We start from the raw sequence: 144,179 nt of genomic DNA, 5'->3' as shown, positions 1-144,179 counted from the left end.
CATACAGGCGGTCAAACATAAGTAAATGGCAAATGGAGGACACAGAGGGCTCGAATGAGCAGAGAGTAACAGCCAAAATACTGCGCACACTCAATTGAGGAGGAGGAAGTAAGGAGTGATAAAGGAGTGTACGAATGGAAATAGATATCCCATAGGCAATATAGAACATACCGTATATAGTTTGTGCATATGTTGTATGGTTTCTGAATGAAACTGGAAAGCAAAATCTCTGAGAAACTATAGGAGAAATCGGTCACCTAATGTCCAAGGTACAGGAGGGAGGACAAGGGTGATATGTTACTTACAAAGGAGAACCGTGGCGTGCGGTAAAGTTATGCTGTAAGATAAGGTAATAGTGGTAAGTGGGGTAGTAGCGCAGAGGTCTGCTAAATGTATAAAGAAAAAGAGTTACCTATAGGAGATCCATGGGATAGGCAGGCGTGCCACCAAGACGCCGAGTCCACCGCTAGCCTGGGGACACAGGATTCCGGGTAATACTTAAATAGGGGAAGAGGCGGGACATGTCAGCCGGCGGCCAATAGGCCGTAGGTTGGGGCCGGATGTGATGTATCGCTGCTAGGCAACGCAGCATACACTGTGAAAACCGCCATACAGAGGGGGATTGCTGCAGAGAAATAGCAAAACCGAATAGCGGTCACACTTAGCCACATGAGCTAAAGGATATATACGTGGAATGTGACTATAGTAAGTGCAATGGAAAGACGTGGACCTAAGGGATCGGGCATAAAGGGAAAGAAAAGAAGGGGGAAGGGCAGGGAAATAATGAGCGGACGAATTATCCATCATTGATTCCAAAGGAACTGAGACCCCGGTGTGCTATAAGGCCAGTGCTCCTAATTGCTACCTAGTGAACGAGGTGATAGCTAATATTTAGGTACTGGAAGAGAGTGGATGTGATCAATTCCGAGGACGTGCAGAAGAGATTCAGGACGGGACAGGCAAAACATACGGTATATATGACGGCACCCAATTTTCTTGTAATGGCTATTGACGTCCCATCCCCTATACCCCCGCCAACAGCCATAATGACAAGAATTATGAATATTTAACAACCAAATTGTGCCTCCACCACCACCAGCAGCTGCATCGCAGTGTTTTGGGGAGGCGACAGCATACAGGCCCGACGCTGCTGAAGCCTACAGTTATGGCCGCCCACCAGCATCTCCAACAACTGGCCATCATACTAGCTCCCCAAATAGCGGTATGTCCTCACAAGACCTGTTTCCAGGGTATGGGTACGAGCCAGAGTACCATCACTTTTGATGTTTTTGGTCAACACCAACCAGCCCGGCCGTCCCAACCCCCCTCCACTGTCCTGTATTCAGGTTGTTAGAATGTCCTTTTGTGATGGACATGTTTGGACAATGTTTGTCCTAATGTTTTAAAATATAACTATTGGTAAAAGTTTGATATATATGCTTGTTAAATATTGAAAGTTTCTAAGAAAAATAGTTTTTTGGAAAACTGTCTGTGATCATTTTTTAATAAAAACAAAAGGAGTATATGCTTAATAAGAGTATGTGAAGAGTGGGTAATGGGATCTGATAAAGTGTCAGTGACAGAGTCAAGAACTCATGGAGACTAGATTTTAAAATTAAATCAAAGTTTTTATTTATTAACAATTATTTTGGTTTCAATTGTTCAAGAAAAACGGGCCTTGATTGCTTGGGTTTAGGCATCAGATCTTCTCTGGTGTTCAGGCTGCTCATCACCGGCACTGAGGTATTGCCAGTGCACGGCACCTTCAGGACTCATGAAGTAGTCAGTGAAGGTTTCTCTCACACGCACACCTGAGTTAGATTGCCTTCCTTGACCCAAGTTGTCAACTGCAATTAATTCAGACACCTATGACTCCTCAACTACCACTGTGCTGTAGTCACGAACATAGTTGTGGAGTAAACAGCATGCCTTTATTACAGTGTCAATGGTCTCCAGATCTAACTGGATGTCAATGCGAAAGATCCTCCACTGACTACACATGATCCCGAAGGTACATTCCACATATCTTTGTGCTTGGCTCAGCCTATAATTAAAAATCCTCCACCGGTCATCCAGTCCCCTTCGTGGGTATGGGCGCAGCAGGTTGGTCTTTAAGGGAAATGCCTCAACCGATACCATCACAAAGGGCACTGGATGTGTTGAACTCGGCAAAGGTCTTGGGGCTGGAAGCGTTCCGCCATCTTGAAGAATTTGAAGTCCAATCTGTGATAATTGCAACACCCAAGAGTCCCCAGAACTGCCATAAGCACCAATGTCGATGGCAACAAATTTGTTATGTGCATCAGCCACCGCCATCAGGACCACTGAAAAATAGTTCTTATAATTAAAGAAGTGTGATCCTCATCGTGGTGGCTTCAGCACTCTCACATGTTTGCCATCGACAGCACCTATGCAGTTGGGGAAACTGGCCACAGACTGAAAGCCTGCTGCAACCTGCAGCCAAGTTTTCTCGGTTGGGCAAGGCATCACGATGGGCTGCAACTTCTGTCTGATGACGGTACATGTGCACCTAACAATTTGAGAGATGTGGATTTACCAACCCTAAATTGGAGGTGCAGTGATGTGTAGCTCTCTCCTGTGGCCAAAAACCTGAAACATAAAAAAATTAGAAAAGCTTATAAAATAAAAGATTTGTACACCAAGGTTAGAATGGCACATTTGAAATTTAGACATAAACATATATGATCTGTTGAAAAAATACAATTCATGGGCACTGTATCTGTATATGATCTGTTGAAAAAATACGATTCATGGGCACTGTATCTGTCAGCATTATAGGGGCACTGTGTCTGGCAGTATTATGGGGCACTGTGGCAGCATTATGGGGGCACTGTGTCTGGCAGTATTATGGGGCACTCGCAGCATTATGGGGCACTGTGTCTGGCAGTATTATGGGGCACTGTGGCAGCATTATGTGGGCACTGTGGCAGTATTATGGGGCACTGTGGCAGCATTATTGGGGCACTGTGTCTGGCAGTATTATGGGGCACTGTGGCAGCATTATGGGGGCACTGTCTGGCAGTATGTGTTATCTAAATAAAAAAAATGTTCCTTACCTCAAGGTGATGAGCAGCCTTTCTTCTGTAGAGATGGCTCTTCGCATGACAGTTTCAACATAATATAGATCAGAATCCAGAAGAACGAGAAGGCGATCAAAAGCTCCTATAGTTAGCCTGCAGAATTGCACAAATTTCTCCGGATAACTGTAAAAAAAAAAGTTAGGTTTATCACACGGATGAAAATGTTACATCTTAACATTGGATAGCAGCAACAAAAAAAAGGAACACAGATGACAATATACCTTTTTTCCCTAATATATCTTACCTCCTTAAATCCTGGTAAAGGAGATGGAAGTGGCCCTTGTCCGCCCGCTCATGAAGAATCGGATGCACCCACATTCGCTTTGGTGTTCTCCTCCTCCTCAGAGAGCGCTCCTATGGGAGAATATAGTCTCTAGTACATGGTTTACATGGTACTGTACAACGCAAGGGAACCTGCATATCCGCAGCCACATCCGCAAAGTGTGCACATCTAATGACATTATGTTACCTACTCAATGTGGTGGTGCAGCAGAAGCAGTAGCGTAAGCAACAAAAGCTGCATGTTTTCTGGGCTAAGACGCCACTAAGGCTGTACTTGTGGCATCTTCAATACAACAAGAAAGCAAAATGGAGAAGAGGGGTTGGACTAGGAAATTACCTCATGGGAGCCCTTTTTTTTACCCAACTTATGTGTGCTAAAAAACGCTAAAAAAACGCATGGAAAAAACACAGAAAAGCGTTAAAAACACATAAAAAATGCATGCGGATTTCCTGGGAAGGGTGTCCAGTTTTGTTCAGGAAAATTCTGCTCACATTCCTGAACGTGTGCACGTACACGTAGCAGATTTTTTGCGTTTTTTTCGCTGTAAAAACGCTATAAAACCGCGAAAATAACGCTCACATTAAGCATCCTATTTAATAGAATGCAATCCACATTTTTTGTGCACATGCTGAGCTGTTTTCCTGAGCAGAATCGCATTCCAGAAAAAAACGCAGCATGTTCATTAAATTTGCGGAATCGCGGGGATTCAGCACACATAGGAATGCATTGATCTGCTTACTTTCCACATGGGGCTATGCCCTCCATGCGGGAAGTAAGCAGATCATGTGCGGTTGGTACCCAGGGTGGAGGAGAGGAGACTCTCCTCCACGGACTGGGCACCATATAATTGTTTAAAAAAAAAAGAATTCAAATAAAAAATAGTGATATACTCACCTTCTGATGGCCCCGTAGTCTTCCCGCCTCTCAGCGGTGCACGCGGCCGCTTCCGTTCCCATGAATGCTTTGTGTGAAGGACCTGACGTCATCACAGGTCCTGCACACAAAGCATCTATAGGAACGGAAGCCGCCGCGTGCATCGCTGAGGAGATAGGCTGCCTTCGGAAGGTGAGAATAACCATTTTTTAATTTTGTAATTATTTTTAACATATCTTTTTACTATTGATGCTGCATAGGCAGCATCAATAGTTAAAAGTTGGTCACACTTGTCAAACACTATGTTTGACAAGTGTGACCAACCTGTCAATCAGTTTTCCAAGCGATGCTACAGATCGCTTGGAAAACGCTAGCATTCTGCAAGCTAATTATGCCTGCAAAACGCTAGTTTTTAGCAGTAGTATGAATGCCAATTCCGCATGCGATATACCCGCGTTAGGAGTTGCAGAATTGCCGCGGAAATTTCCGCGGCAATTCTGCGACGTGTGCACTTAGCCTTAAAGTCTTCCAGCTATAGCAGCCTGTTCAAAAGTGATCAAAATTTAGGTGGAAAAAAAAACTTTCATTCCTGTCATGGCACTTTGCATTAATTCTTGAATTTTTTTTGTCAAACTTTTGATATTTTTATAAATAAATGCAAAACATATCAGCCTAAATTTACCATTATCATAAAGTATAATGAGTCATGAAAAAAACATTCTCAAAATCAATGGGATATGTTGACGCATTCCAGAGTTATTACTACATAAAATGACACATGTCAAATTTTAAAAAATTGTCCCGTCACTAAGGGGTTAAAATAGTTTTAATGTAGGAGGATAAGTCAGTGGGGGTATTTGTTCAGAAATTCCTTTAAATTCTAAGTTATTCCTCCTAGTCCTATCTTCTTGGTCTGTGATTTTGATTTTTTAATGTAATCCTCTCTTTTTTCTGTATTATTTACCTTTTGATTAATTTCCGCAATAGAATTTTGTAAATCATCAAGTCTTTTATTTATACTAGTACCCATTTGAGAAATCAAGGAACTAAACAAATTACAAATATATTTTTCCGATGGTGGCAGAACGATTCAAGGTTCATCCGTATGCGTGTTCTGATATTCCATATTTGTGTTCGGAGCAAGTGGATCCAAATAGGGAGTAGTGGAAGGAGTGTGTGAATCCAATCTGCGTTTTTGTTTATAGGATGTACTATTTGAAGATGAGTCCATAAGGTGTAACTGGGAATATTTGTTATTAGTATTTTTTTCAGCCCATTCTTTTATTTCCCGTAACCTTATCTACTCCTAATAAGGACTTATTCAGATCTGGAGGAGAAACTGTGTCAGAACTATATCCATCATTTTTTGTATTTCTCATGAAGGATAATTCTTTTTTAGAATGAATAGAGATTAACAGGTCTTTATTTTGTAGTGGTGATTTCCCTTTAAGAGGTTTATCCATATTTTTGGTCCCTTGTAATATGGGAGATAGATTTCCTTTGTTACATACAGCAGAGTTAGCACGCTGAGTTTTATATGGTTTTAATTGAATTACCGGTATTACATGGTTCTGCTAGACATGACCCTGATATAAGCTGACAGCTGCTTTTGCTGGTGTTGTGCAGCATTGGGGGGTGTTAGTAGGGGTATGGGGAAGGTCCCCTAAAAATTTGGAGTCACTGTATACAGTTTTAGTAGGGTCACAACTTGATTGGAGCGGGGCCGCAGGAAGCTGCGACATGACAGAGAGATGTCACTCACCGCGGTCTTCCCAGTCTGCGCAGAGGCTTTGATCTTTGACTAGAGATCCTTCCCCTGACAGCTGGTGCTGGTCCAGTGGAGGGATGGGGAGGCATCTTGTGGGGGTACCGCAGGGGTTTTCATGAAGGCAGAAGTCATAACAACCCTGTGACAGGTTGACAGCTTCTTTACCCAGAGTTGGAAAGATCCCCTGAAAGTATGGTGTCAATATGAACAATTTTAGTGGCGGCACAGCTTGGTTGAATTTAGCAGGGCCGTGGGATGCTGCGCTGTGGCAGAGGAATGTCACCTCGGTGCTCCAGGTCTGCGCAAGGGCTCTGGTCTTTAGCTGGAGATCTTATCTCCTGACATCTGGTTCTGGTCCAGTGGATGGATGGGGAGACATCTCTTTTGGGTCCTAAAGGTCCGGGGGTCCTATATAAGTCTTCATGGAACCAGGAGGTGATACGGTTCTCACGCTGTCATGAGAACCCGGCATCAGGAACAGTGACTGCTGCGGCTGCTGCATAGGATCTTTTCCTTCAGTGACATTGATGTCAAGAGGGGGTGTCTTGACTTTGTCTTGCAGATCCACAGTAGATGTTTAAAAGTTTTATAATGTGATAGCTCCTTCATTTTAATCCAAAAGTGGGTATAACACTGTCTCTGCTTTTTATTAGCCTGCGTCTTGATCAGCTGCGGCTACACCTTAACCTTATCCATGAGATCTTTCTTTGTGTTGACAGCTATCTGTTTGCTGACAAATGGCAAAAACGATTTTCACTGTAATACCTGATGGTTTAGGGAATGTTTATTATGCTTTAATGTAATTTAGAGATGATCAGAGAAATCATTGAAATAATCACAACACTGCGGCAATTACAGCTAACTCATTAGAGTTGACTTCAAAATGATAGCTGTCAGTAAGCTGGCAGATGACAAAAATGATGGTTCCTCTAGGGCCTGAGTGTCCAGAGAACTTATTTTACGCTTCATTGTGGTTTAAAAGCGATCAGATAAGTCATAGGAATAATGAATAATGGCAACGCTGCGGCAATTACAGTTGGCTCTGTAATGTTAACTTCACAATGACAGCTTTAGGGGGGCTGAAACCAGGATGAGGAGTTTTTTCTTTCAATAATTTAGTAATCCAGGAAGTTTTATTAGGGTTCACTACTGAGGAGTATACAGTATGGACTATTGAGATAGTTCTGTGCCACACTGAGTACTACTGTTCCAGGATAATTTCTTTCTCAGGGACAGTTATTGAGTCAGTAATGGGATGAGTTCGCTTCCTCAGGATACTGAAGGGCCAGGTTTCAGGCTATAAAATGTTATAACAGGGCTTACTCAGAACGGAGAGAAAGGATCGCTTTCACACTGAAATACTGTTATCCTGCAGCTGCTGATACCACGGCCCTCATGACTGGGAAATTGCGGCTTCTTGTTTTGATCCTGAGATGTCTAATTTTAATCCAGATATTTTCAAATTTGGTCCATCCAAGTCCAGGGTAGTCCAAGATTCCAGTAGCTTTCTGGTCCAAAAGTTGCAGTTGAATAGGCTTAAAAAGCAATCTCCAGGTTTCAGCTCTGCAAAGTTCAGGGAAGTGCGTCTCACTCGCTGCACATCCCAGACAGTCCCCCTTGAATGTCAGTTTTTGAATGAACTAATGTAAACATAATAGTGGGGTAAATTTGATTCAAAAATACATGAAAATCATTCAATTAATGTTGTGTGCCTTTCCATTGGACGAAGATGTCCTCTGTGTGCTGCCACCACCTTTCCTCCATTTGGTACTGATGGGATACATAGACTAAATCCTGCGACAATGTTGTCATAACAATGTTTGCATATGTGGGCGCCATGTCTGCACCCATGGCTGTAACGCACTTTTGGAAGAAAAATTTATCACAAAAAAAAAATTTCAATAATGTCAAGTAAAGAAATAATGAAAAGACTACCCTCTTTATACAGGTATAAGACTGCCAATTTGAGTTTTACTGCCACGATGCACTGTGCATGGTCAATTGATGTGTATAAATAAATGACATCAAAAGATGCCATAATTACCTCCTCAGTTAATTTACTTTATCTAATTTTTTAAGAAAATTTGTGGTGTCCTTAATAAATGATTCCGAATAGTTGTTTAATGAATTAATAACTTTGTCGATACATATATGCTAGCCACCTTAGGGAGAGACCCAAGTTGGGCTAAATGTAGCGGGACGAAAGAGACCGAAAAGCCCTCTACTTAAAGGAAATACATAGTGGATGCTTTCCTGAAATGGAAAGTACTTGCAAGCAGCATAATACAAAGAATAGCAGGTTTACCCAGAATCCTTTGCAGTAGGCGGAGCTATGCAAATCATCTCTTTCCACCCCAGTCTAATCCACAGCGCTTGGAACCGCCAAGCGTGCAATGCTGCGGATTAGTTTCTAAATTTACACAGCCAACCAATTCCTACCTGTGGACACGTGTTTCGGGCTTTAGGCCCTCATCAGCATTGCACGCTTGGCGGTTCCAAGCGCTGTGGATTAGACTGGGGTGGAAAGAGATGATTTGCATAGCTCCGCCTACTGCAAAGGATTCTGGGTAAAACCTGCTATTCTTTGTATTATGCTGCTTGCAAGTACTTTCCGTTTCAGGAAAGCATCCACTATGTATTTCCTTTAAGTAGAGGGCTTTTCGGTCTCTTTCGTCCCGCTACATTTAGCCCAACTTGGGTCTCTCCCTAAGGTGGCTAGCATATATGTATCGCTTGCTCACCGAGCCCCACTCCATACAGCCAACCAATTCCAGCCCTGTGCTGATGAGGGCTTAAAGCCCGAAACACGTGTCCACAGGTAGGAATTGGTTGGCTGTGTAAATTTAGAAACTAATCTGCAGCATTGCATGCTTGGCGGTTCCAAGCGCTGTGGATTAGACTGGGGTGGAAAGAGATGATTTGCATAGCTCCGCCTACTGCAAAGGATTCTGGGTAAACCTGCTATTCTTTGTATTATGCTGCTTGCAAGTACTTTCCATTTCAGGAAAGCATCCACTAACTTTGTCGAAGAACTTTCCAATCTTATTAAACACTGAATTCACGCCAGACACTATCTGTTGTCCTGGCGGATTGACCAGAGATTTATGTATTTTGGGAAACATATACCATAGGTGTGGTTGGATATTCTATAAATAATTACATAAGTTTTTATCAATAGTTTCATTATCCTTAGCCACATCAAAAACATTTTTTATCTCCCTTTGGTTATCAAATTTGTGATTACCATTTAATTTTGTATACACATCTATCTCTCAGCTGTCTTTTGATCTCGCGAAAGTAGGCACACTTGTCCATGACGACGACAGCACCCACTTTGTCAGCAGGTTTGATAATGATGTTGTCATCAGCAAGTTCATTCAGCGATTTAAATTAATTTGTGGCAAGAAGATGTTTAAAGTGTTTACCTGACATTTCTTTTAATTTTTCTAGGTCCTGTTTTACTGTTAAAATGAATGCATCAATAACCGCCGATTGAGTTGGTGGAACGAAGCTTCTTTCTTAACTAGATGTATGGTGAGCACTTTGATCCCCCAAGTGCTTCACAGAAATTTATAACGCAGAGCCGTGAAAATAAAAAATAAAAAAATTCCCCAAAAATGATTTTTTAGCCCCTAAATTTTTATTTTCCCAAGGTTAACAGGAAAAATTGGACCCCAAAAGTTGTTGTCCAATTTGTCCTGAGTACGCCTATACCCCATATTTAGGGGTAAACCACTGTTTGGGCTCACAGCAAATCTCAAAAGGGAGGGAGCACCATTTGACTTTTTGAACGCAAAATTGGCTGGAATCAATGGTGGAGCCATGTTGCGTTTGGAGACAGCCTGATGTACCTAAACAGTGGAATCCCCCCAATTCTAACTCCAACCCTAACCGCAACAATTTTTTTATTTTAATCACTGTGATAGGGTCTATCACAGTGATCAAAATGAACCAATAGGAAAAAATCTATTGTTGCCGGGTGCCGGCTAGCAGATCTTGGTGCACTGCGCACGCGCCCACTATTTTCTTACCTGAAGAAGACACCATCGGCTGTGGGGGGAATCAGGAGGACCCAGGGACACTTGTAAGCATCGGGAGGGATCGGGGGACCCTATTTCTCTCTCCTCTGATGTGCGATCACATCGGAGGAGAGAAGTTAAATGGAAAATCAGCCTTTTTTTGCGGTCGCCATTATACGGTTTATAACGGTGATCACAACCCCGGGGTCGGTAAAAACTGACTCGAATCATGTTCTCTGGGGTCTCGACTACCCCCGGGAGCCGAGACCCTGGAGAAAATCCAACTGTGGGGGGCGCTATACACTTTTTCCACTGCGCCGTTAATTAATAGCGCTGTGATTTAAGTACTCTTAATTGCTGCCGTGAAAAGGCGTATCGGCGGTCATTACGGGGTTAATATATGGCAAAAGCACCATCTGGTGGCCAATTTAGTAAATAGCAACCGCTAAACTCTGCAATGATTATATCCACATAGTGGATGCGGCAACAGCACTTTTATGCATTTCAGCACTTTGAATCTGTTGCCTTAATACTTTTGGAAAGCTTTTATGTCATGTAATTGTAAATTATTAATAGCTTATAACTACATGACTTGGAATAACATCTGGTTTGGATGTCGATGATTTTTTTCAGGTACATTAAGAGGCCTACAGCTCCATATATCTTCAATTGGCATCATGATTTCCAACAAAAAACATTGAGTGTGTTCTGTTTGATGAATCCTGTCATAAATCACACTCTGTGAGTATCTCCAGGCTCTTTATTCACATCATGTCTCAACCTCCATTACATGAATTCCGAGTACAACAACATCCAACAAGTTTCAAACAAAGAATATAGAGCACACATAAAAGTAGTGAGACCCCTAGAGGCCACATGAACATATAACATATTGCTACATCCTTTCTCTTATAACTAGAGGAACAATAAAAGATACTAAACTAATATATACTATGACAAAGTTAGAAATTAACCTAGTACGTCCAGTTAGATATAATCTTTGAGGTGCGCCGGCTTTTTGCTAATTCTGCCAGCTCTGGTAATATAAGATGTGTCACTTTCTACATCTGGTACATCTGGTAGTTCTTCTGATATTGTCTGTCTCTGGCCAGAGTCCTCACCCTGACGGTCAGCTGTCATTGTTGGTGCCTGACTTGTACTTGCTGCCTCGTTGTCTTGGGTGTCTGGATACTGTTCAAAAGGCCATGAATCATCTCTTTCTTGCGTTTTCCTCAAATATCTTCGATTCCTCCTTAGTCTTCTTCCGTCGTCTGTTAGAATTTCGTAAGATCGAGATCCCAGTTTCTGGACAACCTTTGCCTTTTGCCAGTGTTTGTCAAATGTGGTGCTTGGCTGCAGCCGAATGTTGTAATTTCTCTGGAGCTCAGGCAGATCCTTTGCAGATTTATTGTAATAGAAAGCTTGCCTAGCTTGATTCTTCTGTAATTTAGCTTCGATGTTTCCCAGCAGCTTTGGCTCTAACAGATGACACGCAGTTGGTACTAGTGTCTTTGTACGCCTACTCATGAGCCTCTGTGCCGGACTGCTGTCTAGGCCTTGGGTGGGTGTGTTTCTATGATCCAGTATAGACATATACATCAGCACCCACCTGGTTTGCTTTCTGCATGAGTCTTTTGGCCGTTTTTACTGCTGACTCTGCTTTCCCATTACTCTGAGGATATCTTGGAGAAGACGTCTGGTGTTCAAATTCCCATTTCTTACTGAAAATTTTGAATTCTTCCGACGTAAACTGTGCCGCATTGTCAGAGAAAACGATATCTGGAATGCCATACCTGGCAAAATGGGCCTTGAGTTTTTTAATCACTGTTCTCGCCCTTGTGTCCTGCACCAAATCAACCTCCCAGAAGTTAGAGAAATAGTCCACTGTAATCAGGTATTCTTTGTCATTCCATGTGAACAAGTCTGTTCCTATTTTTGACCAAGGCCTATGTGGAATTTCATGAGGTTGCAATGTCTCCTTTGGTTGCTTATCATTGCAGGATGCACATATTTCACATTGTGCTATGTAATTTTTTATGTGGTCATTCATTCCTGGCCAATAAACTGATTCTTGTGCACGACGTAGGCATCCTTCCATGCCTAAGTGAGAAGAATGCAATGTCTTCAATATGCCTCTTCTGAGAACTTCAGGTATAACAGCCCTGTCTCCTTTAAAGATGATTCCTTGCTGCACTGACAATTCATCTCTTATGTGGAAGAATGGTGAGACTTCCCTCGGAGCATGCTGCTTGTATTTTGGCCAGCCCTGCAAGATGACAGTCTTTAAACTCTGGAGACTTTTATCCTTCTCTGTAAAAGTCTGGATTTGCTTGACCTTTTCTTTTGACACTGCAAGGTAGTTACACATATTGATGCTTTCAATGTCTTCCTCCTCATCTTTTGTATTAGGAAGGTAAGATCTGCTTAGCGTATCTGCAATCAGTAAGTCTCTTCCTGGACAGTACCCGATGTCAACATCATATTTCTGAAGTCGCAACAGCATGCGCTGTAGTCTCTTTGGGGCATTTAGTAATGGTTTCTTTGTAATGCTCTCCAATGGTTTGTGATCCGACTGCACTGTTACCCGTCGACCGTAGGTGTACTGGTGAAACTTCTCCATCCCAAATACCACAGCCAGTAGTTCCTTCTCAATCTGCGCATATCCCTGCTCTGTTGTTGTAAGGGCTCTGCTTGCAAATGTAATTGGCTGTTTGTTCTGCATTAATGTGGCTCCAAGGCCTTTTTCCGAAGCATCACATTGTACCACCACTTCTCGATCTGGATCGAAATACTTTAGGGTTGCTGTATCTGCAATGGCATTCTTTACTGCTCGGAAAGCAGTCTCCTGGCTTTCTGTCCATTCCCAGCGCACATCTTTGTGGGTTAGCTGTCTCAGTGGCTCACACATGTCTGACAGATGTCTGCAAAATTTTGAGAGATAATTCACCATGCCCAAAAATCGTTGTACTCCAGAAACATCAGTAGGGGTAGGCAAATCTTGTATTGCTCTCACCTTTTCAGGATCCACTTTGACCCCAGTTGAAGTCAGTCGATGACCAATATAGGCCACTTCTGTCATTTTCAATTTGAATTTGTCCAAATTCAGCTTTATGTTTTTTTCTCTGCCTCTGTCCAAAAATTGTATCATCTTCTGATCGTGATCCTTGATTGCAGATTCCATATTTTCACCTTCTCCCACTACTAGGATATCATCCGCTATTGTCTTCACTCCAGTAAGTCCTTCCAAAGCCTGCATCAATTTCTGCTGGAATATCTCTGGAGCAGGTTTTAGTCCCATGGGCATTTTCAGCCATTTAAAGCGTCCAAATGGTGAAGAAAATGTTGTCAATAAACTTGAATCTTCAGTCAGGGCCACATGCCAGAATCCATTTTTTACATCACATACAGAAAATATTTTAGCCTTTGATAAATCTGGTAGAACATCATCTAATGTTGGCATTGGGTAATGATTTCGTTTCAGCGCCTTGTTGAGTGGCTTAGGATCAATACATATTCTTAACTTGCCCGATGGTTTCTGCACTATGACCAAACTGCTGATCCAATCAGTGCTCTTATGGACTGGTGCTATCATGCCTCTTCTCTGTAGATCTTGCAGTTCTACTTTCAGCGGTTGCATTAACGCTACAGGCACTCGTCTTGTAGGTAATCTGGTGGGCTGCACTGTGTTGTCAATTTCTAGCCTATATTTACCTTCAAAGCATCCATCACCTTCAAATACATCAGCATACTCTGCTTTTATTTTCTGCATGTCCAAGTTGTGCTCTGCATTTAGTTTTGGATTTTGTATATCCTGGGCAACTTCAACAGACATAATGTTCTGAGACTGTACTTTTATTAAGTCCATTGCCTGAACTGCTTTTACTCCCAGTAATGGTACATGGTTACCACCCCGTAACACGGTAAATTCAACTCTATAACTCTTTCTGTTACATGGGTTTCGTATTTTTAGCTTACATGTCCCCATTGGTTTCAGAACACTTTTGTTGTACATCACCAGTACCTTGTCAGTTGGCTCAATAGAAACCTGTTTGTTTAGCAGATCAAATGAAATTACATTGCAGCTTGCTCCACAATCCAGCTGAAATCTAATGGGCTTCTCATCCAACAAGAATGTTGCATAAAGCTGCTTGGCATCCTTCACTACTGACTGCCCGACTACATTGACTTTCTCTGTTGTAGACTGCATTTGTAGCCATGTAATGTCCTCTGCACTGTCAGTGTCTGGTGTCACAGTGTGGAGCTGTCTGTACTGTTTGCCTCTTCCTTGCCTGCAGACAGCAGAGGAATGATTCTTCTTGCCACATGACCTGCAGGTTTCCCCATATGCTGGACACTTGGTTTTGTCTCTCTCATGTCTTTTCCCACAATACTTGCAGTGGACAGTGTTTATAGGGTAGTCTGGTCCTGTCTTTCCTTTCATAGATACTGCATGTACCTTGTCATCATCATTCTCACTGGTGCCTGCCATCATCTTCAGGCTGTGCTTTGTGAGCTCAGCAGCCCTGCAGATTTGCATACATTTCTCTAAAGTCATGCCTTCCTCTCTCAGTAATCTTTCTTTGAGATGACTGTCCTTTATGCCACACACCATTCTGTCCTTGATTAGACTGTCCCTGATCTCTCCAAAGCCACATGTTTCTGCAAGTCTCCTCAGCTCTGTCAGATATCTGTCCACATTTTCACCATCCTCCTGATGTCTTGTGAAAAACTTATATCTTTCCACTGTCTCATTCTTCTTTGGGTCACAGTGTTTATCAAATGCCTGCACAATGTCTGCTAGGAGGAGGTTGTCTGTGTCTGGGAGCAAGGTGTGGGCTAATTCTCTGCCATTTTCCCCAATTAGGTAATAAAACAGCTTTACTTTCCGTTTGTCATCAGTGGGGCCCACAGTCAGATCTACATACAGTGTAAACTCTTCCTTCCAATGTCTCCAAGTCTGGGACAGATTACATGAAGTAACATCCAGTCTCTGAGGGGGCTTCAGACCAGTCTCCATTTTTCTGTACTGTCAGGGAATCTGTACTTACAGTTTCAGTGATCTGTGCAGTTCCAGCCTCATTTAAGCTCTAAGAATTTGCAGGTTCTGTGCCCGGCTGCCACCATGTTCTGTTTGATGAATCCTGTCATAAATCACACTCTGTGAGTATCTCCAGGCTCTTTATTCACATCATGTCTCAACCTCCATTACATGAATTCCGAGTACAACAACATCCAACAAGTTTCAAACAAAGAATATATATCACACATAAAAGTAGTGAGACCCCTAGAGGCCACATGAACATATAACATATTGCTACAGAGTGCAGGAATTTAGTCTGGAAATTTCCAGAATAAGTTCTTAAAATGACCAACCATGACAAGTCATGGGTCTCATGCAAGAAAATCTTAAATTGCGTTCTCTACTGCAGGACTACAAAATCATAATTCAGTTATACATTGACAAAATGAAAATAACTGTAAACTTTGTATAACCTCCTTTGTAAAAAGTATTTTTCTGGATGTTAAATTTTTCATCTATGATTTTTTTTGTGTATTAAAACAAAGAAGATTTGCCAGTAGTGTTAACAAACGCCCTGAAAGCGAGAGAGGAAGCAAAGACTAAAGTCCTAGAGAAGAAGAAACCACTTTGAATAAGCAATCTTCTCTCACCAGCCATCACTAATTTTTTCTTTTACACATTAGAAATTATAGTGTGAAGTAAAAATAAGTTTGTTTAAAAAAATATATATAAATATATACATAGAGAGAGAGAGAGAGAGAGAGAAAACAGGTATAACTTGTTAATTTAAAAATGGAGGGTAGAGATGAGCATATTGATTTGTAAATCTAATTTGTGTAAAATTTTTAGTAATTCACTAAACTTGGAAATTTGAACAATTTGTAAAACACACCGATCTGAAGTGAAGCTAGATACATTCATTAGAAGAGGAGCCTTTAGGCTGGTTTCACATTTGCGATTTTTGGCGCTGCGTTTTAGTGCAAAAAGACGCATTCATCATTCATTTTTTTCCCTATATTTAACATTAAAAACGCATGCGTTTTTTTGTATGCGTTTTGCCGCGTTTGACGACGCATGCATCATTTTTCTGCTTGCGTTTGGTTGCAGAAATGCAACATGTAGTAATTTCTAGAGGCTTTTTTTTGCGGCAAAAAAACCTATTGCTGTCTATGTAAACGCATGAGTTTATGGTACATGCGTTTGGATGCGTCTTTAAACGCATGCGTTTCCATAGAAAAAAACAAGTCTACACACTAATAAGCCACCCCCCACCATCAAGGTGATAAAGAGATCCAAACCCTAACCCCCCACCATCAAGGTGATAAAGTGATCATAACCCTAACCCTAACCCTAGGGATTCAAACCCTAACCCCCCACCATCAAGGTGATAAAGGGATCCAAACCCTAATCCTAACCCCCCACCATCAAGGTGATAAAGGGATCCTAACCCTAACCCTAGGGATCCAAACTTTAATCCTAACCCTAACCCTAGCTATTTCTAGTGGGTTTTCTAGTTGATTTTGATGATTGGCAGCTGTCACACACTTCTCATCATGCGTTTCAAAAACGCAAACGCAGGAAAAAACACATGTAAACGCATCAAAACGCCGCATTTTTTTTACCGCATACGAAAACGCATACGTCTAAAAAAACGCAGTGTTTGCACGCGTTTGCATGCGTTTTTTTCACCACCTGCGTTTGCGTTTTTAACGCTGCGTTTTTAAACGCAAATGTGAAACCAGCCTTAGCCTTAAGACATTAGATGGATCAGCGCCATGTACCTTCATTCACACCATGTACCTTCATTCACACCATTTTTCTAAGTTCAGTGAAGGTGTAGAACATGGAGGTTGAGGTCCACCATTCTAATGGCGGGTAGTGGTCCAAGTACTGGGGCCCTCAGCGATTTCATTGTGGATAGCTGATAAGATTCCATTGTAACAGACAAAAACCCTTTAACTACAAATGCATTCATCTTTTTTATTTATTTTAGAAGCAATTTGAGCAAGTTATTTGCTCCTTAAAATTTTCAAATCCACTTGAGCAAAAGGAAATTTTAGATGAAAATACACCTTAGTGAAAAGTAGCATTTGTGTAACAAGACAAAAGATATTGCCGTGATTTACAGCAAGAATCGCTGCCAGCATATCTCTGGTTTCAGCTTATTAAGCCCCAGGGGTGGTTTGCACGTTAATGACCGGGCCAATTTTTACAATTCTGACCACTGTCCCTTTATGAGGTTATAACTCTGGAACGCTTCAACGGATCCTGATGATTCTGACAATGTTTTCTCGTGACATGTTGTACTTCATGATAGTGGTAACATTTCTTCCATAAGACTTGCGTTTATTTGTGAAAAAAACAGAAATTTGGCGAAAATTTTGAAAATGTTGCAATTTTCCAACTTTGAATTTTTATGCCCTTAAATCACAGAGATATGTCACACAAATGCTTAATAAGTAACATTTCCCACATGTCTACTTTACATCAGCACAATTTTGGAACCAACATTTTTTTTGTTAGGAAGTTATAAGGGTTAAAAGTTGACCAGCAATTTCTCATTTTTACAACAACATTTTTATTTAGGGACCACATCTCATTTGAAGTCATTTTGAGGGGTCTATATGATAGAAAATAACCAAGTGTGACACCATTCTAAAAACTGCACCCATAAGGTGCTCAAAACCACATTCAAGAAGTTTATTAACCCTTCAGGTGTTTCACAGTAATTTTTGGAATATTTAAATAAAAATGAACAGTTAACTTTTTTTCACACAAAATTTAATTCAGCTCCAATTTGTTTTATTTTACCAAGGGTAACAGGAGAAAACGGACCCCAAAAGTTGTTGTACAATTAGTCCTGAGTACGCCGATACCCCATATGTGGGGGTAAACCACTGTTTGGGCACATGGCAGAGCTCGGAAGGGAAGGAGCGCTATTTGACTTTTCAATGCAAAATTGACTGGAATTGAGATGGACGCCATGTTACGTTTGGAGAGCCCCTGATGTGCCTAAACATTGAAACCCCCCACAAGTGACACCATTTTGGAAAGTAGACTCCCTAAGGAACTTATCTAGATGTGTGGTGAGCACTTTGACCCACCAAGTGCTTCACAGAAGTTGATAATGCAGAGCCGTAAAAATAAGAAATCATATTTTTAATGATGTTTTTGCCCCCAATTTTTTATTTTCCCAAGAGTAAGAGAACAAATTGGACCCCAAAAGTTGTGCAGTTTGTCCTGAGTACGCTGATATCCCATATTTTGGGGTAAACCCCTGTTTGGGTGCACGGGAGAGCTCGGAATGGAAGGAGCACTGTTTTACTTTTTCAACGCAGAATTGGCTGGAATTGAGATCGGATGCCATGTCGCGTTTGGAGAGCCCCTGATGTGCCTAGACAGTGGAAACCCCCAATTCTAACTGAAACCCTAGCCCCAACCCTCACCCTAGCCCCAACCATAACCCTAGACCTAACCCTAGCCTTAACCCTAACCCTAGCCTTAACCCTAGCCCTAATCCTAGCCCTAACCCTAGCCCTAACACTAATGGGAAAATGGAAATAAATACATTTTTTTTATTTTATTATTTTTCCCTAACTAAGGGGGTGATGAAGGGGGGGGGGGGGGTTGATTGACTATTTATAGCGTTTTTTTAGCGGATTTTTATGATTGAGAGCCGTCACAGTCTTTTAGTCTAAAACTAAAGACGCTTTTTATTGCAAAAAATAGTTTTTGCGTCTCCACATTTTGATAGCTATAATTTTTCCATATTTTGGTCCACAGAGTCATGTGAGGTCTTGTCTTTTGCGGGACGAATTGTCGTTTTTAATGGTAACATTTTCGGGCACGTGACATTTTTTGATCGCTTTTTATTCCGATTTGTGAGGCAGAATGACCAAAAACCAGCTATTCATGAATTTCTTTTGGGGGGGCAGTTTTAAATAAAAATTAAAGCAGTTTTATTCTTTGGGTCAGTACAATTACAGCGATACCTCATTTATATCATTTTTTTATGTTTTGGCGCTTTTATGCGATAAAAACTATTTTATAGAAAAAATAATTATTTTTGCATCGCTTTATTCTGAGGACTATAACTTTTTTATTTTTTCGCTGATTATGCTGTATGGCAGCTCGTTTTTTGCGGGACAAGATGACGTTTTCAGTGGTACCATGGTTATTTACATCCGTCTTTTTGATCGCGTGTTATTCCACTTTTTGTTCGGCGGTATGATAATAAAGCGTTTTTTGCCTCGGTTTTTTTTTTTTTTTACCGCGTTCACTGAAGATGTTAACCAGCGGGACAGTTTTATAGGTCGGGTCGTTACGGACGCGGCGATACTAAATATGTGTATTTTTATTGTTTTTTAATTATTTAGATAAAGAAATGTATTTATGGGATTAATATATATTTTGTTTCTTTATTTAGGAATTATTTTTTTTTACACATGTGAATATTTTTATTTTTACTTTATAACATTGCCCCAGGGGGGCATCATGTTATAGGGTCAGATCGCTGATCTGACACTTTGCAGAGCACTGTGTCAGATCAGCGATCTGACATGCAGGGCTGCAGGCTTACCAGCGCTTGCTCTGAGTAGGCGCTGCTAAGCCACCTCCCTGCAGGACCCGGATGTAGCCCCGCGGCCATTTTAGATCCGGGGCCTGCAGGGAAGAGACGCTCGGTACAAGCTGAGCACATTGACATGTACCGAGGGTCTCAGGGAAGCACGCAGGGAGCCCTCTCCCTGCGCGATGCTTCCCTGTACCGCCGGATCGCTGTGATCATGTTTGATCGCAGTGTTCCGGGGGTTAATGTGCCAGGGTCGGTCCATGACCGCTCCTGGCACATAGTTCTGGATGTCAGCTGCGATAGCTGACACCCGTGGCGATCGGCCGCGCTCCCCCCATGAGCGCGGCCTTTCGTATATGACGTACTATCCCATCACTGGGAATTAAGTCCCAGGTCACTTCGACGGGATAGTACGTCATATGGGATTAAGGGGTTAAAACAATGTGTTAAAAGTTCACAATTGCTCTTAACCTCTATAGAGGAACAAATTATCAAGTATTTCATATTTTGCTAGCTGAGCAAAGTTCAGGATTTCTTACTAATGTTCAAATAATTATGTGTGGACCCAGCTTATTGTTTTGGGACCACAATTCATAACCACACATGCCCCCTGAAGAAGTAGGTTGAAACATGCATTGGGGCTCTGGGATATTTGATCCAGACTGTCTGTCAGGTATGGCTACTCCAGAAGCCATGCAAAGGAGGAGTGTAGTTAATCTATCACTTTATTAAAAAAAGGCACCATGAATACCTATATGAGCATATGTTATTACAGTGTGACAAAGTTATAATGATAGCATAGTGTGATACTACTGTAATTGTGCTAATTTCTTTAGTGCTTGCTTCTGGCAATATAGCAATATAGTCTACGTGTTGATCAATTGCTGTATAGATAAAAGCTTGGTTTAACCCCTTAGTCCTCTTTCACACTTCCATCTTTCTTTTTCCGTCACAATGCGTATTTTTGTGGACTTATAGCCAATGATCTTGAGACGCCGGGGCATGCTCAGTATGAAGCCTGAGAGAGGAGATCTGCAACTAATCATGTGGAGACGCTGGAGGGTGCGCAGAAGGGACTGCCCGTGGATTGGTGCTTACAGAGGATGGGCGGATAAGATTACTGAGGAGGACTGAGTCTTTCTATGAGAACGAGAATGCCTTGCTGTGATTGGTTAATGCTTTATGTTCTTAATATGCCGTGATTTTTTAGTACTTTGATCTCCCCGTATAAGACATGATAGAGTGATCAGAGGTGACGTTTAGAATGTTATTAAGGTACACTCTCAATTGATGACCAGATGGGGTGTTTTTAATATGTTGTTTCTGATTTATTTACACAATTATTTTTGCTTGTTATTGATTGGTGTTTTGTTAATGAAGGGATGGTGCAAATACTATTTAAATTGTATTAACATGTGTTGTATTGTGCTTGATAAAGATCTGTATAGATCGAAATGTCAAAACAGATGGCAGAATAAAGCGACTGAATTTCACCAACCTGGGAAGCGCTGTCCTCACTTTTTTTACTTTGTTTGGACTTTTTGCCAAGAGGGACTCCTTGGATATGATGTACGCTTTCAGTATCGGTAAAGTTAACCCCTTGTCCACATGATGTGATGTGAACTACCACTTATTTGAATATAGCTCTAACTTATTGTCACCCAACTTTCCTAAGATCTGCCTAATTGTACAGCGCTACATCCTCTACATGGCACTACTATTATTGTACATGTATATAATGTCATTATTGTGTGTGTAGTCAATTAGCCATCTGGTTTTATGTTTCAGATGCTGCCACCATGTATGTGATGTACAGACTGATTGAGATCAGAATGACCGAGAGAACACTAGCTCGAGAGATCTTACAAAAATTCTGCTGGCAATCAGGTCGTTGTCCTGTGTGGGAAACATAATAACCACGTTTACAGATTTTTAATATATTGTTAGTCTGGAGCCTATACAGAGATGTATGGGTACAAAAACGCACAGAGAGGTCAAAAAATACTCTGTTGTAAAAAAGTCGCAGTAAATAAGCAAGTGCTAGTCAAAAAATGAAAAAAAAAATACAAAAATACAGGGTATTTAGTTAATACGTTTTTTTGCAAAAAAAGTATGTTAAGCTGCTCCACCAATCGCCAAGGTATACCCATAATAGAGCAGTCCTATCTAATGTATATAATCCCCATCTGATGTATTTAAAAACCTGATCATCTGTATAGTACCTGTACGAGCAGGGCTCAGAGAGAAAATATCCATGTGGAACTTGCAGGATGGAACAGCTACAATGCAAATGACCCACAGAGGAGTGGTGGACTCCCCAGTCTTGTAGAAACAAGAGAACGATTATAAAACCAAAAACACATGGGCCACCTGAACAAGTCTGTAGAAACCTGTTCACACCACCAAAAAACTTGAAGACACAAAAGCGCACAGAGAGGTCAAAAAATACTCTGTTGTAAAAACGTCACAGTAAATAAGCAAGTGCTAGTCAAAAAATGAAAAAAATACAAAAATACAGGGTATTTAGTTAATAGTTTTTTTTGCAAAAAAAGTATGTTAAGCTGCTCCACCAATCGCCAAGGTATACCCATAATAGAGCAGTCCTATCTAATGTATATAATCCCCATCTGATGTATTTAAAAACTTGATCATCTGTATAGTACCTGTACGAGCAGGGCTCAGAGAAAATATCCATGTGGAACTTGCAGGATGGAACAGCTACAATGCAAATGACCCACAGAGGAGTGGTGGACTCCCCACCACAGAGTATACAGGTATGTATGTTCTACCAACCTGTGCCGAGCTCAAAGGGGAAGGGCAGAAATGACAATCAAATGTATTCTTCAGTCTGTTTTCAGCATCTCAATATCACAATGGCAATCCAAAAATGGCTGATATTACTCTTTTCCTGCACTGATAACATCCTGCTGTATCAGCATTTCCAGGTCAGTTTAAGAGATCTAGGTACATACGGAGATCAGAACCCTCTGCTGCCATCAACGCTTCATCCCTCAACGTTCATCCCAAACGCATGCTGCATAATATTTTTTTTCCTCCCTTCTCCTGACACCAACCACTGCACCTTCCCTTCCATCATACACAGTTACATTATATTGTAAGTCAGTAAATATGGAGATTTATATATCTAACATGTCCTGTTATTTCTTCTTATACTATAACTTTAAAATCGAGAAAGAGCAAGAAAAAAGAGTGGATAATCGTGAAAGAAGATCTGGACTAAACATTACCCCTTTACAAAAAATCATACCCAAACCTAGAGATAGGTCAACCTAGACTCATCTCAAGATCAGTGCACAGATGTATATTTGTGTCCGAATATGAAATTAATATGGAATTTTATATGTAAAACATGTTCTATTATTTATCTTTTCAACTTCTGTCCATAACTTTCAGGACAGACTGTATTATCCCAATGGACAATTTAGAAGAAACATTACCAAGAACTGGAGAATCAGAGATGGAACAGCCTAGCCTCATATCAAGTTCAATATTAGTATATATACTGTACGATATGATACGATACGATACGATACACTTTATTGATCCCGTGGGAAATTATGGTATCACAGCAGCACGACTTAAATCATAAAAATCATAAAGGAATTACATAGTTGACATGACAGTTTGTTGACAGAAGAACATTATACATTAGAATAGGACATACACAACAAGTCAACTGAAATGTAGAGAAATAAGTAGACATTCACCTTGGTGGTTTAACCCTAATGTTATTGTTGTACATTCCCATGGCAGTTGGCACAAACGATTTCCTATTTTTTTTCCTTCTTACACCTCAGAAGTATAAGCCGGTTGCTGAAGGTGCTCTTCTGTCTCATGAATAGCTCATATAGTGGATGTGCATTATTGTTCATAATTGCCATACACTTTCTCAGAGTTCTTTTCTCCACTACCTCCCCAAAAGAGTCCAGATTGCAGCCCACAGCAGAACTTGCCTTCTTAATAATCTTATTCAGCTTATTAGCATCAGAGGCCCGCACACTACTACCCCAGCACGTGATTGCAAAAAAGATGGCACTTGCCACCACAGATTGGTAGAACATTTCTAACATTTTGCTACACACATTAAAAGACCTCAGTTTCCTTAGGAAATACAATCTGCTCATCCCCTTCTTGTAGACAAACTCTGAGTGGCATCTCCAGTCCAGTTTGCTATCCAAATGGACCCCCAAATATTTGTAACTCTCCACCTGCTCTACCTCCTGACCAGCAATAGTGATCGGTAAGCATTCCATCTTAATCCTGCTATAGTTGGCCACCAACTCCTTAGTTTTCTTAACATTTAGTTGTAGATATACACTGCTCAAAAAAATTAAGGGAACACTTAGGCTGCCGTCACACTAGCAGTATTTGGTCAGTATTTTACATCAGTATTTGTAAGCCAAAACCAGGAGTGGGTGATAAATGTAGAAGTGGTGGATATGTTTCTATTATACTTTTCCTCTAATTGTTCCACTCCTGGTTTTGGCTTACAAATACTGATGTAAAATACTGACCAAATACTGCTAGTGTGACGGCAGCCTTAAACAACAGAATATAACTCCAAATAAATCAAACTTCTGTGAAATCAAACTGTCCACTTAGGAAGCAACGCTGTTTGACAGTCAAAATCACATGCTGTTGGGAAAGTGGAATAGACAACAGATGGAAATTATTGGCAATTATCAAGACTCACTCAATAAGTGATCCCGAGATCACCATCAGTGCATGTGCTGCCCCTGGCGGCAGCCATATTCCCGGAGACCAGCGCACGTGGAACCCTGGAAGTGCCAGGGCTCTGGGCTGTCGCAAAATGTCGGCAGAGGCCCGGGCAGCGCCGGACACCCATGCAGCACCGCTGGGCACTGGAGACACCCGCAGCAACGGCCAGCAACCGCCGGGCACCCGGAGACACCCGGCAGCAGCACAAGATCCCCGCAGCAGCATGCCACGCATCGGAGCCCCCACTCTTCCCTGCCTGCGGCCTGGAGCATCATCCCACTCCTGCTTCCTCCAGCAGTGACCTTGGGACCCCGCTTAACTGCAGCCACCACCACCCCCTGTAAGCAATAAGATGCAAGGATTATAAGAAGCACTACCAATTTATTAAAAAATATATTTTTCTTGTTTTTCGCCTCTAAATTTGGGGTGCGTCTTATAATCCAGAGAGTCTTATCCAAAAAATACAGTATATATATATACAGTGGGGCAAAAAAGTATTTAGTCAGTCAGCAATAGTGCAAGTTCCACCACTTAAAAAGATGAGAGGCGTCTGTAATTTACATCATAGGTAGACCTCAACTATGGGAGACAAACTGAGAAAAAAAAATCCAGAAAATCACATAGTCTGTTTTTTTAACATTTTATTTGCATATTATGGTGGAAAATAAGTATTTGGTCAGAAACAAAATGTCATCTCAATACTTTGTAATATATCCTTTGTTGGCAATGACAGAGGTCAAACGTTTTCTGTAAGTCTTCACAAGGTTGCCACACACTGTTGTTGGTATGTTGGCCCATTCCTCCATGCAGATCTCCTCTAGAGCAGTGATGTTTTTGGCTTTTCGCTTGGCAACACGGACTTTCAACTCCCTCCAAAGGTTTTCTATAGGGTTGAGATCTGGAGACTGGCTAGGCCACTCCAGGACCTTGAAATGCTTCTTACGCAGCCACTCCTTCGTTGCCCTGGCGGTGTGCTTTGGATCATTGTCATGTTGAAAGACCCAGCCACGTTTCATCTTCAATGCCCTTGCTGATGGAAGGAGGTTTGCACTCAAAATCTCACGATACATGGCCCCATTCATTCTTTCATGTACCCGGATCAGTCGTCCTGGCCCCTTTGCAGAGAAACAGCCCCAAAGCATGATGTTTCCACCACCATGCTTTACAGTAGGTATGGTGTTTGATGGATGCAACTCAGTATTCTTTTTCCTCCAAACACGACAAGTTGTGTTTCTACCAAACAGTTCCAGTTTGGTTTCATCAGACCATAGGACATTCTCCCAAAACTCCTCTGGATCATCCAAATGCTCTCTAGCAAACTTCAGACGGGCCCGGACATGTACTGGCTTAAGCAGTGGGACACGTCTGGCACTGCAGGATCTGAGTCCATGGTGGCGTAGTGTGTTACTTATGGTAGGCCTTGTTACATTGGTCCCAGCTCTCTGCAGTTCATTCACTAGGTCCCCCCGCGTGGTTCTGGGATTTTTGCTCACCGTTCTTGTGATCATTCTGACCCCACGGGGTGGGATTTTGCGTGGAGCCCCAGATCGAGGGAGATTATCAGTGGTCTTGTATGTCTTCCATTTTCTAATTATTGCTCCCACTGTTGATTTCTTCACTCCAAGCTGGTTGGCTATTGCAGATTCAGTCTTCCCAGCCTGGTGCAGGGCAACAATTTTGTTTCTGGTGTCCTTTGACAGCTCTTTGGTCTTCACCATAGTGGAGTTTGGAGTCAGACTGTTTGAGGGTGTGCACAGGTGTCTTTTTATACTGATAACAAGTTTAAACAGGTGCCATTACTACAGGTAATGAGTGGAGGAAAGAGGAGACTCTTAAAGAAGAAGTTACAGGTCTGTGAGAGCCAGAAATCTTGATTGTTTGTTTCTGACCAAATACTTATTTTCCACCATAATATGCAAATAAAATGATAAAAAAACAGACAATGTGATTTTCTGGTTTTTTTTTTCTCAGTTTGTCTCCCATAGTTGAGGTCTACCTATGATGTAAATTACAGACGCCTCTCATCTTTTTAAGTGGTGGAACTTGCACTATTGCTGACTGACTAAATACTTTTTTGCCCCACTGTATATATATATATATATATATATATATATATATATATATATATATATATATATATATATATATATACACACAGTACAGACCAAAAGTTTGGACACACCTTCTCATTTAAAGGTTTTTCTGTATTTTCATGACTATGAAAATTGTACATTCACACTGAAGGCATCAAAACTATGAATTAACATATGTGGAATTATATACTTAACAAAAAAGTGTGAAACAACTGAAATTCTGTCTTATATTCTAGGTTCTTCAAAGTAGCCACCTTTTGCTTTGATGACTGCCTTGCACACTCTTGGCATTCTCTTGATGAGCTTCAAGAGGTAGTCACCGGGAATGGTCTTCCAACAATCTTGAAGGAGTTCCCAGAGATGCTTAGCACTTGTTGGCCCTTTTGCCTTCACTCTGCGGTCCAGCTCACCCCAAACCATCTCGATTGGGTTCAGATCTGGTGACTGTGGAGGCCAGGTCATCTGGCGTAGCACCCCATCACTCTCCTTCTTGGTCAAATAGCCCTTACACAGCCTGGAGGTGTGTTTGGAGTCATTGTCCTGTTGAAAAATAAATGATGGTCCAACTAATCGCAAACCGGATGGAATAGCATTCCGCTGCAAGATGCTGTGGTAGCCATGCTGGCTCAGTATGCCTTCAATTTTCAATAAATCCCCACCAGTGTCACCAGCAAAGCACCCCCACACCATCACACCTCCTCCATGCTTCACGGTGGGAACCAGGCATGTAGAGTCCATCTGTTCACCTTTTCTGCAAAGACACGGTGGTTGGACCAAAGATCTCAAATTTGGACTCATCAGACCAAAGCACAGATTTCCACTGGTCTAATGTCCATTCCTTGTGTTCTTTAGCCCAAACAAGTCTCTTCTGCTTGTTGCCTGTCCTTAGCAGTGGTTTCCTAGAAGCTATTTTACCATGAAGGCCTTCTGCACAAAGTCTCCTCTTAACAGTTGTTGTAGAGGTGTGTCTGCTGCTAGAACTCTGTGTGGCATTGACCTGGTCTCTAATCTGAGCTGCTGTTAACCTGTGATTTCTGAGGCTGGTGACTCGGATATACTTATCCTCAGAAGCAGAGGTGACTCTTGATCTTCCTTTCCTGGGGCGGGCCTCATGTGAGCCAGTTTCTTTGTAGCGCTTGATGGTTTTTGCCACTGCACTTGGGGACACTTTCAAAGTTTTCCCAACTTTTCCGACTGACTGACCTTCATTTCTTAAAGTAATGAAGGCCACTCGTTTTTCTTTACTTAGCTGCTTTTTTCTTGCCATAATACAAATTCTAACTGTCTATTCAGTAGGACTATCAGCTGTGTATCCACCAGACTTCTGCTCAACACAACTGATGGTCCTAACCCCATTTATAAGGCAAGAAATCCCACTTATTAAACCTGACAGGGCACACCTGTGAAGTGAAAACCATTCCCGGTGACTACCTCTTGAAGCTCATCAAGAGAATGCCAAGAGTGTGCAAAGCAATCATCAAAGCAAAAGGCGGCTACTGTGAAGAACCTAGAATATAAGACATAATTTCAGTTGTTTCACACTTTTTTGTTAAGTATATAATTCCACATGTGTTAATTCATAGTTTTGATGCCTTCAGTGTGAATGTACAATTTTCATAGTCATGAAAATACAGAAAAATCTTTAAATGAGAAGGCGTGTCCAAACTTTTGGTCTGTACTGTATATATATATATACTGTATATACATTTTTTTGTAGAATATTTGGTTTTAAAAGGATGTGTACAGTTGTATACTACAATGTGATTTTAACATGAACTTTTACATACAGAGAACTGCTGTATGTAAAAGCTCATGTTAAAATCACATTGCAATCGGACAGCAATCGCAATGCACTCGGATGTAAATCGGATGTGTGAAAATCGCATTGTACTTTCATGACATTTGCATACCACTCATCCGTTTTTTTGGTTCGGAAATCGGAACCTTTTTTTTCACATTTGGGTATGAGCCCTTAAAATGACACTGGTCAGAATTGAAAAAAATTGTCCTGGTCATAAAGGAGAAAAGAGGATCAGGGGTGAAGGGGTTAAACATGTACTGTGGACAAATGATACATGCACAAAAAAGCTGAAAAAACTCACTAAAACCTGCTTGTTCTAAGCAGCTCATTTAGGCTATGTGCAGACATAGAATGGTCCACTGTGGATTTTTCCGCAGCGGATTTGATAAATCTGCAGGGCAAAAACGCTGCGTTTTTGCTGCAGATTATCACTGATTTTCCGCTGATTTACTGCGGTTTTTCTGAGGATTCCACTGCGGTTTTACAACTGCGATTTTCTATAGGAGCAGCTGTAAAACCGCTGCGGAATCCACAGAAAGAAGTGACATGCTGCGGAATGTAAACTGCTGCGTTTCCGCGCGTTTTTTTCCGCAGCATGTACACAGCGTTTTTTGTTTCCCATAGGTTTACATTGTAATGTAAACTCATGGGAAACTGCTGCGAACCCGTAGCTGTGGAAACGCTGTGGATCCGCAGGATTTTCCGCATCATGTGCACATACCCTAACTGCCAAGAGAGCAGGTTTTGGCTGCACAAAAAAAGCAATGTGTGAACATAGCCTTAGGCTATGTGCACATGTTAGGTATTTTCTGAAATTTCTGTACCATTCCTGCATCTTTTGGAAAGAAAAATGCAGCGTACAATACACATGTTTTTTAAGCGTTTGTTATACAGTTTTGTGTGCGTTTTTCGTAAGTCTTTTTATTGCGTTTTTTTCAAGCATTTTTGAAAAGCAATGACTGCTATGTGTATCTTAAAGCTAGTTGAAAAAAAGGGAAATAAACTTAGATAGATAACATGTAAGGGGTGTACCAGGAATGACTTGTACCCCTCTCCTTTTTTCAAGTGAATGCAATGTATAAATGTGAATCGCGATGCATGTTTTACTCTATATGTATATGCTTTCTATTCTACAGGTAGGGAAAGTGCCGTACGTAAGTTAGTCCATTAGATGGGGACACAGTATACAGGGTAGAGTAAATGTGGGATAAGATAGAGAGCTTCCAGCTTTTAGTCAGTGGAGCCAGGGAGCTGAGAGAGCTCAGGAGGGCCAGAGAGCCCAGGCAGTTCCATAGGGCCCTAGAGCCCATGGCAACACAGTGGACCCCATAACGTTTGAAGCAAGGGACCCAGCCGTCCAGGCCCAGTAGGCCAAAAGTGCAGCAGTGACAGCGACAGAGAAAGAAACGGTGACAGCGGTAGTGAGAGCAGGAGCTACATCCAGAGTCACAGCAAGACAGTAACGCAGGTCACTCCCAAAACTGTGGCAGCTTGCTACTTGGGCAGACGCACTCATGTCTGTTGCGAAGCGGACAAGGGTACTCCTAAGAGTAGTCAAGCAAGACAGGGATTTCTTGTAGGACGGGACATCCCAGATATGAAGTGAAGAACCCAGGGAAGAGAACAGGGAAAGCAAAGGATATAAACTGTGTGGAACCCTATCTTGATGCTGAAAAAGATATGGATGTGCTGAGAGAAGAAACCAGTAAAGTTATCTATTTTAAGTTGAACGTGGACTCTGACTCTGTTTGTGCAACAACGCCAGCAGTAGAACTTCGGCCACTCAGATGGGACCCTGAAGGTGCAGATGATGTAGCTGAAGGGACGCTAAAAAGGGGACATTGTGTGCATGTGGCGGGAGGCCAGGGCGTGTGTAAGCAGATAGTCTCAGCCACGACTACGGCCCTGGCTGTTCCCTTACAAACACATTCTAACATTGCACCATTTTGTGTGTGGAGCTGATCCGGTAGCTTTTTATGATTAAATATAACCACAAAACCACATTTTTAAACCGATTTGAGTGAAATTTCGCACAGCTCTAAAGATTTTGAATGATAGAGTCGGGAATTGTCGTGGAACCTCCATGTGGATGACGGCGGACTGGCAGGTTTTTGTATCTTAATAAATTACTGAATTGGTGACCGAGAGAAAGAATCAAGGAGGTTTCATTTTTTCAAATTAATATTTTTTTGTGTGTGTTTATTTCTTTTTACTACTGGGTTAGTTATGGAGGTGTCTGACAAATGCCTCTCCTTAACTAACACCAGAGCTTGATGTCAGCACCAGCTGCTGACCAAGTCGAAAAACATTACCCTGGTTGCCAACGCATCAGGGCTGTCAGAAAGAGCTGGAAAAGAGCCAGAATTGTTGCATCTAATGTGATGCACCAATTTTGGGGCAGCTTTGGGCTTGTGTTTTTAGGCTGGGAAGGGCCCAATAACCATGGGCTTCCCAGCCTATTAATATCAGCTCAGTGCTTTTGTGCTTCATTAACCCCTTCATGACCTTGGGATTTTCCGTTTTTCCGTGTTCGTTTTTCACTCCCCTCCATTCCAGAGCCATAACTTTTTTATTTTTCTGTCAATATGACCATGTGAGGGCTTATTTTTTGCGGGACGAGTTGTAATTTTGAACGACATAATTGGTTTTACCATGATTTGTAGTAGAAAATGGGAAAAAAATTCCAAGTGCCGTGAAATTGCAAAAAAAAGTGCAATCCCATTCGTGTTTTTTGTTTGGCTTTTTTGTTAGGTTCACTAAATGCTAAAACTGACCTGCCACCATGATTTTCCAGGTCATTACGAGTTCATAGACACCAAACATGTCTAGGTTATTTTTTATCTACGTGGTGAAAAAAAATTCCAAACTTTGCTAAAAAAAAAAATTTGCTCCATTTTCCGATACCTGTAGCGTCTCCATTTTTCGTGATCTGGGGTAGGGTGAGGGTTTATTTTTTGCGTGCTAAGCTGACGTTTTTAGTGATATTATCTTGGTGCAGATACGTTCTTTTGATCGCCCGTTATTGCATTTTAATGCAATGTCGCGGCGACCAAAAAACCCATAATTTTGGCGTTTCAAATTTTTTTCTCGCTACGCTGTTTAGTGATCAGGTTAATCCTTTTTTTTTGTTAATAGATTGGGCGATCCTGAACGCGGTAATACCAAATATGTGTATATTTGATTTTATTTTTGTTGTTTTATTTTGAATGGGCGAAAGAGGGGTGATTTAAACTTTTATATTTTTTTTATTTATTTCAGATTTTTTTAAGCATTTTTTTAACTTTTGCCATGCTTCAGGCTAGAAGATGGCATAGCCTGATCGGCTCTACTACATAGCAGCGATCATCAGATCGCTGCTATGTAGCTGAATTGCAGGCTCAAGGACCTCTATAGTTACTATCCTGACGCATCGCTGACCCCTGATCATGTGATGCCGGAAGCGGTAGTTAAATGCCGCTGTCAGCGCTTGACAGCGACATTGAACTAGTTAATAGCGGCGGGTGTATCGTGATTCCACTCGCCGTTATTGCACACAAAACAGTTCAAAAACAGCTGACATGTCGCAGCTTTGATGTGGGCTCAGCAACGGAACCCACATCAAAGCAAGAGATCTGACCTCAGACGTACTATCCGATCCGAGGTCAGAAAGGGGTTAAAGTCAATGACCCTATGACTTCTCAGCCCTGTTCCAAAGCCAGCTTCTCCACCATGACAGACGATCAGCACTCCATCCTTCTGTCAAAACCACATCTCACCACTTGCACGCTTAACCCGCTCCCGTCCCACCTCATCCCTAACCTCGCAAAAGTCTTCATCCCAACCCTAACACAACTCATCAACCTCTCACTTACAAAGGGTGTCTTCCTCTCATCCTTCAAACATGCATCAATCACACCTATCCTTAAAAAACCCTCCCTCGAACCATCCTCTGTGTCCAGCTATCGCCTGATATCCCTTCTTCCCTATGTTGTCTCAAAACTACTGGAACAGCATGTCCATCTTGAACTGTCCTCCCACCTCTCCTCCTGCTCCCTCTTTGACCGGTTACAATCTGGCTTCCGATCACATTACTCAACTGAAACTGCCCTAACTAAAGTGACCAATGACCTACTAACCGCCAAGAGCAAGCGACACTACTCTGTCCTCCTCCTCCTCCTGGACCTGTCTTCTGCCTTCAACATTGTGGACCACTCCCTCTTGTTACAGATTCTCTCATCTCTTGGCATCACAGACTTGGCCCTATCCTGGATCTCATCATATCTAACAGACCGGACATTCAGTGTCTCCCTCTCCCCAAGGCTCAGATCAAGGACCACTACTCTTCTCCATCTACACCTTCGGCCTGGGACAGCTCATAGAATCCCACGGTCTACAATATAATCTCTATGCTGATGACACTCAGATCTACCTATCTGGACCTGATCTCACTTCCTTACTGACCAAAATCCCATAATGTCTGTCTGCTATTTCATCTTTCTTTTCTGCTCGTTTTCTAAAACTGAACATGGACAAAACAGAATTCATTTTTTCCTCACTCTACCCCTCCAACCGACCTATCCATCAATGTCAATGGCTGCTCACTTTCCCCGGTCACGCACGCTCGCTGCCTTGGGGTGATCCTTGACTCTACTCTCTCTTTCAAGCGACATATCCAAGCCCTTGCCTCCTCTTTCCGATTCCAACTCAAAAACATTTCCCAGATCCGTGCATTCCTTGACTATGAAACCACAAAAACGCTAGTACATGCCCTTATCATCTCCTGCCTCGACTACTGCAACCTCCTCTTCTCTGGCCTCCCCTGTAGCACTCTGGCACCACTCCAATCCATCCTAAACTCTGCTGCCCGACTAATTCACCTGTCTCCCCGTTATTCCCCAGCCTCTCCTCTCTGCCAGGCCCTTTATTGGCTTCCTATTGCCCAGAGGCTACAGTTCAAAACACTAACAATGACATACAACCTGACTCCTCCATACATCTGTGACATGGTCTCCTGGTACCTACCTACACGCAACCTTCGATCGTCTCATGATCTCCTTCTCTACTCCTCTCTCCTCTCTTCCTCCCACAACTGCATCCAAGACTTCTCCCGTTCTTCCCCTATAATATGGAACTCTCTACCCCAACACATCAAGCTCTCGCCTACTACGGAAACCTTCAAAAGGAACCTGAAGACCCACCTCTTCCGACAAGCCTACAACTGCAGTGATCCTCAGTCTACTGAACCGCCACATGACCAGCTCTACCCTCTCCTAGTGTATCCTCACCCATCCCCTGTAGACTGTGAGGCCTTGCGGGCAGGGTCCTCTCTCCTCCTCTACTTGTGTGTGCCTTGTTTTACTCATGTTTTTTGCACTTGTCTATATTTGCCCCGTTCACATGTAAAGCGCCATGGAATAAATGGCGCTATAAAAATGTATAATAATAATCAGTGGCATTGCCTGAGTTCATTTTCTTACGGCTTCAGATGGAAGACCTGATGGTGCTCCTGACGTGGCAAAAATACAGTCTGAGTGTCGCCTCCAAGCTTATGCGAGCCCTTGAAAGACAGAGTCCAATTCGGCCCCTCTTCTCTTAAAATTTTTCCTCTTTCTCATTCAAGAGCTATAATTTTTTATTTTTTGGTACAACTTTCTCTTATCCTTTTGTTTTTGGGAGAGTTGAAGTGAACAAAAACTGTGATTCTGCCATTTTGATTTTTTTCTGTTTCAGCTATCACAGTATGAAATAAACATGAAATTTCATTTGGACAATTACTCCAGCAGCAACAAGACCAAATAAGTAGATTTTTATTTTTTTAGATTTTATTTATGTTCCGGGAAAAGAGAGTAATTTTTTAATCAAAGAGGAGAGGACCAAAATTCCTCCTGACACGTTCGCAAACCTCATCACGAACTACAAAACAAGTCTGACTGCTGTGCTTGCCAACAAGGGTTTTGCCACCAAGTGTTAAGTCCTGTTTGCCAGAGGGATCAAATACAAAATGCAAATACAATTATATAATTTATACAATGTGATTGATTTTATTTTTGATATTCTATCTTTCATTTTTAAAATTAACCTATCCTTAAAATTATAGACTGTTCATGTCTTTGTCGGTCAGCAAACTTAGAAAATCAGCAAGGGATCAAATACTTGTTTCCCCCACTGTATATTTTACATTTTTTTATTGATTCCCCTTGAGGATTTCAACAAAAAAGGGATCATTTGATCGCATTCTGTACTGTAATAATTGCAGTAACGTCGGTCACTTCATGGATGTGCAAGCACCTTAGATACAAAGGCCTTCAGTAGACCCTCCAAGTTGCCATGACAATGCAATTCATAAACTGTGTTGCAGAGGGCCAAATAGAGTTGGAAAGGCCATCTTCCCCCATTTCCAACCTCTTAAATTCTGCAGGCACTATCTGTTCTCAGCAGTTAGTGCCAGCTGTGTAACAAAGCTTGTATCTGTGCTACATGGAGCAGGCACAGCTCCTGAGCCTACTTCATACATACACAACGCACATCCACCGTACATGAAATCTGGGCAGAGTGGGCCTCTTCCCAGGTGTAGTGGGCCTCCTCACTTGCCTGGGCTCACTGGGTGCTGGTGCCTACCTGCAATAATGAATGGAGCACACTCACTCAGCATAATGACTTGTCAATTCAAAAATAATATTGATGGCGCAATAAAAAAAATCACAGCTGACAGCAGAAACATTAGCAATGCATTTTTATTTTCTTTAGTATGCACCAATAATATCTGTAACAAATGACAAGTTTTTCTTTGTTTTTGATGCATATAAAATATCTTCCTATAAAATGCAGTCACATAGTCAGCACCATGTGATATTGGCTCTGCCCTTATAACAGTGCTACGACAACCAATTATAATATTTAGAGACTGTGCTGATAGAGGTCATAGAGTAGAAAATGCAAATAAACATTAAACATCTAAACCGCAAATCAACAGAAACTTGCATCAGTTTACATAAAGAAGATTCAGTACGGAACACAACTAAACTTCAAATTGAAGCTGCAACATGTTTCTCCAGACCATGTTGTAATAGGAAAGGTGTGAACAAAATCTCTGGGCTCACTTCTGCAGATGGCTTATGGCAGTATAAATGCTAATTGTGTATTATGCTTCATTATCAGATTCTACGAGTACTGTACAGACAGTGACACTATTGTGACTACGCGGAACTTGTGTAAAAAGAACAAACTAGGTATTTGAACATAAAATAAAATATTAATCGTATTTAATATGGAAACGTAAATGTTGTTTCCAGAAAAACAACAGTGACCATAGTATGATTCCATGACCTCTATTTGCTTCCTCTAGCTCTCTTACCCCCAAAATACCCACCCACAAATAAAAATAGAAAACAAAGCGCATATAAAACAAAACAGGGAGCAACATTAGAAAATAAAACACCAACCATAATATAAAGGAAGATTTTGAACAAAGCAGATAGAATATGGACATATTAGGTGATGTGCACACTTGTTTTCCTTCACCATGCCATTCTATAGGAAAGTCCTTAGGTTGGAGGAACAAAGGCACTTTGTGAATTACTGCTACAATAGTTTTGTTTTTATTCAGTGCATTTGCATAAAAAAGGATAAAAGCCTGTCCCTCATTGGCGAGTTAGTAGGCCTCTTGCAAAGGCTATTAGGTTATGAATCATTTATCAAGGCACTGACACTTGGAAGGGACTTCCAGGAACATTCTGGTCACCCCACTTAACAATGAGGATATAGTCCCCTTTGTCTTTTACAGTGTAGGTCACGTTGTACAATCGATTTCCCATGTGCTTCACATATACTTCCTCACATGGCGTCTTTGGCCCATGGACTCCTACCATCAGCATGTTGGTGCCTGTGAAGAAAAAAAAAACGTCCATTGTAATTTAGACTTGTTTTGACAATCAACTATGGTTATTACATTCAAATATTTCATTACTTTACTTGTTTTTTCAGAGTGATAATATCCTAATAATCAACTCTAAAGGCCACTTTCACATTTTCAGTATTTGGTCAGAATTTTACATCAGTATTTGTAAGCCAAAACCAGGAGTGGGTGAAAAATACAGAAGTGGTGACGTGTTTCTATTATACTGAAGTGACCAGATACAGAACGTGTGAATGTGGCCTAAGGCTTTATTCATACATCAGTACTTTTTTATCAATATTTCATCAGTGCCTGTATGTCAAAACCAGGAGCATCTCAAAAACACAGAACAGGTTGACCAAATATTGATGTGTGAATAAGCCCTTTGTGGTTTACAAGTGACATAAATAATTGTTATCGATAGCAATTTTCTAGCAATCAACGCTGAATGACATCAATTTTTTTAAAAACTTTAAACTTAAAAAAGAAATAAAATGCAATTATGCTAAGTTGTCTTAGTCCTAGCTCATATCTGTGATGTTCATTTATGCTGCTCTGCTTCATAATAGGAGCAGAACAATAAAAATGATAGCAGTAACAGATGCATCAAATGACATGCACCAGTGTTTCCTAATGTGCCCCAATGTTTCCTGATGTGCCCCAATAATCAAAATATGATCCCTATGGTTCCTTTCTTCTTAGCCATCATTTTTCAATGTTGTTTGGCATTTGTGATGGAATCTATGATGAACGCAGGTATAAACACAGCCCAAATTATTAAAACTTGCAAACCATAGCACTATACAGTGGGGCAAAAAAGTATTTAGTCAGTCAGCAATAGTGCAAGTTCCACCACTTAAGAAGATGAGAGGCGTCTGTAATTTACATCATAGGTAGACCTCAACTATGGGAGACAAACTGAGAAAAAAAAATCCAGAAAATCACATTGTCTGTTTTTTTTATCATTTTTTTTGCATATTATGGTGGAAAATAAGTATTTGGTCAGAAACAAACAATCAAGATTTCTGGCTCCCACAGACCTGTAACTTCTTCTTTAAGAGTCTCCTCTTTCCTCCACTCATTACCTGTAGTAATGGCACCTGTTTAAACTTGTTATCAGTATAAAAAGACACCTGTGCACACCCTCAAACAGTCTGACTCCAAACTCCACTATGGTGAAGACCAAAGAGCTGTCAAAGGACACCAGAAACAAAATTGTAGCCCTGCACCAGGCTGGGAAGACTGAATCTGCAATAGCCAACCAGCTTGGAGTGAAGAAATCAACAGTGGGAGCAATAATTAGAAAATGGAAGACATACAAGACCACTGATAATCTCCCTCGATCTGGGGCTCCACGCAAAATCCCACACCGTGGGGTCAGAATGATCACAAGAACGGTGAGCAAAAATCCCAGAACCATGCGGGGGGACCTAGTGAATGAACTGCAGAGAGCTGGGACCAATGTAACATGGCTTACTATAAGTAACACACTACGCCACCATGGACTCAGATCCTGCAGTGCCAGACGTGTCCCACTGCTTAAGCCAGTACATGTCCGGGCCCGTCTGAAGTTTGCTAGAGAGCATTTGGATGATCCAGAGGAGTTTTGGGAGAATGTCCTATGGTCTGATGAAACCAAACTGGAACTGTTTGGTAGAAACACAACTTGTCGTGTTTGGAGGAAAAAGAATACTGAGTTGCATCCATCAAACACCATACCTACTGTAAAGCATGGTGGTGGAAACATCATGCTTTGGGGCTGTTTCTCTGCAAAGGGGCCAGGACGACTGATCCGGGTACATGAAAGAATGAATGGGGCCATGTATCGTGAGATTTTGAGTGCAAACCTCCTTCCATCAGCAAGGGCACTGAAGATGAAATGTGGCTGGGTCTTTCAACATGACAATGATCCAAAGCACACCGCCAGGGCAACGAAGGAGTGGCTTCGTAAGAAGCATTTCAAGGTCCTGGAGTGGCCTAGCCAGTCTCCAGATCTCAACCCTTATAGAAAACCTTTGGAGGGAGTTGAAAGTCTGTGTTGCCAAGCGAAAAGCCATAAACATCACTGCTCTAGAGGAGATCTGCATGGAGGAATGGGCCAACATACCAACAACAGTGTGTGGCAACCTTGTGAAGACTTACAGAAAACGTTTGACCTCTGTCATTGCCAACAAAGGATATATTACAAAGTATTGAGATGAAATTTTGTTTCTGACCAAATACTTATTTTCCACCATAATATGCAAATAAAATGTTAAAAAAACAGACAATGTGATTTTCTGGATTTTTTTTTCTCAGTTTGTCTCCCATTGTTGAGGTCTACCTATGATGTAAATTACAGACGCCTCTCATCTTTTTAAGTGGTGGAACTTGCACTATTGCTGACTGACTAAATACTTTTTTGCCCCACTGTATGTACATATATTATGAAAAGTGATGTATTCTTATACAATTACTGTCATGGTCGAAAGTGTTGGCACCTTTGAAATTGTTCCAGAAAATGAAGATTTCCTCCCAGAAAATTATTGCAATTACACATTTTGTAATACACGTTTATTTCCATTGTGCGTATTGGAACAACACAAAAATGAATCTGAGAAAAAATGTCAAATTGGACAAAAAGCATCAAATAGTGCAATGCCTTGGTCAAGGGATGAAAACATTGGATATTTCCCTAAAACTTAAGCGTTATCATTGTACTGTTAAGAGATTTGTGGTTGAATCTGAGCACAGACGTATTCGTGCTGATAAAGGCATAATGAGGAAGGTTTCTGCCAGACAAATTCATGGGATTAAGAGAGCAGAAGCCAAAATACCATTACAAAGCAGCAAACAGTTATTTGAAGCTGCTGGTGCCTTTGGAGTCCCTCGCACCTCAAGGTGTAGGATCCTTCAAAGGCTTGCTGTGGTGCATAAACCTAATGTTCAGCCACCCTTAAACAGTGTTCACAAGCAGAAATGGTTAAAGTGGGCCCAGACATACATGAACACTAATTTCCAAATAGTCTTGTTTACTGATAAGTGTCAAGCAACCCTGGATGGTCCAGATGGATGGAGTAGTGGATGGTTGGTGGATTGCCACCATGTCCCAACAAGGCTGCGACGTCAGCAAGGAGGTGGAGGAGTCACATTTTGGGCCAGAATCACGGGGAAACAGCTGGTAGGACGCTTTAAGGTTCCTGAAGGTGTGTGTTGTGAATTCTGTGGCAGAGCTCCCTCTTGTGGTCACAAGTGGTACTTCGGCTGATTCTCTCTGTGAGCTTCCGTTTGTGGAGGAAAGTGGTACTGCGGCTTCTGAGTTTCCTTCCTCAGGTGATATGGGGAAGTCGTTAGGTGCTACCCTATTTAACTCCACCTAGTGCTTTGATCCTGGCTTCCAGTCAATGTTCTAGTGTTGGACCTGTTTCCTCCTGGAGTGTTCCTGTGGCCTGCTGATCTGCATAGCTAAGTTCCTCTTTGCTATTTGTTTGCTGTTTTTTCTATTCCAGCTTGTCAATTTGTTTTTTCTGCTAGCTGGAAGCTCTGGGACGCAGAGGGTGTACCTCCGTGCCGTTAGTTCGGTACGGAGGGTCTTTTTGCCCCCTTTGCGTGGATTTTGTAGGGTTTTGTGTTGACTGCAAAGTTGCCTTTTCTATCCTCGCTCTGTTCAGGAAGTTGGGCCTCACTTTGCTAAATCTATTTCATCTCTACGTTTGTCTTTTCATCTTAACTCACAGTCATTATATGTGGGGGCTGCCTTTTCCTTTGGGGTATTTCTCTGAGGCAAGGTAGGCTTATTTTCCATCTTCAGGCTAGCTAGTTTCTCAGGCCGTGCCGAGTTGCATAGGCAGCGTTAGGCGCAATCCACGGCTGCCTCTGGTTGTGTTGGAGAGGATTAGGGATTGCGGTCAACAGAGTTCCCACGTTTCAGAGCTCGTTCTTATTTTTTGGGTTACTGCCAGGTCACTGTATGTGCACTGACTCCTTTGTCCATTGCGGTACTGAATTACATTTCATAACAGTACTGGAAGCCCAAAGTACTAATGATTCCCAATAGAGGGAAAAAAGAAGTTCTGAGACCATTTTTTTTCCTTTGCACTGTGTTTTGCCTTTTTTTTTTCCCCTAGACATTTGGGTAATTCAGGACACAGGTGTGGACATGGATATTCAGGGTCTATGCTCTTCATTGGATAATCTCGTTATAAATGTACAAAAGGTTCAAGATTTGGTGGTTCAGAAGCCTATGTTAGAACCAAGAATTCCTATTCCTGATTTGTTTTATGGTGATAGAGCGAAGTTTGTGAATTTCAAAAATAATTGCAAACTGTTTCTGGCCTTGAAACCTCGCTCTTCTGGTGATCCAGTTCAACAAGTGAGGATTGTTATTTCTTTTTTGCGTGGCGATCCTCAGGACTGGGCATTTTCCCTGGCGCCAGGGGATCCTGCATTGAGTAATATTGATGCGTTTTTCCTGGCGCTCGGATTGCTGTACGATGAGCCTAATTCAGTGGATCAGGCAGAGAAGAATTTGCTGGCTCTGTGTCAGGGTCAGGATGATATAGAGGTATATTGTCAGAAATTTAGAAAGTGGTCTGTACTCACTCAGTGGAATGAAGGTGCGCTCGCAGCTATTTTCAGAAAAGGTCTCTCTGAAGCCCTTAAGGATGTCATGGTGGGATTTCCTATGCCTGCTGGTCTGAATGAGTCTATGTCTTTGGCCATTCAGATCGGTCGACGCTTGCGCGAGCGTAAATCTGTGCACCATTTGGTGGTATTACCTGAGCCTAAATCTGAACCTATGCAGTGCGATAGGACTTGGACCAGAGTTGCACGGCAAGAACATAGACGTCTGAATGGGCTGTGTTTCTACTGTGGTGATTCCACTCATGCTATCTCTGATTGTCCTAAGCGCACTAAGCGGTTCGCTAGGTCTGCCACCATTGGTATGGTACAGTCAAAATTTCTTCTGTCCGTTACCTTGATCTGCTCTTCGTATTCTGTCATGGCATTTATGGACTCAGGCGCTGCTCTGAATTTGATGGACTTGGAGTATGCTAGGCGTTGTGGGTTTTTCTTGGAGCCCTTGCAGTGTCCTATTCCATTGAGAGGAATTGATGCTACGCCTTTGGCCAAGAATAAGCCTCAGTACTGGACCCAGTTGACCATGTGCATGGCTCCTGCACATCAGGAGGTTATTCGCTTTCTGGTGTTGCATAATCTGCATGATGTGGTTGTGTTGGGGTTGCCATGGCTACAAGTCCATAATCCAGTATTAGATTGGAAATCCATGTCTGTGTCCAGCTGGGGTTGTCAGGGGGTACATGGTGATGTCCCACTTCTGACTATTTCCTCATCCACCCCTTCTGAGGTTCCTGAGTTTTTGTCTGATTACCGGGATGTATTTGATGAGCCCAAGTCCGATGCCCTACCTCCGCATAGGGATTGTGATTGTGCTATCGATTTGATTCCTGGTAGTAAATTCCCAAAAGGTCGACTGTTTAATTTATCGGTGCCTGAGCACACCGCTATGCGGAGTTATGTGAAGGAGTCCTTGGAGAAGGGGCATATTCATCCGTCATCGTCGCCATTAAGAGCAGGGTTCTTTTTTGTAGCCAAGAAGGATGGTTCACTGAGACCTTGTATAGATTACCGCCTTCTAAATAAGATCACGGTTAAATTTCAGTACCCCTTGCCATTATTATCTGATTTGTTTGCTCGCATTAAGGGGGCTAGTTGGTTCACCAAGATAGATCTTCGTGGTGCGTATAATCTTGTGCGTATAAAGCGAGGCGATGAGTGGAAAACTGCATTTAATACGCCCGAGGGCCATTTTGAGTATCTTCTAATGCCATTCGGAGTTGCCAATGCTCCATCAGTGTTTCAGTCCTTTATGCATGACATCTTCCGAGAGTACCTGGATAAATTCCTGATTGTGTACTTAGATGACATTTTGATCTTCTCGGATGATTGGGAGTCTCATGTGAAGCAGGTCAGAACGGTGTTTCAGGTTCTGCGTGCTAATTCTTTGTTTGTGAAGGGATCAAAGTGTCTCTTTGGTGTCCAGAAGGTTTCATTTTTGGGGTTCATCTTTTCCCCTTCTACTATCGAGATGGACCCTGTTAAGGTCCAAGCCATCCATAATTGGACTCAGCCGACATCTCTGAAAAGTCTGCAAAAGTTCCTGGGCTTTGCTAATTTTTATCGTCGCTTCATCTGCAATTTTTCTAGTATTGCTAAACCATTGACCGATTTGACCAAGAAAGGTGCTGATGTGGTCAATTGGTCTTCTGCTGCTGTGGAAGCTTTTCAAGAGTTGAAGCGTCGTTTTTCTTCTGCCCCTGTGTTGTGTCAACCAGATGTTTCACTTCTGTTCCAGGTCGAGGTTGATGCTTCTGAGATTGGAGCAGGGGCCGTTTTGTCGCAGAGAAGTTCTGATTGCTCGGTGATGAAACCATGCGCCTTCTTTTCCAGGAAGTTTTCGCCTGCTGAGCGAAATTATGATGTGGGCAATCGAGAGTTGCTGGCCATGAAGTGGGCATTCGAGGAGTGGCGTCATTGGCTTGAAGGAGCTAAGCATCGCGTGGTGGTCTTGACTGATCATAAGAACTTGACTTATCTCGAATCCGCCAAGCGCTTGAATCCTAGTCAAGCTCGTTGGTCGTTGTTTTTTGCCCGTTTTGACTTTGTGATTTCGTACCTTCCGGGCTCTAAAAATGTGAAGGCGGATGCCCTGTCTAGGAGTTTTGTGCCCGACTCTCCGGGTGTATCTGAGCCGGTGGGTATCCTCAAAGAGGGAGTTATTGTGTCTGCTATCTCCCCTGATTTGCGGCGGGTGCTGCAAAAATTTCAGGCTGATAAACCTGATCGTTGCCCAGCGGAGAAACTGTTTGTCCCTGATAGGTGGACGAATAAAGTTATCTCTGAGGTTCATTGTTCGGTGTTGGCTGTTCATCCTGGAATCTTTGGTACCAGAGAGTTAGTGGCTAGATCCTTTTGGTGGCCATCTCTGTCGCGGGATGTGCGTGCTTTTGTACAGTCCTTTGGGATTTGTGCTCGGGCTAAGCCCTGCTGTTCTCGTGCCAGTGGGTTGCTTTTGCCCTTGCCGGTCCCGAAGAGACCTTGGACACATATCTCTATGGATTTTATTTCAGATCTTCCCGTCTCTCAAAAGATGTCAGTCATTTGGGTGGTCTGTGATCGCTTCTCTAAGCTGGTCCATTTGGTACCCTTGTCTAAATTGCCTTCCTCCTCTGATTTGGTGCCATTGTTTTTCCAGCATGTGGTTCGTTTACATGGCATTCCAGAGAATATCGTTTCTGACAGAGGTTCCCAGTTTGTTTCGAGGTTTTGGCGAGCCTTTTGTGGTAGGATGGGCATTGACTTGTCTTTTTCCTCGGCTTTCCATCCTCAGACTAATGGCCAGACCGAACGAACCAATCAGACCTTGGAAACATATCTGAGATGCTTTGTTTCTGCTGATCAGGATGACTGGGTGTCCTTTTTGCCTTTGGCTAAGTTCGCCCTTAATAATCGGGCCAGCTCGGCTACCTTGGTTTCACCGTTTTTCTGCAATTCTGGGTTCCATCCTCGTTTCTCTTCAGGGCAGGTTGAGTCTTCGGACTATCCTGGTGTGGATACTGTGGTGGACAGGTTGCAGCAGATTTGGACTCATGTAGTGGACAATTTGACCTTGTCCCAGGAGAAGGCTCAACGTTTCGCTAAGCGCAGACGCTGTGTGGGTCCCCGACTTCGGGTTGGGGACTTGGTTTGGTTATCTTCTCGTCATATTCCTATGAAGGTTTCCTCTCCTAAGTTTAAACCTCGTTTTATTGGTCCGTATAGAATTTCTGAGGTTCTTAATCCTGTGTCTTTTCGTCTGACCCTTCCAGATTCTTTTTCCATACATAACGTATTCCATAGGTCATTGTTGCGGAGATACGTGGCACCCGTGGTTCCATCTGTTGATCCTCCTGCCCCCGTTTTGGTGGAGGGGGAGTTGGAGTATATTGTGGAGAAGATTTTGGATTCTCGTGTTTCTAGACGGAAACTCCAGTATCAGGTTAACCCTGCTGTTCTGTTCGGTCTGGGGAGACCTATTTTGAACTTTGGTATTTTTTGGGGTGTTCAAGATGCGGTTCTGAAACTTGTGGTTGATTGACTTAAATGAGGATGGGTCGGTCGGCCACGGGTTTCAGAGCCGCATCTTGAATATTTTAAAGAATATTGAAGTTCAAAGTCGGTCATTTTTGACCAACAGAACAGCAGGGTTAAGTGGAAGGGTTATGCTCAGGAAGATAATTCCTCTTGCCTCTTGCCTCTGATGTCCATGCTCCCGATCTTGTTCGTGCCTTTCATATGGCTCATCCTGGTCGTCCTGGGAGCTCTGGTGAGGGTTCGGTGACCCCTCCTCAAGGGGGGGGTACTGTTGTGAATTCTGTGGCAGAGCTCCCTCTTGTGGTCACAAGTGGTACTTCGGCTGATTCTCTCTGTGAGCTTCCGTTTGTGGAGGAAAGTGGTACTGCGGCTTCTGAGTTTCCTTCCTCAGGTGATATGGGGAAGTCGTTAGGTGCTACCCTATTTAACTCCACCTAGTGCTTTGATCCTGGCTTCCAGTCAATGTTCTAGTGTTGGACCTGTTTCCTCCTGGAGTGTTCCTGTGGCCTGCTGATCTGCATAGCTAAGTTCCTCTTTGCTATTTGTTTGCTGTTTTTTCTATTCCAGCTTGTCAATTTGTTTTTTCTGCTAGCTGGAAGCTCTGGGACGCAGAGGGTGTACCTCCGTGCCGTTAGTTCGGTACGGAGGGTCTTTTTGCCCCCTTTGCATGGATTTTGTAGGGTTTTGTGTTGACTGCAAAGTTGCCTTTTCTATCCTCGCTCTGTTCAGGAAGTTGGGCCTCACTTTGCTAAATCTATTTCATCTCTACGTTTGTCTTTTCATCTTAACTCACAGTCATTATATGTGGGGGCTGCCTTTTCCTTTGGGGTATTTCTCTGAGGCAAGGTAGGCTTATTTTCCATCTTCAGGCTAGCTAGTTTCTCAGGCCGTGCCGAGTTGCATAGGCAGCGTTAGGCGCAATCCACGGCTGCCTCTAGTTGTGTTGGAGAGGATTAGGGATTGCGGTCAACAGAGTTCCCACGTCTCAGAGCTCGTTCTTATTTTTTGGGTTATTGCCAGGTCACTGTATGTGCACTGACTCCTTTGTCCATTGCGGTACTGAATTACATTTCATAACAGGTGTGAAAATGACCTCTACAAAGTTTTTAGAGTTTCTGACTGACAACTTTCTTCCATGGTCTAAAAAGCAGAAAAGTGCCTTCAGGAGCAAAATCATCTTCATGCATGACAATGCACCATCTCATGCTGCAAAGAATACCTCTGAGTCATTGGCTGCTATGGGCATAAAATGAGATAAACTCATGGTGTGGCCACCATCTTCACCTGACCTCAACCATACAGAGAACCTTTGGAGTATCATCAAGCAAATGATCTATGAGGGTGGGAGGCAGTTCACATCAAAACAGCAGCTCTAGAAGGCTATTCTGACTTCATGCAAAAAAATACAGAAACTCTCCAAAAACTCACACGTTCAATGGATGCAAGAATTGTGAAGGTGATATCAAAGAAGGGGTCCTATGTTAACATGTAACTTGGCCTGTTAGGATGTTCTGGAGTTAAATAGCTGTTTTGTTCAGTGAATGTGACCTCCTAATGCTGCAAATTCCACAAATGAGCATTTTCAGTTCTTTAACCCTGCTGTTCTGTTCGGTCTGGGGAGACCTATTTTGAACTTTGGTATTTTTTGGGGTGTTCAAGATGCGGTTCTGAAACTTGTGGTTGATTGACTTAAATGAGGATGGGTCGGTCGGCCACGGGTTTCAGAGCCGCATCTTGAATATTTTAAAGAATATTGAAGTTCAAAGTCGGTCATTTTTGACCAACAGAATAGCAGGGTTAAAACATATCAAATGTATAGAAATTCTACTGTGCCTAATAATTTGGAACAGTGCATTTTGAGTTTTTATTCATTTTGGAGATTATACTGTTATCATTGGGAGGTTTCTTCAATAAAATTTGATGTATAATCTAACGGGTGATGACTTTTATTAGACGTACTGTCATTTGCACCAACCATTTAGGAAAATCCGAGAAAAATGTAATTTGCATAATAATTTGGAACACAGTGTATGTACAGTGGGTGCGGAAAGTATTCAGACCCCTTTAAATTTTTCTTTTTTTGTTTCATTGCAGCCATTTGGTAAATTCAAAAAAGTTCATTTTTTTCTCATTAATGTACACTCTGCACCCCATCTTGACTGAAAAAAAAGTAGTAATTTTTGCAAATGTATTAAAAAAGAAAACTGAAATATCACATGGTCATATGTATTCAGACCCTTTGCTCAGTATTGAATAGAAGCACCCTTTTGAGCTAGTACAGCCATGAGTCTTCTTGGGAAGTTTTTCACACCTGGATTTGGGAATCCCCTGCCACTCTCCCTTGCAGATCTTCTCCAGTTCCGTCAAGTTGGATAGTGTACGTTCGTGGACAGCTATTTTCAGGTCTCTTCAGAGATGCTCAATTGGGTTTAGGTCAGAGCTCTGGCTGGGCCAGTCAAGAATGGTCACAGAGTTGTTCTGAAGCCACTCTTTTGTTATTTTAGCTGTGTGCTTAGGGTCATTGTCTTGTTGAAACGTGAACCTACGGGAAAGTCTGAGGTCCAGAGCACTCTGGAAGAGGTTTTCATCAGGGATATCTCTGTACTTGGCTGCATTCATATTTCCTTCAATGACAACCAGTTGTCCTGTCCCTACAGCTGAAAAACACCCCCATAGCATGATGCTGCCACCACCATGTTTCACTGTTCGGATTGTATTGGGCACGTGATGAGCAGTGCCTGGTTTTCTCCACACATACCACTTAGAATTATCATCCAAAAGGTTTATCTTCGTATCATCAGACATGACAATCTTATTTCTCATAGTCCTTCATGTGTTTGCTTCATGTGGGAGTCCTTCATGTGTTTTTTTTTATAGCAAACTCTATGCGGGCTTTCATATGTTTTGCACTGAGGAAAGGCTTCCGTCAGGCCACTCTGCCATAAAGGTCCAACTGGTGGAAGGCTGCAGTGATAGTTGACTTTGTGGAACTTTCTCCCATCTCCCTACTGCATCTCTGGAGCTCAGCCACCGTGATTTTGGGGTTCTTCTTTACCTCTTTCACCAAGGCTCTTTTCCAACGATTGCTCAGTTTGGCTGGACGGCCAGGTCTAGGATGACTTCTGGTGGTCCTAAACTTCTTCCATTTAAGGGTTAAGGAGGCCACTGTGCCCTTAGGAACCTTGAGTACTGCAAAAATTCTGTTGTGACCTTGGCCAGATATGTGCCTTGCCACAATTCTGTCTCTGAGCTCCTAGGCCAGGTCCTTTGACTTCATGATTCTCATTTGGTCTGATATGCACTGTGAGCTGTGAGGTCTTATATAGACAGGTGTGTGCCTTTCCAATCAAATCCTATCAGTTTAATTAAGCACAGCTGAACTCCAATGAAGGAGTAGAACCATCTCAAGGAGGATCACAAGGAAATGGACAGCATGTGACTTGATGATATGAGTGTCTGAGCAAAGGGTCTGAATACTTATAACCATGTGATATTTCAGTTTTTCTTTTTTATTAAATGTGCAAAATTGTCTGCATTTCTGTATTTTTTCTGTCAAGATGGGGTGCAGAGTGTACATTAATATGAAAACATAACTTTTTTGAATGTACCAAATGGCTGCCATGAAACAAAGAGTGAAACATTTAAAGGGGTCTGAATACTTTCCATACCCACTGTATATATTTATTATACAGGTGTATGATTTGTATATAATTACACTACACTATTCAGTTAATCATAAAAAGCTTTCTTCTTATTAAAGAGCAAGTTTTGAAGTCATGTGCTCAGTTCCACATACCCAGATTAATCAGCTGTACTTTCCTGTTCAAGCTGTAGCTGGCCACATAGTTACCCTATAGTAGTTGCTATACGGGAAATGTAGAATTACATGGCAGCTATTCAAAATTGACATAAGTAACAATAATACATGGTGAGGCCAGCATGTCTTGTTTTGTGTGGAGTGTTTTGTACTTTTTACATTTTTTACTCAACAAGAATATTTGTTCACATTTAATTCCAGTCTCAGAATAGAGAATATTTATTCTCACCTGCTTTGCTGCAGTCAACAGTGAAGGTGTTTTTCTGTCCAACAAAGGCTTTTGAAAGACCAGCACCTCTAGAGACTACTTTAGAAGCATCAGATGTAAATTTAGGCACTGCCGTTCCATAGCCTCCTACAGAAGCTGAAGATTTTGTAACTGTCTCCACCAGCACTGTCGAGGTTTCATGCAGGCTGTGACCACCAGAAAGTCTCGCTCCTATTTAAAGACAAACAAAAATGTTGTGTGATATACGAATTAAAGATTTAAAGGTGTGGTCTGAAAGCAAAGCATTTTTATCCTAACTCCTATCTGTTTAGTCCCATAATCTAAGCTATTTTCTAATATATTTGCTTTAAAAATTCCCTACCGTTCCCTAACTACACTGTCTAACTGCTTTTGCATTTTTTTCCAATTTCCTGTCTGATGACGATTCATATGCGTATCCCAATCCATGCTGGGATACTCAAAAGAAGCATCATCAGGGGGACATACGCTGTGACCAATGAAATGAAGGGTCATCAGTGATGCTTGTTTCAAGGGTTGGTCCCTGCTCTGTCGCTGAGTGTCTCCCTTGTGCAGAGTGTCTCCCTGTGCGCACTCTTCCCCCCTCCCGGCCCTGTACGATGAGCACAGTGTATGGTCTGTTGTCAGCTTGGATCGTTAGTAATAAGCTGGTATTACTATACCCAGCATGCAGACAACGTCACTGGTTTTTTCCAGGTATGGTGACACCGCTCTGCTCCCGGCTTATTAATATTCATCTAAGATGACAACAGACCAGACGCTGCACTCATCACACAGGGCGCTGGTGGAGACTGCACATAGAGGAAGACACTGCACAAGGGAGACACTCAGGAACCTAGTCACTGAGGATGCTTCGTTTCAGGGAAGGAGCAGCAGCTATGCAGTGCTTCATTTAAGTATCCCAGCATGCACTACAATACTCAAATGAATCATCATCAGACAGGAAATAGGAAAAGAATACAAAAGCAGTTAGATAGTGTAGTTAGAGAATGGTAGGGATTTTTTAAAGCAAATATATTAGAAAATAGCTTAGATTATGGCATTAAATAGATAAGGAGTCAGGAGAAAAATTATTTGTCTTTGGAACACCCCTTTAAACAAGAACAACAATGTTTGGTATAGGTATAACTTACCTGTTACACGGGCCTTGAAGGGACTTCCAACTATGTGTTGTGGTCCTCCATATTTGATTGAGATTAGATAATTTCCAGGAGCCATTGGGGTATATGATAGTTTATAACCCTCGGGAGAATCTTGGCAGTCCAACTTCACCTTGGAAGGTCCATCAATTGTCACGGATAAAGATCCAGACCCCGCATTTAAAGTATTTACTATAAATTCAGAAGGTCTCCCTGTGCAAACAATAGAGAAGACAAAGGTAAGATTTGGAAATGACAAGGCCATTGGAATACATTCTGAAATTAAATGGGTTGTCCACTACTTAGATATTGATGACCTTATGATAGGGTATCGGTATTAGTGTACGACCAACACCCTGCACCCCCACTGGTTAAATATTTATGGATATAAACAATGTGTGGAAAAAAACACAGCTCTCTTTAATTTACATTGGTTATTTTGGGGTACTGCAGTCAAGTTCCTCTTGAAGTGAATAGGAGCTAAGTAGCAGTACCTAAGAATCGCCTCTATACTATTTCAGCTCTGTACACTGTTTATATATGTTCATTGCTAGAGCTGAAAACAGCTGATCCGTGCTGTTGTGAAACCTCCACTTATTTGATGTTCATAGCCTATCCTCAGGATTGATCATCAAAATCGAAGTGAATGGAAGACCCTTTTAATAATTGAAATTAGATACTATTATGATTCAAGTCTTAAAGATATAACTGCATCTAACTAACAAAATAACTCCACAAAAGGTATAATAATCAATAACTACTACCATTGCTTATAATGAATGAAAATAAAACACAAATCATTAATATTCTATAAATTATATAACAATCTTGAAATGTTTTATGAACCTCAAGTGATATACTATAGTGATCATAAAATTCGGATATGTCTTGTGGAACATATCTTACCGGTGACTCCACCCTCAAGCCCAGGTCCATAGGCTGTAACCAATCCAGGATCACCAGCCTGGCTCTGCTCACCAACACGGATTTTGAAAGGACTTCCTGGTATATGTCGTCCATTGAATTTGACGTCAATTGAATGAACTCCATTTTCATGAGGAATGAAACGTATGGAGTATTTATCTGAAAGTACAATAAGATAGAAAGATATCAGTCATAAACCACATAATTACCATTAATATCTTTAGGAGGATATTCAGTAATATCTTATTTTACCACTGTCCACTTCTGACACGTAGCATTCTTCTACAATTCCAGATGGCGTATGTACTTTAGCATCTATGACTCCACGAGCTCCATTTAACTGTACTGCAAAAGTGGCTGGTTGGTTGACCTTCAACCCAGTCTCCTAGAATGATTCACCAAATTTTTTTAGCATTAATGATATTGAATTGTATGTAAATATATTTAGCTCATATTGTGCCTAAATCTATTAATTCCAAAGGACCTTATTAGTAATATTTACCTGTAGGCTAGTGACAGTCAGTCTGCGTGCATCATCTGAACGAGAAGCCACTGGTACCACAAATGGGCTGTCAGGGATATGCTCGTCATTAAATTTGATGGACACTTCGTAGTCACCTGTATTATACAAATCATTACTTAAAATTGGCATTATTAATCACTACCAGACGATAAGAAGTTCTACTAATAAATATATTACAAACATGACAATATAAACTAAGGTTGGCCTAAAATACACTTATTCATCAGCTTTTGAAGTGTGTGATCTCACCAGCTTCCTGTACAATGTAGGACACTCCACATGAACCATCCTTGCGATCTTCAAATGAGATCTCAGCTTTACTAGGACCTTCAACGGCAATGGATAGACCTCCAGCTCCAGCCTCTCGAGTCCATATGCTGAACTCAGCTGCAGGATTAAATTATCGACATGCAGAAAACTGTTATAGATAACTTTTGCAAAGAATGTATGTTATATTCATGTTCATTCTTTCATAATAGCTCACCAGGGACTCCTGCAACTCCCCTCTCCAAGCCAGTGCCTCCTGCTCTGACTTTGTGAGCTCCTCCTTCACCCATAGGGCCTACTGTGAACTGGAAAGGACTCCCAGGAACATGTTGGCCTCTGTATTTTACACTGACAGTGTGAGCTCCCATCTCTTGTGGAACAAAGCGTACACTGTAAGTGCTGTCTTCTCCATCAATGATCTCTGCATCTGCTGTTTTTCCAGAAGGGCTAGTCACTTGAGCTGTCATATCCTGAGAACCTACTTCACCTGAAACAGATAATGAACACTATTTAGTAATGAATATTATCATACATTTGGTTAAATATTTATTGAATTACACTGAATGCATTATTTTACTTGCTCTGCGGTACTAACCTTCCTGTCGTGCAATGCTGCTGAAGGAACCAAGACTCTCACGACCAAGGAAGTCTCCAAAAACATTGTGGAAAGGGTCACCTCCAACCTGTGTAGATTCCTCCACCCGTACTTCACGCTTGGTTTCACCTCCACGTGTCTTGCTGATCTCTGTGCGTTCAGTGCGTGTGTATGTATGACTGCTGCGAGTAAATGTACGTGTCAGGCGCTCTTGGGCTGAGACCATCTGGAACCAGTTGCCTAAAATAAAAGATAAAAAGACAGCACATATTTTAGAATTTGGCTTTGACTAAGGCTAAGATAAAGTGTTTAGTACAATTGCACCAGTTTTACTTGAAAGACTTGTGACTATAAACTATCCAGTTTAATCAGGCTCCATACCTGGAATCTTGAGGTTGAGATCACATGTGCTACCAATACTGGCGATAGAGGGAGCTTGTCGTTTTCTGGTTATGCTTTCTTTCATACGTCCTTCACCTGTCACCTTCACCATAAAAGGACTTCCTGCAGTGGGCACATTGAGATCATTGATCATTATTTGCTTTTCACAAAGAGATAATATAAAACTAAGTCTAAATATATGTATATTTTAGTATTTTTTTTAACTAGAATCAATGTCTATATATTACAAGACCATTATCATCAAGGTTGAATAATAATAATAATAGTAATACCACTGTAGTAATAATAACTTGCAATGACCTGGTACATGTTTCTCTGCAAACTTGATGTTTATAATGTATGTTCCTGGCTCAGTAGGACAGTAGGATACTTTACATGTTCCGTCCTCCACATCCTCACAGTTTATATCTACTTTGCTTGGGCCCTCAATGGACAAACCTAACCCTCCATATCCTAAAAAAAAATATAAAATATATTATTGTTTACAAAAGAAAGACATTTTAACATATTAAAATAAATCCAGTAAATGTATGAGACATACCTGCATTTCTGGTGTCAACTATGAATTCAGACACCTCAAATGTTACGCCTTCCAGCAGTCCCTTCCCAGACACTTTCACTTTGCTTGCGTCACCAATCTCAGACTGTCCAACCATGATCTTAAATGGGCTGTTAGCAACATGTTTTCCATTCTTCTTCACACTTACTACATGCTCTCCCACCTCTTTGGGTGTGAAGGAGATTCCTGTAGGTTTTGATACATGATAAATCAGAAGGTTCCAGCATCTTTATAGCCTCTATAGAATGTTTTGGTTGTGTTAATTAATTTGTTTATTCATTTTCAGGTTCCATCTTGAATATTAATATAGCTTATTCATTTGGTTATTGTAATTTCTCCTGACTTTATTTGACCGTTCCCTATCTGTCAGGTTTATGCAATATTGCTTTGAGTGGAATCAATATTTCCAGTTTTCTCTATTTATTTTTATTTTTTTTAAAAATATAACTAAACCTTTATAACTTTTTTATATTTTAGTGCACTTGTCATTTTATGCAGGTTGGTTGGGAACCAAGTCTTGAGACCCTCCATCGATCCCTAAAAAAAACTTCCAAGAAGTGTGCTGCTCAGGCGGCAGGAATGTACAGCTTGTGGCTGAGCATGCATGCAGAGCGAGAGTACAGATACAGTACAGAGCATAGGCTTCATAGCCTTCATCCATACCCTGCTATGTGTTCCTGTCTCCATACCTGAGCACCTCTTGGGGTGTGGAGGGGGACTTAGTGATCAGTGGGGTTCTCTGAATTTGGACCTCCACTGATCTGCTTGCAATTAAAAAGCACTCAAAGATTCAAAAAGTAATAAAAGTTTAGGTATTCTTTAAAGGCTTTGTCCACTACTTGAACAACTCCTCATTCCTCATGTTTGGCCCCTTTAAAATAAAAACACCTATACTCACCTCTTGTGCCAGCACCAGTCCAACGCTGTTGGCACTCGCATTCCCGGGGATCATGTGAAGTTCTTCAGTCACACGAACCCATCTTCCAATCAGAGAAGTAAATCACTGTTCCGCCTTCGGCCAAAACGAACATCAAGAGGAAGTCAGAGAGTAGCGGCAACTCAGACTTCCTGTTGATGTTCAATACGTCCAAAGGCGAGAATAGTGAAGTCAGCGCTGATTGGGTGTTGGGCTTGTATGACATTAGAAACGTGAGCCCCAGAAATACGAATGCCATCAGTGCTGGGATGGTGCTGGCACCGGAGATGAGTATAGGTGTTTTTATTTTAACAGAGCCAAACATGAGGCATCAGAAAAGGTTGTCCAAGTAGAGGACAACACCTTTCAGTATTCAGAAATAATGTCACAGGATTTATCCACGTAAAGCTACATTATTTTCCTTACCAATATGTCTGTTAGGCAATCTCTTCAGAAGACAAGGTTCCTCGTTACCAGATGGGGCTCTGATACTAGCAGTTAACAGGCTTAAATCTGACTCTGTGATCTTGAGGGAAACATCAGTTGAGGTTCCGACATTGAGCTGAGAAGTTCTCATAGAGTCATCACCTGTTTAGATATAAATAATATACTGTAATTTGTTAAAAAAATGGGTTATTATCAAGTAAGTTCTCCCCGTGTTTGCATGGGTTTCCTCCGGGCTATCCAGTTTCCTCCCACCCTCCAAAGACATACTGATAGGGAATTTAGATTGTGAGCCCCAATGGGGACAGTGCTGATAATGTCTGTAAAGCACTGTGGAATTAATGGCGCTATATAAGTGAATAAAATAAGAATAAATAAGTAGATAGATTGCACAATATAACAACTAAGAGAAGGACAAGTCCCCTTAAAGGAATTGTCCAGTACATTTATATTGATGGCCTATCCTTAGGATATGCAATCTATATCAGATCTGTGTAGGTGTGACACCCGGCACCCCCGCCTTTCTGCTGTTCCCAGCGGTGGTTGGATGTGAACAATTGCAGAGTGGAACAGCAGACCTATGTCTACTATACAGTATAGTGGCCGCGGCTGAATACTGCACATCTGCCACTGTTCAAATGATCTGATATTGATGACCTAACCTAAGGATAGTCCAGCAATATAAAAGTACTGGACATCCCCTTTAACCCTAGGTTCTGTCAATAATCATATAGCAAACAATATTAAGAGCTTCCAAAAATGTGTGTTCACAAGAGAACTTTGAAAGCTTTGCATTAAAATCACCTGTAATTTTGGCTGTGAAAGGACTGCCTGAGATGTGCTTGTCATCAAATCGTACAATGATGTTGTAGTCTCCAGGAGCAGTAGGCAGGTAGGATACAGTGCATGTGCCATCTTTATTGTCCTTGCATGTGATTTCTGCCTTTGATGGACCTTCCACAGCCAGTGATAATCCCCCTATGGTAGAAATATTTTGTATAAAACTGAAACTTGTATGATCACATATAAACTGACATCCCATAAAGCTGTAAGAGGATACTGTGATTTCAAAGAACTAAGGTGTTACATACCTTCTCCAGCGTCCTTTGTGACAATGGTAAATGTAGCGGGCTTGTTCACCATTCCATGACTAAGCCCTGGTCCGTATGCGCTTACATGTCGGCTGTTAATGGCATCTACATAGAACTGCAGTGGACTCCCTAAAAGAAGATACATTGGCAACATTAATGTAAACCTCTAAATGTGGCAAAATTATAATTGATGTCAAAGAGAACATTATTGTGAGGATCATCCCTCATCAAGCTCACATAGTAACATAGTAACATAGTCAGTAAGGTCGAAAAAAGACATTTGTCCATCCAGTTCAGCCTATATTCCATCTAATATATAATTGCCTAGAATACTACTTCCTGCAATTTGTGCCAACTTCCGTGGCTTTGTCTGGAGCTAATATCCGGAGCTAATGTCCGGAGCTAATGTCCGGAGCTAATGTCCGGAGATAAGTGACGTCAACAGTGTCCAGTGTCTGATTGGTTGCCGCCTGCTGCGAGCGACCAATCAGAAACGTGCCGTACTGTGACACACTCCGCCCGCCATTTTGGTGTGATTTTTGAATTTTTACCTCACAGCAAGTTTCTACTGCGTGGAGGCGGGCCCAGTGACGTTGCTCTTCAAGCTCCTGCCGAATTTCGTCAAAAAAATGATAATACCATTTACCAAAACTATATATATTTAGTTGTGAAGTGGTTCAGTGACATTTTCACACCAATTTTGAACTTTTGTTTGGTGTTTTCTCCATATACTGCCTATTATTTTTGTTCTTTCTTACTATTATTTATTAATTGTATTATTCTTACATTTGAATAAATAAAGTATATATGGATTCTAGACTCCCGATTCTTTAGAATCGGGCTGCCATCTAGTCATTAATAAATCCCCAGATCTACGTCCTTCTACAGAACCTAATATTTGTATGATACAATATTGTTCTGCTCCAGGAAGACATCCAGGCCTCTCTTGAACCCCTCGACTGAGTTCGCCATCACCACCTCCTCAGGCAAGCAATTCCAGATTCTCACCGCCCTAACAGTAAAGAATCCTCTTCTATGTTGGTGGAAAAACCTTCTCTCCTCCAGACGCAAAGAATGCCCCCTTGTGCCCGTCACCTTCCTTGGTATAAACAGATCCTCAGCGAGATATTTGTATTGTCCCCTTATATACTTATACATGGTTATTAGATCGCCCCTCAGTCGTCTTTTTTCTAGACTAAATAATCCTAATTTCGCTAATCTATCTGGGTATTGTAGTTCTCCCATCCCCTTTATTAATTTTGTTGCCCTCCTTTGTACTCTCTCTAGTTCCATTATATCCTTCCTGAGCACCGGTGCCCAAAACTGGACACAGTACTCCATGTGCGGTCTAACTAGGGATTTGTACAGAGGCAGTATAATGCTCTCATCATGTGTATCCAGACCTCTCTTAATGCACCCCATGATCCTGTTTGCCTTGGCAGCTGCTGCCTGGCACTGGCTGCTCCAGGTAAGTTTATCATTAACTAGGATCCCCAAGTCCTTCTCCCTGTCAGATTTACCCAGTGGTTTCCCGTTCAGTGTGTAATGGTGATATTGATTCCTTCTTCCCATGTGTATAACCTTACATTTATCATTGTTAAACCTCATCTGCCACCTTTCAGCCCAAGTTTCCAACTTATCCAGATCCATCTGTAGCAGAATACTATCTTCTCTTGTATTAACTGCTTTACATAGTTTTGTATCATCTGCAAATATCGATATTTTACTGTGTAAACCTTCTACCAGATCATTAATGAATATGTTGAAGAGAACAGGTCCCAATACCGACCCCTGCGGTACCCCACTGGTCACAGCGACCCAGTTAGAGACTATACCATTTACAACCACCCTCTGCTTTCTATCACTAAGCCAGTTACATCTACTTAAAATATTATCAAAAGCTATCTGCACATAAGGCATATCATTAGAATTGTCTAAAAGGCTATTTGTGAGCCATACATTAAGGAATAAACTCTAGTTGTAAGCGGCCAGAATTTGGTCCAATAGGATTTTCATCTGCAGGGTTTTTGAGGCCTATTATTAGATGGGTCTATCATGGGTCCATGAAAAGACACTCTGACACCCCAGCAGAATGAGTTTTGCTCCAGCCCTAATCATACAGTTTCATAGATTGTTTGATGGCCATTGCTAATCATATATTATTTACCTGGAATGTGATTTCCATCATATTTTATATCCATTTCATGCAACCCCTTTTCCACTGGAGCATACTTCACAGTCACAGTGCCATCTTTGTTGTCAGTGATATTGGGTCTGGCCGTCTTACCAGATGGCATGCGAACCTCACCTAGAATCAAATATAGTAACATATATAATCTTTCTGTAATTAATATTTTACACATTCAGTAAAAAGGAGCTGAAAAAAATTCTAAATTCTAAATTAAAATCACCTTTGGATACCATTTCATAGTTTATATAGATAAAGATACGTAAAGATTGTGGTACCAGCTATACCTCAGAATCAATGCTATGTTGTAACATAGCACTGATTCTGAGGTACAGCTGGTACCACAATCCAGAGCTGCTTTCTTTCCTCTAGACAAGAGATGTCAAACTCTAAGGCTATGTGCACACGATGCAGATTTAGTGCGGATCCGCAACTTTTTTTCCGCGCAGAAACGCTGCAGATCCACAAAGTGATTTACAGTACAATGTAAATCAATAGGGAAAAAAAATGCTGTGCTAATGGTGCGGAAAATTCTGCATGAAATGCTGAAAAAGAAGTAGCATGTCACTTCTTTTGTGCGGATCTGCAGCGTTTCTACACCCTTCCAATATAGAAATCCGCAGTGGTAAAAAAACGCATGAAATCCGCACAAAATCCGCATAAAAAACGCATCAAATCTGCACCTGCGTTTTCTGCTACCCAATCCGCAACGTGTGCACACAGCCTTACAGTTTACACAGAAAATTAAAAGCTTAGACAAAGTCGCTGGCCAACCTCCACACGCACAGAATAACTTTACTATTCCCCCTTCCCTGAGTCCACACGACATAGAATGGTGACCCATCACAGTATGATTCTCCATCTGTAATCTCCACACAGCCCTCTATACAGTATAATGGCTACAAAAAAGTGCTCCATACAGTATATTGGGCCTCACATAATCCTCCATACTATATATAGGGGGCCCTGAGTTACCTTATGTGAAGTAAAATGGCCCCACATAGTGCTCCATACAGTATAATGGCCACAAAAAGGGCTCCATACTGTATAATGGCCCCATAAAGTGCTTAATAAAAGATAATGGCCATACAAAGTGCACCATACAGTATTATAGCCCCACATAGTGCTTGATACAGTATAATGGCCCACATAGTGCCCCATACAGTATAATCACCACACAAAGTGCCCCACACAGCATAATATGCCTCACATAGTGCTCCATACAGTAAAATGGCCTACCATAATGCTCCATACAGTTTAATGGCCCCACATAGTGCTCCGTACGGTATAATGGCCGCACATAGTGCTCCATATAGTATAAATGGCCTCATATAATGCTCCATACAGTATAATGCACCCCACATAATGCTCCATACAGTATAATGGGCCTCACATACTGCTCCAAACTGTATAATAGGCCCCACATAAAAAATGTTCATCTCTGCTCATTCACGGTCTCTTCATAATGTCTTCAGACCTCTGAATATCTTGGTACAGCAGGCACGTTCTATTAGCATCATCACGTCAGCTGTGCTGAGAGGCCAGTCACAGAAGGGAAATGATGGGAGAGCGAGCGTCAGCTGACACTCCATCCATCATTGTTTTCAAATGTATCGGCATCTAGAATGCCGATATAGTTGAAAGTGCGATGCAAGGTGAAAGTGTGTCCCCTGCCCGGCCTTGTGGGCCAAATATACTTGGGGCACGCTCCCGGCACTGGGGGCAAATTATACTCACCTTGTGGGACAGATTAGGCCCACGGGCCAGAGTTTGTCATGTGCACTAGATGCATATTTGTACATTGTACTAAAATTGCCCCTAAGGCCTAGTTTTTCCAAACTAAATAAACTCAGGTTTGATAATCTTGGTACTACAGTCAGGGTCGGCCTTAGGCTGAATGGCGCCCTGTACAAAATTGCCCCGTGGTGCCCATGCATTTTTACCTACTTTTCCCAAGAATACTTGCTTAGCCAGCGACTAACTTTTATATCCCAAGGAAACTGATTTAGATTGCTTTTACATTAGTGGTAGAAGTGTCATCTAGTTTTGTATCAGTAATTCATGAAATTAACAAGAGGTTATCATAGACTCAATTATATTAACTGCATCACTGGCATAGTGCTTCTAACTCATGGTACCATACAATTCCTACTCCTGGTTGCCACTTTTTTTTACTTTGTATAGAAGATTTACACAAATTGTACTTGTAGACCTGTATCATTTTTAAGACATGACTGTTCCCTCATTTCATTGCTTTCTAGGTGTACCCTTTGGATAAGTGTTCACATTACTGAAACAACATATCAATTCTGCAGTCTTGACTTGGTAGGCATACCTGTAATTTCTCCTTTCTGCACAGTAAAAGGAATCACTAGGTTGAATGGCCTAAGCATGGAGTCCAAATTATCAACAGGAACAACAGGTTCTTCAGTAGCCTGAAATGAGTCAAGTAGTGCCATCAGTCCTATAGATCTTCACAAGTGGTAATGTCAAGTGAAAGTGTGAACATCGAGAAATATGATAATGAAGAAATAAATGAATAGTTCAGAGGAAGCAAGGTATTAAAGGTATAAAAGAAATATTGTCAAACGCATAAAAAGGCAAAAGAAAAGATAAAGCTAGATACAATAATGCATCATATTCTACTTCTGAAACTTTTTTTCATCCTAAATGTCTCTCTATTTATTTAAAAAAAATGTAATAGTTATTCTAATATGGGTTATATTAAAATTCCCCTTCCTTCTGTAATCTAACTGCTTTTTATTTTATTTTTTACCTATTTCAATTTTGTTGACGCTTTGTTTGAGAATTCTTAGTGCATGGTAGGATGCTCCAATGAGATGCCATCGGGGTCAGAGGCTATGGTCACTGCCACAGCCTCTGTCCTCATTCCGAAATCAACAAGAAAACAAGTAGAGACCAGCCTCACCTCGAAACAAATGTCACTTTTGGGGGTGGGGCAGGTCTGTGCTCGCTGCATTTTCTAGATACAATGGGCACTGACAGTGCACTCTATTGTCGGCTCTTCGATTTTAATTAGAGTCAGCAACAGAGCAAACTGTCACTACTTTGCAAGAATATTGCACAGTAAGAAGGGAGCTTGTACTGGGCATATGTTGGAATTGACAACCGACACATGCTCAGTAAAACATAATTGGGTATCCCAGCATGCACAGGGGGTTCTCAAACAAAGCTTATTCAAAATGGAAATAGTTAAAAAAATATAATAAATAAGTTAGATTAGAGAGGGAAGGGTAGGGACTAGTGATCAGTGAGTAAATTCATTGCTCGGTGTCCTCCGAGTATTTTGGCATGCTTGGAGATTTAGTTTTTGTCGACACAGGTGCATGATTTGCGGCTGCTGGACAAGTGGGGGTTGCCTGTTTGTTAGGGAATCCCCACATGTATTCAAGCTGTCCAGCAGCCGCAAATCATGCAGCTGTCGACAAAAACTAAATCTCCGAGCACGCCAAAATACTCGGAGGACACCAGAGCATGCTCGGGAAAACCCGAACAACGTGTATACTCGCTCATCAATAGTAGGGACTTTTAAATAAACCATACTAGGAAAACTATTATAATATTAAAATAAATAGACATTTAAGATGAAAATCAAAATTAGTTTCGGACCACCCCTTTAAGGAGCAATCCACCTGAAAGTAATCTGATTAAAGAAACATGTAACAGTTCAGATTGGAGGAGCCTGTGAGTTCAGACCTCCACCAAATAATAAATCTATGAAGTAACCCAACCGTTTTGGTTCCATTGAACATTTTTGTTACTGCCTTTCCCGTATGCAAGATTTTAAGAGGAGGATTTCATATACTCCTCCAGGGGTCGGTGTTCTGCTTTGTTACAGGGCTTTGATCAATAACTTGGTGTTAATATAACTTAATCGAAATGCTAATTACGGTATATGGGTGATCTATTAGGCACAGCCTGCTGTTCATTTAAATATACAACCACGTTAACAGTACATGCACACAGATTATTTTTCCGGCAGTTAAAAATGAGTTTTGAAGTGGGAACTGCTTCAGAAAACGCTCCTACTTTGCAGTTTTTGGAGGAGTTTTTCATTTCCTGAAGCCGTGGTCAAGAGATATTGATACTTTTTGAAACATTTTTTTTTTTCTGAAGTGTTTTTTTTTAGCCCACTTTCTTGGGACATTGCCTCAAGTGGAGCAAATTCCATCAGAAGCCACATCAAAGGAATGACATATGCTTCCTTTTTTTTCCACAAGGCATTTTTCAAATTAAAAAAAAAACACTGAAGACACTGAATACATGAACAGCAAATAGCTTTTACAATAGATGCTAATAGGAATAGTCTTTCAAGTGATTTTCGGGGTTTTTTTTTTAGTGGATCTGCTAAAGAAACTCCTAAAAATATTCTGTGTGCATATAGCCTAAAACTTAGAGCCGAAAACCACCTGGATGTATGGAACAGTGGAAACACAAGGTGGAGTGCTAAGAGTATATAGGAAAGCAATAGATGGAGCTTAGAAGTGTAGATCGATAGGGATACAGCAATAGAGTATAGAGTTCTCTCTCTGATATACCCAGTGCGTTGGATAGCCGGGGAGGTGTGCAGCATAGGGCTGATGTAGCTGCACAGTGTCACATGGCTCCTCTATGATTGGGATGGTATCACAAGCCTGGCAGTAGGGAGGGAAGTGAATAGTTAAATGACAGCAAGGGGACCAGTAAATGGGGAAAATTACATATGGATCACCTCCCAACAGTCATTAGAAACTTACCACAACATGGAAGGGACTGTTGGGAATGTGTTCGCCGCCAAACCGAATGGTGATGATGTATTTCCCTGGTTCAGGTGCTGTGTAGTAAATATCAAAGGTACCATCCTGGTTTTCCACCACATCTACATCAAGTTCTCCTCCATCTGGTGTAGACACCTTGCAGGTAACTTTTCCCTTTCCTGCAGCCTTAGCATCCACCGTGATGACTGTCTCCTCTCCAATTTGAATGGTGGGTCCTAGACAGGCTCCTGAACAATAAAAGAAAAATATTACTTTCTAGACAGCAGGTATTCAAAAATGATCACGCGTGTCAAGATATTAAGCTAGAACTGGGATTTTTTTTCTTGACTCCAGTGAATGTATCATAAACCTAAATACATAGAAACTTACCCAATCCATGTCCTCCAAGTGACACTAAAAAGAATAGAAAAACCTTTGTGTAAATAAGAGACTACCGATAGATTCTTCATTGTGTCTGTACATAATATCAATTTGACTTGTATAAAACATAATAGACACAGACTGAATTATTTCCTGTCGCATGTATAGCACTAAAATATTCTGCAGAGATATCCAGAGATTTTTCGATTGGAGCGCACCTGTCACTAAGCACTTGCTGGCATCACCAGTAGGAACTGCGTGAATTCGGAAAGGAGAGTAGGGAATTTCATCGCCGCCATACTTAATGGTAATAGTGTATCGTCCTGCCATGTCTGGCACATAAGACACTGTGTAGGTACCATCTCCATTTCCCCGAATATTAGCTTTCTTTGGCTTTCCTTCCGGATCCTGTGGACAGAAAAAAAATGGCACAAAGGTTTTATTTTATATGTACAATCAAAATTTGTGAAACTAATTATATGGAAAAAATATACAAATATATCCCTTATTGACTAATTTGATGCCGCTGTGTAGCAGCAATAAGTATTCCATCTCTTAAACCCCAACTTCACATTTCCAAATAAGCATCATGGGAAAACCAGGTAAGGCGTGTCACCGCAATGAAATATGTCAGTGAATCAACTCACTGCAAAGGCACAAGAGTGCCTGCATCCTCCACTGCGCCACCACTGACTCAAGCCTGTATTCAATAGAGACCGGCTCCTCCTGAACCCATTGCTTACACTGGGCATTGAATTCACAGGGGCTTAATATGCTCTATGACATATTTCATTGCGGTGACACGCCTTACCTGGTTTTCCCATGATGCTTATTTGAAAAGGTGACTATATGACAGAGGCCATTAATTGGCCGAAACGTCTTAAATTGTCGCTTCGCCTATCAGCATCAAATAAATACTCACCTGAAGCATTATTTTTCTTGTACGTGTGCAAAGATTTTTTTCTGAACTCATGTCCAAAAGAAGTCAAGGTACCCTTTCTGTCGGCAGGATATCACGTATCCAGAGATGTGTGACTCACTAATGCCTGTGTGAATATTTCACTCTTGCCAGATGGTGACTGTTAGCTGAGGATTAATTCTTGTATTGACTGAGCGCCAAGTTCTCCATTACATTTCCACCTATTTAATGCGAACCATCAGTGGACTATATCTGTCTATGAGTAATGGGAGCGGACGCTTTTCTATTATATTTCTTATTAAAAGTGTAAATGTTTTCAAATACTACATTTGCTGAAATTGTAAAACTCGTATTAATGCTCATAAATTTATGAATGAAGCAACTTAGACACCTAATAGATTAGATCACATCAGACCTTTAAATATGTGTTAAAATATACCATACAAATAGGATGAATAAATAAACTGAAGGGATGTAGAAGTAGTAAAACTAAACAAAAGCAATTACTACCGAGCACACCAGCTATTGTAGATTTCCTAATAAAGCTGCATACTATGGATTCAAATTATAGGACACTTGAGAGGTTTCTTTTGTTAAAATATTTATTTTTTTAATTTGTTACTATTTTTTAACATGAAATCTGAAAAAATAGGATGAATAAATATTGAAGGGATATAGAAGTAGTAAAACTAAACAAAAGCAATTACTGCTGAGCATACGAGCTATTGTAGATTTCCTATAAAGGCTGCATACTATGGATTAAATTATAGCACACTTGAGGTGTTTCTTTTGTTAAAATATCTGTTTTTTAATTTGTCACTGTTTTTTAGCTTGAAGTCTGAAGAATCTACCCTTGTTTCCACTAGGTGGAGACTTACTGTCACTCTCAGCAGAGCTAAAATATGAATGAGCTCATTCTAACGGGATGTGCAAATCTCCCAGCTGCTCGAGAAGCCCTCAATGGGGTCACTTGTTTTTATAAATATACCATATGGACAGGGATTGTGTTCCTAGATAAGCAGTATTTCTGTTAACTATTTTAAGACATTGTAAAAGGTAGGAAAAAAGTGGAAAAAAACTTCATAGAATTATGATTCCTTAGAATTCTAAACTTCACTTACTAATGCGTGAACATGAAACACAAGTGCTGCAGGAAATTTAGATACTGTGAACTTTCTATTGTACCCACCAGAATCTGGACAGTCAGTAGACCCTCGCCAGCATCACGAGCATCAATGGTAAACTCAACAGGCAAGCTGGCTGGGATGCCTGCGGTGTTGAGACCTGGGCCACTGGCACGCACTTTGCTTGCATCATGAGTAGGCAGTACCTTGATCTTGAAGGGGCTGTATAAAAATATATATCATGTCAAAGCCTTAAAAAGCTTAAAGTGCTACTGTCACTAGGTCAAAAGTGTCCAGTGTTTGTTCTTGCGTTATTCCACCTGCTCAGCTAAGTATTTTATTTCTTTTGTTTTTTTTTATTAAATCCACCATACAGTTCCAGAGATATGGGCATTTTTTATTCAGTGCTCATTTTTATGGTCTTATTCTGTGGAACAATGCTCACAGGGTAAATACACAGGGTAGCCTAAAGCTATGCTCCAGAGACTCCTATAAGCCATGCCCACTTATAAAAACTATTCAAATTTAAAGTAAATAAAAAGGTACATACACAGTGGAACAGCAGGAATAAAGTAAGAGTAAAACCTGGCAAATTTTAACCTGGTGAGAGGTCCACTTTAAATCCTCTTATGTTACCTTCGTGGAACCTCCTGGTCCGCATATTTTACAGATACGGTGTATGGGCCATCTGTGGCAGGTGTATAATTTACAGTATGAGTTCCATCACCGTTATCGCGTACATCTACTGGCTCTGCCAAACCTATAGAATTCCATACAAGATGGAAAATTTTTAGTTTTCCTTCAAATATGCTTACTTTTTCAATTTAGTATTTTATTGGTCATAAGTACCTGAAGGTCCATGCACCAAAACTTCGAGAGGTGCCAGTCCAGCCTTGCTGCAGTCTACAGTGAAGGTCTGGGGAACATGGGCTCTAACACCAGCCCCCAAGCCAGGACCAGAACATTTTACTTTGCTAGGGTCTACCACCTCCTTTACTGGAACACGGAAAGGACTTCCTGCAAGAAGCAATAACTTCGTCATCCCACATCAGACTCAAAACTTAATTTTATTTCATTGCAAAAGACAATTTTCACATTAACTATACCTGGGATTGGTCGTCCACCAAAAGTGATATTGACATCATACTCTCCTGGTGTGAAAGGGATATATTCCACACTACAGCTGCCATCTTTATTGTCTTTACATGACATTTTTGCTTCAGAAGGCCCTTCAATTGCCAGTCCAAGGCCACCAGTGCCAGCACCCCTATAGTAGGAGAAAAAGGGTTACAGGATTCTAGCAATTATGCATATTTTTGAGTTATCTTAATAAGTGTAGCACGACAAGTGTAATAAAAGTTACTCTATTTTCTGAAGCATAATATAGAACCATTGGACACTTAAAACTTGGAACTGGATTCTGGACCCTGAATATAAGCAGTTACTACAAATCTGGGAGCTGTGAAGTATAAAAGTAGAACTTTAAGAAATGTACTTGCTAAGCAATGTCTGTACCTTGTTTCTACAGTGAAGCGGTTAGACTTGTTAAGAAGACCACCTTCTAGCCCGGGGCCATATGCTCGTACACGGGATGGATCACAGCCCTCAGTTACAGGGACACGGAATGGGCTCTTAGGCACTGGAACTTCATCATATAATACCTCTACCAAATGAATACCTGTTGGTTAAGAAGACCGTGGTGAAAAGTTGTCTACAGAACAGAATGTTATGGCAATAAGAGTATCTATAGTAAGCTAACCAATAATCAGTTGTTGCTTCTCCCTAAACATAACATGGGTTGAATTAAGCAAAAACTTATATGTTCATTATGGGTTTTTGACATTTGCCAATGAACTGCAAGTTGCATATTTCCTGCTAACGCCATTATTTTGGATTATTCTATTCATCTCTGTTTTTACATTAAATATTTAAAGACAAGAACAAATTAAATTGAAGACCATTCAGAAATAACATTCCATGACGATAATTTAGACTTGGCTCTTACCATCCTCGTAAGCTGTGTACTGCACATGATATGTGCCATCCCCATTATCAGTTATAAAGCTTTCGGTGACAGCACCAGAAGGGCTGATGATGCGGGTGGTCACATGACTACCACCAGTCTTCGTCAATGAGCGAGCATCCACGGTAAACTCTGTAGTGACCTCACGTAATACACCTGACGGAAGGAAAGTAAAATAATTAACAATGTCTTCCCTATGTATTCTTGTACTAGTGCTTATAGAAAAATGTGTCCTCATTCATATTTAAATAAGTAAAGCTTTATTAAAGTAGCACTCCTCCCATCAAAGTTTTTATCCTTTTAATATACTTCAGTCACAATATTACTGTGTACTTACAATTGCTCATTTTGCCTTTCTACCCAGATAATGCTTCTCTTTTCCATTAGGTCTATGACATCATGTGATTAAAGACTGACTACTTGAATCCTTCTAAGCCAGGGTCCCCAACTCCAGGCCTCGAGGGCCGCCAACAGTGCAGGTTTTCAGGATTTCCTTAGTATTGCATCGGTGGTAATGTGATCATCTGCACAGGTGATGATTCCAACCCCTGTGCAATACTAAGGAAATCCTGAAAACCTGCACTGTTGGCGGCCCTCGAGGCCTGGAGTTGGGGACCACTGTTCTAAGCTCTATGTAGCAACAGGAAGTCAATTTTCTTTGTATGAGTCATAAGTCACTGCAAAAGTCCCTGGCAGGGGGAGGAGGAGCGGAGCAACTGGGGCAGGAGTTGAAGAGGGGAATGATAAATGCAGGGACAAGAGACTTCCTGTTTCTACATAGAGCACAGAAAAGAGGATAATTAACTGGGTCCTGGTGACAGGTCTTTTTTAAGCCTGAAATATAATTTGAGCTGCATTTGCATTTGTAACCTTTGAGATAAAATCTTTCACTATCCCTTGCTACTTTAGTGTGTGCACAGATTTGTATCCTGCATTGTGCCCTCTTTAGAACAGGCGTTGCATAGTTATCTACTGTAGAAACCGCTGTCATTACTGTCATTCCACATTATGGAAGCTCTGTTAAGCCAATAGGGATCTGTGTGACAACGAGCTCACTGACTGTTTCCAATGACTACTAGCAGAGCTCTGAATTTAGGTCTGGGCTATACATAGCAGGTAACTCATAATAAAATGTGAAGCACGTTATCGCATCAGTTGCATCCACTGTTATACTGTATATATATTTGTATTGGCTTCTATAACTAGACATACCCTATAAGTACTCTCTCCAGAGTGATTGCATGTGTGAATATTGTAACTTTCTCCAACCAGCACTACCTGATGCTATAAATATGTATATCAGAGATACAAGCTGAATCTGTCCACTATATAATAAGCTGCAGTCGTACTAAAGCTATTTTACAGTATTAGACTTATAAAGTGTATTATATTGGATGATACAGCATCCTTACCTCTGGGCTCTACCCCTGGGCCATAAACCTTTACTCCAGTGGTATCCAAAGCTGGTTCCACATTGACCTGGACTGGAAACTTTGGCACTGCATGTCCTCCATATTTGATTGTGATGGTGTAAGCCCCAGGGCATGATGGGATGTATGTAATACTGTAGGTGCCATCACTGTTATTTTGAATGAGAACCTCAGCTTTAGCCCCTGAATCTGACAGGATCTCAATGGTGAGCTCAGCATCACCAGCTTTGGAGCAGTCCACTGTAAAGGTGGCCACCTCGCCAGCCTTTCCCCTTTCTAAGCCAGGTCCACTTGCAGTCACTTTGCTGGGATCAAACACAGGCCTAATGTCAGCCTTGAATGGTGAACCAGGGATGTGGGCATCTGCAAACAGGATATTGATAGCATACTCTCCTGGCTCTGTTGGGAGGTAGGAAACAGAGCAAGAGCCGTCTCCATTATCCTGGCATTCAATCTTGGCTTCACATGGTCCTTCTACTGTCAGGCCAAGGCCTCCTGTACCAGCTCCTTTGGTGTCAATGGCAAATGGTGCCGGCTTACCCACAAACCCTCCTTTCAGCCCTGGTCCATAGGCACGAACCTAAGTGAAAAGGTAAAATCAAGTATGAGGTTATGTAAATGCTTAAAGGAGTATTCTTTTTGTAGGATAGGTCATCATTATCAGATCTGAAGATTGTATTCCACCAATTAGATGATTGAAGGGACTGCACCACCCTTAAACTGGCACTACTATCTACATTGTGAAGTGGCCAGAAATGATCCTGCATCTCTTTCCTATTCAAATGAATGGGAGAGGGCAGCACTACCATTCAAGGCCAGAAACCCCCTATAATAAAATATCCAGATTGAGCTGCCTTGGTTTCATTACAGACTTTCAGTGTCCCGTCTCACTGATTGTACTATTATGTTCTCTATTTCCTTAAGTTGCCGTAAATTTAGTAATTTCCTTTAACCCTTAAAGACCTGATGTTTTACACATGCTTGAAAGGAATTATAGGATCCGGGAACAAACTAAATAAATTGTGAAATAACTACAGTATGTCTGTCCAAATCCAAAGCCACATTTCTCTGCGAGCGGCAGTAATGAAACAGGCACATCTGGATAGAAATGGTGACCGTGAAAAGATGTGTGACTGCTACAGCAAGCTTTATGTTTAGTATTGAAGATTCCCTACCAAACAATCATAGTGAGGTCCGTACAATACGGATTTCCCAGATGTCAGCAGTCAGCCATTTTTACAATAGTCTGTTTTAGGAATATTGTAATTACTTTGTATTACATAATTATCTTTTAATCCAGTGACCATACAGCACAAACACCCTCCAGTCTCATTGTATTAGCGTCAAGGGACAGGTCCTTTACTCTGCATTTTTCTTAAGATGATCAGCCATGATAAGCTGCCAGAAGTAATAATGTATGTGAAATGCAGTAAATGTGATACGTTTTGGGGTATTCATTCTCCATCCCTGAATCTGATGTTTCCCCTGGGGCTGTTTCCATATCTTAACCAGGGGTTTATTTAAACATAGATATGGTCCCCCTCCTTTTTGGCTGCTCCGGCCTGACACTCACCCTGCATGTTGCACACACAAGAATGAGAAACATATGGCTGAAAACAGGCACGTGCCAGAAATGAAAAAGAGCAAGAGAGAAGAATTACAAAAACCCCAACAAATTAATGTAGATAGAGCAGTGATAGGAGAAATATTGTGGAGTCAGAGAATAAGTAATGTATAGAAAAATTAAAACTCAGATATAGAAAATAGCAAAGATTTCCATCTCCAAGATCGTATCCCAATATTTAGTAGGTGTAATAATAATTACAATAATGTTAGTAAATACCTCCAATTACAAATGTAGTATAGCTCTTCTGATTATCTATGGCGCTTACCCCATGTGAAGAGGATTGCAGTAGCTTAGGTGTCCATGGTTACGGACGCTTATATAGTGGCAGTTAGTTGCTAGTGGTTGTTACTATGGATACCTAAACTACTGCAATGTTCTGCACATGAGGTTAGCAACATAGCAAATCAGAAGAACTATACTACATTTCTAATTGAAGGTATTTGCTAATATTATTATTATTATTATTAGTATTACATCTACTACATGTTGGAATAGGATCTTGAAGATGGAAATACCCCCTTAAAGCGAAAATATAACAATTTAAAAGCACAACTGAATTACCTTAGAAGGATCCGGGGGCATTACTGCCTCCACTGAGAATGGGCTTCCTGGCACAGGATGGCCATCATAGCTAATGTCCACTTTGTATGGTCCTTCCTCAGGAGGCATATACTTTACAGTGTGGATTTCACTGGTGACTCCAGTCTCCACTTTGCAGGGAATTGGTCGACGTGATGGAGATGTTATCTTCACATCTACCTTGCCCTGACCGCCGGCTCCACTTGTGTTAATAGAGAATTCCTGATCCTTTCCCACATCCACCTCTGTATGATTGAAAGCAAAGCATCATATTAAATGCAAAGAAAATGCTGGACAAGAGCATAAACGGGGAAGTACACGGGATATAGACATCCATATAAGATGTGAACAGTAAGCTAAGGAAAGTCCTTCTTGTTAAATTGCCACTTACTGTTGTTAAGTCCTTGCACTTTAACCTTGCCAAGATCAAGAGGGGGAGCCACGTTGACAATAAAAGGACTCTTTGGGATAGGATCCCCTCCGTAGGTTACTGAGATGCTTATGTTTCCCTGTTAAAGCAAAAGCACATGCGAGTGCTGTCAGATATAGATATCTTTCCATGTGCTACCAGCTATATCAAGAAAGAAAGCAATGACCGTCAACAAACCCATGTACTATGAAAATGGAGAAAAACTTTAGTCAGCTCACTTAGTCTGTGAATGGTAGTTTCACTCTCCCAGCGAACACATACAGTAAATCTAAAGTATTAGCCTTCACTCGATACTCTGAATAAAATCTTGCAAGTTTTATTAATATCCAGTGTGAAAGATCCAGTTTTCTGTAGCTCCTCACAAGCAGCTTGTAGATAATTTGCGTGGGTTTCCTCCGGGTACTCTGGTTTCCTCCCACATTCCAAAGACATACTGATAGGGAATTTAGATTGTGAACCCCATCGGGGACAGTGATGATAATGAGTGCAAAATGTAAAGCGCTGCGGAATATGTTAGCGCTATATAAAAAATAAAAATAAAGATTATTATAATAACAATATGGACATCAAGTAGCTTTCCACAAACGCATTTCTGACCTGAGGAACACAAAAGTCAGAAACCCGTGGCCTGGAAAGTTATCTATTTGTGACCCATATTGTTAGAATCTACTTCCTGCTTATATGGAGCATCTGAAAACTGATTTTTTTATATATATTGTATGTTAATAAAACTTGCAAGACTTTAATCAGATCATTGAGTGCTGGGCTGCTGGCTAATACTAAAACCTTCTAGGGTCACAAGATTAATCAAAACCTAGCTCATACCTGCTGCACAGCTGTATACTTCACAGTGTATGAGTAGTCATGGTTGTCAATGATTTCAAAGTCTTGAACAACCTCGGCCTTTATGGTTCCAGTAAACTGAACATCCAGCTTTGCCTTTCCAGCACCCTTGGTGTACACTGTGAAATGAGTGGGCTTACCAACTTCTACTCCTGTATGGAAAAAAAGATGTGTTATGTGGCACCTTACTTTTTCAATCTACTACCATATGTTACTAGAAAAAAAATAAACTGTGATAAAAAGGGAATTATATATATATGAACACAAATGTGCCGCACATATGCACAGTTAATGCGTAGCAAATAAAATTTTCAGGCTAAAAAATGTGCAGTGTAGGATTACTAATAACAATATCTAGTCAATGTATTTATCCCAACACTTCACTACACCATTTTTATAGCTCACCCTCCTAATAATATGTAATGATATACATTACCTGTGCGGTTGAGGCCTGGTCCTTCAGCTTTCACTTTGGTAGCATCATGGGATGGGTCTACCTTGACTCGGAATGGGCTAATTGGTATTTCCTGTAAGACACATTATGTTTAATGATGAGAAAGCCTATAATATTGTCACCTCTTGTTATCAGGTCTTGAAGTAGGTAAAGAGTTGTATATACTAATTTCTAGAAGTCATATCTTATTATTACATAGTAGTGTAGCACTGGTTTGCTCTTACCTGGTCAGCGAATAAGACCATGATGGTGTATCTCCCAGCTCCTGGTGGAGTGTATTTCACAGTGAATGTATCATTATCGTTTTTAATTATGTCAAAATCAATATCCGCTTCCGCTGGTCCCACCACACCAGGGGCACATTTAATACCAATGCTGACATCCCCTGTAGATAAATTAAGTAATCATAATTATATGCTTGAGTAAAAGATGTAAAATAAAGAAATCTTTTAGATTCAGTTTTCCAACAAACTGTCAAAGATTTGGTGTTATTATAGCTTTTAATTGCGATTAGAATCCACACACCTTGTCCAGCCTCACTGCAGTCCACAGTGAAATATGTTGGCTCATTGGCTTTTAGGCCTGTCTTTTCAACACCAGGTCCATAAACTTTAACCTTGCTGGGGTGACTACCTTCACCCACTGATACCTGATAAAATATAGGAGGAAAGGACAATAGAAAATATGAATTAAATCAAAATATTTTAAAAACTGTTCACCAATAATAAGGTATGAACAAATGCAGAACGCAATCCAACCAGTGGTGGACACAGACTGAAGAGGGTCCCTGTGCAAGAACAGTACAATGTCCCCTTTACGGGTCTGTAACAGCCGCTTTGCAGGTGGATATGGGCCCCTTTATTTCTTGGCCCCCTTTGCAGCTGCACAGGTTGCACCATTGGTGTGTCCAACCCTGCATTCAACAAAGCCTTACCCGGTATGGGCTGTTGGGGATATTAACACCTCCCCATGAGATAATGATGGTGTGTTTGATTGGTTTGATTGGTACATAAACACACACATATGTGTTGTCTCCATTGTCTTTGATTTTGATGTCAATGGGTGTTCCCTCTGCATCCTGAATGAGAAGATAAAATGTTGAATATATTATTTAATCCTTAGTATATCCATATATTTATGAGATGTATGATCTCCTGTCTACAACAGGGCTTCTTCTGTTAAAAAAAAATAAGCTACCTGTGCATAGATCTTCAGGTCAGCTGTTCCAGCAGCACGGGCATCAATGGTGAATTCAGCAGGGTGTTCTACTATGCAACCTGTGGGCTCAAGACCAGGACCATATGCTTTCACCTGGAAGTTAAAAAAATAAATAAAACAATGTAAACTTGCAAAAATATTTATTGCACTAATGATGAAAAACCTTGGGTACCCCTTCTGCAACAATTATTTGTTCCCATTAACTGGCCTATTCATGTTTTACTAGACTCATCTCAGAGAAAAACCCAATGTATACTTTCAGTAATCCATTTCTGGATTATCTCTTTCTCCTCGTCAGGATGCCCCATGGGTCCCTGGTCAGCTCCTATCTCGTGAGATGAAGATATATTCTTTCTCTTTGATGCTAGTAATAGTTTTCGAGTCATATAATATATTATGTTTGGAAAGGAATGAGGGATTAAGAGAAGAGCCTACAAAGGTCAGAACCCAGTTAGACGAATGCGGCCCCTTCACCCACTCCCCCCAACTTATAGAAAGAACAGCTGGTGTGAGTGACATGGATGTCTTTGAAATAGGAGAGTGAAAGAGAGAGAGTAGTGAAAAGAGAATTGTGAAGGTGAATGTGCATCTTAAGATAAAATAGACTCAACTGTTCCGTTAGAAAATGGTAAACATCATATTCCAAAAATCACTCTGCCACTTAATGGAAAGATTAATTCTAATGATACCACCACTGAAGCTAATTAAAGGGGTATTCAGTCTACACAATATATGTAATGAATACATCTACCCATGAGGTGCATACTAAATTTTACACAGACTACATTATCACATGGTTATTACCCGCTCTGGAAAGGCTTTATTGTTGGCTGGTAGAATGTGAGCAATGAAGGGGCTATCCTTGATATCTTCATCATCACAGATCACATGCACGGCATACTCTCCAGGCTCAGTTGGCCAATAACGAACATCACATGATCCATCTCCCTTGTCATCGCATTCAATTTTTGCCTGTGAAGGCCCCTCAATTGAAAAGCCTAGAGGCACAAAGTAAGTTTTACAGTCAGGAACATTGTGCAATGAGACATTTCATTATTCTTTTTATCATATTGACCCCATAAACACTTACCAAGTGTTCCAACTTCTGTGCCTATAGCTTCTACTACAAAATCTGCTGATTTGCCCACGACGCCAGTTTCCAGGCCAGGACCCCATGCTCGCACTTTCTGTGTTCCTACTTCAGGGCTTACATGGACTTCAAATGGACTGTGTACAACATAGGAGGTAACATAAGAATGGAGACTGGAACAGTGTAACACTAGCAGACAGCATGTATGTTCCACAGAGAAAATGAACTCAATGACACTTGGTAAGAAAGGGTCCGAATCATACATTAGCCCCAACCTGTAGCTCGAGAGCCACATGTAGCTTGCAGGCCCATGATATGTGCCTCGTGGCTGTCTGCTAGTCTGTTGCATTAGCACCAGGTGTAGCAAACTGCTATTAAGGGTAGATCTCTATATGGTGACTTTTGAGTGTAGCCCTGCACAGAAGAGCAGTCCTGAATGGTGGTAACATAGGAAACCCTACAGATTGGCATATTGCCTTGGTGTGATTTTTTTGGCTGTCAATATACCGGTAATAGGGGGCACTGGGTGTCACTACTGTGAGTGGGTCAGGAGCTTAATGTGGCTCCCGGGCCCCCCTCAGAGCTGCTTTGTGGCTCTCAAGGTCAGAAAGTTTGGGGATCTCTGCATTAGTCCAAAGTGCAAAAAAGAGAAATTAATGCAGTACTATGGTGGAGAAAAGCATAAATATCATTACTTGTAACATTATTGTAAAATCTCAAATAGTAGTTTGCAATATAAAGAACATAACTGCATGTGAATCCTATTCATATGGAAGATAGAACATGGAATTTTATAGTATTTTTTATTGATTGATAAAATCGGGAAAGCCTTTCACCTCACCTTCTAGGAATGGCATATCCACCCCATGTGATGGTCACAGTGTACTTTCCAGGCACGACTGGGTAATAGTCACACTCGAACACACCATCCCCGATGTCACGGACTTTTACTGGCTCCTCTGTGCCCTCTGTAAAATAGGAAAATATATTTAGTGACGTAAAAGGAACCTGACAGCAGGATTTACCCAAAGGAGGTGTTATAAAAACCCTTTATCACCCTACAAATACTATTTTAATAATCCCTGGGTAATTCTTAAAAGTTACCTGTGTGTGTTTAAAAATGATGTCAAAACCTCCCTGCCTGTTAATAGCGGGCTAGTCCTGGACTGATGTCAATCGTTGCTGCTGCGCACCAGTATCACGCCAACAGCGGTGTTGCTGACATCCCAGTGTGCAGGGATCGTAGGGATCAGAAGAGATACTTACTCTCCTCCTCCCTGTACCCCCTGCTCCCGCTGGGATGTGAACCACACCGCTGTTGGCATCATACTGGTGCGCTGTAGCAATGATTGACAGAGGTCTCTGCTACCTGAAAGCAGAAAGGATATTACATCATTTTTAAACATACACATATAACGATTAGGGATCATTAAAATTGCTATTAGGAGGCCGATAAAAAGTTCATAACACATCTCATGCTAAATCCTTCTGTATTCTGTATTCCTTCAGTCTTTATAACGAACATAGGAATGATACTTGGCTAGTGTATGATCTCAGTGTCTCTACTTACTGGGTCCTTTCACTGATACTTTCAGTTCTCCGCTTCCAGCTCCTTTGGTGAATACTTTGAAATCAGCAATTTCTTTGACACGAACGCCTTTTGGCTGAAGTCCACGACCTGAAGCTCTGCAGGCACTAGGGTTACATGCTGCAAGAAAAATGAAAATGCGTTCTATCCATGGAATTAGAGCACACACCAAGGCACAACTACTCAGGTGCCATGTTACTGTCATTTACACTGCAAAAATGTAACCAAACATTTTTGTTTTTGGAGGGGGAATTAGTTTAACTGAACTCCGAAGCCCAGCAAATGCCGACGTGTTACATAACATGGGCTCATTCCTGGGTATTGTGTATTTGCATAACATGAAAAAGCAAAGCCACGTGCAAATTCAAACAATACACAGAATATTGTATTGATCATTTGAAGACTGTGACCTCTGATGTTGCACTTGATTACCATGAAAATCTTTTTTTGCTATGACAGGAGGGAAAACTAATCTTTGACAGGACAATCCACTAAAATACTAGTTTCTATATCATATCCAGTAAGAGGTATGCTATAACAGCACATAATACATAGATAAACTATACCTACTGTAACTTTGGATTTCTGAAGAAAAGCAACCATTACCAGCAAAGACAATTACATTCCTGCCAATATCTGTTGTCACCCGCTTCAGTAAGTTCAGATCAAAGGTGCCATGATGGCCATTGTCTTAATGGTCAATCAAGAAGGAGTACATTGCTCCCGAGCAAGTCAGGAGGCTGTGGAGTGTTAGGCTTCTGAAGAATACTGAGAATAACCCAGTAATTATATTTCTCTCACTACAGTAACATAATCTCATTCATTATATGTGGCAAGGAGCTGTTCTGTACCTCAAACATGCAACAGTTTATCCAAAATGCCCTATCAATGTCAGTTTGTGGCATTTTTCCTATTGAATCCAGTTTGTCTACCAAGCAATAGATGGGCACTTCTGTGGGCAGGTCATGCGTACAGCATGCAGAGACACTACATCTAATGTAAAGCTCACAAAACGACCTCCATGCACAGGCTAGACTACTCTGTCTGGGCAAGCCATGCTAAGGCTCTAGCCCGTTCACTCTTGCCAGGCCATACTAACTTGACTTGCGTGGTTTAGGTTTGGGTGGAGGTGGGGGAGCCACTTTCTTAGGTTTTTCAGTAGGAGGGTTGGCAATAGCCTGAGGGGTGACCTGAAGGGGAGGGGTGCTGGGAGCCGGGGGCAAGACCGCAGCTATTGGAAAAGCAAAGAAACATAGGGGAGAGAAAGTCATATGAAGCAAAGGCGGCAATATGCAGCACAATTACTCATACAAAATAGTGACCAGTTATACAGGCAAACAATGACACATACATAGTCAAAGGCAGACAAGGACATCCATGCAATGATCCATGCAAACTATTGGGTAGAGCAGTGGTCTCCAACTCCAGGCCTCGAGGGCCGCCATCAGTGCAGGTTTTCAGGATTTCCTTAGTATTGCACAGGGGTTGGAATCATCACCTGTGCAGATGATCACATTACCACCGATGCAATACTAAAGAAATCCTGAAAACCTGCACTGTTGACGGCCCTCGAGGCCTGGAGTTGGGGATCCCTGGGGTAGAGTATGTATGCGTTTTCCTGCAATAATTTTTTTAATTTGAGTGTCAATTTCACTTTTCCTAAAATATCATTGAAAGGAACTTGCCAGTATGGATATGTACTCTAATTAATATGAAGGAGAAGTAGACGCTGATTAGACTGATATTTGTAGGATTTCATTTGTAGGAAAGGGTTTTTTTCATTGAAATATTTGCTTATTCCTGGCTTTGTAGAAAATAGGATGTTCCTAATCTGTGACTGACAGCTATCTCTTTATAAGTGTGTATTGCTGTCAATCAATGATTAGGACCACCCCTTTGACTGCTAAGCCCAGTGTGAGAAAGGAATTCAATGGATAATTCTCCAGCAGTACCAGAAAGTGTTGGACAGCAAAAGTAACACATTTGGAAATAAGTTGTCTCCATGAGTTTTTCAGGATGGCAAACAATTGTCAAATACAACTATTAGCAGTTCTAAATAATGTAAAATATATATAGTGTTATGGCCGAAATCATGTAATATGGAACTCATATGCATGATATTTATGTGTATAGTCAGCAGATATGTCATGAATGGTTGAAAAGAAAGGAAATAGTTAATCTGCTACTGAGTGATTGAAAATGTCTACTACTAGCAACAAAAGATCAATAGATACGACAAGGTGGTGTATGACATAATAACAATAATTAGGAACATGAAGAATGATGACACTGCACGGGACCTGGAAGCTTGTTCCCAATGATTGTGCTCAGATTTCACAGATTATATAAACTCACCTTCTGCAATGTTAACGACATATGGACATTTGGGGATCTGAGCTCCAGCGAAGGTAATGTAGACCTTGTGAGGTCCCTCCATATTAGGTCTGTATGTGCAGCGATAGATATTATCTCCTTTGTCCTCCAGAATAACTTCTACTGTGTCCTGACAGTTCTGGGGATCAACTATGACTACTCCAACATCACCAGATCCAGCACCTACAAATACGAGACATTCCTGTATTATACACGGTACATCTATTGATATTATTGGATTATGGTCCATTAAAGTTATCACCTAAAACAAAGCTGACATTTACCTGCTGTGTAGATATCAAAATATGTAGGCTTGTTGGCAACATTTCCCACAGGTTCCAGACCAGGTCCTCTTGCTGTCACCTTGTTAGCGTCTCCAAGAGCCATGGCAACATTGACATTAAACGGGCTCTTGTTAATGTTCTGGCCAGCAAATAACACTGTCACCTATTGTTCACAAGAGGAAATCAAGGTAAATGGTCACATATGTACAAATAGTTATGAAGGGATGATTGCGTAAAGTATTCACTATATTACTTTAACGTAAACCTCTTGGTGAAAGACGCGTGTGCCTTACCTTGTGGAGGCCTGCCACCTTTGGCACATAGCTGACTGAGTATGTCCTTTTCTTGTCATTATTGGGGATAACTTTGGCCTGTGAAATAACACACAGATTCACAGATTAAGAGATCTAGATACAGCAAAGGAAAATTACAAATTATTATTATTAGGAGTTGTCTGTGATAGAAAGTTGGCTACTACCTGTCTCTAGGTTTTATGAAGATTTTATGCCCATAGTAAAAAAAGAATAAAAGTCCTGGATAAACCCTTTGATATACATTGTCTATGTCATTATTGTTAGTATTCTTATTATTATCTAGAGTTATTCTGCGGCATGCAGATGGGGTTGACATTATCTTTTGCTCATAAAGTAGTTATTATTAGTCGTAATCCTCCGCTGATGTTTAACAAGAGGTAAACCAACTACAATAGCTAGTCTTCACCTCCTCAGTGTGTCCCTCAGGATCTTCTACAAAGACCAGCACTTCTCCAAGGCCAGCTTCGATAGTCTCCACTGTGAAAAAGGCAGGCTTCAAAACCATGTTTCCCTGGGGTTCAATACCTGAAAAACATGTAGCACCAAATGTAACATGTAGTAGCGGATGAAAAACATAATGTCAAGTTTTCAATAATTATATTATACACAGTCAGTCGCCTACAGTACACATGGCAGAACAAGGACATCATTAATGGGACCTTAGGAGGGCTTCCATAAGATGCCATATTCTCTAGCAGGAGAGGAAAATATCTTTGTAATATGGTAGAAGTTGAAGGATTCCATTTTTTTTACTCTCACAGATTGTCCCAAGCTAACAGGCACCCAGGGCACATATATTTCAGTCATGTCTATATTTTAGATCCATGTCATCCTCCATGATGTTTCAATGAAACTGCTTCTTTGACTGACAATAACATCAAACAAAATGAAGATGTTGGTAGGTCACTACTTGTGAATACAAAAATTCTGGTGTAGAGCAATGAGCAATGCTTTACTATAGCTTGTAAAGGGTTTTTTCGCTCTTCTTTAAAAGTTAAGCCATACTTATAAATTTAAAAGAATCATACTAACCACTGAATTTCCATCCCCTAAACCAGTGCTGCTGCACCGACAATCTGCACTAGACTACAAGGGCTGACATTTGACCGCAAGAATCCTGACCCTGTAGACACCCAGTGGCCTCAGTGGTCAGGTCATTGGGGTCACATGTACCTTAGCAGTAACTGACTCTGACCATATCTTTTACATTGAACCATCTAATGAGCTTGAGCAAAGGTCATTGTAAAGGGAGGGAGAGCTTTGACATGACCAACTGTAAATGGCGGATCCTGTGTCATCAGCTCTGTATTACCTGTCATTGTAATCCTGGTTGTGATGATAATGATGAGTTTAAAATATTCCCAGCAATCAGTGTGAAAAATTGCAAGATTTCTATTTTTTTCTTTTTAATACAGATTGTGATTTGAGAAAGAAAGGTAAAACATGAATACAAAAGCCTGATTAAAAAAATAGGTTATTTTTATTACACATTCACTTTAAAGAAGAATGGTAAACCCCTTTAAAACATATTTTTTTAGTGAAATAACGGAAAAAAAAACACTTTCTTGTTGACTTCTGGCTTTGTTTCCTACAATGTTGTTTGTTTTATTGATCAATAATGATACAACTAATAACCAGGATTACCCAATTCTTACATGCAGAAGTACACGGCTTTATGACCAGCTTTAGCTTCTGTTTGTATCTCACTATATTTCATGGACATTGCAGAAGCATGAAGATGCTAGAACTCAATAAGGCCCTACTAGAGCTTGTGTGTTAGTCTTGCCTTTCTCCTAATTGTCCACATTTGGGAGTTTTCGTAGCAGGCAGTTTAGCTGCTACAGATCAACATATTGTAAAAATCGTGATGTTGCCAAGTAGAGATGGAGCAGAGCGGATTGAGAGCATGAGATCACCCAAACATTGTATTACACTAAGAGAGTTAGAAGAAAAGGAACTGCGGGGGCTGCCTGATCCCCCACTTTAACCCTTTCCTCTAACACAAGGGATCCATTTCCAAAAGTGACCTAAAAATAAACTTCTAAAATGAATAATTAAGGAAACCCTTTTAATGTGTTCCATATTCTTTGAAAGTAATATGTTATTTATTATGGAATTCAGAGATGTTTTAATATCACACACTTCCCATACCTGGCCCATAAGCAATGGCTTTCTTGGGATGCAGCTGTTTAGATCTAAGAGGTGCCCCAGGCTTTAGCTTTGCCTTGGGGAATTGGGACAGGTAGGTCATGACTGAGTGTTCATCTACGTTGGGATCCACAATCTCTTCAGGGGCGATAACCTACAATACAGAGAGAGTATCAACATTTTGTAAAATACTATATACTGTCTATGGAATTCAAACTAGTTGTTGTAGACATTAAGCTGTGTATGCTTTATAGGGACGTATGTATGTATGCTTCATGGAGACCATTCATTATGCAGCATGCCAATTTTCTGACATAAAATTTCTTGAAATATTGCAAAATTTTGTAACTTTTGTCATTTTACAAGTTGTGAGTGGAGTTCAGTTGCAAAATAGGTTAATGCCACAAAAATAGCATAAATTACAATAGAACTGTACACTAGCCCCTGACCAGCATGCATTTCTTGTGGTGACACACAGCAACTGAAGTATTTGCCAAATTCAGTTCAAGCTTAATTAAATTGGTGCATATTCCTCTAGTGTACTCTTCATCAAGTCTGGTGTTCAAAAGGGCAGTAAACTCGTATCAAAGCTTAACCCAATGCTGCAACTAGGTTCTTGTAAGCCAACTTGGCCAGACACACCGAAACTGGATAAAGCCCTGACAGTAGACATACAGGCCGTTTGTTTAGACTACTTTTGTCATGACTGGGACTATGAGAGGAGAAGAGACTCACAGCCTCCTGGTATTTGTAGGAATCAGGCATATTGGAAAATGATCCAATCAAAGGTTTACTTCTCACTTGTCCATATCAGTCCATATTCATCTATATCTAAATTTTACCATTATTCTACACCTGATTTTATAAGTTAAAATTTTGTTGACGTTATGTCTCTATCTTCTTTGTACATCTATTGTTAATTTCCCTACAGTCGTAGATTATGATTGTTCTTTTTTTTCCTTTAAGTGCCCATGCAAGAAGATGAGATCATATCCAATGACATCTTCTAATTATAGATATCTGTGCTGGACTAAAGCAACCAATTCCAAATTATTGTAATATTAGTTATAGCCAGTAACTCACATCCATTGTTTTGACCGTTCTCCTGTGATGGGGGTTAGTCACCATGTATAACATGGGCTTATAACTAATGTAGGATCTGGCAGCCTACTGGTCAGTAAAGGGTTATGTAAATGGCTCAACCTCTGTAATTGTTCCTTTTTTATAACCACAATATATACAATCTGTATAGTTGTATTCAAATTATATAAAGAAAATATATTTTATGTTTTATTTTATATTTCATGGGAATTCATTCTGAAAACATTACCGTCCTAATTTATTATTTGCATTTGTGTTTTTTTTTAATTTGTTTTTGTCCTGTCTTTTTGCAAATTTAACGTGTTTGTTTTTTGCCTCTTTTGTGTGCTTTTTTAGAATGAAAAGTTGCATTATCATTATCATTGCATTATAAGAAATAAAATGTGGCACATTGGTCTTCAGCTGCTCAAAAGAAACATCATATTTTGTATTTGACTATGGTACTGGAATTCAATTGCACAAAAATGTTGTGACTCTTCGAAAGGTCAAATTTGAATTAGGCTAAAAAATTTGTATAACTAAAGCCCTATCCATAATGCAAAACAAAAAAGGTAAAAACAAGTACAATTAATTTTAAGAGGTGTAAATTAAATAATGCTTAAGGTGCCAAATAAAAAAAAAAACTATTTTTACTCCAGAAAAAAAAGGTGAAAAAGCAATGACGAATTGACTCCTAAGGTTGTTAAAGACCTGTGTCTCACCTGTGGTACTCCAAGCCAGTCATCTGCTTGCTGCATTGCCTCCCTTGCATTCTCCACAGGCTGGTTGGGGTCCCATGCCTCCCAGTCTGGGCAGAGTCCTGTATAAAAAAGGGTGCAGTTTTACTTTTCAGGGTACAGTTACCGTTACTGTCACTATTATAATAAATATGTAGACTGATCCATAAATTAACACGTATCAGGACTTCACTACTGTACTCCAAATTTACCGTCAATGCTGACATTTATGGACAAAAATGATTTCCGGCTAAATCTGTTCTTATCACTGTAGAATATCCATGTGAGTAAATGGCTATCACCATTGGCGTGATAATTAAAAATGGGGATGCCCATCTGATTGGGACCAAACCCGAGTGAAAAACAAGTGGGAATGATACAATAGAAGAAACTCCCTAGACAACTTATAAAATTAATGGATGAACTTTGTAAACTTGATTTAGATTTGGCCTAAAATAGTGTGCTGATCAGAAGTAAAGCAAAAGCAGTCTGTAAATGTGCGTCACTTCTAATAAATTAAACACAATGTTGCTGTAAAATATAAGATAATAAATAATAAGAAATTTAAGGGAATCTGCAAATCATATAATGTGCTGGAAGGGAATGTGGAGCTGAATTGTGTCCATGTGACTTGGTTTATTCACTTTGTTAGCGATTGTATAAACTGCAGTATATTCTCTGCCTCTTGCCTTATATGAGATTGCACACTTCTGTCCTCCACCCTCCTTCTCTTTGGCAGGCGGACAGGCAGCTAAACTGGATAATGTTACAGCTGCATTTCTCCCTTGTCATGGCAGGCAGTAGCATATGGTTACACTGGATACTGTTCTGCGCCTACACAGGAATGACCATTTAACCTCACAGACCACTGCCTACCCTGACACCTTATTCACAAACTTACAGGTTTGACCCAATACAAAAGCTTGACCTAAGCTTAGGTAACAAATCTCTACACTGGTATAGAATTTATCTAAAGTATAAATATAAAATTCATTTTAAAGCAAGAGAGATATGTAGAGTATGATTGAATCAAGATGCATCAGGATGTAATTGTTTAGCAATTTGATTTTTTTGGTCTTGGCATTTAGAATACATTTTCATTTGATTTCTGCAAACAATAACTGACCATAAAAGAGTAAAGTAATACTACATTCAGGGGCATAACTATAATAGTTGCAGGGGTTGTAGACACACTCAGGCCTTGGAGCTTAGGGGGGCTTAAATGGTCCCTTTGGCACATAAAAGGAAACCAATACTGTTAAAACCCATAATAATTAGGCATACTGTTGGAGATTTGCTTTGGGACCCACACGTTTCACATTATCCACTGACTACATTTATTGTGGTAACACACTGGCAGAAGTGTTGGTGATAAGGCCATTCATCTTCTATGATGCCTATGATACAGTAGCATTAGTATGTGTATGAATACGAGAAATACTGAAAGAAAGCAGGAGCACACATCGCTGCTTGTTATTCCTCATTACAAACTATTCTGAGGGAGGAGATGTCCCAGGGATATCTAGGAATATTTCTTTCTATGACTTAATACTTGGATGCCGATCACAAGGATCATGATCGGCCGTGGGTTGGAGAGCGCTCTTTAAATTATACTTGTTAACCTGTTTATGACCGAAACCATCTAAAATATAGATGTTGCTTCGACTCCTATTAGAACTAATTTGTATTGTTAGTATTTACCCAAACTAAAGGAGTTGATCACTACTGGACAACCCAAGCTTAATCATTTCAGGACCCCAATTAAAATAAAACTGGGTATGCTCACCTTCTGCATCGGCGCCATTCCAGAGATGTCTGTCCCTGATGGTGATGTGACTTGTCGTGTCTTGTGCCAGCCTTAGACAATGAACTCATCAATAGACTATCAAGACGGATGTCTGCTCTGACAAAATAGTAACAGCTGCAGCTGACAAGCAGCTGCTCATTGTCTGCAACCTGCATTCAACACATCAAGTCACATCACCTCTGGGAACAGCAGCATTGTCATCGCTGGAACGGTGCTACTGCAGGAAGTGAGCATACATTGTTTTTATTTTAATTGGGGTTCTGAAATGATTCAGCTGGGGCTGTCCAGTAATGGACATGCCCTATAGGTACCCTTTACTTACCTGGTGCGCAGTTATCTACCAGTGCACCCAATGCCTTTCCATCCTGCCAGTCCCTATGGAAGTTAGTGATGGGTAGCTGTGGTATCTTGTTCTGAATCCATCCCAAAAGTCTTTGCTTTGGTGTTTGCTTTTTGACATCTTCTTCATCCTCATCTTCCCACATAGGCATAGAGATAGAGTAGTGCAGAATGAGTGTCCAGATAAGACCCAGGATCAGCTTGAGGTTTCCATCCACAATTGCTTTTGAATCTGCAAATGAGAATGAAAAAACATGAACTTTATTGCTCACATGGAAATCAATATATTTAAATTTCAATATTAGGAATACCATATATACCATGTGGGGATTCCCTAGCAACCAGGCAACCCCCACATGTACTTATGCTGGCTAACAGATGTAAATCATTCAGCTGCGGCAATGAAAACTAAATCTCCGAGCACTAAAAAATACTCGGAGGACCCCCGAGCGTGCTCGAGAAATCTCGAGTAACGAGTATATTCGCTCATCACTAATAGTAATCCTTAGAAATGCTATTATTTCACTATATAATGGTACTAGTATAATCATTGTGCTCGATAAAGTGCTTGGCATAAGAGGACCTATGTACACAGAACATTTTACACATGTTCTAAAATGGACCATTTTTTGCTAATATTTATAGCAACGCAAAGAGCAGAAAAAATGAAATAAACATTTGTTAAAATAAGTATTGTATTCAAATTTGTACTTAGCCTTTATTTATGTACTAAATCTTATGTACTTTCTATTTTTTTAAGCTTAGTTTTAATATTAATTTACTGGTATACTTAGGTCAGCTTATATTTTCACCTAAAGGGGTTGTCTCATGTTCACTCTTTAGAATTGCATGACTTCCCTGCCTCCTAAATTCTTGCATGCCCTTACAGATAGTTTTTACCACCTGCACTGTTGCAACGCTGGCCCAAACAGTCCTCTCTCCGATGCTGCCCTTTCAGTCTGCTTTGTCTCTGCAGCATTCAAGGAGCGCTGTGGCACTGAAAACTGGCCAGATCCAGAAATCTTGTCAGCTTAAAAGCAACATAAACTCTATAGATAAAAGCTTGTAAGTGCTCTTTGCCACATCTAAGACACTGCATCGCAGGTCCGTAACTTGGAAAATGAGCAGGGAGGATTTTATGATTTTTTGAGAGGATGTTATGCCCAGTAAAAAGAAAGCAGGAATATAACTTCTACTTTGAAGAATTGTGCCTATTCTGGTTTCCACTAGTTTTGGTACATGAGGTCGTAATGTACATACACAATAATATAATCCACTCACTCACACATATGGCACTGACTAGGTAGTTAAAAGTTTAAAGGGGTTGTCCATTACTAGGACAAGCCCTTCTCATACCCCACGCTTAGCCACAATGAGATAAAAAAGCCTACAGTGTTGGCGCCATACCCGCGATGCCGGCACTTGTTCTCCCTGGGGCTCTCATGCGGTTATTGTGACACGTGACCCCGGTGACCAGTCAGTGCTGGCGTCACTGTCTCCGCCTTCGGACAAATTGAACATGAAGAGGAAATCTGGATTCAGCTGTAGCTTCTTCTTCATGTTCAATTTCTCTGAAGGCGGAGACAGTGACGCCAACGCTGATTGGGTGCCAGGGTCACGTGTCACAACAAGAGTCCCAGGGAGAACAAGTGCCAATACCATGGGAATGGCGCTGGCACGGGAGGTGAGTATAAGCTTTTTTATTTTAGACAAGCATGATCATGGGGTATGAGAAGGAGTTGTACAAGTAGTGGACAACTTTTTTAACATAATTTTAATATGTAAATTTCTGCTATAATTTATTTTTGTTTTTTTCATATCGTGGATTATTTTAATCGGGTTTCCATTGCCTCTTTTTAGGCAGAATAGCTTTGTGTACTGTGTCATTGTGCTTATTAAAAAGGGAAATCCAATGGATCCTTTAATGTCAATTAGATTAATAAATCAGTCAAACCTTAAAGGCACATGAAAAGACAATGTTACCAACATGCAAACTGTAGAATTATAATTGATACATTATTATTATGAATTAATGCACTAAATATTTTGAATAAATATAATTCATACATAATAAAAGACATGTTGGTTTTAGCAATGGGAGGAAGCAGTCCACTTCCAACCTACAGACTTTGTCAATATAGCGTAAGCCAATCCACATATGTTACAAGTAAACAAGTGCACACTTAGGTGTATTGTTTGGATGAGTTATGTATCCTCTCCTTTCACATCTCCTCTCAATATTTCCATAAACTAAAAAGGAAAAGAGAATGGGCAGGAATATAAAGAGAGGAAAGTAAGGTGTGGGATGATATAACAGTATCTGTCAGCTGTACTAAGGCTGGAAAAGTGAGGGAAATTACAGGATGTGTTGTAAATGTACTTTCCCTTCTGTTACGCTACATCAATAGCATGCCTGGACTGACTGATTTTTATAAAAATGCTCTAGCAACACTGTATAGCTGCTGGAAAATGGCTTTGCTTTAGCTGGGCAGTAATGGCACAACTACCAGGCTTATAGAAAATTCCACATTAAAGCTAGTCCATCATATGCTCAGAACAATTTTATGATAACACTGATTTGTCTTCGAAGGTTTGAAATATTGTTTAAAATGATACAGAAATATTTATTGTGCTCTCAGATATCCAACTATGTTAAATAAGGACCACTTCAGTGACATTTTTTATTTCTCCCTTTGTTAGCAATCAGATGAGAATGTGTAATAAGTGTAGCATTATACTTAGCAGTCGCCACTTTGTAACTTGTTGGATCATAAGCTTTGTCAAAGCAAGTCTCTGAGACTCTCAACTGGAGATAAGCGAATTTGCTCAGGTTCCCTCTTATTCGGCAAGCTATAGCGCTTGACGAATACGCTGATCGGTGTCACAGCTCCATGTGTCGCGGCTGTGTGACAGTCACAACACATGCATGGAGAGCCCAACAAACAGGCTGTCCATGCATGTTTTGTGACTGACAAACATGCAGCTGCAGTGCCGATCAGCTGACACGATCCAAGAAGTCAGGTTCCCTCTGCAGCTTATTCAGCAAGCCCTATAGCTTGCCGAAAAAGAGGGAACCTGAGCCAATTCGCTCAACTCTACTCACACCCTACCTCTGTAAACTTGTTTTGAGAATCAGACTCGCATTGAGAAAATGTGAAAAGTGACCTCGGCTCCACACAGTAGACACTGTGTGATAAGGCAGCTTACAATGTGGACATATGCCACCGGAGTGTCACTGAAAACTGCAGAAGACTGCGACCGGTGAGTACTGCACTCATTATACAGACACAGCTGATTGCTTCCGAAGTGAGAATTTAAAAAAATCAGCAGAGTTGTCATTTAGAAAAGCAAACAAACAAAACTGTTGAGTTCAGATTTTTTGAGAATTGTGTGTGAATGTGTAGTAAACGTAAATTTGCACGTGTCTAACATAAGTGCCAAACAACACTCCTTTTTCAGATTGTATTTGTGCCATATGGGAAGGTGACAATAGAACACCTTAGGCATAGACAAGGAGTGATGGTGTACAACTAGATCCTTAGGGGCTTCTATTGTAATTTTGTATGTTCCCATCTACTGTATATGCAGACATGTACATTTGATGCATTCTAATATATTCAAACACCACTAGACCCATGGGGTATCTAGTGTATAGATACGTACGGTGCACAAATTTAACACATTCACTCCAAAAGGTAAAGGATTGTCTGGAGACAGCTGCCATAGTAAAAGAATGCTGTTGTGACTCCAAATCTGTGGAATTTCATGTTCTCAGCTGTTTCTTGCTGGGGAATCAAAACCAACTGTTGTAGTGGCTGGACCAAGTGGATGGCACCTGTCACTGAGCCAGTAACCCCACACCACCTGCCCTGGAGCAAAAATCCCACTCCCGTCACCCCCCATTGCTTTGCCTGCTCCTCACTTAGCAAAAAGGATAAAACAATAAATGGCTATACAACTAATAGGGCAACATATACAAGACCATGCCCTAGATCAGAGGTCTTAAACTGCATTCCTCAAGGGCCGTAAACAGGTCATGTTTTCAGGATTTCCTTGTATTGCACAGGTAACATAGTTATTAAGGTTGAAGGAAGACTATATGTCCATCTAGTTCAACCCATAGCCTAACCTAACATGCCCTAACATGTTGATCCAGAGAAAGGCAAAAAAACCATGTGGCAAAGAGTAAGCTCCACACTGGGGAAAAAAATTCCTTCCCGACTCCACATACGGCAATCAGACTAATTCCCTGGATCAACGCCCTATCAAGGAATCTAGTATATATACCCTGTAACATTATACTTTTCAAGAAAGGCATCCAGTCCCCTCTTAAATTTAAGTAATGAATCGCTCATTACAACATCATACGGCAGAGAGTTCCATAGTCTCACTGCTCTTACAGTAAAGAATCCGCGTCTGTTATTATGGTTAACCTTCTTTCCTCCAGACATATAGGATGCCCCCTTGAGGGTCCCTGTCTCAGGTCTATGATTAAAAAGATCATCAGAAAGGTCTTTGTACTGTCCCCTCATATATTTATACATTAAAATGAGATCACCCCTTAGTCTTCGTTTTTCCAAACTAAATAGCCCCAAGTGTAATAACCTATCTTGGTATTGCAGACCCCCCAGTCCTCTAATAACCTTGGTCGCTCTTCTCTGCACCCGCTCCAATTCAGCTATGTCTTTCTTATACACCGGAGACCAGAACTGTGCACAGTATTCTAAAATGCAAAGAATGATTCCAGCACGTTGTGCAATACGAAGGAAATCTTGAAAACACGCATGGTCTGAGGCCCTTGAGGAATGCAGTTTGAGACCCCTGCCCTAGATAAAGCCAATGGTGCATACGAACATTAGAAACCAAACTTGTATCTGGAAAGCCAAATGGAAGTTCACAAAGAAGTAATGAGTTTTTGGAATATACTCCTGTTGGGCAGGAGCATAGTTGTTCTTTTTGAGGAGGGCTACACAGCTGTGAGATACGTCACTTGTCACTGATGCACTAATGACAGCTGTCAGATGACTTTCTGTAAGAAGCTTCACCATGTAGGTAGCTTCTACTCTCGTAAAGAAATGACTACAGACTGGGAATACACTTTGAGATAGAAATCTGACATTCATTTGCCTGGCATCATTATTAAAATATGCAAGCTCCTTATTTATAAAGCATTTATTTGGTCAGACCCTGCCAGATGTCATGGCAAACAAGACATTCTGATTATTTTGCAATGTTTGTGAAACAATTTCATTTAGTGATCATGCCCCAATATATAGACCCACCACATTCTCATACATTCATGTTCTGAGTTGGCTTGTTTAATACATATCAAACAAACTTTTTGTCATTTTCTTTTAGAATTGTATAAATTTACCTCAGTCTTTACCAATACTTGTCTTTCAGTTTTCAAATCATTTCATATATCGGCAAATCTTGAATGGGGTGGACAGATCCCCTCATCTCTACATCCGATATACTATTTCTTATATACAGTATTTTCTTAGAACAGATAATGTCGGTAATTCTTATTATAACTGCCGCATCTACTATATAATTGTCTAAGGGTCACTTCCATCTGTCTGTCTGTCTGTCTGTCTGTCACGGATATTCATTGGTCTCGGCCTCTATCTGTCTTGGAAATCCAAGTTGCTGATTGGTCGTGGCAAAACGCCCACGACCATTGCCACCACCAATCAGCGACGGCCATAGTCTGGCAGCGAAATGGCCGCTGCTTTACTGCCCTGCAGTCAGCGCGGAGCGCTCACACAGGGTTAATGCCAGTGTTAACGGACAACGGTGTAACGCACTCCGTTAACGCAGCTATTAACCCTGTGTGACCAACTTTTTACTATTGATGCTGCGTATGCAGCATCAATAGTAAAAAGATCTGTTACAAATAATAATAATAAAAAAAAGGTCCGACGTCGCTCTGTCCTCGCCAGTGCAAGCAGCAGGTTCCGGTGCCAAGGATGCTATGCGAGAAGGACCTGCCATGATGTAACGGTCATGTGACTGCGATGTCATCATAGGTCCTGCGCTCATACCAACCCTGGAACTGGAAGCTGCCGTGTGCACCGCACACAGGCGCCAGGACTTCAAAGGACCTTCAGAAGTTGAGTATATGTTTGTTTTTTATTTTAAGTCTTTTTTAACCATGCATATAGTGCCCACATTGCTATATATTACGTGGGCAGTGTTACATACTGCGTGGGCTGTTATATACTACATCTCTGCTATATACTATGTAGCTGGGCAATATACAACGTGACTGTGCAATATACAACGTGGCTGTGCAATATACTACGTGCTCTGTGTTATATACTACGTAGCTGTGCAATATACTATGTGGCTGTGTCGGTTCTGTTATATATTACGTCGACTTTGCAATATACTACGTGGCTCTGTTATATACTACGTGGCTGTGCAATATACTACGTAGCTATGCAATATACTATGTGCCTCTACAATATACTACGTGGCTATGTTATATACTACGTGGCTCTACTACATACTACGTCGCTGACCAATATATTACATAGCTGTGCAATACACTACGTAGCTGTGCAATACACTACGTGACTGTGTTATATATTACGTGGCTGTGCAATATACTACGTACCTGTGCAATATACTACGTGGCTCTACAATATACTACGTTGCTAAGTTATATACTACGTGGCTCTGCTATATACTACGTGGCTGACCAATATACTACATACCTGTGCAGTACACTACGTGGCTATGTTATATACTACGTGGCTGTGTTATATACTACGTAGCTCTGCTATATACTACGTACGCTGTGTTACATACTACTTAGCTCTATTATATACTACGTAGCTATGTTAGATACTATGTCGGTTGTGTTATATACTACGTCACTGTGCAATATAGTACGTAGCCTGTGCTGTATACTACCTACATATTCTAGAATACCTGATACGTTAGAATAGGGCCACCATCTAGTGGATATTTATAACAGTATGATGGTGCAGTCATGTCCAAGTGCTGAGTGATCTATTTACTCCAGCAACAGGTGACACAAAAGCAGTTATATGCTTGGGCTAGAATCGCCTGCTGGGGGACAGACAGACAACTGAAGACAGCAAAATCAGGAAAAGGCTAAATGACAGTTCCTGAACGGTAATGGAAGATTTCCCTATTCTCAGGCACCTAATAAAGCTTTCATGTGAAGCAGCAATCAGCATAGTTATGGCTTGAAGTTTTAATTAGGACTAATAGAGGTTCCTGACCTTCATAATTATGTGATCTTCCAACAGGGAGATAGTGTATCTCTTGTCAACCACTTCCACTGCTGCCAAATTGCACAATCATCAACTTTTAAGGTTCTAACCCACAAGGCTATTTTTGGCCAAGATCGCCGATATTGACGGATTCGGCTGACAGTCAAATGTTTTTCAGTTGCTTGTTGGCGAGTAAACCATGTCCAATTTCGATCTACCGATCCCTTTGTTCTCGAAGACATGAGCCATGTAAAAAAATGTTCGGAAGCAGCTCTCTTAGGCTTCCCTCACAAGTCCGTATAAAACCAGTACCAGAACAAACAGTAGCTGTGTCATCAGTGTGCTATCAGTGTGTCATCAGTGTTTTTCTGGCATGAAAAAAAATTGAAATTACAAAAAGGTTATCCTATACTTTAGAATATTAAACATGTACAGCACACTGACGGTACACTGATGCCATCCGTGGGCTGTACGTATTTTTTTACAGACCCATGGACTTGTATTGGTTCTTGTCATCCATGTTGCCGTCAAAAGACAGACTCTGCATGGCTAACATGGACACATGGTCAATATAAATACATGGACATGTAGGTAGCAGCGTAAGTTGTACTGGGTACATATGACATCCGTAAAAAATGGACTACAAACACAGATATGTGAAGGAGGCCTTATAGAGTTATACAGGCGAGATGGAAAGATGGAAGGGATGAAAAAGATAGTTGAGCAATCGAATCATCGTTCAGTTGGCAGCTAGCTAACATGTATGCGGGGGGGTTGAAAGCAGAGATGGAAGTACTGGTATGGCATCTTTTGATAACACTGATCATAAGAAGATCATGTAAATCTTGCATTATTTGCTGATTGATAAGCACTTGACTAAATGAGTTTAGTTGATGCTTAGCAATCATTGTGCAAGATGAGGCTTCAGCAAAGCAAACATCAGTGATGTGAGGAAGGGTGGAATAAGTAACAAAGGGGCAGACTGTGTATCTTTTATGGAGGTCCAGCCCTGGTTGGTCCCATTTGCTATGTGACACCTGTTGCAGAAGTTACTTCTTCAAGCTTTATTGCTATCAAACAGGGCGAGTAACTGGTCCAAGGGCAACTGTCAAGGGTAGAGTATTCTAAGCCTTTCTGTCCTGCTTATTTTGTTTCCCCCTTCTCTACTGTGCATGCCACAGAGTAGGTTGTCATATTGTATTCAACTAGTTGCCGCTTTGGCAAGAACCCAATGTTATATTTTCCGCATAGTAACGCAGCAATTAGTAAGTATGCTGCACACAAGTAGATAACAATAAACTTTTATTACTATATCTATGACCTAATTAAGCAAGAAAAGACTTAATCTGGAAGATTTTACAATTATAAGCAAGCGTGCGACATGCATGTTACATAATAGCTGCATTAGTGGTCGTAATATGTAGGTTTTGTATAATTTGGTTTAATACTTTTATATTAATAACTGACGCTTATTACGGCCTTTGCTGTGTAATAACTTGAGACCATATTAATTCCAGTTGTTTTGTCATACTATTATCCACTGGAAAATGATGCTGGATATTTTTGTACATTTTGTCTTATAAAGCTGTACAGTTTAGACTCTATTGATGATTCTTTTGGATTATGTATTTTCTATGAATCTTATCTATTTCTTAAACATGATATGAGCATTTTTTTAATAGAGGAGTTTCTACTTGGCTAGCATTGAATAATAATTGCAGGTCTTACATTCTGTAGTGAATCAATAATGTGTAAATAGAACAGGATCCTGCCATTCTCATCACAGTTAGGCTACTTTCACACTAGCGTCGGGCTCGGCCCGTCACAGTGCGTCGGGCCGAGGTTAGGCTACGTTCACATTAGCGTTATTCTAGTTTGCGTCGGGTTTGCGTCGGGCGACGCAGCGGCGACGCATGCGTCATGCGCCCCTATATTTAACATGGGGGACGCATGCGTTTTTGTTTGTTGCGTTGTGCGACGCATGCGTCTTTTTTGCCGCAAGCGTCGGACCAAGAAAACGCAACAAGTTGCATTTTTCTTGCGTCCAAATTTTGGCAAAAAACGACGCATGCGTCGCAAAACGCAGCGTTTTTGCGTGCGTTTTGGTGCGTTTTTATGTGCGTTGCGTTGCCGACGCAGCAGCGCACAACGCAAATGTGAACGTATCCTTACCGACTCTAGCAGTGAATGCGCCGAACAACGGGGGCAGCGGATGCATTTTTCCAGTGCATCTGCTGCCCCATTGTGAGGTGCGGGGAGGTGGGGGAGGAGTTCCGGCGCGCATGCGTGGTCGGAAATGGCGGACCGTCGGAAGCAAAAAACGTTACATGTAACATTTTTTGCTCCCGGCGGTCCACCACAACACGGCGCAACCGTGGCACGACGGTTGCGACGTATGTCAATGCGTCGCCATGCGTCGCTAATGTTAGTCTATGGGGCAAAAACGCATCCTGCAGGATGCGTTTTTTCCCCTAAACGACGCATTGCGACGTATTGAAAAAAACGCTAGTGTGAAAGTAGCCTTATCTTTTAATTAGAATTCAATACACATGTTCTTTGTTCAATGTCTATGATCGAGTAATCTTTAATTGTTTATAATAGTTGTAATGTAATATATTACTCTTACTATCTAAATTGTTCTTGGTTACTTGAACTCAGGATCTTTCCAAGCCTGCCTTTCTCGAACACTCTCTGCTATTTGCTGTGTCACTGACATAGACTTTTTCATCCCCATTGGCAGCCTCAAAAGTACGAGGACAGGAGCCCTGTGGCAGCTGTGTCCCAGGATGCCAAGACAGCCCATTCCGCTTTTCCCTGCATTACTGGGGAGCAATCTGTCACAATGTTACTTTATCATAATTAGTTGTGCCGTAAACACTAGTACTGTTATATATTGAGATTTTTGTTTTCAAATATCAGAGTATGTTACAAAATAGAAGCAGTGATAAAAATCAAGAATTCAACATTTAATTTAGATTCCAAAAGCCTTGAAATGCATCTATAGTGATTTGCAATGTAAACCAAAATTGTTGATACTGAGATATTTTATTTTAGTACTTTGCTCTAAACTTCTTATGAACACTATGTAACAACATTTTGCAGGAGAGTGAATTTAATTGAAATTTGTCAGTGGCAGTATATCTCTAAGGGCACAGCCAGACGGTGCAGTGGCGGCACCTCCAAAGCTCCTTATTTAGGCTTCTTTCACACTAGCGTCGGAATCTCCCCGTCGCAATGCGTCGGGGAGAGATTCCGACGCTAGCGTTTGCTGCATTGCACAATGGAGGCAGCGGATGCATTTTTCCGGCGCATCCGCTGCCCCATTGTAAGGTGCGGGGAGGTGGGGGCGGAGTTCCGGCCGCGCATGCGCGGTCGGAAAAAACGGTCCGTCGGGAGAAAAAAACGTTACATGTAGGGTTTTTTTCTCCCGACGGTCCGCCAAAGCACGACGCATTCATCGCAAGACGGATGCGAAGTGTGCAAATCCGTCGCAAATGCGTCGTCAATAGAAGTGTATGGGGAAAAAACGCATCCTGCAAGCACTTTTGCAGGATGCGTTTTTTCTGCAAAACGACGCATTGTGACGGATTTAAAAAAAACGCTAGTGTGAAAGTACCCTTACACGCACTGACCAGCACAAAACGACCGCCGATCGGTAGCCACTTACCAATCGGTGGTTGTTTACATTCCTGTTTACATAGGCAGACCAAGAAACACAATGTGCATGCACTGAGCCACCTGTAGAATATAGTTCAGTGCACATAGGCTGACATTGTTCTCGATAGTCCGAGTCCTGGTTATATAGGACGATGCACCGCTGAGATTACTCATCTATTGTGCTGCACAAAAGATAACTTCACCTGATAAACAAGAATTTTGCTTGCTCGATGGTTGACCAGCAACCTGTTTACACAACAAGATAACCGTGAAATGAGTGTTTTATCACTGCCTCGTTTATGATTGTTTTGCAGATAAAATGTCCCTAAGGGTACCGTCCCACACTGCCATTTCGATCGCTACGACGGTACGATTCGTGACGTTCCAGCGATATCGTTACGATATCGCTGTGTCTGACACGCAGCAGCGATCAGGGATCCTGCTGAGAATCGTACGTCGTAGCAGATCGTTTAGAACTTTCTTTCGTCGCTGGATCTCCCGCTGGCATCGCTAGATCGGTGTGTGTGACACCGATCTAGCGATCTAGCGATGCGATCTAGCGATGCGTTCGCTTGTAACCAGGGTAAACATCGGGTTACTTAGCGCAGGGCCGCGCTTAGTAACCCGATGTTTACCCTGGTTACAAGCGTAAAACTAAAAAAAAAAAAACAGCGCATACTTACATTCTGGTGTCCGTCAGGTCCCTTGCCGTCTGCTTCCCGCACTCAGTGACTGCCGGCCGTAAAGTGAAAGCAGAGCACAGCGGTGACGTCACCGCTGTGCTGTGCTTTCACTTTCACTTTACGGCCGGCAGTCAGAGTGCGGGAAGCAGACGGCAAGGGACCTGACGGACACCGGAATGTAAGTATGTGCTGTTTGGTTTTTTTTACGCTGGTAACCAGGGTAAACATCGGGTTACTAAGCGCGGCCCTGCGCTTAGTAACCCGATGTTTACCCTGGTTACCGGCATCGTTGGTCGCTGGAGAGCTGTCTGTGTGACAGCTCCCCAGCGACCACACTACGATTTACCTACGATCACGGCCAGGTCATATCGCTGGTCGTGATCGTAGGTAAATCGTATAGTGTGACGGTTCCCTTAGGCTACTTTCACACATCAGGCTTTTTGTTTCAGGCACAATCCGGCAACTTTTGAAAAAAACGGATCCGTTTTTTTACGCCGGATCCGTTTTTCCACATAGAGTTGAATTAGCGCCGGATTGTGCCTGATGGCCAGACGTTTCATCTGTTTTTTTGCCGGATCCGTTCAAATAGTCGTTTCCGGCGGAACCGCACAGTGACAGAATCGGGGAAACGGATGTGTGAAACAGTAATCCGGCGTCCGGATCAAGTTTTTACAGCATTTTCCATGCAAATCATGGAGATTTTCCATTCTGGTCTCTCTCTCTCTCACCTGGAATCAGGAAGTCACAAAAAAAAATGCGCATTAAAGACGACCGGATCCAGCTAAAAAACGGATCCGGCACATCAGTTTTTCGCAATTTACGTCGGATCCGTTTTTTTAAACATTAGCTGGATTTAGCCTGAAACAAAAAGCCTGATGTGTGAAAGTAGCCTTAACTGTTAGAACACCATAAAAGCACTAGCTAAGTGTTATAGATGTGTGAATTAATGCATGAGTTAGATCGAAATATGAGACTCATGCAAATGTATATGCAGCCTAATATTATGTGGGGATCCTCTAATACCTTGCTGTAATATTATTCTTACCAATGCATATTGAATGCTGAGTACAATGGATGGATTGATCCTTTAATTACACATACTATGACATGTTACCACTCAGTGATGGGCAGGAGGGTTGTCGTGACAAGATATCTGTCTATTTTGGTTGTCACAAGTAAGATTGATATTCAGAGCCGTAATTATGGGGTAAATCCATGGTGGGCAGAGCTGCACTTTGGCGCTGATACATAAGGAACTGCCCCTCTACCACCTAAGAAAACTGCAGAACCGTAAGTATTGTACATATCTAATTGTCTAACTATCTAATTGCTATGCCTAAGAAAAGATTGGTTTCCGTTATGTACAAATTTCATGCAAAAGTGATATTACAATATCAACCTATGGGGTAAAAAAAAATCCTAATGAAAATGATAAAACTGTGAATGATACAACATAAGAAGGTTGCTGAAAATTTTGCAAATAGCAAATATATATATTTTTTAATTATCATGCTGATGCAATTGCTCCATGTCGTGCTGTAGCTTACATATGTTCATATTTCTAATTAAAATCTGCCGTGAAACATTAACCATAAACAGCAAACTCTGGCATAAACATATCAGCTACTTAGTAAGATGATTTAAAAGGAACAGTTCTCTGTTCTCGTGTCCATGTCAGAGATGGCAATATACACAACACTACGATGGCATATGTTATCATTACTCCTAAATTTACATTGTCTGTCCCATCATTCTGTTCACACTGCAACCCTTGCAAATTGCGCTGGTATAAGTATGTACAAGGGGATGAAACTGAAATAGAGTACGGCTGACCGGGCTTGGAACATTTTTAGTGTTGGCCACATAGAAATGATGCAGCCATCTATTTTCTGTCCACTGCTTTATATAGCGTCCATGTGACTTTATATTGCGACCTGGTATAGTTTAAATACATGCAATGTCATTCAGTGCCGTAATAAATACCGTAACCATAAATGAATGACGCAAAGCACAAACTGATATATCTGGGTAATACACAGCAATCTTTTTTTTTAATACTGACATTATAAAGTGTATTTAATTGCATTAAAATGACCGCTGATTGCCAGTCTTCAGTTACATATCCTCTGACAACCCTTTTTTATGTCTATGAAAACCTGTTAATACATATTACCAGTAAGTACATTTTTTTCTCCTATGGAAATTCCCTTTAGTGAACTGATAGAATAGTAGACATGTAGTTTGCATCAATCCATGAAGTCACACTGTATCTGTTACAGACACCTCGATATATCAGATCAACGCTTCATCTAAAATACACTAATTATGGCAGATTATGCCAGAAAATTAAAGGCACAGTATTCCAGGACTGATTTATATAGCAATGTAACTTTATAGGGTTCTGGTATCTACTTACCTACAGGGGCGTAATGATCACGGTCGCAGCGGACGTGTGACTAGCCTGTGCGGCTATTTCAGCTGGATGTGCATCTGAGGACGCACATTCAGCTGAAATGTATTGCAACACAGGGACCCGCCAGGTCACTGCACTGCAATACATGCTGCCGGCCAATCAGAGGCCAGCAGCTGATGTCGGGAAGCGGTGCATGGCAGTGAAGTCATATGTCACCGATAGCAGGCATTCTGATGTCAGCTGCCGGCCTCTGCATGTCATAGGAGTGGGGGGAAGGTGAGTAGAATGTTTTGGGGGTTTTCTGAGAACAGCAGAATGGGGGCATACATACCAGGAGAGAACCGAGGATGGAGAGCATATGAAGGAACCCAGGATGGGAGACTTATATGCAAGCAAAGGGCCCATAATTGAGGGCAGATATACCAGGAAGTGGCCCAGGATGGAGGACATCTACACCTGGAAGGGAACAAGGATGGGAGACATATGTACCTGGAAAGGAACCAGGATGGGGCACATTAGTAAAGCATGGGCAACATTACTGTATAATGGGGGGACACGTATGTCCTTATAGGATTTAGAAAGCTACAAGGGCCTCTACATCTGACCAGCATGCAGGTGGGGGCATGGCCAAATTTTGCACTGAGGACCATTGGACTCTAGTTAAGCCACTGCGTAGACACCTTACCTCTGCTCAGTGCTCAGACTCCTTTACCTGGCTTTATCGCTATCAGAACATCTAGCATGCAGATAATAACTTTGATAGCTGTAATTAATCGTTGCTTGGAGTTACAGGACTGAAGTCCCCTTCTTATAACCTATGACAACACTTCCCGTCTGTGCTGGAAATTCAGTATTACCATAGGAGTTTTGTACTATTAGATTAAGCTATGTCAGGGTCGCGCACAGCTCATGTGTTTTTATCTCGAATATATATTTTTTAATGTTGATAAGTTTACAAACAAATATCAACTTTTTTATATATATGTATCACTCAGAGGACTCTGTTTATTTCTTTATTTATTTACTTTACTCATTTACATTAATTACATTACTTTAATTCCACAGCGCTTTACAAACATTATATGTATAACAGATTGCCAGCTGTCTGTAAATCTGGCTTGGCATACATTCTTTGTATACATTTTCCGAGTATAAATAAGCTTTCATCTGGGTTTTTATATATATATATATATATATATATATATATATATATATATATATATATATATACACACACACAATTATGAGTAGATGTATACTGAGGGCTGACATTTTTCTCTACTAGTCAGCATAATATATCATTCATGTACATAAGTTTTTCATCAGGAACAAAAAAAAATATTCTGTTGGTTTGCAAATATGGTTTAATTGATCGTCTGATGCAGAAAAGGGAATGGCAGCCTAAATATTGAAATAAGCTCGTCAGACAGCCCCCTTCATTACCAACTAGTAAGGAGAGGAAGGTTTCTTCTGTGTCAAAAACAAAGCGAGTGTCGAGGTTTGTGAAGCCTGGAACCAGTGCTCACATTGTGAGAATAGCGATAATAGCATAATGCCTAAGTATATATTTAAATAATTACACTAAATGAGTAGATGATTTAATAAAAAAAAACATTTAAAGGGGTGGTCCACTATCAGAAAATCCCTTCTGAAATGCTAAAGTCGCCCAGATAAAATAAAAAACAACACATACTCACCTCCTGGACTGACGTCAGTCCTGCAATGTTGGAGCTGTGTCTTCATTGTGGTCACGTGACATTCTTATGTCACATGGAGGCTGCAGCCTATCAGCGGTTTCTGATCAGCTACAGACTTCACATTTCCATCAGATGGATTCCCTCATTGGGAAGTGTGATGGCTGCAGCCAAACAATGGCCTCCGATTGGCTGCAGCAAGCACAATGTCACTTATTTGCTGGGAGGCACAGCACCTACATCGCATGCTTGGTGCTAATCGGGAAGGTGAGTATGCAGGGGGATTTAATTTAATTTGGGGCACTTTGGCATTTAAGAAGGGGTTGTCCATTACTGGAAAATCCTTTAATGAAAAAAATCAAAGTAAAACTAAAAACTTAATGTAGTCATTTTGCACATACATTTAGGCTATGTGCGCACGATGCGGGTCCGAAGCAGTTTCCCATGAGTTTACAGTACAATGTAAACCTATGGGAAAATGAAAACGCTGTGCCCATGCTGCGGAAAAAAACGCGCGGAAACGCGGTGGTTTACATTCCGCAGCATGTAAATTCTTTGTGCGGATTCCGCAGAGGTTTTACACCTGCTCCATAATAGAAAACCGCACGTGTAAAACTGCAGTGGAATCCGCACAAAAACTGCCGTAAATCTGCACAAAAAACACAGTGTTTTTGCCCTGCGGATTTATCAAACCGCTGCGGAAAAATCCGCAGTGGACAATTCTACGTGTGCACATAACCTAATACAATTACTAAGTAGCTCACAGTGCAGCTTTTGGCCACAGCCACCATGAAAGTGGTATTGGCCTTTCTCTCTTTAGCCACATCTTTCACTTAGTTTCTCTTAAAGGAGTTTTCCCATTAAACATATTTATCCTCTATCCAAACTTAAAATGTAAAATCTCTGGGGGGCCTGACGACTGGGACTCCCACTCATCCAAAAATAGGAAAACCATATGGGATTGAAGGTTCATATTAATATTAAATGTATTCCATACATCTTGCATTGACCAGTGTAGAAGGACTTTTAAACGAATGCCGATATATTGCTATGGCCGGGGTCACAAGACAAGTATAAAAAGTCTGTCTGATTTTCCCACAGAAAAGTGTGTTGCTTTTTGCTTACTTCTCGCCTGTGTGCAGTTTGTATGGCATGCATTTTCCTACTCAGCAGCTATTAATCATTTACAAGACCATTTACAGTTTCCTATCTTACAGAATTGCAAAATGGCATCCGATTTTTTCTCACACCCATAGACTTTAATGGATGAGTCTTATCCAATTTTTGGAGAAAAATTGTGCATGTGGCATTTTTGTTCACATGCAGATTCAGTCAACGGAATAAATCGTTCATCTGCACTGTCACATTGGATAACATTGGTCCCAGTACTGTCTGTTTTCTTTTTAGGGATGACACTGTGACCGACAACAGTCATATGCACTAGTGCTGCGCCATCAATCAGCACTTATTCGGGTCAGACATTTGCCTGGGTTCATCAGTTGTTATTCTCCCATTGTCTCGCTATAATGTACTGATCTTTTCACCAACCTCCTGCCTTCATTCACTCATCTGTAATTTATTAAAATGGTAGAAAAGCGTACAATATAGTTACTATGTAAATAAACCATCTATGCGAATCTGTGTTAGCAATGTGTTCCTGTAGGAGAAGTGCGTTACACACAACTTCAGCGCAGGAATGTTGGTATTTCTGTATCCTGACTAAAGGAAAGACCTGCTGAGTCCATATCAGACCAACTTCCCCCTCAGCATTGTGTTTATATGCAATGTAAGATAAGACGCTCTTAGCCGGTGGGGTCAACATTGCATCCATTATGCCCTCCTCAGCTTCAGGCCGTATTTCATCAGTAGATGAGGCAGTGTAAATATTTTACATGATAATACACACTCATAAAACATAAAACATACGCTACATAACGATCTATAGACATGCTGAGTGTCACTACAGACCTGGTATATTCCGGTTAGCTGGTGATAATTCTGAGTATATACAGCTAGCAATGTCTCTGTGTTCTGCGTCCATTATTGGTGGATGAGACTGCTATTTATAAGGGGCTGATAGCTAAGCTCTATGGTATGCATCTTATGTCTGTCAGGCCACGTTCACACTTTCAGCGTTTCGTCAGTATTTTACCTCAGTATTTGTAAGCCAAATCCAGGAGTGGGTGAGAAATACAAACGTGGTGTGACATGTTTCTATTATACTCTTCCTCTGATTGTCCCACTCCTGGTCTTGGCTTACAAATACTGAGGTAAAAAACTCACCAAATAATGAAAGTATGAATGTGGCACGTGCCCTGTGCCATTTTGATGGTTACAGAAGCAAATGCGCACATTCTGTGCTTAGAAATACAGTACGGTATATTATATGCGCTCTCTTTATAATTGTATTTATAGCTACTTCATGATGTACAGGGCTGGACTAGCCATCTGACAATTCTAGCAAATGCCAGATGGGCTGGTCCAGTTGTGGGCCGCATTGTTTGCTATGCTGTTAAATGTATTGGCGGCATCAGGGTGCATTTGAGACGGAGCATTGGGGGAGGACCAACATGGGCCTATTTGCTTTCACATTCCAGAGCCGAATTTCACTCCCAGTCCATCCCTGATTTAGTATAACATTCTGACATATCACATGTAAGGTGCATGGTCTGAGAACTAGTAACATGCAGAGTTCACATAGCTCCCACTTCTTTTTTTGGGTGCATGGATAGTTTTTTTTGGGTGCATGGATAGTATAGGTGTAAGACATAAAATATAATTTGCAAGACAGTGATCCAGTTTTCTATAAGCCTTTGTCCTGCTCATTCTGTTCTCACACAAAATGTCAGCTATATCAGTAATGACAGCCCTGCTCTGTGTCACACACACCTGTCACATCTCCTCACAGTTGGGGGTAGGGGCACCAGCAGGATTTAGCTCTGGCTGTGCTGTGCCTACAGAGTAACCATGACCACTTATTGTTAGATACCATCCAGCATTTATATTATTCAGATTCATTACACATTTCTTTAGGACACTTTACAACCAAATGAGCGTTCGTTTACCAGTGTAAACATGACAGTGATCATCTGACGAAGAAGCAAAATGACTGTTCATTGACTGAATGGATTTTTCATACAGCCTAAAAAATAAATGTTATGATTAGAGTGTGTAAGTAGGGGGTGCTGACAACGCGATCCACCCGTGGCTGTTAACCTGTTAAATGTCGCTGTCAATCTTTGACAGCGGCATTTAACTCACACTTCCGGTAAGCGCCCCAGAAATCCCGCCTATTGGTGACCCTGTCACGTGATCGCGGGTCACCGATGGGTTGGCATGACACCAAGAGGTCTCCAGCAGACCTCTATGGTTGTCACTGCCAGATTGCTAAGAGCGCCGCCGCCCAGTGGTCAATACTCATAGTACATGAGCATTTCTGCTACACACGGGCGATCTGATCATCACCTGTATGTAGCAGAGTCGATCGGATTATGGTCTCTTCTAGTCTCCCATGGAGACAATTGAAGCATGCCAAAACTAAAAAAAAGTTTAAAAAAAAAAAAAAAAAATAAAATATATATATATATATATATAAAAGTTCAAATCACCCCACTTTTGCCCCATTCAAAATTAAACAATAAAAAATCAAACATACACATATTTGGAATTGCCGACTTTACATTCGCCACATCTATCAATATAAAAAAAGAATTAACCCGATCGCTAAAAGGTGTAACGAAAAATAAAATTCAAAACGCCAGAATTACCTTTTTTGGTCACCACAACATTGCATTAAAATGCAATAATAATGGGCAATCAAAAGATCGTATCTACACCAAAATTGTATAATTAAAAACGTCAGCTCGGCATGCAAAACATAAGCCCTCAACCAACCCGAGATCATGAAAAATAAAGACGCTACGGGTATCGGAAAATAGTGCAATTTTTTTTTTTTTTAATAAACTTTTGAATTTTTTTTCACCACTTAAATAAAAAAGAACCTATACATATTTGGTGTCTATGAACTCGTAATGACCTGGAGAATCATAATCGCTGGTCAATTTTAACATTTAGTGAACAAGGTTTTGCAGTTTCAATTGCAATTTTACTGCACTTGGAATTTTTTTCCCATTTTCCATTACACGATATGTTAAAAGCAATGGTCTCGTTCAAAAGTACCACTCGTCCTGCAAAAAACAAGCCATTTTGACCAAAAAATAAAAAAGTTATGGCTCTGGGAAGAAGGGGAGCAAAAAATCAAAATGCAAAACCAAAAATATCTTTGGTCGTTAAGGTGTTAATAATGTTTTACTCTTAAAGGAGTTGTTCTATGAACAAAATTCATTTTAATCAATACTTCTTGGAATACTTGGAATAATAAAAAAATCCACAATTGGATGTGTAAAAAAATGTCCCTGTGCTGACGTAATCTTATAAATGTGTCCCTGCTGTGTACTTTATAATGGCGGTATCTGATTATACAGGGACATGGTCTGATCACACCACATCTCCTGGATAGGGGACGAAGCAAAAGAGTATACAGACATTGAGGTGAAACATTTTCCTGCCTGTTTTTAAACTTGTTTTATCTCAAAGAAAGCATCAGCTGTGATCCCATGCGGTCATGTCTGTATACTCTTTTTCTTCCTCCCCTGCCCACGAGCTGTGGTATGATCAGATGATATTCCTATATGGTCAGACACCGCCATTACACAGTACACAGCAGACGCACCTTTATAAGATTATCTCAGCACAGGAAAAAAATTTAACACATCCAATTGTGGAACTTATTTTTATCCCAAGAACTATTAATTAAGATTAACTTTGTTCATAGGAAAACGATTTAAGGTGGTAAATAACAATGTGTATTCTTTTAAATGTATTAAAAAGGAGAACAGGCCATCCCATTACCATGCACATCCATAGATTATATAAATTGTCATGAGGTTGTGAATTGGCAAAATATCTCAGTGGAGAGGTAATAGTACATCTTACGATGTCTCATGGCTGAAACATTTCTAGTATACCACTGAGGCCTTGATTCATCACGGTGTACTGTTAAACACCTTAAAATATCGCAGAATGTTTGCACAACGCAAAGTAGCACAAAAATTGAGCATCTTTTAGCATTTCAGCCAACTCTGTCAAAACGGGTACAGCCAGGTAGAAGCCTGGATAGGCCGTGGCAATGCCCACCACACAGATTTCAATAACTGGAGTAATCATTCTGGCAAGATGCATGGAGGCACACCCCACTGATATGGTATGCTTAATTCATTAAGTGGCCTGTGCCTTGTAATAATTTTATAACGTAATTTTGTAATGTAATTTTAACACTGGTTTACAAAATGCCAGTCTTTATAAATCAGGGCCTGAGTGCCTATTAACCGAGTCTCTTCAGATATGACTTGATCCTTATGTGATTCTCTGGTCAAGAGCATCTTGGTATGTATGGCCAGCTTTATTGGCATTATTGCGATGCAATCTCTAATGCTGTATCTAAAAATACTGTTGGCAGCAGTGGATGAGGTTTTGGGTGTGTGGAATTCTTCTAGTAGAAAAGAACTAAGTGGATGGAATTTTAGGAATCCTTCAACAACTGGTGTTTTTGACAAAACAAGCAACATACATTACTTATGCTTGTATATAGTGAACTGACTAGTGTGCGTGTCTGTGATAAAGAAATCAGGTTGTGATTGTGATTGCCATTTGTGAATGCCCCATTACAGACATTCTTCCTTTGTCAGAGTTTTATAAGAAATTACTGATAGGCCTTTTGTAAACTTACCGATCTACCAATATTTTCATTAAATATTAACTATCCTTTCATACTGCCTTTTTCACCACTTTTCTGTTACTTTTTGTCTCCTGCACTGATCAATCACTCTCAAAAACTGATCAAATCTGTCTACAAATTTGTATGCAGTAAGGCTTCAAACTACACCTGCTGCCTATAAGGCTATGTTTCCACAGTCAGGAAATGTTCAGGATTTGCTGCGGATTGGACGCTGCATACAGCCGCAGCGTCCAATCCGCAGCGTCCAGATGTTACAGCATAGTGCAGGGGATTTTATGAAATCCCGTCTCCACTATGCGTGCAGGGCCGCATCCGACGGTCCTGCGTATCCGTCTTTACCAACCGCAGTATGTCTATTTATCTTGCAGAGATGCTCCGTCTCCGCAAGATAAATAGCCCGGTCTATGTATACGATGCGGTGATTCCGCATGTGTTCAATGAGCACATCCGGAATCACAGCGCATACAACAGGGGGCAGCGCTTTGGGCGGAGCGGGGTATCTGCTGCGTCTAAAGCGCAGAGCTTCCGGACCGTGGAAACATACACTTAATCTATTTTGAGGGAAGGGGGAAGAAGCTGAAGGTAATCCAACCAGAAAGGCCATAAGAGAAACTGCTGATGCTTCTAGTGAAGGGAGAAAATTTGTAAAAATGTAGCATACAAGTCAGTGTATGGCCAAAAATAGTGTCAGCCCTCACGTACACATTCTTGGCCATTTATTCTGAAAAGTTACCGGAAAGTATAGGGACACTTTAAGTTAGGAGAACACTTATGCAGATATTAAAGTTGCCTTAGTGACTGTTGAGACACAAAGCAGAGCAGTATCTGGCTGGGGTGCCACTAGGAACATTGATTGTGGGGGCCTACTCAACAGCTACACGCAAATGTTACCTGACCCTTGTAAATACATTTTCAGCAAATACTCTTTGAATGGAAAGATGGCTGCATTGTGTGGGAAGTCTCATCTCTACTGGGAAGTATATAGAGGATCCTGATCCACCTGATAAGTCTGTTACCGAGATGTGGAATTTTTGGCACGGTTGATGATACATGTTCATACCACGGCAGGTGGCTTACCTGAATGTAGAGCACAAAGTGTATTATCCCAGGCACTGCTCATGTAGGATGTTAAGTAGCTGTGGGCCCAATCCTGCACAGGGAACACATAGGGGAATCCACATATTCCCCGATGGGTCTGTGCAAGCCTGGAATAACACATGTTTATCATCAGACAACATCTTGTAGTGTTAGTAAAAGGAATGAAGAATCAACTAAAGACAGATGCAGCAGTTACATTTATAGGGAGTTATAAATGGAGGTGTGTGCAAAAATTTATAGAAGATGAACAGTGAAATATTCATGGTGAAGTTCATCCTTCCTTCTTCCTAATCCTTCCACTAATAAAAAGAAGAAACAACTGGAAACATTTCTGGCTTCACTGTCAGAAAAGATCTTTATAAGAAAATGTTTTCAACTGATTAATTACTTGTCATGAAAAACATATCTGATTAATGAACTGTTCAGAAACAAATGAAATGGAAAAGACATATTTTGTTTCTACTGGAAGCAAATAGCCACTAACAATAAGCAAATAATTGTTCTATCTATTTATCTATCTACCTATCTATCTATCTACCTATCCATCTGTCTATCTATCTATCTATCTATCTATCTATCTATCTATCTATCTACAGGTGCTTCTAACAAAATTAGAATATCATCAAAAAGTTAATTTATTTCAGTTCTTAAATACAAAAAATGAAACTCATATATTATATAGGGTCATTACAGAGTGATCTATTTCAAGTGTGTATTTCTGTTAATGTTGATGATTATGGCTTACAGCCAATGAAAACCCCAAAGTCATTATCTCAGTAAATTAGAATTCTTTATAATACCAGCTTGAAAAAATGATTTTAAAATCCAAAATGTTGGCCTACTGAAATATATGTTCAGTAACTGCACTCAATACTTGGTCCAGGCTCCTTTTGCATCAGTTACTGCATCAATGTGTTGTGGCATGAAGGCGATCAGCCTGTGGCACTGCTGAGGTGTTATGGAAGCCCAGGTTGCTTTTATAGCAGCCGTCAGCTTGTCTGCATTGTTGGGTCTGGTGTCTGTCATATTCCTCTTGACAATACCCCATAGATTCTCTATGGGGTTAAGGTCAGGCGAGTTTGCTGGCCAATCAAGCACAGTGATACTGTTGTTTTTATCCCAGGTATTGGTACTGTTGGCAGTGTGGACAGGTGCCAAGTCCTCCTGGAGAATTAAATTTCTATCTCCAATAAGCTTATAGGCAGAGGGAAGCATGAAGAGCTCTAAAATTTCCTGGTAGATGGCTGCACTGACTTTGGTCTTGATAAAACACAGTGGACCTACACCAGCAGATGACATGGCTTCCCAAACCATCACTGACTGTGGAAACTTTGCAATAGACCTCAAGCAGATTGAATTGTGTGCCTCTCCACTCTACCTCCAGAGTCTGGGACTTTGATTTCTAAATAAAATGCAAAATTTACTTTCATCTGAAAACAACACCTCGGACCAATGAGCACCAGTCTAGTTCTTCTTCTCCTTGGCCCAGGTAAGATGCTTCTGGTCTTGTCTATTGGCCATGAGTGGCTTGACACAAGGAATGCGACACTTGTACCCCATGTCCTGTATACGTCTGTGTGTGATGGCTCTTGAAGCAATGACTCCAGCCGCAGTTCACTTCTTGTGAATATCTCCCAAATTTTTGAATGACCTTTTCTTAATCCTTCCAAGGCTGTGGTTATTCCGGTTGCTTTTTCTACCACACTTTTTTGATCCATTCAACTTTCCATTAATATGCTTGAATACAGCACTCTGTGAACAGCCAGCTTCTTTAGCAATGACCTTTTGTGGCTTACTCTCCTTGTGGAGTGTGTCAATGACTGCCTTCTAGGCATCTGTCAAGTCAGCAGTCTTCCCCTTGATTGTGGAGTCTACTGAAACACACTAAGGGACCTTTTTAAACCCTTAGCAAACCTTTGCAGGTGTTTTTCTGTTAATAATTCTAATTTACTGAGATAATTGGGTTTTCATTGGCTGTAAGCCATAATCATCAACATTAACAGAAATAAATGCTTGATATAGATCACTCTGTTTGTAATATATAAGGCTAGGTTCCCATTGCGTTAATGGATTAGCGCTAATGGACAGTGTTGCACGGCGAAAATGTCGCAATTAACGCCATGCAACGGGTCCATTAGCGCACCCATTGACAGCAATGTTCTTTCTGCCTGTAGCGCATCGCTAGCGCGTGCCATTTTCGGCATGCGCTAGCGATGTGCCGTTCTTTTGTGACGCGCCTCGGACGCTGCTTGCAGCGTCCGAGGAGCATCCGAGGTCCGTCCCTCGCTACCGCAGATCGGGGATCTGCGCTAGCGGGGACGGCGAATGCGGCCACAAAATAAACATTGCGTTAGTGCAATCCGCTAGCGCTATGCGCTTAACAGATTGCCCTAACGCAATGGGAACCTAGCCTTAACTTTTTGATGATATTCTAGTTTTGTGAAATCTGTATATTGTGTATCTATCAATCCATTATCTATCTGTCTGTCTATCTATCCACTATCTATCTATCCCATATCCATCTATCTAAATATTATCTATCTATAATACATCTATCATGTCTATCTAGACACTAACCACTATCTATTATACAGTACCTACATATTACAAGCAGTCACACTGACTACTCTGCAATCATTGCTTTAACATTTCCATCCCCCCACTCACTAGCCATTGAATAAATGCTTCCAGGTAGTTACACTGTATATTAAAATGCCATGGTTATAATCCTAAACAGTGTGAGATATATATAATATGTAGGTAATCAGCCAGATATTCAATAGTGTATGAAGCCCTTCAACAAGACAATGATAATGACACACTCCATATACAGCGTTTATAAATTAATAGTGCTTCCGTCATTAATATTCTACCATACACCTGATGGCTGTGTTTTTACTAGATAAGGTCATACATTGGATTTGTACTTTAGCAGTAACAGTTTTATAATGCGGGATTAAGATGATGATGTCATGTGAAGACACTAAATCCATTCTTTACTTACTTAATGTTTTAGTACAGATCTCATCAAGGCTTATGTATGCAATTAGGGATCAAATGTGTAGGCATTTCCCATATATAGTATGCAACATGTAATCCCTTAAAAAGTGAAAACTTTAATTTTAAATTATTTAAAAAAAAGAACACCTTATCCTAGTGCAGACAAAGAATACAAAAGGGTCTATAACAATAACCTAGCAATTCCCCTATACTAGACTGCTGTCCCTTCCTAACAGTGGAGGTTGGCACCCTGATAGAGACGGTTTTTTGGCGCCCCCACTCAATGACGGCTGTCCCCAACTAGCCCTGATTTAGTCCTGCTGTGCTATAGGTGGGAAAACAAAAAGCAGTATAAAGAAATGAAGGGAAAGTACTTATACCAAAAGGGTCATTGTATCAAAAAATTACCCTCATCCAGAGGGGTGCTAGCCTCTCAAAGGTATAGCCACAAAAGGGATCAAAATCCCACAATATAAATATACATAAAATAATTTTTATGGCTACAATTCAGTTCTAATAAGACCTATACCCCACCAGGAGGAATCATGAATCCAGCAGATAATAGGCTCAACAGCCGGGTTCAAAAACAATAATCAACTGTCCATCATAATTTGCATTATAAAGATAAACAGATCTGATGGATATTGATGGACAATTGAAAAAGAAAGCATATCTTGATGTTATTCCAACTTAGCTTCTCGCCACAGCCTCGACGCGTTTCCCCGTCATACGGTTCATCAGGAGGCGAAATATGGAACCAGCTTCTCCATATATGCACAATTAGGAGATTTCCCATATATACCAACCAAGGAGAAATAGAACCTAATTTACTATGTAAATGATAATCTTCACAAAGATGTAACCAACATTTCTCTTCGGAAAGTGATAAACTTAAAGGTCCATTTATGCTTGTACGTGACACATCCATCAACAATCTCTGAAGATATTACCTGATCGTAGTCGTATGATACAGAATATCAGTTCAGGCCACATTATTAGCTCTGCCGTTTTGCAGTACAACATATATATTGCCAAAATATATCGCCAGTCGGTAAAAGTCCTTGAGTTGTCCTCTTCTGTCAAGTAGTTACAGAGTCTATAAAGCCATATCAGACATGTATCCAGTCCTGTAAAGCTCTGTAACAAGTATCTAGGGCAGCATTACAGTACCCACATGGTTTTCCACCCAAGTTTACTACAGTTCTCAAATGTTATAATGTAAAAAACTGCATCAATATATCACGGGATGGCATTTCCCATGCAGGTTGGAAAGGAAGATATATTGGATCTCACCTAGGTTTGCTAGAAGCTAAATTAACTAAGGAATGTGTGATGAGAAATCAGTAAAACTTGTCTTTTTTTGTATTTGGAATATTTTACAATCATACTAAAACTCAACATGAAAGGGACTTTAATTAAAATCCATGTAAAGGAGACCTCCCATGCGCATATGCTCTTTTAGGGTATGAACATTATAGAGTGGGTCCCCCACTCAAAACCTCCTCTATGGGCAAGAGCATAGAGCAGGTCTGTATCAATGGCAGCCATTCTAGTGGACTTGAGCCATGCTTGTATTACAGCAAAATTTCTCTGAATGGCTGCCATGTAATACTACATTTCCTCAGCAGCAACCCCTGGCTGGCACTACCGCTGTTTGCTGGGGAATGCCTAGACCAGGGCTCCAGGCGGTCAGCTAATTTCCCCCTCGGATCTCATTTTGAATGGAGTTGTCTATGATCAGATTACCGTTTTATGTAATAACTATTACTTATTGTCCTTTGGAGCCAGTCATATACCATAATGAAAGGCTGATTGCAGACAATTATAATAGTGATGTCACAAATTACCAACATAACACAGGCTTTCCTGCAATCCACGACCCTGTAGTGTGAAAATTAGAACAATTTCATGGTAAATTACAGTTGAATCTTTCTCTTTACTACATGACTGTCTGTGCTGATTGTCCCAGTAGTGGAACCATTATGGAACTATATTAAATAAAAAATAATGGACAGTAAAACATTTTCAAAAGTAATCATAGCTCTATAAATTCTCATTCTGTATTCTCACCCATCCCTTGTAGATTGTGAGCCTTCGCGGGCAGGGTCCTCCTGTACCAGTTATTACTTGTATTGTTTAAGATTTTTGTACTTGTTTTTATTATATATACCCCTCCTTACATGTAAAGCGTCATGGAATAAATGGCGCCATAACAATAAATAATAATAATAATAATAATAAATACATAGCAGTGCATGAGAAGGCACACAACACGTGGGAAATGATCAATCAGCTATACCAATTAGTGAATTATGGAAGGCCCTAAGCACTTCAACTAATTTAGACCACAAGCATCATTTGTATCAGGTAAAGGAGATGTGTCTCCCAAAGTGCAACCAATTTATGGACATTATCCACCACTACTTAGGAATGTGATGGAGAAAAGCAGCAGGTACAAGTTGGCATTGTGCTACCTAGAAACACTGACAAATGAGAAATACCGTAAGCTTCTTTTTTCCCAATAATCTTTTTTCTCTATAGGCACAATCTTTAACATGTTAGTAAAGAATTAGTAAATGGGCAGACATTTACCTATAGACACCAGCTTGATATGTTCTCTGTCCAGAAATTCCAGAGCCACAGAGACATTCTCCAGCTTCATCTGCCTGAAGTTTGGTCTAGAGTGGTACTTTCTGTACATCTTCTTCTGACTCAATACCTCTAGCAGGGCTATAAGTTTGAGGCCATCACTTAGGTCTTTCTGAAGGTCCCCTATGCGCTTGTTCATACATTTGAGATGTTCATTGCACCACCTTGTGAAGGTGTTCTGCTGGATCTTCTTCCAGGGGGCATCTTCTGCCAGATCTTTCTCTGTAGCCGGCATCTCGTCTGCTTCCTCGCCCTGGTACAGCTGATGTTGGTCGTAGTAATCGTTGGTGCTCATGATGACTTTTTATTTGGAGCTTTCTGCTTTTTATATGAGGATCAACAAGGGTGGAGAAAGAAACAGAAGAGGGTGTAAAAACTTGCTGGATCCAAACCCACACTGTGAAATCGAGTTCAAACTGCTGAAAAAGAGCTCAGCAATCAAATTAGTTCCCTTATTATTCGTCTTCTTGTTGGAAACAGTGAGATGTTTCTTGGCAAGTTCGGGTTAACCCTTCCAGGAGTGGTGGGACCGAGTTGGGAGGGATGGGAGAGTTATCACAGCGCAGTAGGCTTCCACCTTTCTGCTCCTTCCTGTCTTCTGTTTCCTTTCAGGGAATCCTTTCTTTGTGGAGAGCAGAAGTGCACAGATAAATAAAGCAGAACTGTGATATGGATGCCAAATGTAAAATAATGTAGCAGAAAAGCTGGCCCCAGAGAAGATGCCCCAGCAAACAGGAAGAGAGAGCAGGAGAGACAGCTGACAGCTGAGAGCAGAGGGATTTAGCAACTTCTTTGAAAGTGTGGAGTCCTGGATGGAGATGGTTTTAAAGAAAACTGATCCCCCTCCCTCTTTAGTCTCCTCTCAGCTTCCCTCCCCCAAACGTCAGAGGCATGGACTCCCAGGAATGCCTTAGCCATGACCATATACAACTAAGATGAGTATTTTCTAATCCCTAGTGAGATAATGAGGCCGAGCTGGATTGGGTGCTATGGATAGCGGGACTTGTGATTGGTTTCCATGGACCATGCTCCAACTGCTCGTAACATCTCTGTATTTTTAGCTACCCGATGTCAGTGAGGTCTGTCTGTGAAGGGAGAGGGGGCAGAGGGAAAGGATCTTACAACACAAGTTAACAAAAGCAGCAGATGTAATGCAAGGGAGACCCCCACCTCCCCAAATGAATCACCTCCCCCAAGCATATTACCTCTAATATGCCAGCCACATATGCCAGTAGATGGGAAACCTATGTTTAATATGTTTATTACCAGGAAAAGTTGCAGTCACTTAAATCATTCTAAAACATTACACAGATTTCGTGAGTGACACAGATGGGGCCATGTACTCTATGTACAGTGTCTACGGTGACTTTTTGCTATGTTGGTTCATTCACCATTGATAAAAAGCGTATTGGGTGAAGTCACAATATCTAAAATGTTGAACGTATTCGGCATATAAGGATATTAAATGGTCTCGTGAGGCATATGTATCATAACACAGGATGCTACGTCTGAGGGAAAATTTGTGCCACATTTTTACAATGATTTTTAGAAGTCACATTTCGATGCCCCCCAGAATATTTCTATTAATTCAGTGAAAGTTCAAAGCTGTCAGTGAGCTTGAGCCTTGTATTTATTTGCGTAGCTGTAACCAGTGAAGTAGTGATACAGTACATGCATCGTTCAAAGCTGCCAGAGACTGGCATGTGTGCTGCGCAGGCAGAGTTTATTTTCTAATGTCGCTTTTAATAAAAAGTAGAAGAATATAAATTGAAATAGTTCTCAGCTGGAAGAAAAAAAAAACAATCTGGTCCGTGGCTCTGATCTGGGGCTTCGCTTGGATTAATCTGTTGATTCTATTAGTCTGGATTATTCTATGAAACAAATGTACAAATCTATTTGGTCATTGTGGCTTTTTAGATCTGAATGGTGTGTGCTGTGTCATCTTTCCAGTCATTGGTCTTGGCATAGGAGTTAATGTAGTGCAATTGCATTCTCCTTAGTAAGAAGTTTCCAGATAGAAATATGGTCATGCACTTAGTGCTGCTGAGGGTACCCCCTTGGTGACTTCACTCTGGAAGGGTTAAAGGTGAGAACAGTGACTCACAAACTAAGCTGCCAGGCCTGGAACATGCTAATGTAGGTCACTATCTGTCTGGGAATGCTCAGTGTGTCCAGCAGAATGGGAATATCCTCTGGACTTCCATTTAGGATTTCCATTAACCTTTTCCACAATCCATGGGTACATTGTATATTAATAAATAGTGATGAGCGAATATACTCGTTACTCGAGATTTCCCGAGCACGCTCGGTTGACCTCCGAAAATTTTTTAGTGCTCAGAGATTTAGTTTTCATTGCTGCAGCTGAATGATTTACATCTGTTAGCCAGCATAAGTAAATGTGGGGGTTGCCTTGTTACTAGGGAATCCCCACATGTAATCAAGTTGGCTAATAGCTGTAAATCATTCAGCTGAGGTGAGGAAAACTAAATCTCCGAGCACTAAAAAATACTCGGAGGACACCCGAGCATGCTCGGGAAATCTCGAGTAACGAGTATATTCACTCATCACTACTAATAAACTATCTAAAGGTTGTCCCGTCCGAATAGCTCATTCACATATGCCTGCCACTAAGGTGGCAGCAAAGATCAACTTTTACATTTGCAAAGTATGATCATATACTGTATTACATAGTCCTCTTCCATATGAATAAGTGCTCTGTAAGTCATTTCCCTTGCATTTTCGATAGGGACTTTGATGGCGCCATCAACTTCTATTACTAAAGACAGCTGATCGCATGGTTTTCCAAAAGCTTGACCTCTGGCAGCCAGTACAACATTAAAAATAATTACAAATTGAAAAGGAAGTACTTAATGTAAAAAATAAATAATTTATCAAATGAAGCATTTGTGGCTGTAAGGGTAAGTTCACACAGGGAGTTTTTGTTGCTTTTTTTTCTGCAGCAAAACCTGATCTTCTTGGCAAGAAAGAAGCTGCGTCAAAAACGCAGGTTTAGGTGAGTTTTTTGTTGTGTATTTGGTGCGTTTTTGGTGCATTTTTTTTCTCTTTGTCCATGCTAATGTCCTTGGATTTTCAGCAGCAAAAACGCAGCAAATAATGATACCTGCGTTTTTGCAACGCTGAAAGAAGTGACATGCTCTATGTCCAACAAACACAGCAAAGCACAAAATACTGATCACACCAAAAACTAATGTGTGTGCATGAGATTTATGAAATCTCATAGGCTTTGCTGGTACTGTAAATAGCAGCTGAAAATTAGCATAAAAAACTCAGCAAAAACGCCTCGTGTAAACTTACCCTAATAGTGATGGACTGTTCTACTGCTTTCCAATCCCTGAAGACAACAATCGGGCTAAGTGTACAGTGTCATGCATTTTTACATGTAATGTGAATAGTGATGTGCGTCTCTTATATTGTGTGATGGTAATGTATAGCATATAAGTAATGTAAAGTGTTAATGTACAATGTGAGTAGTGCCGGGTAAGCACAGGATTAGATTTGGACTAGGATAGGTATGGTTCACATAGTTAAGTGGTTTAGCAATGGCATAAGACATAAGATAAGGACAATAGGTTTAGTCTATAGGATAGGCTATAGTTAATGGAAGGGAACTAGTGTTAATATAAGGTGGGCAGTTCCTGATAGTAAGGGAGTTAAGGTACCGTCAAACTCAGCAACTTTGCAAAGAGAAAGACAACGATCTGTGACGTTGCAGCATCCTGGATAGCGATCTCGTTGTGTTTGACACGCAGCAGCGATCTGGATCCCGCTGTGCCATCGCTGGTCGGAGCTAGAAGTCCAGAACTTTATTTGATCGTCAGGTCGGCGTGTATCGTCATGTTTGACATCAAAAGCAACAATGCCAGCAACGTTTTACATGGAGCGAACAACTAGCGAGAACGATAAGTGAGTTGCCGTTACGTCACTGGATCGCTCCTACATCGTTGTGGAGTTGCTGTGTTTGACGTCTTCAGCGACCTAAACAGCGACGCTCCAGTGATCGGCTCGTTGTCTATATCGCTGCAGCGTCGCTGAGTGTGACGGTACCTTTAGGACACTGCAGTGGCAAGGTCAAGTTCAGGTGCAGTTGGCTGCTAGGGTCAGCATGTACCAGTTGTTCAAGGCAGTGGAAATCCCTTCTGGATTTCCAAATGGACAACTCTGTCGCAGCCAGAGCCCAAGGTCTAGCAAATTGGCTATCGGACAAAATGGATCCTTTTGTGTACAGTGGAAGATTGGCAGGGACCCATGTAGATGGGAGGTGGAAGATCCCGGGTGCACTGCTGAAGTGGACAGGAAATCCCTGAGGCTGACGGAGTCAGTGGGCTTAGGAATAGTCCAGGACGAACGAGGGGTAGGGCTGAAGAGGTGATGTACTAAGGAGGAAGAAACATGAAAGGCTGTGCCCTATCCCACCTGTAACCAACTAATGAACTTGAACTGACCCGTAAACATTTGCCTGTTGTAAAGAACTTAGTGTCCCATGAATTGTGTGCGTCAGCTCCTGAGGACAGAACTATTAAGGCAGCGGAGGCATGCAGACTACAAGTGAGTGTGATGCACCCCACAACTAACAGCACACTGGGACTGCGACACTGTTTTACTGTAAAGTGCCGGAGTGTAAACGGACAACAGCTCGGTCATGACTACCGTTCTGGACCACTTTACATGGCTTAAAAAGGTTGTTCAGGTTTTGTGGTCACATGGCCACCTACTTTTACCGTCAGCATCAAAGAATCCTGACAACATGCGGTGCGCATGCTGTGAGGATTTCAACATTTTTTGTCAAGATGAGTGAGACTTTCATCCTAAACTTGGACAACTCCTTTCTGAATAAGGCTCGGGCTATACTATGACTTTTTTTAGCATTACTGATTGATTTTAACTATTTAACTACAGCTGCAGTCCACAGCAATGCAGTGAGCTGTATGCAATTGGGTGGACTGCAACTGCCACGTAATAGCTAGTATCAATCAGCACTACAAAAAATCGCAGTGTAGCCCAGACCTAAAGCTATCTTATGACTGTAGCTAGAGAAATATGCTGTATAATTGAGATTACAATTTCCTTATAACTTTTCTAAGTTTAAAGACCTAAGACTGTCCCTTAAAGTCAGAGGCAGTTGGCAGACAAAATGGTACTGTTCTTCCCAGCTGGTGATACCGCTTAATAAGGATATGTGAATTAATGGTGCATGTTTAAGGCATCTCTCTGAAGAAAGGCAGCTGCCTCACAGCTCAATAAGTATTGGAGTGAGGCAAATATATGGGAGCTGTATGATTGAGATTATCTGTTTTTTTTCTTACTAAGACCTTGTCATTCTTTAAAAAAAAAAGGAACAGATATCGCACTAATGCTGTAGTCAACACTGTGTAGAATCACATGGGAAATAGAAAAATAGTTTTTTTCATTCATACTGCAACATGGAAACAATAAACTAATCTTTCCATTTTTTTCTAACAAAAAAAGTTAACAGGGGTGTTATGTGTTAATGCATTATGACATTCTAATTGCCCAATAATAAGGGAAACGTTCCTTCCGACCACACATATGGCAGTCAGACTATTTCCCTAGATTAATGTGTGGGTAGTTGATCCAAGGAACTAGTCTTATTACCCATAACCTGTAATATTTTAGTTATCAAGAATGTCATCTAGGCTCTACAACTTGTTTACTAAATCAATCTGTTACACACCTGTCTCACGTTCGGGCTTTGCTCCATTCACCTATGCCCGCTGCCATATGTTATGCTCCACGTCTAGCTTTGCAGGTTGCATGGCGTGTGACATCTTCTCCTTAGGCCTTTTCAGGTCCATTAGAACACAAACATATGTCTTCTGATTGCTATTTAAGACTCTCAGTTCTTTTTGCTTATCTGTGCTCACTAGCTGCTCCATACCTGCTTTCCTGCACCCTGTCTGCTTACGGCCTTCGCTACTTCAAGTCCTTGCTCCATACCTGCTTTCCTGTGTTCTGTCTGCAGCCCTCAATGCTTCTAGCCCTCACTCTATATGTGCCTTCCTGCTGCTGCATCACTGCACAGGATCCGTGTGCCCACCCGGACCTGGTCACTATGTGAGCCTTTTAACACAACCATTACAATATCATATTGCAGAGAGTTCAATAGTCTGACTGCTCTTACAGTAAAAAATCACTGTGATGACTGAAAATTCTTTCTTCTAGACATAGAAGAAGCCCCCTTATCACCATCTACTATATAAAGCTGAATGTGTGTGTGTGTGTGTGTGTGTGTGTGTGTGTGTGTGTGTGTGTGTGTGTGCGTGTGTGTGTATGTGTGTGTGTATGTCCGGGATTGGCATCTGCACCGTCGCAGCTACAGCCACAAAATTTTGCACAGTCACACGTCTGGACCCCGAGAGCGTCATAGGCTACGTTGTGAGGTGAAATTTTAACCCCGCGCGTTCCAATTCACCAAACAATTTTGCCCCTATCTACATAATGGGGAAAAAAGTGAAAGGAAAAGTGTTGGAAGCGTCGCAGCTACAGCAACAAAATTTTGCACGGTCACATGTCTGGACCCTGAGAGCGTCATAGGCTACGTTGTGAGGTGAAATTTTAACCCCGCGCTTTCCAATTCACCAAAGAAAATGCTCCTATCTACATAATGGGGAAAAAAGTGAAAGGAAAAGTGTTGGAGGCGTCGCAGCTACAGGAACAAAATTTTGCACAGTCACACGTCTGGACCCTGAGAGCGTCATAGGCTATGTTGTGAGGTGAAATTTTAACTCCGCGCTTTCCAATTCACCAAACTATTTTTTCCCTATCTACATAATGGGGAAAAGTGAAAGGAAAAGTGTTGGAGGCAAATTGACAGCTGCCAGATGTGAACAAGTGGGACTTAAAGAATGAGAGCGATGGCGCCAAAGAGTATATACCGTACAGTTGCTAAAGTAGGACCCCGACATGGGATACTCACCACACGGGGATATGAACACACACACAAAATGCGCCACACACTACCATGTGCTTGAACACATATACCACCCTCAGCACACATTCCACCACACATACGCCAACCTCGCCACATAAAAGTCGAAACACAAAAGTCGCCGCTCAAAACTCACCACGCGCAAAACTCGCCACATGCAAAAACTAGGCTCACGCAAAACTCGCCACAAGTGCAAAACTCACCTCATGGAAAACTCGCCACACGCAAAACTTGCACATGCGGAAAAATTACCACATGCACAAAATTTGCAACACATGCAAAAGTTGCCTCACACAAAACTTGCACATACTCAAAAGGCACCACACACAAAACTCGCCACGCGCAAAACTCGCCATGCGCAAAACTTGCTGCACACAACTTGCTACACTAACCTGTCACATGCAACTCGACACACAAAAAGTTGCTACACGCATGTTGCCACACAAAACTCATCTCACAAAAGTCGCTACATGCATGTCGCCACACGCAACTCAACACACACAACTTGACAAACGAAACTCGCCCTAAAACACACACAAGTCTGGTATTAGCCTTCAAAAATAAAAATCTGATTAATAAGCAGACAAACTACAAGAGCAACAAATGTACCATATAGGAAATACAGCAGCTGTCAGTCACATGACCTGTCTATTATGTGTATGTGTGAGCTAATATATACTGCCAGGGGGAGGGCTTCCTGTTGGCTGGGGATTTATCAGGCTGCCAATTTATCTTACAAATACTGAGGTAAAAATACTGAGCAAATAACGTGTTAACGAGGTCTAATACAGGAGATCACACAGGTATATACTATATACAGGGGAGATGACACACAGATATATACTATATACAGGAGAGATAACACACAGGTATATACTATATAGAGGAGGAGATGACATACAGGTACATACTATATACAGGAGATGACATACAGGTATATACTAAATACAGGAGGAGATGACACACAGATATATACTATATACAGGGGAGATAACACACAGGTATATACTATATACAGGAGGAGATGACATACAGGTATATACTATATATAGGAGGAGATGACATACAGGTATATACTATATATAGGAGGAGATGACATACAGGTATATACTATATATAGGAGGAGATGACATACAGGTATATACTATATATAGGAGGAGATGACATACAGGTATATACTATATATAGGAGGAGATGACATACAGGTATATACTATATACAGGGGAGATGACACAGCAGGTATATACTATATACAGGGGAGATGACATACAGGTATATACTATATACAGGAGATGACATACAGGTGTATACTATATATAAGGGAGATGACAAACATGTATATACTGAGGTGAAAATGAGAGGTGTGAGGTGAAAATGAAAAGGTGTGAGTGCAAAATGAGAGGAGTGAGGGAAAATAGTGTAGTGATCGGAAAATGACAGATGTGAGGTCGAAATGACAAGTGTTAGGCGGGAATGAGAGGAGTGAGGGAGAAAATGAGAGGTGTGAGGGAGAAAATGAGAGATGTGAGGGGGAAAATTAAAGATGTGATTGGGAAAATGAGAGGCGTAATGGGAAAATAAGAGAAGTGACGTGCTATAACTAACTACAGATATTTACTATGCCCAGGCAACGCCGGGCTCTTCAGCTAGTTGCATATAAAAGGTATAAAAGGATCACATCGGCAATGTACCAGCAGGGCTGACGGCCTGGTGCCCCACAACACCCATGCTGCAAGGCTGAGTCTCTATGACTCCAGACCGCACTGCCCCACCAGCATAAAGCACAGCAACAATGGCTGGTGTACCGCATGGTGACAACGACCCTGCCTGGGGTACCACATGGCTTACTGAGACCCAATCAGAGCAAGTTTCATTAATAAACACCCTCTATTCCCTATCACTGACTTGTTATCCCAGTTACACATAATTTTTCCAAGTCTCATTCCCCTCATTTAATGTACGGTACCAACCTTTTATGTGACACTGCACTGTATCAAATGTCTTTGAAATGTTCAAGTAGAGAACATCCATGACCTTACCCTGGTCCAGTTTTATCTAAATGGCTTGTTATTTAGGTTGTGTGTTTTAGTGGTACCATTTTGGGGTGCATATATTTTATTGTTATTCTCAAAAGATAGCAGTACAGACAAAAAATAGCAGCACAGACAAAAAAAAAATATGAATGCTATTCTTTCCTCGGTCACCACCTTAGCTTACCACAGCTACACAAAAAAAGACTCACACTCCACAATCCAGGTTAAGGAAAAAAAAAGTCCTATACTCACACAAACAAGGTTTTAGCTCTATACCAGTAGAGCTGTTGTCAAACACAGTGACATGACACATCACTTTAGGTATATGCATTAAAACATAGTTTATCACAATTCCTGACATTTATCCCCTTCCGACATGACTATTATCTGTTTCTGTGCTTTTGTTTTTTTCTATCCTTCTTCGAAGAGCCATAATTTTTTTATTTTAATGTCCTAAAAGCTCTATAAGGGCTTCTATTAGAAAATGGGGAAAAAATTCCAATTGCAGTCAATGCGTGCAAAAATCACAAGTCTGCAACAGTTTTTTTGTGTTTTGTTATTATGGTAAAACTGACCTGGAAACATAAGTCTTCAGGACGCTAAAAGTATGGCGACACCAAACATATATAGTCTTTTTTATTTATTTAAGTGTTGAAAAAAATTCGGAAACACAGAAGCAAAGTCAGAATACACAGAACCTGTAACTGGACCGGAATTGGCCACATTCCCTGTTCTTGGACTTCCATAGAAGGAGATGTTATCAGATGTTATCTGTTTCCAGAAGCCAGGAGCAGGCCAAGTCCTCTGAGATTTGTGACATCACACTAATTAGCAGATACTATGATGACTGAAAACAGCACTATGGAAGGCAGCTTTATATTTTGTGAAGGTATTTCCATGTGAATACTTATCTCCCTGGAGCTCCCCTGTAAGAATGGCACATCTGTACCTTCAGGTGTTTGGAAATTGGTCCCAATGATGTACCAGATCAGATTGTTTCTGATATTTTGGCTGATTTTTTTGTTATTCCCTTGATGTCAAACAAAGAAGCAATGACACTTTGAAGGTAGACCTTAAAATACTGCCACATGTACACCCCAATTAACTGAAATGATGTCAGTTCCCTACCAGAAGCTTCAAAAGCCTTCACATTGTTTTCTGAAATTTTCTAGGCTATTTAAAGACACAGTCAAAACTTGGTGTATGTAAACTTCTGAACCACTGGAAATTCGATATAGGGAATTATAAATTACATTTTGTTTTTAAACTAATTGCTTGTGTTTTGTACAAAGTAGATATAAACAAACAATATGTCTAGCACCTTAATGACATTTGAAGGGATTCACCTCAACCCCCCAAAAAATATTTAATATTAAATGCCTTGAAACAGTATGCATAAATTCATAAAAATGAAATTTTCCACATTTTTTCCACAAACCTAATTTTTTTTTATTTATATACAACCAATAATCAATACTTTGTAGAACCACCTTTGGCTGCAAATACTTTTGCAAATCTTTTGAGCCATGTCTCTACCAGCTTTTTACATCTAGAGGCTGAAATATTTGCCCATTCTTCTTCCCTGCCCTTGCTAAAGAAAAGCATACTCACTGCATGATGCTGCCACCACCATGTTTGACAGTGGGGATGGTGTTTTCAGGATGAGGCAGTTTTAGTTTTCTGCCACCCATATCATGCTTTGGTCTCATCTGACCAGAGCACCTCCTTCCTCATGCTAGCTGTGTCTCCTGTATGGCTTTTTGCCAACTGCAAATATCCTTATGCCTTGCTTTCAAAAATGGCTTTCTTCTAGTCATTCTTCCATAAAGGCCAGATAGTTGCCCTGGGCACAGATACTCCCACCCGAGCTGTGGATCTTTGCAGCTCCTCCAGGGTGACCAATGTCCTCTTGGCTGCTTCTCTAATTAGTACTCACCTTCCTTGAGATGTCAGATTAGGTGGACAACCATGTCTTGGTAGGTTTGTAGCTGTGTCATACCTCTTCCATGTTTGGATGATGGATTTTTGGATTTTATTTATAACCTAACTCTTATTTACTTTTCGCTATAACTTTGCCCCTGACCTGTCTGGTGTGTTCATGATGCTATTTGATCCCTAATGTTCTTAAACAAATATCCGAGGACTTCACAGAACAGCTGTAGTTGTACTGAGAATAAATTACACACAGGTGGACTCAATTTACTGATTATGTGACTTCTACAGGTATGTGGTCACTCAGGATTTTTTTTAGAGGTATCAGACTACACGAGGCTGAATACAAATGCAAGTCACAATTTTTAGATTTATATTTTTAAAATATTTAGAAAACCATGTATCATTTTCTTTGCACTTCACAAATACTTGCTACTTTGTGTTGGTATGTCATATAAAATCCAAATTTTAAAATATTTAACCCCTTAGCGACCGCCGATACGCCTTTTAACGGCGGCCGCTAAGGGTACTTAAACCACAGCGCCGTTAATTAACGGCGCTGTGGAAAAAGTGAATAGCACCCCCCAGAGTCGGATTTTCTCCGGGGTCTCGGCTGCCGGGGGTAGCCGAGACCCCAGAGAACATGATTCGGGGTTTTTTTTACCCACCCCGCTTTTGCGATCGCCGGTAATTAACCGTTTACCGGCGATCGCAAAAAAAAAAAAAACGCGATTTCTTTTTAATTTCTCTGTCCTCCGATGTGATCGCACATCAGAGGACAGAGAAATGGGGTCCCAGGTAGCCCCCCTATACTTACCTGTCTCCCCCGATGCTCCTCGTGGCTCCCGGTGGGCGCCGCCATCTTCAAAATGGCAGGCGCATGCGCAGTGCGCCCGCCGTCCGGCCCCGGGAGAATCTTTGGGGTCTCGGCTACCGGGGGTAGCCGAGACCCCAAAGAGCATGATCGGGGTTGGTTTTACCGACCCCTGTTTTGTGATCGCCGGTAATTAACTGTTTACCGGCGACCGCAAAAAAAAAAAAACTAAGTGTAATTCTCTGTCCTCTGATGTGATCGCACATCAGAGGACAGAGATATAGGGGGATTCGGGGACCCTATCATACTTACCGGTGTCCCTGGGTCCTCCTGCTGCTCCTCCTGGCCGCCGGCGTCTTCTGGGGAAAAGAAAATGGCGGGCGCATGTGCAGTGCGCCCGCCATCTGTCTCCATCTGCCGGCCGGCAGGAGAAGAGCAGTTGGGGCTAAAATTAGGGTTAGGGGTAGGGTTAGGGTTAGGGGTAGGGTTAGGGCTAGATTTAGGGCTAGGGTTAGGGCTAGGGTTAGGGGTAGGGTTAGGGCTAGGGTTAGGGGTGGGGTTAGGGGTAGGGTTAGGGGTAGGGTTAGGGGTAGGGTTAGGGGTAGGGGTAGGGTTAGGGCTAGGGTTAAGGCTAGGGCTAGGGGTAGGGCTAGGGTTAGGGGTGGGGTTAGGGGTAGGGGTAGGGTTAGGGCTAGGGTTAGGGCTAGGGTTAGGGCTAGGGTTAGGGGTGGGGTTAGGGGTAGGGTTAGGGCTAGGGTTAGGGCTAGGGTTAGGGGTAGGGATAGGGCTAGGGTTAGGAGTAGGGTTAGGGCTAGGATTAGGGTTAGGGCTAAATTTAGGGTTAGGGTTGGGGCTAAATTTAGGGTTAGGGTTGGGGCTAAATTTAGGGTTAGGGTTGGGGCTAAATTTAGAGTTAGGGTTGGCGCTAAATTTAGGGTTAGGCTTCTTTCACACTTACGTCGGTACGGGGCCGTCGCAATGCATCGGCCCGACATACCGACGCACGTTGTGAAAATTGTGCACAACGTGGGCAGCGGATGTAGTTTTTCAACGCATCCGCTGCCCAATCTATGTCCTGGGGAGGAGGGGGTGGAGTTACGGCCACGCATGCGCGGTCAGAAATGGCGGATGCGACGTACAAAAAAACGGTACATTGAACGTTTTTTGTGCTGACGGTCCGCCAAAACACTGATCCAGTGCACGACGGACGTGACGTGTGGCCATCCGTCACGATCTGTCGGCAATACAAGTCTATGGGCAAAAAGCGCATCCTGCGGGCACATTTGCAGGATCCGTTTCTTGTCCAAAACGACGGATGCCAAACGACGCAAGTGTGAAAGTAGCCTTAGGGTTAGGGTTGGGGCTAAAGTTAGGGCTAGGGTTGGGGCTAAAGTTAGGGTTAGAGTTGGGATTAGGGTTAGGGTTTGGATTAGGGTTGGTATTAGGGTTAGGGTTGGCATTAGGGTTACACTTGGGATTAGGGTTAGGTTTGGGATTAGGGTTAAGGTTAGGGTTGTGATTAGGGGTGTATTGGGATTAGGGTTAGGTTTGAGGTTAGGGTTGAGATTAGGATTAGGGGTGTGTTGGATTTAGGGTTTTGATTAGGGTTATGGTTAGGGTTGACATTAGGGTTGTTTTGGGGTAAGGGTTGTGATTATGGTTAGGGTTAGTGATTAGGATTATGGATCAGGTTGGGATTAGGGTTAGGGGTGTGTTGGGCTTAGGGTTGGAGCTAGAATTGGGGGGTTTCCACTGTTTAGGTACATCAGGGGGTCTCCAAACACGACAGCCAATTTTGCGCTCAAAAAGTCAAATGTGCTCCCTCCCTTCTGAGCTCTGCCGTGCGCCCAAACAGTGGGTTACCCCCACATATGGGGCATCAGCATACTCGGCATAAATTGGACAACAACTTCTGGGGTCCAATTTCTCTTGTTACCCTTGTGAAAATAAAAACTTGGGGGCTACAAAATCCTTTTTGTGGAAAAACATATTTTTTTTTATGACTCTGCATTATAAACTTCTGTGAAGCACTTGGGCATTCAAAGTTCTCACCACACATCTATGTAAGTTCCTTGGGGGGTCTAGTTTCCAAAACGGGGTCACTTGTGGGGGGTTACTACTGTTTAGGTACATCAGGGGCTCTGCAAACGCAACATATCGCCCACAGACCATTCTATCTAAGTCTGCATTCCAAAAAGGCGCTCCTTCCCTTCCGAGCTCTGCCGTGCGCCTAAACAGTGGTTTACCCCCACATATGGCGCATCAGCGTGCTCGGGATAAATTGGACAACAACTATTGCAGTCCAATTTCTCCTGTTACCCTTGTGAAAATAAAAACTTGGGGGCTACAATATCTTTTTTGTGGAAAAAATATTTTTTATTTTCACGACTCTGCATTCTAAACTTCTGTGAAGCACTTGGGCATTCAAAGTTCTCACCACACATCTAGATAAGTTCCTTGGGGGGGTCTAGTTTCCAAAATGGGGTCACTTGTGGAGGGTTTCTACTGGTTAGGTACATCAGGGGCTCTGCAAACGCAACATAATGCCCGCAGACCATTCTATCAAAGTCTGCATTCCAAAACGGCGCTCCCTCCTTCCGAGCTCTGCCGTGCGCCCAAACAGTGGTTTACCCCCACATATGGGGTACCAGCATAATCAGAACAAATTGGACAACAACTTTTGGGATCCAATTTCTCTTGTTACCCTTGTGAAAATAAAAACTTGGGGGCTAAAAAATCTTTTTTGTGGAAAAAAAATTTTTTTTTATTTTCACGACTCTGCATTATAAACTTCTGTGAAGCACTTGGGCATTCAAAGTTCTCACCACACATCTAGATAAGTTCCATGGGGGGTCTAGTTTCCAAAATGGGGTCACTTGTGGGGGATTTCTACATGGCGTCCGATCTCAATTCCAGCCAATTCTACATTGAAAAAGTAAAATGGCACTCTTTCTCTTCCAAGCTCTGCGGTGCACCCAAACAGTGGTTTACCCCCACATATTGGGTATCGACGTACTCAGGAGAAATTGCACAACAATGTTAGTGGTCTAATTTCTCCTGTTACCCTTGTGAAAATAAAAATTTGTGGGCAAAAAGATCATTTTTGTAGAAAAAATGCGATTTTTTTTTTCACGGCTCTACATTATAAACTTCTGTGAAGGACATGGGGGTTCAAAGTGCTCACCACACATCTAGATAAGTTCCTTAAGGGGTCTAGTTTCCAAAATGGGGTCACTTGTGGGGGGTTTCCACTGTTTAGGCACATCAGGGGCTCTCCAAACGCGACATGGCGTCCAATCTCAATTCCAGCCAGTTCTACATTGAAAAAGTAAAACGGCGCTCCTTCACTTCCAAGCTCTGCGGTGCGCCCAAACAGTGGTTTACCCTCACATATGGGGTATTGGCGTATTCAGGAGAAATCGCACAACAACTTTTGTGGTCTAATTTCTCCTGTTACCCTTGTGAAAATAAGAATTTGTGGGCGAAAAGATCATTTTTGTGTAAACAAAAGCGATTTTTTATTTTCACGGCTCTACGTTATAAACTTCTGTGAAGCACTTGGGGGTTCAAAGTGCTCACCACACATCTAGATAAGTTCCTTAAGGGGTCTAGTTTCTAAAATGGTGTCACTTGTGAGGGGTTTCCACTGTTTAGGTACATCAGGGGCTCTCTAAACGTGACATGGCGTCCGATCTCAATTCCAGCCAATTTTGCATTCAAAAAGTCAAACGGCGCTCCTTCACTTCTAAGTTCTGCGGTGCGCCCAAAAAGTGGTTTACCCCCACATATGGGGTATTGGCGTATTCAGGAGAAATTGCATAACAAAATTTATGGTTACATTTCTGTTTTTACACATGTGAAAATAAAAAAAATGGTTCTGAATTAAGATGTTTGCAAAAAAAAGTTAAATGTTCATTTTTTCCTTCCACATTGTTTCAGTTCCTGTGAAGCACGTAAAGGGTTAATAAACTTCTTGAATGTGGTTTTGAGAACCTTGAGGGGTGTAGTTTTTAGAATCGTGTCACACTTCATTATTTTCTATCATATAGACCCCTCAAAATGACTTCAAATGTGATGTGGTCCCTAAAAAAAAATGGTGTTGTAAAAATGAGATATTGCTGGTCAACTTTTAACCCTTATAACTCCCTAACAAAAAAAATGTTGTTTCCAAAATTGTGCTGATGTAAAGTAGACATGTGGGAAATCTTATTTATTAACTATTTTTTGTGACATATTTCTCTGATTTAAGGGCATAAAAATACAAAGTTTGAAAATTGCAAAATTTTAAACATTTTCGCCATATTTCCGCTTTTTTCATAAATAATCGCAAGTAATATCGAAGAATTGTTACCACTAACATGAAGTACAATATGTCACGAAAAAACATTCTCAGAATCAGCGGGATCCATTGAAGCGTTCCAGAGTTATAACCTCATAAAGTGACAGTGGTCAGAATTGCAAAAATTGGCTCGGTCATTAAGTACCAAATTGGCTCTGTCACTAAGGGGTTAAGTTTGTTGGTATAACATGAAAAAATGTGAAACGCTTGCTGTGTATGAATACCTTTTCAAGACACTGTATATATGTGCATGTAGCTCTTTGAAAGATAAATTCAGCAATTCTGAAAAAACATATGCCTAGTTATAAGAGATATGCAACCACATTATGTTAGTGTTGATATTATTATTTTCTCCCTCTAAATGATTTTAGTTTGTTTTTAAATGGATTTTTTCAGGTTGTGGGTGACATTAAAGGTGGAAAAAGTTCCCCATGTATGTACACTGTATAAAAGTCATAAAGCTAGCTCATTTTACTGCACAATGATGCCATAAAAGAAATCCCTAAAAAAACAATAGTGGAATTGTATTTCTTTCACCATTTTACCACTCTGACAGTTCAACTCAATTAGCGATATACCGAGGTAGAAAACAAGAACACTGTGTTTTTAAATCTTCAGTCGGTTTATCATATATCGGCATAAACGAACATGCCCTCCAGGCAAAACAGCAAAACAACAAAAAAACAAAATTCTGTAACACAGTCCATACATTTTCGGAGGGAGCTGCCCGGTGTGGAGCAACACAGTTTCATTCTTTCCTCCTAAGGACACAAACCACTGGAGATCCTCTCTCCAGCCCTGCTGAACCAAGACTGCCTATGAAGTCAAGCTATTTTAGCCCCAGACCACTCCTCGGGGTGGAGATAATGTGGACATCCTCCCACCCGCTCTATGGATGTCCACATAAAAGCCAGCCCATAATAACAAATTAGCTTAACCCCTCCAGCACATAGTGTGCTGGAAGAAAAACTCTGAGATTTAAATCACGAACGTCATCAAGCGTAGTGAAACATATCTCCCCTCCAGTACTTTACCAGTGACTTTGTCACACACTAAGAACTTTTTAATCGATATTCAGTACATTGTATGATAATATGAATTTTGTCACTGAAAACTACAACTCGTCTCACAAAAAAAAGTGCTAATGTGACTATGTTGATGGAAGAATAAAAAAGTTATGGCTCTTGGACCAAGGGGAGGAAGAAACAAAAACACTGTAATGGAAAATTGTTTAGGTCTGTAAGGGTATTGTCAGGGGAAAGCAAATTATCACCTATCCACAGAATACATGATATCCTGTGATCAGTGTGGATCTGCTGGGACCCACAACAGTTAGCAGAACAGGGAGCTTTTATTCTGGTTAGAATATATCTACAGTATGTATTTATGAGCGCTATTCCATTTATTCACCCTGTGGCTGTTTAGCACAGCAATCAGCTTTCTAAGGCAACCATTGGGTGTCCTACCTGCCATGCCATTTTGTAATGGGAATAAAAGTTACCCATCAATTGGGTTACGATTTGGGCATACCCACCTATCAGCAAGTTCCCACCTGGGGTTAGGTGATAACTTCTTTTAACTGGACAAACTATTTAAAGGTAATCTGTAAACAAAAAAAAAGACTGTTCAAACCAAGCTCAGCACCTTGTAGGGGAAATAACCCTAATAAAAATTGTACCTTTAGAATCCATAGCCATTGCTGAAGTTGACAGAAATTGTTCTCTATTCAAATATGCTAATAAGGTGATTGGTGCAGCCTTGGTGTGATCGAGCAGTTCATTACAACTTCCCACCTACTTGTTATGCATCTTTCTCTGCCCCCTCCTCTTCCTTGAATGACCGTTCTGGCTTTACATGAACCAGTGGAGGGCAGAGATACTGTAGATGGAAAGCAATCCAGTGGGAAGGTGCACAGAACTGCTCTGCCATGTCAAGGGTCATTTTTAGGCCAACAGGCTCCTTGTAAATGTATGACTTTAGCTATACATACATATGTATATACAGGTGCATCTCACAAAATTATAATATCATCAAAAAGTTAATTTATTTCAGTTCTTCAATACAAAAAGTGAAACTCATATATTAGATAGAGTCATTACAAATAGAGTGATGTATTTCAAGTGTTGATTTCTGTTAATTTTGATGATTATGGCTTACAGCCAATGTAAACCCAAAAGTCATTACCTCAGTAAATTAGAATACTTTATAACACCAGCTTGAAAAAATGATTTTTAAATCCGAAATGTTGGCCTACTGAAATGTATGTTCAGTAAATGCTCTCAATACTTGGTCGGGGCTCCTTTGGCATCAATTACTGCATCAATGCAGGGTAGCATGGAGGCGCTCAGTCTGTGGCACTGCTGAGGTGTTATGGAAGCCCAGGTTGCTTTGATAGCAGCATTCAGCTCGTCTGCATTGTGGGGTCTGGTGTCTCTCATCTTCCTCTTTACAATACCAGTTAAGCTAAGATGAGATTGCTGGCCAATCAAGCACAGTGATACTGTTGTTTTTAAACCAGGTATTAGTACCTTTGGCAGTGTGGACAGATGCCAAGTCCTGCTAGAGAATGACATTTCTATCTCCAATAAGCTTGTAGGCAGAGGGAATCATGAAGTGCTCTAAAATTTCCTGATAGACAGCTGTGCTGACTTTGGTCTTGATAAAACACAGTGGACCTACACCAGCAGATGCACATGTATATATATATATATATATATATATATATATATATATATATATATATATATATAGTCTCAATCTAAATTACTCGACTCTCATACCAAATTAGATTCACTAGTAAAATGTACAACCTTTCTGCTGTTTGCATTACACCAATTAAACAAATTATCTAAATGGCTGAATACAATTATTATAAGTATTTTCACCAAAATGCCACTTTTAAAGGGAATCTATGAATAAGACCAACACCTTACCCCCAAACTACATACTGTATAAATGGCATGCATGTCTTTGAATTGTTAAGCCAACAAAATGATATCTTCTATATGTTTTTGCATACCCAAGTAAATGGCATTTTCTTCTTGTCGGAAAGTCCAATGCTTCATACTCCTCTAGGCAAACCGCTAATCCATAAAAGATCCAATTTTTTGTTATCGTTGAACAGAACAGAATCCAAAACTTGGCTTATTTTCGTGGTTTTGAATAGTGATGAGCGAGTATACTCGTTGCTCGGGTGGTCTCCAAGTATTTGTAACTGCTCGGAGATCAAGTTTTCATCGCCTCAGCAGCATGATTTGCGGCTACTAGCCAGCTTGATTAAATGTGGGGATTCCCTAGCAACCAGGCAACCCCCACATGTACTCAGCCTGGCTACTAGCTGCAAATCATTCAGCTGCTGCGATGAAAACTAAATCTCCAAACACTAACAAATACTCGGAGGTTACTTGAGCGTGCTCGGGAATACCCGAGCAACGAGTATACTCAGTCATCACTAGTTTTGAGCCTATTAAAGCTGTGTATTTTTGCTTTTGTGCCAGTAAAATATAGGCATAAATTAAATTTATGGGATCAAATAACTAAAAATTGTGATGTGCATATTTTGCAATGAAACACCTAAAAATGTATGGTTCAAGTAATTACTTTCATAAGTTACATGCTTAGAGAAAGGAAGTCTACCTATGTGCAATATAAATGTAACATGGTCGGTCAGTATATACACACCTTTTCTGAAAGGCCACAGAGGCTGCAACACCATTAAGCAAGATACATCATTGACCAAACAACACCTTGAAGACCAAGGATATCTCTGTACAAGTCAGGTATGGGTTAGAAAAAAATATCCCAAACTCTGATGATCCCCCAAAGAACCATATCATCAAACGGAAAGAATACAATGCCACAACAAAACCTACCAGGAGATGGACGCTCACCAAAACTGTCAGCTGGAGCAAGGAGGGCATTAATCAGAGAGGCAAGATAGAGTCCAATGGTAAACCTGAAGGAGCTGCAGAGTTCCCAAGCAGAGACTGGAGCATCTGTCCATAGGACCACAATAAGTGGTACATTCCATAGAGATGGCCTTTTTAGAAGTGTGGGCAGAAAAAAAGCCTCTACTTACACACAAAAAATGTAAGGCTTGTTATGAGTTTGCCACAAGACACGTGGGAGATTCCCCAAATATATGGAGTAAAGTACTGTGGTCAGATGAGACAAAATTGGACATTTTAACCACAAAGGTAAATACATAATGTGGTGGTGCACAATCTTGGGTGTCAGGTCCTAGCATTCCTACATGAACAGTTTTCTGGAAAGAGGATTGGTCATCGTGGGCCAGTTGAATGGCCACCAAGGTCTCCCAATCTGCCCCCCTTAGACTTTTATTGTTGAGGTCATCTGAAGGCAATTGTCTATGCTGTGAAAATGCGAGATGAGCAGCATCTGAAACAACGAATACTGGAAGCCTGTGATAGCATTTCTTCTGTGGTGTTGCTATCAGTGTGTCAAGAGTGGGAGAAGAGGGTTGCATTGACAATCCAACACAATGGGCAGCACTTTAAACACATTTTATAAATGGTCATAAACTTGAAAATAACTCATGAAAGAATAAAGTTACGTTAAAGCCAAGCACACCATTGTTTTTCTTGTGAAATTCTCTTCCCATTGAAAAAAATAAAGTTGGATCCAAAATGGCCGACTTCAAAATGGCCACCATGGTCATCACCACCCATCTTGAAAAGTTTCCCCCCTCCCATATACTAATGTGCCACCAGCAGGAAGTTGATATCACCAACCATTCCCATTTTATTTATTTGTATCCATATAAATGGCCCACCCTGTTTATATACAGTACAGACCAAAAGTTTGGACACACCTTCTCATTTAAACATTTTTCTGTATTTTCATGACTATGAAAATTGTCCATTCACACTGAAGGCATCAAAACTATGAATTAACACATGTGGAATTATATACTTAACAAAAAAGTGTGAAACAACTGAAATTATGTTTTATATTCTAGGTTCTTCAAAGTAGCCATCTTTTGCTTTGATGACTGCTTTGCACACTCTTGGCATTTTCTTGATGAGCTTCAAAAGGTAGTACTTCTCCAAAGTATGACAGTATCCCTTTTATGGTATGGCGTCTACACTGTGCTCTCTACTAATATCTTGCATCCACAACATCCCCTGTTATGAACTATAATCACCAAAACGTCTATCCTCTAACTGTCATACTGTCCTCTCTTATGAAATATGGCCTCCTCACCATGCTTCTTTAAGAGCTATGACCGCCACACTGTCTGTACATATGAACTATACCTGCCACACTGTTTTTCCTTATTAACTTTAACTGCCAGACTGTACTCCCTTATTGGCTTTAACTGTTCCCTTTATAAACTACTAGCTGAGGAGCCCAGCGTTGTCTGGGCATAGTAACTAACTGTGGTTAGTTATAACAAATTATAATGATTATATTGCACATAAAAGCATTTTGCATCATATGTTCAACACTACAGATTTGCAATTAACTAAATGATTACTCAAGTAGATAGTATTTTATTTTCAACTCATTCAAGAGCCTTTTCATAAACAACATCCTATTTTAAATACTGTGAATGCGCATTTAATATTGTGGTCTTCAAAAAAGAAAAGCTTTGCTTCAACAAAACGGTGCTGGCGCATGCGCAATAGCATCTATCAGCAAGCAATGCTCTCAATCTGCACATATGCAGCCCACTGCGTCCCAAGGACCAGTGTGGGAATATGCATAAATAAAATAAATTGTCACTGTTGAACATAGCAACGCTCCCGCACTGACACACGGAACACAACCAGCACCATTTTGTTGAAGCAAAAGGTTTTTTAACACAATATTAACTAACCCCTTAACGACTGCCGATATGACTTTTAATGGTGGCAGTTAAGGGGCCTTAATCCTCCTGCAACTCTTGCTCCTTCTTTTTTCACAGCCTCCTCCTGCACCTCACGCTCCTCCTTTATACACAGCATTTTTCTGCAGCACAGCTTTTCTCCTTTATAGTCACCTCCTCCGGCAGCACCTCACACTCCTCTTCCATATACAATTGGAAACACTTGATCCTGAGAGAAATTGCACTAATTGCAATAAAGCGTATCGTATATGCAGCCTAGTTCTTCTGCAGCGCCATACTTTTCTCCTTTAGACATTGTTCACACGTTATTTGGTCAGTATTTTTACCTCGGTATTTGTACGCTAAAACTTGGAGTAAAACAATCAGATGAAAAGTATATTAGAAACACGTCACCACTTCTGTATTTTTCTCCCACTCATGGTTTTGGCTTATAAATACAGATGTAAAATACTGAAAAAAATACTGAACGTGTGAATGTGGCCTTATACACAGCCTCCACCTGCAGTGCCTCACTCTTCACTATACACAGTCTCATACTGCAGCAGCATCTCACTTCTCTCATTTTCCCATCACGCATCTCATTTTCCCCTCACATCTCTCATTTTCCCCTCATTCCTCTCATTTTCCCCCTCACATCTCTCATTTTTCCCTTCACTCATCTCATTTTCCCTCACACCTGTCATTTTGACCTCACACCTGTCATTTTCTGATCACTCCACTATTTTCCTGGCCCTCCTCAACACATCCCCACACTCATTTGTAACCCCCTGCCACGATCCTCTACACGTTTTCCCAACCATGATAACCTCATACTCATTTATCCAGCTCCCGCTCCCCCAGCACCCCTACCTGGAGCACTATGGAACGCACGCTCCATCGGCAACAAACTGCCATTGATCCATGACCTCTTCATCACTAACAAACTCTCCTTCCTCGGCATCACTAAAGCCTTGCTCACCCCCACTGACTCAGCCTCTCCAGCTGCACTTTCCTATGGTGGTTTCCACCTCTCTCACACCCTCACCCCAGCAACAATCGTGATGGAGGAGTTGGCTTGCTCCTGTCCACCACCTGCTCCTTTACTCCAATCCCACTACCACCCTCCGCTACTCTTTCCTCATTTGAGGTGCACTCTGTCCGCATCTATTCCCCCTCCAGCTGGCTGTCATCTACCGCCCCCCCCAGAACTAGCCATCTCCACCTTTCTCGACCACTTCACCACCTGGCTACTTAATTTCCTCTCTGCTGACATCCCCACTATCATCATGGGTGACTTCAATATCCCCATTGACACTTCCACCTCAGCTGCCTCCAAACTTATATTGCTTACTGCCTCCTTTGGCCTCACTCAATGGTCTTCTGGAGCCACTCACAAAGATGGTCACACACTAGACCTTATCTTTACCGGATTCTGTTCCCTTACTAATCTCACTAACTCACCCCTCCCCCTGTCTGACCACAACCTACTGACATTCTATTCCCTCTCCTCTCCTAGTGCGCAACCCCCACTCCACAAACTCACTCACCCTCGCAGAAATCTCAAACACCTCAATTTACAATCACTCTCTGAGTCCCTTCTTCCTCTTACAGTCATAGCTTCCCTTCATATAGTGCAAGTGACTAGCACACTCCAAGATATCGTGATGCAAACGGGGGTTTATTTACATACAGTAAATCAAACGTTTCGGTCAATATAGGACCTTCATCAGTGTACTATAAGGGAATATATACAAAAGAATAAACGTAAATAAAATTATAACAAAAAATAATAGATAACAAAAAAGCAAAATATAAAAGAAACAAAAGTATATACATCACAGAATTGGACGGTCATATATATGGATCATCATAGACAACTCCAATAAAACATACAAAATATCATACATCTCTGTTTATAGGGTATATATATAGAAATGAATAGCCACGTATAAATGAGGCAGCTAAGGTATTTTAAAGGGAAAATCCGGGAGGGAAGGGTTTCCAAAGGAGTGACATGGGTTAGATAGATAAATCTGGAAAACACTTTTGAGGAAAACCAAATAACTGGATGAACAACGTACCTAGAGATAGCTGTAAGTCATAATAGAGCCCCCAATAAAGAGATAATTGCATCTGTGAGAGAGGCAATGGGTACATGCTTAAATAGAAGAAAAGATGGTATAACTATACAAGACCCCAAAAAAAGGCTAGGTACATACCTAACACAACAGGCCCTGGAAAGTTTGTGGGCCACAAAGCACAGTGGAGTCTGCCTAAAAAAAGGCATATAGGACAGTATAAGGATACTGGCATAGACAAGCGCTAACCAGAGAAAAGCCACGTGCTAGGATGGAAACGGAGGACTTACCCACTGGTGTATGAAACTGGAATACACGCGGTGTCCACCGCAAGTGTAATAGAAAGAGACATGCCCGGTGTGTCTATTTATAGTGAAAACAGGCAGCGCTAATGTCCGCGCTGAAGAGCGGCTCGGAGTGACCGGAAGGGGCGGAGCGGTAGTGACGCGAGCGTCACATGACCGCAAAGGCAGAGAGAGATGCGTTCCACTCATAGAGGCAGGCCACAAGGAAAAAATGGTTGTGCGTTCCACTTGAACAGCCGCAGAGAGGGAGCAAGGAGCGGCAAGGGTGCCGGCAATGTATGACCTAAAGGGGAAAAGGTGCTAGTTCCACATGCTGGAGGAACATGATGGTACATTACTAGAGGTGACCACAAAGGTGCAGTAAAAGTGTGTGTGTCTCATGGAAGTTACGTCAGAAGAGATGATACAGTAACATACGCCAAATCGAACAAATATAGTGGTGTATTCCAAATAGTGAGCCGCTTCTACAGAATGGAGTAAGGTGGCCGTAGAGTGTCCCCACAGATAGAGATGGAGGAGAATTCAGAAAGGTCGATTCTGTAAAGAGAGAGACATAATTAATATGGGGAAACAGCACCGTACAGCTATGAGGCAAAAAATAAAATAAAATTATAATGGTAAAGTGGACAATTCTAGATAATGGGACTAAAATATAGTAGATGAACTATGAAGGCATGTGGTGCAAAGATATACACAATGTGGGACTAGTTGGCAGGGCCACATTGTAAAAAGTAAAAAAAATTTTTAATGGATAATATATATAGCCCTTATATCAGAGTATACAATCTAGAACTAGCATATGGTATAATGTATAGTGGAACACTACCTAAGAGCAGCTACGACGTGGAACATACATATTGAAAGTATATGGACGTAAACCTTAGATATATGATCATCACACATAGGAGTCCACTGGTGCTTGTATAATGTCAAAAAAGCTGAAACATAAATAGTCATCCAGAGCAATCACAATGTGGTAAAGATTACAACAGATAAAGGTAACCGTGAACAAGAGGCAAAAACATATGAAACGTGACCCTGTATCAAATAAAGGATGACAGCTCATAGTCTCTGTTTAGGCCTTTCGGGCTTAACGTATCGAGCTCATGGATCCAGTATGCCTCTCTACGCTTGAGCATAGTAACCCGATCCCCCCCACGTCGAGGTGGTGTGACCTGTTCGATAATCTGGAACTTAAGTTGAGATAAATTGTGTCCTTTTTCCACAAAGTGTGATGGTAAGGGAAGTAACAGATTTTTGCATCGTATGGTAGATTTATGTTTAGAGATTCTAGCTTTGACAGGTTGGGTGGTTTCGCCTATATACAGCAGTCCGCACGGGCATTTAATTAAATATACTGCGAAATTTGTGTTACAAGTAAAGAAATTATTGACGGGATAGCTCTTGCCAGTATGCGGATGATGAATTATATTGCCCCTGAGTATGTTATTACACTGATTACAATTCAGACATGGGAAAGTCCCTGTTTTCGGGTGGCTCAAAAAACGTTGTGTAGTGTGTGGTTGAGATGAGCCGATGTCTGCTCTTATCAGACTGTCTTTTATGTTGCGCGGCCTCTTAAAACAGGGTAAGAAAGGTTGTTGGAATTCATTAACGTTAGGATATGCCATCTGTAAGATGTGCCAATGCTGGCGAATGGTCTTGTGGAGTATAAAGGCAGCCGGATGATATTGGTGTATGAAAGGAATCCGTGAGGAGGCAGAAGGTCTTTTATGAATGTCATGGTCCGTGGTGGCATTGTCTAAAATGCGTAATGGGTAGCCCCTTTCACGGAATTTCGATTTCATCTCTGAAATTCTCTGATCTTTGATCACAGGATCGGAGACAATTTTAGTTACTCTATTCAGCTGAGACTTTGGGATAGATTTCTTCATGTTGGGAGGATGGAAGCTATCATAGTGTAACAAACTGTTACGATCCGTAGGTTTTGAATACAGATCAGTGGATAAGTTACCATCGGTGTCCTTCTTGACCAATGTGTCCAAGAAGCTGATTTGATGGGGGTCATGTGACATAGTGAAATCTAGTCCGGGCCACGCATTTTTAAGGAATTGGAAGAAAATCTGTAATGAGTCGAGGTCGCCTTTCCAGATACAAAATATATCATCGATGTATCTTTTCCATGTTAATACATGTTGACGGAACAGACTATTAGTGTAGATCAGGGTGTCCTCGTAATGGGCCATGTAGGCATTGGCATATGGGGGTGCCACATTAGAGCCCATGGCCGAGCCCTTGGTTTGGAGGTAGTATGAATCCTCGAACAAGAAGAAATTGTTGTTAAGGACAACAGACAACAGTGTACAGCAGAGATCTATGAGACCAGAGTTGGTATTGTTGTTGGAAAGAAGCCACCGAGTAGAGTGGATGCCATCTGTGTGTGGTATAGATGTATATAGGTCCTTCACATCGAAGGACACCAATATAGCATCAGGAGGAACCGGAGTGATATCCTCAATAATTTGTAGAAAGGCTCCTGTGTCGAGTAAGAAGGACCGGGTATTCCTGATCATGGGTGTGAGGATTTTTTCTAAATAGATTGAAATGGGGGCTAGAACAGAATCCGTGGAGGCTACGATAGGTCGCCCTGGTGGGTTGTGTAAGTCTTTATGGATCTTGGGGAGAATGTAAAAAACAGGCGTGATCGGGTGTTTTTTAATTAGAAAGGCGTGTGTTTTATCGTCCAGTATGCCGCGTGTCTGGAACTCGTCTAATGTGGTTTTAACAGTGTCTTGAATAGCAGTTGTCGGGTTATGGGATAATTTTCTGTAGGTAGTAGAATCCCCCAACTGGCGGTATACTTCGTTCCTATAATGGAGTTTATCCATTATCACTATGGCTCCACCCTTATCAGCCGGCTTGATAATTATGTCCTTTTCTTGTTGTAAAGATTTTAGGGCCTGTCTCTCTGTTGCGGACAGGTTCGAGGGATAGTAAATTGATCCCCTGTCTACATCTTTCCGCAAGTTTTTGAATGACTTGTCCACAAAGTGGATGAAAGTCTCCAAGGGGTGTGAGCCCTTGGGTGGTTGGTATGTGCTCTTGTCTCTGAGGCCAAGGCTAGCTGCGGTGATACCTGCTGAGGGAAACTGTGTAATGGAAGGTGCAACCGGATTAATCTGGGAGAAATGTAATTTTAATCTAAGGGACCTATAGAACCTCTGCAGATCCATATCCATCTGGAAGGTATTATGCTTGTGACTCGGGCAATATGAGAGACCTTTTTGTAAGACACTGTGTTCGGCGATTCCTAGAGATTTGGAAGAGATGTTGACCACTAACGGTTGTGTACCTGGGATCTGGTTATCCGTGTGAAGTCCATATTTCTTGGACCTGTTGAGTCCCCGTCTGGTCCTCTTCTTTTCTCTCGTCGTCTCTGACGGCCTAAAAAACGACCCTGATGTTGGTATCTTCCGGATTTCTCCGGGTCCGAGTCGGAGGTTGTATAGTCCACAGATGAACGATAACCATCCTGTCTGAAAGGCTTTTTGGTGGTTGATTTGTCCTGCCATTGGTAGACCCTGTTAAGTTCGTAGTCCTCGAGATCTCGCTGAAATTTAGATCTTTTTTTCAGTTCGATGTCACGACGGTGTTGGTTTATATTGGTTTCTATTTTCTTTTTGAGTGCGTTGAACTCTTCTACAGGTACGGCCGAGCAGAGTTGACTTTCAATGTTCTTAATCTGCTCTTGCGTGGAAGAAATTTCCTTGTGCAGATGTTCTAGTGTGAGAACCATGAGATCAAAAGAGCACTTGTTAAGGATTTGTTCAAATTTGATACAAAAATCAGGGGAGTTGCTGAATAAAGTAGGGCGAAGTGAGACCCTCAAGCCCCGTGGTATTCTCTGTGCTTTGAGGTATTCGGTTAGAGTGGCCCCGTGGAGTTCAAGGTTAGTGCACCGTCTGAGTTCGCGTTCCCAATCTCTACCCCGTGTTTCACTAGGGGGGATTTTAAGAAAATCACTTGGGATTTTAGACAGAGCGATGATATTAGATGTCTCCTCAGAGTTGTACGAAAAAGTGAGGGCTGACATGACAATCAGGCGTGCTAAGTATATGGGAAAATACAGTGGTATAGAAAATACTTCAGCACAGCCTAGAGGAGGAGGTGCATAATCATGGGTTCCCAAACCCCGGTATATATAGTGCAAGTGACTAGCACACTCCAAGATATCGTGATGCAAACGGGGGTTTATTTACATACAGTAAATCAAACGTTTCGGTCAATATAGGACCTTCATCAGTGTACTATAAGGGAATATATACAAAAGAATAAACGTAAATAAAATTATAACAAAAAATAATAGATAACAAAAAAGCAAAATATAAAAGAAACAAAAGTATATACATCACAGAATTGGACGGTCATATATATGGATCATCATAGACAACTCCAATAAAACATACAAAATATCATACATCTCTGTTTATAGGGTATATATATAGAAATGAATAGCCACGTATAAATGAGGCAGCTAAGGTATTTTAAAGGGAAAAGTCTCAGCTGAATAGAGTAACTAAAATTGTCTCCGATCCTGTGATCAAAGATCAGAGAATTTCAGAGATGAAATCGAAATTCCGTGAAAGGGGCTACCCATTACGCATTTTAGACAATGCCACCACGGACCATGACATTCATAAAAGACCTTCTGCCTCCTCACGGATTCCTTTCATACACCAATATCATCCGGCTGCCTTTATACTCCACAAGACCATTCGCCAGCATTGGCACATCTTACAGATGGCATATCCTAACGTTAATGAATTCCAACAACCTTTCTTACCCTGTTTTAAGAGGCCGCGCAACATAAAAGACAGTCTGATAAGAGCAGACATCGGCTCATCTCAACCACACACTACACAACGTTTTTTGAGCCACCCGAAAACAGGGACTTTCCCATGTCTGAATTGTAATCAGTGTAATAACATACTCAGGGGCAATATAATTCATCATCCGCATACTGGCAAGAGCTATCCCGTCAATAATTTCTTTACTTGTAACACAAATTTCGCAGTATATTTAATTAAATGCCCGTGCGGACTGCTGTATATAGGCGAAACCACCCAACCTGTCAAAGCTAGAATCTCTAAACATAAATCTACCATACGATGCAAAAATCTGTTACTTCCCTTACCATCACACTTTGTGGAAAAAGGACACAATTTATCTCAACTTAAGTTCCAGATTATCGAACAGGTCACACCACCTCGACGTGGGGGGGATCGGGTTACTATGCTCAAGCGTAGAGAGGCATACTGGATCCATGAGCTCGATACGTTAAGCCCGAAAGGCCTAAACAGAGACTATGAGCTGTCATCCTTTATTTGATACAGGGTCACGTTTCATATGTTTTTGCCTCTTGTTCACGGTTACCTTTATCTGTTGTAATCTTTACCACATTGTGATTGCTCTGGATGACTATTTATGTTTCAGCTTTTTTGACATTATACAAGCACCAGTGGACTCCTATGTGTGATGATCATATATCTAAGGTTTACGTCCATATACTTTCAATATGTATGTTCCACGTCGTAGCTGCTCTTAGGTAGTGTTCCACTATACATTATACCATATGCTAGTTCTAGATTGTATACTCTGATATAAGGGCTATATATATTATCCATTAAAAAAATTTTTTACTTTTTACAATGTGGCCCTGCCAACTAGTCCCACATTGTGTATATCTTTGCACCACATGCCTTCATAGTTCATCTACTATATTTTAGTCCCATTATCTAGAATTGTCCACTTTACCATTATAATTTTATTTTATTTTTTGCCTCATAGCTGTACGGTGCTGTTTCCCCATATTAATTATGTCTCTCTCTTTACAGAATCGACCTTTCTGAATTCTCCTCCATCTCTATCTGTGGGGACACTCTACGGCCACCTTACTCCATTCTGTAGAAGCGGCTCACTATTTGGAATACACCACTATATTTGTTCGATTTGGCGTATGTTACTGTATCATCTCTTCTGACGTAACTTCCATGAGACACACACACTTTTACTGCACCTTTGTGGTCACCTCTAGTAATGTACCATCATGTTCCTCCAGCATGTGGAACTAGCACCTTTTCCCCTTTAGGTCATACATTGCCGGCACCCTTGCCGCTCCTTGCTCCCTCTCTGCGGCTGTTCAAGTGGAACGCACAACCATTTTTTCCTTGTGGCCTGCCTCTATGAGTGGAACGCATCTCTCTCTGCCTTTGCGGTCATGTGACGCTCGCGTCACTACCGCTCCGCCCCTTCCGGTCACTCCGAGCCGCTCTTCAGCGCGGACATTAGCGCTGCCTGTTTTCACTATAAATAGACACACCGGGCATGTCTCTTTCTATTACACTTGCGGTGGACACCGCGTGTATTCCAGTTTCATACACCAGTGGGTAAGTCCTCCGTTTCCATCCTAGCACGTGGCTTTTCTCTGGTTAGCGCTTGTCTATGCCAGTATCCTTATACTGTCCTATATGCCTTTTTTTAGGCAGACTCCACTGTGCTTTGTGGCCCACAAACTTTCCAGGGCCTGTTGTGTTAGGTATGTACCTAGCCTTTTTTTGGGGTCTTTTATAGTTATACCATCTTTTCTTCTATTTAAGCATGTACCCATTGCCTCTCTCACAGATGCAATTATCTCTTTATTGGGGGCTCTATTATGACTTACAGCTATCTCTAGGTACGTTGTTCATCCAGTTATTTG

The 144,179-nt window shown here is 41.2% G+C and overlaps 1 protein-coding gene across 2 annotated transcripts; it reads right to left on the bottom strand.

The window, feature by feature from the left end:
• Window positions 1-34,963: 34,963 nt before the first annotated feature.
• On the bottom strand, window positions 34,964-113,966 carry FLNC (filamin C). 2 transcript variants are annotated; one of them, XM_069765424.1, is made up of 48 exons: window positions 113,110-113,966; window positions 84,915-85,163; window positions 82,771-82,868; window positions 80,972-81,122; window positions 79,227-79,345; window positions 78,800-78,877; window positions 78,507-78,669; window positions 78,205-78,405; window positions 75,832-75,969; window positions 75,103-75,229; window positions 74,262-74,398; window positions 73,976-74,169; window positions 73,151-73,264; window positions 72,888-73,031; window positions 72,479-72,602; window positions 72,178-72,338; window positions 71,936-72,026; window positions 71,482-71,651; window positions 70,618-70,735; window positions 70,209-70,471; window positions 68,003-68,600; window positions 66,573-66,746; window positions 66,083-66,245; window positions 65,674-65,834; window positions 65,417-65,584; window positions 65,204-65,327; window positions 64,633-64,789; window positions 62,743-62,932; window positions 62,534-62,557; window positions 62,144-62,391; window positions 61,946-62,041; window positions 59,722-59,821; window positions 57,366-57,506; window positions 55,199-55,327; window positions 54,912-55,085; window positions 54,090-54,251; window positions 52,730-52,933; window positions 52,489-52,641; window positions 52,168-52,290; window positions 51,787-52,026; window positions 51,409-51,678; window positions 51,174-51,311; window positions 50,904-51,019; window positions 50,654-50,786; window positions 50,384-50,560; window positions 49,472-49,690; window positions 48,321-48,530; window positions 34,964-36,129 (listed from the first exon to the last, which is right to left on the bottom strand). In XM_069765424.1, exons 1-48 carry the CDS (start codon window positions 113,459-113,461, stop codon window positions 35,942-35,944), a joined length of 8,172 nt encoding a protein of 2,723 aa, XP_069621525.1. In that variant the 5' UTR covers window positions 113,462-113,966; the 3' UTR covers window positions 34,964-35,941. The 2 variants fall into 2 exon arrangements, with proteins under 2 accessions (XP_069621525.1, XP_069621526.1); XM_069765425.1 differs by lacking the exon at window positions 61,946-62,041.
• Window positions 113,967-144,179: the final 30,213 nt, after the last annotated feature.

Source organism: Ranitomeya imitator, chromosome 4 (genome assembly GCF_032444005.1).
Source record: "Ranitomeya imitator isolate aRanImi1 chromosome 4, aRanImi1.pri, whole genome shotgun sequence".
Taxonomy (NCBI): domain Eukaryota; kingdom Metazoa; phylum Chordata; class Amphibia; order Anura; family Dendrobatidae; genus Ranitomeya; species Ranitomeya imitator.
The sequence above is the reverse complement of the archived record's forward strand: the minus strand, read 5'-3'. Positions and strand labels throughout refer to the sequence as shown.

Bases quoted from the DNA above. Each gene is read 5' to 3' on its own strand.
- FLNC (XM_069765424.1), bottom strand. From the start codon at position 113,461: ATGAGCACCAACGATTACTACGACCAACATCAGCTGTACCAGGGCGAG. The intron at 74,170-74,261 runs GTAAGTGTTTAT...TTGTGCCTCTAG, and splicing joins CACAGAAGTTGGAACACTTG to GCTTTTCAATTGAGGGGCCT. The intron at 62,558-62,742 runs GTGCGCTCCAAT...TATTCTTTTTAG, and splicing joins CAGCAAGTGCTTAGTGACAG to TGTCACTTGGAGGACATGGA.